This window comes from Bos taurus, chromosome 4, assembly GCF_002263795.3.
Source record: "Bos taurus isolate L1 Dominette 01449 registration number 42190680 breed Hereford chromosome 4, ARS-UCD2.0, whole genome shotgun sequence".
NCBI lineage: Eukaryota > Metazoa > Chordata > Mammalia > Artiodactyla > Bovidae > Bos > Bos taurus.
The window spans coordinates 149871-294049 of record NC_037331.1 but is presented as its reverse complement, the minus strand read 5'-3'; positions in this window follow the sequence as shown (position 1 = coordinate 294049).

Sequence of the window (144179 nt, the reverse complement as noted above, 5' to 3'; positions counted from 1 at the left end):
CAATCATGTCGAGACCTACCTCCTTGTTTGAAACGGCATACACAGCCCGAGACCATGTCAAAACAGGAGAGGAAACCTGAGGTTCCCACCTCAACTCGAGATGAGGCACTCTTCCATTGCACCAAACCCAGTGGAGTCCGAGAGGCCATTCCCAAGTCCACAGTATTCCTGACTTCCAATAGGCACAATGAGAAGCTCCCTGAGGTCACCGTCACAAGTCAAGGAAACCCAGGGTTTCCTGCCGCAACTCGAGAAAGACCTCAAGATTCCCTCTTCAACGCGTCTTGAGGCCGGATTCCCCTGCAGTGAATCGAGAGCAATGCCACGCTCCCCCTCACAACTCAAATGGAGACTGGACTTGCCTGGGGCCACACGAGAGTCTCCCTGAGTTCCCCGTCATAACTCGAGGAAAACCCCACATGTTGGGCCACAGCTCAAAAGAAACCATGAGATTCGCCTGTCATTGTGAGATGAGGCCCTTCTTTTCCTGCAGGGCCTAGAGAGCAATCCCGAGTCCTCTCTCAAAACTCCACAGGAGGCTTGACTCCCTTTAGTCCACTCTATTGGCTCCAAGAGATACCCGTTGCAACTGGAGAGGAGAGCGGAATTCTTTGCTTCCACTCGAGACGAGGCCTGACTGCCCGAGTGAACCTTGAATGTAACACCGAGATCCCTGTTGCCATTAGAGAGGAACAAAAGCCTAAATGAGGTATATTTTCCCTGCAGTGACTCTAGAGCAATCCCCAGCTCCCCCTCGCAACTCTAATGGAGATTGGACTTCCCTGGGGCAACACGAGAGGCTCCCTGAGTTCCCCATCATAACTCGAGAATCCCACCACAACTCGAGAAATACCATGAGGTTCACCCGTAATCATGAGATGAGGCCCCTTCCCGCTGCAGTGTCTCAAGAGAAATCCCACGTTCCCTCTTGAAATTTGAATCGGTACTTGAAACCCTTGATGGAACACAAAAAGTTTCCCGACATACCGTTCTCACTCGAGAGGAACACTGAGATTCCCGGCTCAACTTAATATGAGCCCTTTCTCCCTTCCTGATCTCGCCATGAGGGTTGATTCCCCTGCTTTGTCTGGAAAGGGATCCCGACCTTCCTGTCGCACCTCAGGTGAAGGCCGGTTTCACAGTGAAACTCCAGAGGAAGCCTCGTGGCCCGCGCCACATTTCAAAAGACACTGATTGCCCTGTCCACTCAAGAAAATTCCCGATGCCTGGGTACCTCTTCGAATGTAACCCTGTGGATGAAGTCACAATACGAAGGGGCACTGACACCCCTGTTGCATCGTCCGGAAAAAGCTGCAGATTCCAAATACAACTCAACAAGTGCCCTGTCTCTCCATGAACAACTGGAGAGGCAAGCGGAGTTCCATTCCTCAACACAAGACGAGGCTTACTCTCCTTTTCCAACTCTGCAGAGACCCTGCGATCCAAGTCAGAAATGGAGAAGAAGCCTGAGATTTCCACTTGAGATGAGGCCCTATTCATCCCTGCAGCGATGCGTGAGGAATCCCGATGTGCACTTAGCAATGCCAAAGATCTGACTTCGCTGAGGAGACAGGACCATCCCCCAGGTCGACATGCAGTTCTAGAGGAACCTTAAGCTTCCCGCCACAACTCCACGTAAACTACGGAATTCTCCCCTGCACGCTTGAGGAGGTGCTTTTTACGCTGCAGAGTTTCCACAGAAAGCCCACGTTTCCCTTGGAACTTGAAATGGTCCTCGACATGCTTTAGGAAACTCCAGAATTTTCCTGAGATACCCGTCCCCACTCGAGAGGAATGCTGAGTTTCCCACGACAAGTCAAGAAGAGCCCCGTTTTCCACACCTCAAGTCGAGATGAGGGTCGATTACCTTGCTTTGCATGGAAAGGAATGCCAACGTCCCTGTCGCACCTCGAGAGGAGGCTGCTATCTTCTTGACATTGGATGGGAACCCGGGGGCCTTGTCACAATTCGAAAGCCACTGATTGCCCCATCCACTCGAGATCAGACCTGATTTCCTTGCACCAATTTGAATGTCAGCTGAGAATCAACTCACAACATGAAGGGAGTTCTGATGCCCCAGTTGCTACTCCGAAAAAGGCCCAGGTCCAAATTCAACTAGCTGGTGGCCTGAAATTCCTTTGACAACTCGAGAGGAAAGCAGAGTTCCATGCCTCCACACAGGTTGAGACCTGACTCCCTGTTTGAAGCGGCATACACAGCCCAAAACTCACGTCAGAACAGGGGAGGAACCCTAAGGTTCCAGCCTCAACTCAAGATGAGGCCCTCTTCCATTGCACCAAACCCAGTGGAGTCCCGAGAGGCTCCTCCCAAGTCCACAGTATTCCTGACTTACAATAGGCACCCAGAGAAGCTCCCTGAGGTCACCGTCATGGGAACCCACGGTTTCCTGCCGGAACTCGAGAAAGACCTTGAGATTCCCCCTTCAACGTGTCTTGAGGCCCCATTCTACTGCCGCAACTCGAGAGCAATGCTGCGCTCCCCTTCAGAACTCGAATTCAGACTGGACTTCCCTGGGGCCACAGAAGAGGCTCCCTGAGTTCCCCGTCATAACTCGATAGAAAACCCACACGTCCACCACAGCTCGAAAAAAATCACGAGATTCCCCCTTCATCGCGAGATGAGGCCCTTCTTTTCCTGCAGGGCCTAGAGAGCCATCCCTAGTCCTCTCTCAAAACTCCACAGGAGGCTTGACTCCCTTTAGGTCACACAATGGGCTCTAAGAGATACCCGTTGCAACTGGAAAGGAGAGCAGGGTACTTTGCTGCCACTCGAGATGAGGCCTGACTCCCCGGTTGAACCTTGAATGCAACCCCGAGATCCCTGTCACCACTGGAGGGGAATCGGAGTTTCTGGACACAAGCCTAGATGAGGTCTTTTTGCCCTACATTGACTGGGGAGCATTCTCCAGTTCACCTCACAACTCGAAGGAGATTGGACTTCCCTGGGCCAACACGAGAGGTTTCCTGAGTTCCCCGTTATAACTTGAGAATCCCGCCACAACTCGAGAAAAACCACGAGGTTCCCCTGTCATTGCAAGATGAGGCCCTTTCTCCTTGCAGCGTCTCGAGAGAAATCCCATGTTGCCTCCTGAAATTCGAAATGGTACATGACACCCTTGATGCAACTCAGAAAGTTCCCCGACATACTGGTCTCACTCGAGAGGAACACCGAGTTTCCTGGCACAACTTAATCTGAGCCCCTTCTCTACTCCTGATCTCGACATGAGGGTCGATTCCCCTGATTTGTCTAGAAAGGGATCCTGACCTTCCTGTCGCACCTTAGGAGGATCCGATCTCACACTGAACTCGAGAGGAAGCCTCGTGGGTCGGGTCACATTCTGAAAGACACCGGTTTCCCTTCCACTCAAGATAAGCCCCGATGCCCGGGCACTTTGTATGTAACCCTGCAGATGAAGTCACAACATGAAGGGGCACTGTAAACCCTGTTGCATAGTCTGGAAAAGCCGAAGGTTCCATATGCAACTCAACAAGGGGCCTGTCACCCCAAAAACAACGTGAGAGGCAAGCAGAGTTTCATTCGTCAACACAAGAAAAGGCCTGACTCTCCTGTTCCAACTCTGCAGAGACCCTGTGATCGAAGTCATAAACGGAGAGGAACCCTCAGTTTCCCGCGTGAACTCTAGATGAGGACCTATTCATCCCTGCAACGATGTGCAAGGAATCCCGAGGAGCCCTTCGCAATGCCAAAGGAGATCTGACTTCCCTGAAGAGACACTAGCAGTCCCCCTGGTCGACACACAACTCAAGACGAACCCTAAGCTTCCCACCACAACTCCACGCAAACTACGAAATTCGCCCCTGCCCGCTTGAGGTGGCCCTATTAGGCTGTAGCGTTTCCAAAGAAAGCCCACGTTTCCCTTGGAACTTGAAAGGGTCCTCGACACGATTTACGAAACTCCAGAAGTTTCCCGAGATACCCGTCCCCACTCGAGAGGAACACTGAATTTCCCGCCACAAGTGAAGAAGAGCCCCGTTTTCCCCGCCTCAAGTCGAGGTTGGTGTTGATTGCCCTGCTCGCCTGGAAAGGAATGCTGTCATCTCTGTCACACGTCGAGAGGAGGCTGGTATCTACTTGACACTGGAGGGGAACAAGGGGGCCTTGTCCCAATTTGAAATCCACATATTTCCCCATCCACTCGAGATCAGGCCTGATTGCCTTGCACCGATTCGAATGTCAGCCGAGAATCAACTAACAACACAAAGGGAGTTCTGATGCTCTGGTTGCTAATCCGAGAAGAGCCCCAGGTCCCAAATTCAACTTGGCTGGAGGCCTGAAACCCTTTTGACAACTCTAGAGGAAAGCAGAGTCCATGCCTCCACACACGTCCAGACCTGACTCACTGTTTGAAATGGCATACACAGCCCGAGACCCACGTCAGAACAAGAGAAGAACCCTGAGGTTCCCACCTCAATTCAAAATGAGGCCCTCTTCCATTGCACCGAACCCAGTGGAGTCCCGAGAGGCCCATCCCAACTCCACAGTATTCCTGATTTCCCATAGGGACCCTGAGAAGCTCCCTGAGGTCATTGTCACAAGTCGAGGGAACCCGGGGTTTCCTGCCACAACTCGAGAAAGACCTCGAGTATCCCCCTTCAATGCATCTTGAGGCCCAATTCCCCTGCCGTTATTCGAGAGCAATGCTGTGCTCTGCTTGCAACTCGAATGGACATTGGACTTCCCTGGAGCCACACGAAAGGCTCCCCAAGTCCCCCGTCATAACTCGATAAAAACCTACACATCGTGCTGCAGCTCAAAAAAAAAAAAAAAAAAAAAAAACGAGATTCCCCCGTCATCGCGAGATGAGGCCCTTCTTTTCCTGCAGGCCCTAGAGAGCAATCCCGAGTTGTCTCTCAAAACTCCACAGGAGGTTTGACTCCCTTTAGGCCACTCAATGGTCTCCAAAGATACCCGTTACAACTCGAGAGGAGAGCGGAGTTCTTTGCTTCCACTTGAAACAAGGCCTGACTCCCTGGCTGAAGTTTGGATGCAACATTGAGATCCCTGTCGCCACTGGAGAGGAACACGGAGTTTCTGGACAGAAGTCTTCATAAGGTGTATTTGCCTTGTAGTGACTCAAGAGCAATCCCCAGCTCCCCATCGCAACTCGAATGGAGATTGGACTTCCTTGAGGAAACGAGAGGTTCCCTGAGTTCCCCGTTGTAACTCGAGAATCCCGCCGAAACTCAAGAAAAATCACAAGGTTCCCCCGTCATTGCGAGATGAGGCAATTTCCTGCTGCACCGTCTCAAGAGAAATCCCATGTTCCCTCTTCAAATTCGAAATAGTACTTGACACCCTTAATGCAACTCAAAAAGTTCCCCGACATACCTTTCTCACTTGAAAGGAACACCGAGTTTCCCAGCACATCTTAATCCGAGCCCCTTCTTCCCTCCTGATCTCGACATGAGGGTCAATTCCCCTGCTTTGTCTGGAATGGGATCCCGACCTTCCCGTCGCACCTCAGGAAGAGGCCAGCCTCACATTGAAACTCAAACGGAAGACTCGTGGCTTGTGCCACATTCTGAAAGATCGATTTCCCCATCCACTCAAGATAAGACGTGATGCCCTGGCACCTCTTCGAATGTAACCCTGAGGATGAAGTCACAACACAAAGGGGCACTGACACCCCAGTTGCATCTTCTGGAAAAAGACGCAGGTTCCAAATATACTCGACAAGTAGTCTGTCACCCCATGAACTACTTAAAAGGCAAGCGGAGTTCAATTCCTCAACACAAGATGAGGCCTGACTTTCCTGTTCCAACTCGGCAGAGACCCTGCGATCAAAGTCAGAAATGGAGAGGAACCCTGAGGTTCCAGCCTCAACTTGAAATGCGGCCATATTCATCCCTGCAGTGATGTATGAGGAATCCCAAGATGCCCATCGCAATTTCAAAGTGGATCTGACTTCCCCGAGGAGACATGAGCAGTCACACAGGACGACACGTAACTCAAGAGGAACCCTAAGCTTCCCGCCACAATTCCACGCAAACTGCAATATTCTACCCTGCATGCTTGAGGAGGACCTTTTACTCTACAACGTTTCCAAAGACAACTCACGTTTCCCTTGGAACTGGAAACGGCCCTTGACTCACTTTAGGAAACTCCAGAAGTTTCCCGAGATACCCGTCCCCACTCAAGCTGAACGCTGAGTTTCCCGCCACAAGTCAAGAATGACCCTGTTTTCCCTGCCTCAAGTCGAGATGAGGGTCGATTGCCCTGCTTCGCCTGGAAAGGAATGCTGAGATCCCCTTTGCACCTCGAGTGGAGGCTGGTATCTACTTGACAATAGAGGGGAACCCGGGGGCCCTTCACAATTTGAAAGCCACGTATTTCCCCATCTACTCGCGATCAGGCCTGATTCCCTTGCACATATTCGAATGTCAGCAAGGAATCAACTCACAACATGAAGGGAGTTCTGATGCCCTGGTTGCTAATTCGAAAAGAGCCCCAGGTCCCAAATGCAACTCAGTAAGAAGCCTGAAACCCCTTTGACAACTCGAAAGGAAAGCAAGGTTCCATGCCTCCACACACATTGAGACATGACTCCTTGTTTGAAATTGCATACACAGCCCTAGACCCACGTCAGAACAAGAGAGGAACCCTGAGGTTCCCACCTCAACTCGAGATTAGGCCCTCTTCCATTGCACAAAACCCAGTGGAGTCCCGAGAGGCCCCTCCCAATTCCACAATATTACTGACTTTCCATAGGCACCTTGAGAAGCTCCCAGAGGTAACCGACACAAGTCGAGGGAAAAGAGGGTTTCCTGCTGCACCTTGAGAAAGAACTCACGATTCCCCCTTCAAGGCATCATGAGGCCCGATTCCCCTGCTGTGACTCGAGAGCAATGCCGTACTCCCCCCTCACAACTCGAATGGAGACTGGACTTCCCTGGGGCCACACAAGAGGCTCCCTGAGTTCCCCATCGTTACTCGAGAGAAACAACACACGTCCCGCCGCAGCTCAAAAAAAAAAAAAAAAATGACGAGATTACCCCATAATTGCGAGATGAGGCTCTTCTTTTCCTGCAGGGCCTAGAAAGCAATCCCGAGGCCTCTCTCAAAACTCCACAGGAGGCTTGACTCCCTTGAGGCCACTCTATTGGCTACAAGAGATACCCCTCCCAACTGGAGAGAAGAGCGGAGTCCTTTGCTTCCACACGACACGAGGCCTGACTCCCCGGTTGAGTCTTGAATGCAGCCCCGAGATCTCTGTCGCCCCTGGAGAGGAACATTAGTTCCTGGACAGAAGCCTGGATGAGGTCTATTTGCCCTGCAGTGACTCAAGAGCAATCCCCAGCTCTCCCTCGTAACTCGAATGGAGATTGGACTTCCCTGGGCCAACAGGAGAGGCATCCTGAGTTCCCCGTCGTAACTCAAGAATTCCACTGCTACTCGAGAAAACCACGAGGTTCCCGCGTCATCGCAAGATGAAGCCCTTTCCCGTTACAGCGTCTCAAGAGAAACCCCACGTTCCGTCTTGAAGTTCGAAACGGTACTTGACACCCTTGATGCAACCCAAAAAGTTCCTCGATATACCGGTCTCACTCGAGAGAAACACAGAGGATCACGGCATCACATCATCTGAGCCCCTTCTCCCCTCCTGATCTCGACAGGAGGATCGATTCCCCTGCTTTGTCTGGAAGGGGATCCCGACCTTCCCGTCGCACCTCAGGATGAGGCCAGTCTCATGAAGAAATTCGAGACATAGCCTCGTGGGTGGTGCCATATTCCGAAAGACCCCAGTCCACTCTTGACAAGAACCCAATGCCCAAACACCTTTTCAAATATAACCCTGTGGATGAAGTCACAACACGAAGGGGCACTGACACCCCAGTGCATCGTCCGGAAAAATGCGCAGGTTCCAAATACAACTCGACAAGTGGCCTGTCAACCCATGAACAACTCGAGAGGCAGGCGGAGTTCCATGCCTGAACACAAGACGAGGCCTGACTCTCCTGTTCCAACTCTGCAGAGACCATGCGATCGAAGTCAGAAATGGAGAGGAACCCTGAGGTTCCTGCCTCAACTAGAGATGGGGTCCTCTTCCATTACACCAAACCCAGTGGAGTCCCGAGAGGCCCCTCCCAACTTCACAGTATCCCTGACTTCTCAGAGGCACCCTGAGAAGCTCCCTGAGGTCACCGGCACAAGTCAAGGGATCCCAGGGTTTTCTGCCGAAACTTGAGAAAGACCTCCAGATTCCTTCTTCAACTCATCTTAAGGCTCGATTCCCCTACCATTACTCGAGAGCAATGACGCGCTACCCCACACAAATGGAATGGAGGCCTGATTTCCCTGGCACCACGCGAGAGGCTCCCTGAGATCCCTGTCATACCTCGTGAGAAACCCCACACTGGCGCTGCAGCTCGAGAAAAACCACGAACCTCCCCCGTCATCGCGAGATGAGGCCCTTCTTTTCCCACAGGGCCTAGAGAGCAATCGCAAGTCCTCTCTCAAAACTCCACAAGAGGCTTGATTCCTTTTAGGCCACTCAGTGGGCTTTAAGAGATACCCATCGCGACTCGAGAGGAGAGCGGAGTTCTGTGCTTCCACTCGAAACGAGGCCTGACTCCCCGGGTGAGTCTGGAATGCCACCCCAAGATCCCTGTCACCCGTGGAGAGGAACATTAGTTTCTGGACACAAGCCTGGATGAGGTCTATTTGCTCTGCAGTGACTCGAGTGCAATCCCCAGCTCTCCCTCGCAACTCGAATGGAAGATTGGACTTCCCTGGGCCAACATGAGAGGTATCCTAGTTCCCTGTCTTAACTCGAGAATCCCGCCACAACTCGAGAAAAACCATGAGATTCCCCCGTCATTGCAAGATGAAGCCCTTTCCCTCTACAGTGTCTCAAGAGAAGTCCCACGTTCCATCTGGAAGGTTGAAACGTTACTTGACACCCTTGATGCGACCCAAAATGTTTCCTGACATACTGGTCTCACTTGAGAGGAAAACCGAGGTTCCTGGCACCACTTCATCTGAGCCCCTTCTCCCCTCCTGATCTCGACAGGAGGGTCGATTCTCCTGCTTTGTCTGGAAGGGGTTCCTGACCTTCCCGTCGCACCTCAGGATGAGGCCGGTCTCACAAAGAAATTCAAGACATAGCCTCGTGGGTGGTGCCACCTTCTGAAAGACCCCTATTTCCTGGTCTGCTCTTGATAAGAACCCGATTCCCAGACACCTCTTCAAATGCAACACTTTGCATGAAGTCACAACACGAAGGGGCACTGACACCCCAGTGCACTGACCGGAAAAACTCTCAGGTTCCAAATACAGCTCGACAAGTGGCCTGTTACCCTGTGAACAACTCGAGAAACAAGCGGAGTTCCATTCCTCAACACAAGACGAGGCCTGACTCTCCTGTTCCAACTCTGCAGGGACCATGCGATCAAAGTCAGAAATGGAGAGGAACCCTGAGGTTCCTGCCTCAACTCGAGATGAGGCCCTCTTCTGTTGGGGGCCAAAGTGAGGCATTCCGCCCATGGCAAAGGACATTAGGAAGGAGGCTCGACATATGCAAAGGCGGGATCGAGCCTCAGGAGTCCGCCTGGAAGTCCTCGAGCATCTACCCCCATTACCAGACCCTGCCTACTTTACTACTTTGTGCTCTTACCTACACCTCAGACTTTAAGGGGGTCTGTCCCCCACCACCTCTTTCGGAGAAGGAGTTAACTTAGAGCTCCAGTGAATAAAAACTCCTGGGCGTGACAAGAGTGTTTTTAACCTACAAACTCCTCTGAAGGTTCTCTGGCCTGCCTGACAGGCTTGTCCGGCCACATGTGATTGCTCACAGCCTCCCAACCATGAGAGGCACGAGATGCTTTAAACCTTCTACAAACAGGTTCCTTAGAAAAGTTAGAAAACTATTAGTATAAGTATAATGGGCTGATTCAAAATTGTATTGGTGAAGTGTTTTTCATTTGTTGAGCCAATGTTTGTTGCTAAGTCTCCATATCACCTGCCCTTACACACATTAATGAATATATAGAAGAAATAAGTATTAACCTTTGATATTAATCATGTTAGACTTTAGGCTAAGTAAATTCTTTCCTTAACTAAAATCCACTACACCCTCACCCTATAGGAATGTAACTTTATTTGGGTGGCGTCTGTTTTAAGAATAATTACCCCTGGAGAAATAAGTGTCCTGGTTGACTGACCGCTGTCACAAGGAGAGGGTCATAAATTGTCAGGAGGCCCCCTGGGCAGAAGATGATGTAACACCCCTAAGATTTCTGTATACATTTGTATGAAGCACCTGACTTTGATAAAAGTCAGGACTGCTGACCCTGCATGACTTTTGCATAACATCTCAGTGTATAAAAGTAGATCATGGAAAATAAAGAATTGGGATCAGTTCCTCGAAAGACTAGTCTCCCCATGTCTCTCTCTCTCTCTCAAATTCTGTCTGAGTCTCCATCTGGAGCGCAGAACACACCATGCTTACTAATTATGCCTGGGCTTCTAAGATCCAACCAGGGAGGCCTCAGTGTCTCCTCTCATTTGGGAGAACAGAAGGAAGCCTGCGGCCTATATAAATGGTGCAAGCTTCTTGTCTTGAAGATTTATTGGTCTCCCATGTAAACCAAGCTACTCAGCCTCTTTTCTCCACTGAATTTTCCTACTGAGCTATCCTCATTCTATTATTCTTTATATCTCTAATTAATATCAAATTGAAGCTATTGTATCTTGATCCTCACCAACGACAGCCGTGGCTGGACCCCAGTACTCTTCCATTGCACCAAACCCAGTGGAGTCCCCAGAGGCCCCTCCCAAATCCCCAGTATCCCTGACTTTTCAGAGGCACCCTGAGAAGATTCCTGAGGTTACTGGCACAAGTCGAGGGAACACAGGGTTTCCTGCCACAACCCGAGAAAGACTTCGAGAGTCCTTCTTCAACGCATCTTGAGGCCCGATTAGCCTACCATGACTCGAGAGCAATGCCACACTCCCCCTCACAACTTGAATGGAGACCTGACTTCCCTGACGCCACACGAGAGGCTCCCTGACTTCCCCGCCGTAACTCGTGAGAAACCCCACACTGGCGCCGCAGCTCGAGAAAAAACACGAGATTCCCCCATAATCGCGAGATGAGGCTTTTCTTTTCCCGCAGGGCCTAGAGAGCAATCCCGAGTCCTCTCTCCAAATGCCACAGGAGGCTTGACTCACTTTAGGCCACTCAGTGGGTGAAACAGATATCCGTCGTGACTGGAGAGGAGACCGGAGTTCTTTGCTTCCACTCAAGATGAGGGCTGACTCCCCGGGAGAGTCTGGAATGCAACCCCGAGATCCCTGTCACCCCTGGAGAGGAACATTAGTTTCTGGACACAAGCCTAGATGAGGTCTATTTGCCCTGCAGTGACTCGAGAGCAATTCACAGCTCTCCCTCACAACTCGAATGGAAAATGTGACTTCCCTGGGCCAATACGAGAGGCATACTGAGTTCCCCGTCGTAATTCGAGAATCCCGCTGCAACTCGAGAAAAACCACGAGGATCCCCTGTCATAGCAAGATGAAGCCCTTTCCCGCTACAGCATCTCAAGAGAAGTCCAACGTTCCATCTTGAAGTTCGAAACGGTACTTGACACCCTTGATGAGACCCAAAAAGTTCCGACATACCGGTCTAACTCGAGAGGAACACTGAGGTTCCCGGCACCACTTCCTCTGAGCCCCTGCTCCCCTCCTGATCTCGACAGGAGGATCGATTCCCCTGTTTTTTCTGGAAGGGTATTCCGACCTTTCTGTCCCACCTCAGGATGAGGCCGGTCTCACGAAAAAATTCTAGACGTAGCCTCCTGGGTGCTGCCATATTCCAGAAGACCCTGATTTCTCTTTTCGCTCCTGATAAGAACCCGATGCCCGGACACCTCTTCGAATGCAACCCTGTGGATGAAGTCACAACACGAAGGAGCACTGACACCCAATGCATCATCTGGAAAAACCCGCAGGTTCCAAATCCAGCTCGACAAGTGGCCTGTCACCCCGTGAACAACTCGAGAGGCAAGTGGAGTTCCATTCCTCAACAGAAGACGAGGCCTGACTCTCCTGTCGCACCTCTGCAGGGACCCTTGGATCGAAGTCAGAAATGGAGAGGTTACCTGAGGTTCCTGCCTGAACTCGAGATGAGGCCCTCTTCCATTGCAGCAAACCCACAGGAGTCCCGAGAGTCCTCTCCCAACTGTACAGTATGCCTGACCTCTCCGAGGCACCCTGAGAAGCTCCCTGAGGTCACTGGCACAAGTCGAGGAAACCCAGGGTTTCCTGCCGCAACCCGAGAAAGATCTCCAGAATTCTTCTTTAACGCGTCTTGAGGCCTGATTTCCCTACCATGACTCGAGAGCAATGCCGCGCTCCCCCTCACCACTCGAATGAAGACCTGACTTCCCTGGCGCCCCACGAGAGGCTTCGTGAGCTTTCAATTGTACCTCATGAGAAACCCCACACTGGGGCGTCAGCTCAAGAAAAACCACGAGACTCCCCGTCACCGCAAGATGAGGGCCTTCTTTGCCTGCATAGCCTGGAGAGCAATCCAGAGTTCTCTCTAAAATTCCGCAAGAGGGTTGACTTCCTTTAGGCCACTCAGTGGGATCCAAGAGAAACCCGTCGCGACTTGAGAGGAGTGTGGAGTTCTTTGCTTTCACTCGGGAAGAGGCCTGACTCCCCGGGTGAGTCTGGAATGCAACCCTGAGATCCCTGTCGCACCTGCAGAGGAACATTAGTTTCTGGACACAGGCCTAGATGATGTCTATTTCCTTGCAGTGACTCGAGAGCAATCCCCAGCTCTCCCTTGGAACTCGAATGGAAGATTGAACTTTCCTGGGCCAACACAAGAGACATCCTAATTTCCTCGTCATAACTCAGGAATCCCGCCGCAACTCGAGAAAAACCACGTGGTTCCCCCGTCATCGCAAGATGAAGCCCTTTCCCGCTACAGTGTCTCAAGAGAAGTCCCAAGTTCCATCTTGAAGTTCCAAATGGTACTTGGCAGCCTTGATGCAACCCACAAAATTCCCCGACATACCGGTCTCCCTCGAGAGGAACACCGAGGTTCCCGGCACCACTTCCTCTGAGCCCCTGCTCCCCTCCTGATCTCGACAGGAGGGTCGATTCTCCTGTTTTGTCTAAAAGGGGTTCCCGACAATCCCATTGCCCAGCAGGATGAGTCCAGTCTCACAAAAATATTCGAGACGTGGCCTCGTCAGTAGTGCCACATTTCAAAGGTCCCCGATGTCCTGGTTCGCTCTTGATAAGAACCTGATGCACGGACAGCTCTTCGAATGCAACCCTGTGGATGAAGTCGCAACACGAAGTGGCACTGACACCCCCGTGCATGGTCCGGAAAAACCCTTAGATTCCAAATACAGCTCAACTAGTGGCCTGTCACCTCGTGAAAAACTCGAGCGGCAAGCGGAGTTCCATGCCTCAACACAAGACGAGGCCTCCCTCTCCTGTCCCAACTCTGCAGGGACCCTGCGATTGGAGTCAGAAATGGAGAGGAACACTGAGGTTCTTGGCTCAAGTCGGGACGAGGCCCTCTTCCATTGCACCAAACCCAGTGGAGTCCCGAGAGGCCCCTCCGAACTCCACAGTATCCCTGACTTCTCAGAGGAACCCTGAGAAGCTCCTTGAGGTCACCGGCACAAGTTGAGGGAACCCAGGGTTTCCTGCCCCAACCCAAGTAAGAACTCGAGAGTCCTTCTTCAACGCATCTAGAGGCCCAATTCCCTTACCATGACTCGAGAGCAGTGACACACTCCACCTCGCCCCTCGCATGGAGACCCGACTTCCCCTGTGCCTCACGAGAGGCCCCCTGAGCTCGCTGGCATACCTCGTGAGAAACCCCATGCTGGCGCCACCGCTCGAGATAAACCCTGAGACTCCCACATCATTTCAAACCCCGAGACTCCCACATCGTTTCCTGCATGGCCTAGAGAGCAATCCCGAGTCCTCTCTCCAAACTCCACAGGAGGTTTGGCTCCCTTTAGGCTACTCAGTGGGCTCCAAGAGATACCTGTCGCGACTCGAGAGGAGAGCGGAGTTCTTTGATTCCACTCCGGACCAGGCCTGACTCGCCAGGTGAGTCTGGAATACAACCCTGAGATCCCTGTCTCCCCTGGAGAGGAACATTAGCTTCTGGACACAAGCATAGATGAGGTCAATTTGCCCTGCAGTGACTCGAGAGCAATCCCCAGCTCTCCTTTGCAACTCGAATGGAAGATTGGACTTCCCTGGGCCAACACAAGAGACATCTTGTATTCCCCGTCGTAATTCCAGAATCCCACCGCAACTCGAGAAAAAACACGTGGTTCCCCCGCCATCGCCAGATGAAGCCCTTTTCTGCTACAGCGTCTCAGGAGAAGTCCCACGTTCCGTCTTGAAGGTCGAAACGGTACTTGGCACCCTTGATGCGACCCACAAAGTTCCCCGACATACTGGTCTCCCTCGAGAGGAACACCGAGGTTCCCGGCACCACTTCATCTGAGCCCCTGCTCCCCTCCTGATCTCGACAGGAGCGTCCATTCCCCTGCTTTGTCTGGAAGGGGTTCCCGAACTTCCCGACGCACCTCAGGATGAGGCCGGTATCACGAGGGAATTCGAGACGAAGCCTCGTGGGCGGTGCCACCTTCCGAAAGGCCCCGATTTCCCAGTCCGCTCTTGACAAGAACCTGATGCCCAGACACCTCTTCGAACGCAACCCTGTCGATGAAGTCCCAACACCAAGGGGCACTGACATCCCTGTGCATCATCTGGAAAAACCCGCAGGTTCCAAATACAGTTCGACACGTGCCCTGTCTCCCCGTGAACACCTAGAGAGGCAAGCTGCATTCCATGCCTCAACCCAAGACGAGGCCTGACTCTCCTGTCCCAACTGTGCAGGGACCCTGTGTTTGGAGTCTTTAATGGAGAGGAAGCCTGAGGTTCCTGCTTCAACTGGAGATGAGGCCCTCTTCCATTGCACCAAACCCAGTGGAGTCCCGAGAGGGCCCTCCCAACTCCACAGTATCCCTGACTTCTCAGAGGCACCCTGAGAAGCTCCCTGAGGTCACCGGCAGAAGTCGAGGAAACCCAGAGTTTCCTGCTCCAACCTGAGAAAGACCTTGAGAATCCTTCTTCAGTGGGTCTTGGGGCCTGATTCCCCTCATCGAGAGATTAGGGCCTTCGTTTCCTGCATATTCTGGAGAGCCATCTCGAGTCTTCTCTCCAAACTCCACAGGAGGCTTGAATCCCTATAGGCTACTCAGGGGGCTCCAAGAGATAGCAGTGGTGACTCGAGAGCAGAGCACAGGTCTTTGCTTACACTCGAGATGAGGCCTGACTCGCGGGGTGAGTCTGGAATGCAACCCCGAGATCCCTGTCGCCCCTGGAGAGGAACATTAGTTTCTGGACACAAGCATAGATGAGGTCTATTTGCCCTGCCGGGAATCGAGAGCAATCCCCAGCTCTCCCTCACAACTTGAATGGAAGACTGGACTTCCCTGGGCCAACACAAGAGGCATCCTGAATTCCCCGTCGTAACTCGAGAATCACGCCACAACTCGAGAAAAAACCAGTGGTTCCCCTGCCATCGCAAAATGAAGCCCTTTCCCGCGACAGCGTCTCAAGTGAAGTCCCAGGTTCCGTCTTGAAGTTCGAAACGGTACTTGGAAGCCTTGATGCGACCCACAAAGTTCCCTGACGTACCGGTCTCCCTAGAGAGGAACACCGAGGTTTCCTAGCACCACTTCCTCTGAGCCCCTTGTCCCCTCCTGATGTCGACAGGAGGGTCGATTCCCCTGCTTTGTCTGGAAGGGGTTCCCGACCTTCCCATCGCACCTGAGGATGAGGCCGGTCTCACGAAGAAATTGGAGACGTGGCCTCGTGGATTGTGCCACATTCCGAAGGACCAAGATGTCCTGGTCTGCTCTTGATAAGAACCCGATGCCCGGACACCTCTTCGAATGCAGACCTGTCGATGAAGTCACAACACTAAGGGGCACTGACACCCCCGTGCATCGTCCGGAAAAACCCGCAGGTTCCAAATACAGCTCGACAAGTGGCCTGTCACCCCGTGAACACCTCGAGTGTCAAGCGGAGTTCCATGCCTCAACACAAGACGAGGCCTGCCTCTCCTGTCCCAACTCTGCAGGGACCCTGCGATCGGAGTCAGAAATGGAGAGGAACCCTGAGGTTCCTGCCTCAACTCGGGACGAGGCCCTCTTCCATTGCACCAAACCCAGTGGAGTCCCGAGAGGCCCCTCCCAAATCCACAGTATTCCTGACTTCTCAGAAGCACACTGAGAAGCTTCCTGAGGTCACTGGCACAAGTCGAGGGAACACAGGGTTTCCTGCCGCAACCTCAGAAAGACCTCGAGAGTCCTTATTCAAAGCATCTTGAGGCCCAATTCCCCTACCTTGCCTCGAGAGCAATGATGCGCTCCCCCTCGGCACTTGCATGGGAGACCTCACATCCCTGTCGCCGCACGAAAGGCTCCCTGAGCTCCCCGTTGGACCTCGTGAGAAACCCCACACTTACACAGCCACTCGAGAAAAAGCCTTTGTGGACTCCACTGGGTTTGGTGCAATGGAAGAGGGCCTCGTCCCGACTTGAGGCCAGAACCTCAGGGTTCCTCTCCATTTCTGACTCCGATCCCAGGGTCCCTGCAGAGTTGGGACAGGAGAGGCAGGCCTCGTCTTGTGTTGAGGCATGGAACTCCGCTTGCCTCTCGAGGTGTGCACGGGGTGACAGGCCACATCCGAGCTGTATTTGGAAGCTGCGGGTTTTTTCCGGACGTTGCACGAGGGTGTCAGTGCCCCTTTGTGTTGCGACTTCATCCACAGGATTTCGATCAAAGAGGTGTCCCGGCATCGGGATCTTGTCAAGAGCGGACTGGGAAATTGGGGTCTTTCGGAAGGTGGCACCGCCCACGAGGCTCCGTCTCGAATTCCCACGTGAGACCGGTCTCATCCTGAGGTGCGACGGGAAGGTCGGGAACACCTTCCAGACAAAGCAGGGGAATGAACCCTCCTGTCGAGATCAGGAGGGGAGCAGGGGCTCAGAGGAAGTGGTGCCGGGAACCTCGGAGTTCCTCTAGAGGAAGACCGGTATGTTGGGGAACTTTTTGGGTCGCATCAAGGGTGCCAAGTACCGTTTTGACCTTCAAGACGGAACTTGGGACTTCTCTTGAGATGCTGTCTCGGGAAAGGGCTTCATCTTGCGATGGCAGGGGAACCACCTGTTTTTTCTCGAGTTGCGGTGGGATTCTCGAGTTACGACGGGGAATTCAGGATGCCTCTTTTGTTGGCCCAGGGAAGTCCAATCTTCCATTCGAGGTGTGAGGGAGAGCTCGGGATTGCTCTCGAATCACTGCAGGGCAAATAGACCACATCTAGGCTTGTGTCCAGAAACTAATGTTCCTCTCCAGGGGCGACAGGGATCTCGGGGTTGCATTCCAGACTCACCTGGGGAGTCAGTCCTCATCTCGAGTGGAAGCAAAGAACTCCGCTCTCCTCTCGAGTCGCGACGGGTATCTCTTGGAGCCCACTGAGTAGCCTAAAGGGAGTCAAGCCTCCTGTGGAGTTTGGAGAGAGGACTCGGGATTGCTCTCTAGGCCATGCAGGAAACGAAGGCCCTCATCTCCCTATGACGTGGGAGTCTCGGAGTTTTTCTCCAGTGGCGGCGCCAGTGTCGGGTTTCTCACGAGGTATGACCGCAAGTTCAGGGAGCCTCTCATGTGCTGCCAGGGAAGTCAAGTCTCCCATGCAATGGGCGAGGGGTTGCCTGTCATTGCTCTCGAGTCATGGTAGGGGAATCGGGCCTCAAGATGCGTTGAAGAAGGACGCTCAAGGTCTTTCTCAGGTTGCGGCAAGAAACCCTGGGTTCCCTCGACTTGTGCCGGTGACCTCAGGTAGCTTCTTAGGGTGGCTCTGAGAAGTCAGGGATACTGTGGAGTTGGGAGGGGCCTCTCGGGACACCATTGGGTTTGGTGCAATGGAAGAGGGTCTCATCTCCAGTTGAGGCAGGAACCTCAGGGTTCCTCTCCATTTCTGTACTCCAATCGCAGGCTCCCCGCAGAGTTGGGACAGGAGAGGCAGGCCTCATCTTGGGTTGAGACATGGAACTCCGCTTGCTGCTCGAGGTGTTCACAGGGTGACAGGCCACTTGTCGAGCTGTATTTGGAACCTACTAGTTTTTCCGGACGATAACGCGGGTGTCAGGGCCCCTTCCTTTGGTGACTTCATCCACAGGGTTGCATTGTAAGAGGTGTCTGGGCATCGGGTTCTTATCAAGAGCGGACCGGGACATCGGGGTCCTTCAGAATGTGGCACCACCCACGAGGCCACCTTTCGGATTTTTTCATGAGACCGGCCTCATCCTGAGGTGACACAGGAAGGTCAGGAACCCCTTCCAGACGAAGCAGGGGAATCGACACGCCTGTCGAGATCAGGAGGGGAGAAGGGTCTCAGAGGAAGTGGTGCCGGGAACCTCGGTGTTCCTCTCGAGGGAGACTGGTATGTCGGGCAACTTTGTGGGTCTCATCAAGGCTGCCAAGTATCCTTTCGACTTTCAAGATGGAACGTGGGCCTTCTCTGGAGACGCCGTCGCGGGAAAAGGCTTCATCTTTCGATCGTGGGGGAACCACGTGGTTTTTCTCGAGTTGCGGTGGGATTCTCGATTTACAACAGGTAATTCAGGATGCCTCTTGTGTTGGCCAAGGGAAGTCCAATCTTGCATTCGAGTTGCCCAGGAGAGCGGGGGATTGCTCTGGAGTCACAGCAGGGCAAATAGACCTCATCTATGCTTGTGTCCAAAAGCTAATGTTCCTCTCCAGGGGCGACAGGGATCTTGGGGTTGCATTCCAGACTCACCCGGGGAGTCAGGCCTCCTCTCGAATGGAAGCAAAGAACTCCGCTCTCCTCTTGAGTCCCGACGGGTAACACTTGGAGCCCACTGAGTGGCCTAAAGGGAGTCAAGCCTCTTGTGGTGTTTGGAGAGAGGACTCGGGATTGCTCTCTAGGCCATGCAGGAAACGAAGGCCCTCATCTCGCGATGATCGGGGCGCCTCCTGCTTTTTATCGAGCTGTGGCGTCAGTGTGGGGTTTCCCACGAGGTACGACGGGGAGCTCAGGGAGCCTCTCGTGTGGCGCCAGGGAAGTCAGGTCTCCCATGCGAGTGGCGAGGGGGAGCGGGTCATTGCTCTCGAGTCACGGTAGGGGCATCGGGCCTCAAGATGCTTTGAAGAAGGACTCTCAAGTTCTTTCTCGGGTTGTGGCAGGAAACCCTGGGTTCCCTCGACTTGTGCCGGTGACCTCAGGGAGCTTCTCAGGGTGCCTCTGAAAACTCAGGGATACTGTGGGGTTGGGAGGGCCCTCTCGGGACTCCACTGGTTTTGGTGTAATGGAATAGGGCCTTGTTCCGAGTTGACGCAGGAACCTCAGGGTTCCTCTCCATTTCTCTACTCCGATCACAGGGTCCCTGCAGAGTTGGGACAGGAGAGGCAGGCCTCGTCTTGTGTTGAGGCATGAAACTCCGCTTGCCTGTCGAGGTGTTCACGGTGTGACAGGCCACTTGTCGAGCTGAATTTGAAACCTACTGGTTTTCTGGACAATGCTCGGGGGTGTCAGGGCCCCTTCGTGTTGCAACTTCATCCACAGGGTTGCATTCGAAAGAGGTGTCCGGGCATCGGGTTCTTATCAAGAGTAGACCGGGAAATCAGGGTCCTTCCGAATGTGGCACCACCCACGAGGCTACGTCTCGAATTTCTTCGTGAGACCGGCCTCATCCTGAATTGCGACGGGAAAGTCGGGAAGCCCTTCCAGACTATGCAGGGGAATAGGGGAGGATCCAAGATGGCGAGGAGTAGGCCAGGGAGAACACTCTATCCCCCACAAATTCATCAGAAAGCATATAAACATCGAGTAAATTCCACAAAACAACTTCTGAATGCCGACAGAGGACATCAGGCACCCAGAAAAGCAACCCAAGTCTTCAAAAGGAGGTAGGAAAAAATATAAAAGACAAAAAAAGAGACAAAAGAGGGAGGGATGAAGTTCCGTCCTGGGAAGGGAGTCTTAGAAAGAGAGAAGTTTTCAAACACCAGGAAACCTTCTCACTGCCGAATGTGTGCCGAGATTTGGAAGCACAGAGGGCAACATTACAGGGAGAAAAAATAAATAAACAATTAAAACTCGCCGATTTCAAACCCTACGGTAACTCTCCCAGTGGAGAAGCAGTGCAGACGCCTGCACACGCCATTAGCAAGTGGGGACTGGGCAGGGAGGCGGCGCGGGCTGCATCGCTCAGAGTAAGAACCTGGCCTGAATACCCCGAGCGCTATCTGAGAGAAATAATTTGGGCTAGCAAACCAGACTGTGGGATATCTACCACGCGAAAAGCTGGCCCTAACCTAAGACACCGCCAGGCGTGAGCACGGAACAAAGGACTGAACAGAGATAGCCGGCTGCAGACCTTCCCCCTCCAGTGACAGGCAGCCAGAGCTGGAAGGGGGCAATCGCAGCCCCAGAGAGACATTATCTATAAACCTGTAAGCAGGCTTCTTTGCTAACTAAAACTTCTTGGGGGTCTGGACGGTCAACATCTGCCTGAGAAGGTGCGCCGGTTGTACACCCATATAATCAAGTGGCAGGGAGGTGATAAGTTGCAGCAATGGCGCTCGCTGAACACCTCATCACCTGAGCTGCTCAGGCCTGGGAAGAGCACAAAACGCAGGCCCAACCGAGTCTGTGCCTCTGAGGACTACCCGAGTGCCTGAACCTAAGCGGCTTGGACCTGGAAGTGCAGGCAGCCCAGAGCCGGCCTCGGATGTTTCCCGGCAGAACAACCTAGAGCCCCAGCAGTGTGGGCAGGGAGGCTACACGCTCCGTGAGCGGGGGCAGACCCAGTGTGGCTGAGGCACTTCGAGCGCACGCCAGTGTTATTTGTTTGCAGCCTCCCTCCCTCCCTCCCTCCCCACAGTGCGACTGAACAAGTGAGCCTAAAAAAAAAAAAAAAAAAGTGTCCTCCACCGTCCCCTTTGTGTCAGGGCCGAAACCAGACACTGAAGAGACCAGCAAACAGAAGAAGCTATAACAGAGGGAAATGCCTTGGAAGCTACAGGCAATAGATTAAAAACCTGTGGTTACTACAGACTACATAGAAAGGGGCCTATAGATCTTGAGAAATGTAAGTCGGACCAAGGAACTAGCCAAAAATGAACTGAACTCACAATACTCACAACAAAACCAGAGAAAGTCCTAGATATATTTTTACTATTTTTACGATAATTCTTTCTCTTTTTTTAAATTTTTTTTAAAAAAAATTTAAGTCCTCTATTGTTCCTCTAAATTTCACTTTTATAACCTATTACTTTGCAAAAAAAAAAAAAGACCCTATTTTTTTCTTCTTCAGCAAACTTCATATATATATATTTTTATAATTTTTTGTCCTTTTTTTTCCTTCTTTTCTTTAACATTGTATTTTTGAAATTCCAAACTCTACTCTAGATTTTTAATTTTAGCTTTTTGGTATATGTTATCAATTTTGTATCTATAGTTTTTTTATAATTTCTGTGACTTTTTTTTTCTCTGTTTATTTCTCTTCTTCTTTTATATAACATTGTATATCTGAAATTCCAAACTCTACTCTAGATTTTTAATTTATGCTTTTTGGTATTTGATATCAATTTTGTACCTGTATTTTCTTTATAATTTTTGCAACATTGTTTGTTTTTGTTTGTTAGTTTGTTTTCTGTCTTTATTTTTCTTCTTCTTTTTTTTAACATTGTATTTTTGAAATTCCAAACTCTACTCTAGATTTTTAACTTTTGCTTTTTGGTATTAGTTATCAATTTTGTACCTATATTTTCTTTATAATTTTCACGACCTTGTTTGTTTTTGTTTGTTCGTTTTTTTTTTTTTCCCTGTATTTAAGAATTATTTTATTTTTTTTAATTTTATTTTATTTTTAAACTTTACATAATTGTATTAGTTTTGCCAAATATCAAAATGAATCCACCACAAGTATACATGTGTTCCCCATCCTGAACCCTCCTCCCTCCTCCCTCCCCATACCATCCCTCTGGGTCGTCCCAGTGCACTAGCCCCAAGCATCCAGTATCGTGCATCGAACCTGGACTGGCAACTCGTTTCTTACATGATATTTTACATGTTTCAATACCATTCTCCCAAATCTTCCCACTCTCTCCCTCTCCCACAGAGTCCATAAGACTGTTCTATACATCAGTGTCTCTTTTGCTGTCTCGTACACCGGGTTATTGTTACCATTTTTCTAAATTCCATATATATGTGTTAGTATACTGTATTTATGTTTTTCCTTCTGGCTTACTTCACTCTGTATAATAGGCTCCAGTTTCATCCACCTCATTAGAACTGATTCAAATATATCCTTTTTAATGGCTGAGTAATACTCCATTGTGTATACGTACCACAGCTTTCTTATCCATTCATCTGCTGATGGACATCTAGGTTGCTTCCATGTCCTGGCTATTATAAACAGTGCTGCAATGACCATTGGGGTACACGTGTCTCTTTCCCTTCTGGTTTCCTCAGTGTGTATGCCCAGCAGTGGGATTGCTGGATCATAAGGCAGTTCTATTTTCAGTTTTTTAAGGAATCTCCACACTGTTCTCCATAGTGGCTGTACTAGTTTGCATTCCCACCAACAGTGTAAGAGGGTTCCTTTTTCTCCACACCCTCTCCAGCATTTATTATTTGTAGACTTTTGGATTGCAGCCATTCTTACTGGTGTGAAATGGTACCTCATAGTGGTTTTGATTTGCATTTCTCTGATAATGAGTGATGTTGAGCATCTTTTCATGTGTTTGTTAGCCATCTGTATGTCTTCTTTGGAGAAATGTCTATTTAGTTCTTTGGCCCATTTTTTGATTGGGTGTTTGTTCATTTTTTCTCTCTTTCTTTTCCTTCTTCTTTTCTTTAACATCGTATTTTTGAAATTCCAAACTCTACTCTAGATTTTTAATTTTTGCTTTTGTGTATTTGTTACCAATTTTGTACCTTTAAGAACCCAATCTTCAGTACCCATTTTTCACTAGGGAGCGATATTACTGGCTTGACTGCTCTCCCTCCCTTTGGACTCTCCTTTTTCTCCACCAGGTCGCCTGTGTCTCCTCCCTAACCCCTCTCTACTCTACCCAACTCTGTGAATGTCTGTGTGTTCCAGACGGTGGAGAACACTTAGGGAACTGATTACTGGCTGGATCTGTCTCCCTCCTTTTCATTCCCCCCTTTTATCCTTCTGGCCACCTCTGTCTCCTTCCTCCTTCTTCTCTTCTCTGTATAACTCCGTGAACATCTTTGAGCGGTCCAGTTGTGGAGTGCACATAAGGAAGTGACTACTGGCTAGCCCACTCTCTCCACTATTGATTCCACCTCATCTCATTTGGGTCATCTCTAACTCCCTCCTCCCTCTTCTCTTCTCCATGTAACGCTGTGAACCTCTCTGAGTGACCCTCACGGTAGAGAAACTTTTCATCTTTAATGTAGATGTTTTATCAATGGTGCAGTATAGAAGGAGAAGTTTTGAAACTACTGTAAAAATAAGACCAATAACTGGAAGCAGGAGGCTTAAGTCAAAACCCCGACTCCAGGGAACTCCTGACTCCAAGGAACATTAATTGACAGGAGCTCATTAAACGCCTCCATACTGACACTGAAACCAAGCACCACACAAGGGCCAACAAGTTCCAGGGCAAGACATACCAAGCAAATTCTCCAGCAACAAAGGAACACAGCCCTGAGCTTCAAGATACAGGCTGTCCAAAGTCACCCCAAAACCATAGACATCTCATAACTCATTACTGGACATCTCATTGCACTCCAGAGAGAAGAAATACAGCTCCACCCACCAGAACACCGACACAAGCTTCCCTAACCAGGAAACCTTGACAAGCCACCTGTACAAACCCACACACAGCGAGGAAACGCCACAATAAAGAGAACTCCACAAACTGCCAGAATACAGAAAGGACACCCCAAACTCAGCAATTTAAATAAGATGAAGAGACAGAGGAATACCCAGCAGATAAAGGAACAGGATAAATGTCCACCAAACCAAACCAAAGAGGAAGAGATAGGGAATCTACCTGATAAAGAATTCCAAATAATGATAGTGAAATTGATCCAAAATCTTGAAATTAAAATGGAATCACAGATAAATGGCCTGGAGACAAGGATTGAGAAGATGCAAGAAAGGTTTAACAAGGACCTAGAAGAAATAAAAGAGTCAATATATAATGAATAATGCAATAAATGAAATTAAAAACACTCTGGAGGCAACAAATAGTAGAATAACAGAGGCAGAAGATAGGATTAGTGAATTAGAAGATAGAATGGTAGAAATAAATGAATCAGAGAGGATAAAAGAAAAACGAATTAAAAGAAATGAGGACAATCTCAGAGACCTCCAGGACAATATTAAACGCTACAACATTCGAATCATAGGGGTCCCAGAAGAAGAAGACAAAAAGAAAGACCATGAGAAAATACTTGAAGAGATAATAGTTGAAAACTTCCCTAAAATGGGGAAGGAAATAATCACCCAAGTCCAAGAAACCCAGAGAGTCCCAAACAGGATAAACCCAAGGCGAAACACCCCAAGACACATATTAATCAAATTAACAAAGATAAAACACAAAGAACAAATATTAAAAGCAGCAAGGGAAAAACAACAAATAACACACAAGGGAATTCCCATAAGGATAACAGCTGATCTTTCAATAGAAACTCTTCAAGCCAGGAGGGAATGGCAAGACATACTTAAAATGATGAAAGAAAATAACCTACAGCCCAGATTATTGTACCCAGCAAGGATCTCATTCAACAATGAAGGAGAAATCAAAAGCTTTTCAGACAAGAAAAAGCTGAGAGAATTCAGCACGACCAAACCAGCTCTCCAACAAATACTAAAGGATATTCTCTAGATGGGAAACACAAAAATGGTGTATAAATTCGATCCCAAAACAATAAAGTAAATGGCAATGGGATCATACTTATCAGTAATTACCTTAAACGTAAATGGGTTGAATGCCCCAACCAAAAGACAAAGCCTGGCTGAATGGATACAAAAACAAGACCCCTACATATGTTGTCTACAGGAGACCCACCTCAAAACAGGGGACACATACAGACTGAAAGTGAAGGGCTGGAAAAAGATTTTCCATGCAAATAGGGACCAAAAGAAAGCAGGAGTAGCAATACTTATATCAGATAAAATAGACTTTAAAACAAAGGCTGTGAAAAGAGACAAAGAAGGTCACTACATAATGATCAAAGGATCAATCCAAGAAGAAGATATAACAATTATAAATATATATGCACCCAACACGAGAGCACCGCAGTATGTAAGACAAATGCTAACAAGTATGAAAGGAGAAATTAACAATAACACAATAATAGTGGGAGACTTTAATACCCCACTCACACCTATGGATAGATCAACTAAACAGAAAATTAACAAGGAAACACAAACTTTAAACGATACAATAGACCAGTTAGACCTAATTGATATCTATAGGGCATTTCATCCCAAAACAATGAATTTCACCTTTTTCTCAAGCGCACATGGAACCTTCTCCAGGAGAGATCACATCCTGGGCCATAAAGCTAGCCTTGGTAAATTAAAAAAAAATAGAAGTCATTCCAAGCATCTTTTCTGGCCACAATGCAGTAAGATTAGATCTCAATTACAGGAGAAAAACTATTAAAAATTCCAACATATGGAGGCTGAACAACACGCTGCTGAATAACCAACAAATCACAGAAGAAATCAAAAAAGAAATCAAAATTTGCATAGAAACAATGAAAATGAAAACACAACAACCCAAAACCTCTGGGACATGGTAAAAGCAGTCCTAAGGGGAAAGTTCATAGCAATAGAGGCACACCTCAAGAAACAAGAAAAAAGTCAAATAAATAACCTAGCTCTACACCCAAAGCAACTAGAAAAGGAAGAAATGAAGAACCCCAGGGTTAGTAGAAGGAAAGAAATCTTAAAAATTAGAGCAGAAATAAATGCAAAAGAAACAAAAGAGACCATAGCAAAAATCAACAAAGCCAAAAGCTGGTTCTTTGAAAGGATAAATAAAATTGACAAACCATTAGCCAGACTCATCAAGAAACAAAGGGAGAAAAATCAAATCAATAAAATTAGAAATGAAACTGGAGAGGTCACAACAGACAACACAGAAATACAAAGGATCATAAGAGACTACTATCAACAATTATATGCCAATAAAATGGACAACGTGGAAGAAATGGACAAATTCTTAGAAAAGTACAACTTTCCAAAACTGGGCCAGGAAGAAATAGAAAATCTTAACAGACCCATCACAAGCACGGAAACTGAAACTGTAATAAAAAATCTTCCAGCAAACAAAAGCCCAGGTCCAGATGGCTTCACAGCTGAATTCTACCAAAAATTTAGAGAAGAGCTAACACCTATCCTACTCAAACTCTTCCAGAAAATTGCAGAGGAAGGTAAACTTCGAAACTCATTCTATGAAGCCACCTTCACCCTAACACCAAAACCTGACAAAGATCCCACAAAAAAAAAGAAAACTACAGGCCAATATCACTGATGAACATAGATACAAAAATCCTTAACAAAATTATAGCATTAAAGATCATACACCATGATCAAGTGGGCTTTATCCCAGGGATGCAAGGATTCTTCAATATCCGCAAATCAATCAATGTAATACACCACATTAACAAATTGAAAAATAAAAACCATATGATTATCTCAATAGATGCAGAGAAAGCCTTTGACAAAATTCAACATCCATTTATGATAAAAACTCTCCAGAAAGCAGGAATAGAAGGAACATACCTCCTATTATATATAGCTTTTATTAGCTATGTATGACAAACTCACAGCAAACATTATCCTCAATGGTGAAAAATTGAAAGCATGTCCTCTAAAGCCAGGAACAAGACAAGGGAGCCCACTTTCACCATTACTATTCAACATAGTTTTGGAAGTTTTTGCCACAGCAATCAGATCAGAAAAAGAAATAAAAGGAATCTAAGTTGGAAAAGAAGAAGTAAAACTCTCACTATTTGCAGATGACATGATCCTCTACATAGAAAACCCTAAAGACTCCACCAGAAAATTACTAGAACTAATCAATGACTATAGTAAAGTTGCAGGATATAAAATCAACACACAGAAATCCCTTGCATTCCTATACACTAATAATGAGAAAACAGAAAGAGAAATTAAGGAAACAGTTCCATTCACCATTGCAACGGAAAGAGTAAAATACTTAGGAATATATCTACCTAAAGAAACTAAAGACCTATATATAGAAAACTATAAAACACTGGTGAAAGAAATCAAAGAGGACACTAATAGATGGAGAAATATACCATGTTCATGGATTGGAAGAATCAATATAGTGAAAATGAGTATACTACCCAAAGCAATTTATAGATTCAATGCAATCCCTATCAAGCTACCAACGGTATTCTTCACAGAGCTAGAACAAATAATTTCACAATTTGTATGGAAATACAAAAAACCTCGAATAGCCAAAGCGATCTTGAAAAAGAAGAATGGAACTGGAGGAATCACCCTACCTGACTATAGGCTCTACTACAAAGCCACAGTTATCAAGACAGTATGGTACTGGCACAAAGACAGAAATATAGATCAATGGAACAAAATAGAAAACCCAGAGATAAATCCACGCACATATGGACACCTTATCTTTGACAAAGGAGGCAAGAATATACAATGGATTAAAGACAATCTCTTTAACAAGTGGTGCTGGGAAATCTGGTCAACCACTTGCAAAAGAATGAAACTAGACCACTTTCTAACACCATACACAAAAATAAACTCAAAATGGATTAAAGATCTAAACATAAGACCAGAAACTATAAAACTCCTAGAGGAGAACATAGGTAAAACACTCTCTGACATACATCACAGCAGGATCCTCTATGACCAACCTCCCAGAATATTGGAAATAAAAGCAAAAATAAACAAGTGGGACCTAATTAACCTTAAAAGCTTCTGCACATCAAAGGAAACTATTAGCAAGGTGAAAAGACAGCCTTCAGAATGGGAGAAAATAATAGCAAATGAAGCAACTGACAAACAACTAATCTCAAAAATATACAAGCAACTCCTACAGCTCAACTCCAGAAAAATAAACGACCCAATAAAAAAATCGGCCAAAGAACTAAATAGACATTTCTCCAAAGAAGACATACAGATGGCTAACAAACACATGAAAAGATGCTCAACATCACTCATTATCAGAGAAATGCAAATCAAAACCACTATGAGGTACCATTTCACACCAGTAAGAATGGCTGTGATCCAAAAGTCTACAAGCAATAAATGCTGGAGAGGGTGTGGAGAAAAGGGAACCCTCTTACAAAGTTGGTGGGAATGCAAACTAGTACAGCCACTATGGAGAACAGTGTGGAGATTCCTTAAAAAACTGAAAATAGAACTGCCTTATGATCCAGCAATCCCACTGCTGGGCATACACACTGAAGAAACCAGAAGGGAAAGAGACATGTGTACCCCAATGTTCATCGCAGCACTGTTTATAATAGCCAGGACATGGAAGCAACCTAGATGTCCATCAGCAGATGAATGGATAAGAAAGCTGTGGTACGTATACACAATGGAGTATTACTCAGCCATTAAAAATTATACATTTGAATCAGTTCTAATGAGGTGGATGAAACTGGAGCCTATTATACAGAGTGAAGCCAGAAAGAAAAACACCAATACAGTATACTAACGCATATATATGGAATTTAAAACGATGGTAACAATAACCCTGTGTACGAGACAGCAAAAGAGACACTGATGTATAAAACAGTCTTATGAACTCTGTGGTAGAGGGAGAGGGTGAGAAGATTTGGGAGAACGGCATTGAAACATGTAAAATAACATGTATATATATATAAAAAAAAAAGCAGGGAAATCGACCCTCCTGTCGAGATCAGGAGGGGAGAAGGGGCTCAGAGGAAGTGCTGCCGGGAAGCTTGGTGTTCCTCTCGAGGGAGACTGGTATGTCGGGGAACTTTGTGGGTCGCATCAAGGCTGCCAAGTACCATTTCCAACTTCAAGACGGAACGTTGGACTTCTCTTGAGATGCCGTCTTGGGAAAGGGATTCCTCTTGTGATGGCGGGGGAACCACGTGGTTTTTCTCGAGTTGCGGTGGGATTCTCGAGTTACGACGGGGAATTCAGGATGCCTCTGGTGTTGGCCCAGGGAAGTCCAATCTTCCATTCGAGTTGCGAGGGAGAGCTGGGGATTGCTCTCGAGTCACTGCAGGGCACATGGACCTCATCTAGGCTTGTGTCCAGAAACTAATATTCCTCTCCAGGGGAGACAGGGATCCCGGGGTTGCATTTCAGACTCACCTGGGGAGTCAGGCCTCGTCTCGAGTGGAAGCAAAGAACTCCAGTCTCCTTTCGAGTCGAGACGGGTACGTGCTGGAGCACACTGAGTGGCCTGAAGAGAGTCAAGCCTCCTGTGGCGTTTGGATAGAGGACTCGGGATTGCTCTCCAGGCGGTGCAGGAAACGAAGGCCCTCATCTCGCGATGACGGGGGAGTCTCGGGGTTTTTCTCGAGTGGCGTCGCCAGTGTGGGGTTTCTAACCAGGTACGACGGCGACCTCAGGGAGCCTCTCGTGGGGCTCCAGGGAAGTCCGGTCTCAATGTGAGGGGCGAAGGGGAGCACGTCATTGCTCTCGAGTCATGGTAGGGCAATCCGGCCTCGAGACGCATTGAAAAAGGACTCACAAGGTCTTACTCAGGTTGCAGCAGGAAACCCTGGGTTCCCTCCACTTGTGCTGGTGACTTCAGGGAGCTTCTCAGGGTGCCTCTGAGAAGTCAGGGATACTGTGGAGTTGGGAGGGGCCTCTCGGCACTCCACTAGGTTTTGTACAATGGAAGAGGGCCTCGTCCCGAGTTGAGGAAGGAACCTCAGGGTTCCGCTCGATTTCTGACTCCTATCGCAGGGTCCCTGCAGAATTGGGACATTAGAGGGAGGCCTCATCTTGTGTTGAGGCATGGAACTCCGCTTGCTGCTCGAGTTGTTCACGGGGTCACAGGCCACTAGTTGAGCTGTATTTGGAATCTACCCGTTTTTCCGGACGATGCACGGGGGTGTCAGTGCCACTTCGTGTTTTGACTTCATCCACAGGGTTGCATTTGAAGAGCTGTCCGTGCATCAGGTTCTTATCAAGAGCAGACCGGGGAATCCGGGGCTTTTGGAAGGTGGCACCACCCACGAGACTCCGTCTCGATTTCCCTCGTGAGAGAAGCCTCATCCTGAGGTGCGACGGGAAGGTCGGGAACCCCTTCTAGACAAAGCAGGGGAATGGACCCTCCTGTCGAGATCAGGAGGGGAGCAGGGGCTCAGATGAAGTGGTGCCGGGAACCTCGGTGTTCCTCTTGAGTGAGACCATTATGTCGGGGAAATTTTTGTGTCCCATCATGGGTGCCAAGTACCGTTTCGACCTTCAAGATAGAACGTGCTTCTCCTGAGATGCTGTAGCTGGATAAGGCTTCGTCTTGCGATGACGGGGGAACCACGTGGTTTTTCTGGATGAGGCGGGATTCTGGACTTATGACGGGGAATTCAGGATGCCTCTTGTGTTGATCCAGGGAAGTCTAATCTCCATTCGAGTTGCAAAGGACAGCTGGGGATTGCTCTCGAGTCACAGCAGGGAAAATAGACCTCATCCTGGCTTGTGTCCAGAAGCTAATGTTCCTCTCCAGGGGCGACAGGGATCTCGGGGTTGCATTCCAAACTCACCCGGGGAGTCAGGCCTCGTCTCGCGTGGAAGCAAAGATCTCCACTCTCCTCTCGAGTAGCGACGGGTATCTCTTGGAGCACACTGAGTGACCTAAAGGGAGTCAAGCCTCCTTTGGTGTTGGACAGAGGACTCGGGATTGCTCTCTAGGCCATGCAGGAAACGAAGGCCCTCATCTCGCGATGACGGGAGAGTCTCAGTGTTTTTCTCGAGTGGCAGCGCCAGTGTGGGGTTTCTCCCGAGGTACGATGGGGAGAACAGGGAGCCTCTCGTGTGGCTCGAGGGAAGTCAAGTCTCCCATGCCAGTGGCGAGGGGGAGCGCGTCATTGCTCTCGAATCATGGGAGGGGAATCGGCGCTCGAGATGCATTGAATAAGGACTCTCGAGGTCTTTCTTGGGTTGCGGCAGGAAACCCTGGGTTCCCTCGACTTGTGCCGGTGACCTCAGGGAGCTACTCAGGGTGCCTCTGAGAAGTCAGGGATACTGTGGATTTGGGAGGGGCCTCTTGGGACTCCACAGGGTTTGGTGCAATGGAATAGGGCCTCATCTCCAGTTGAGGCAGGAACCTCAGGGTTCCTCTCCATTTCAGACTCCGATGGCAAGGTCCCTGCAGAGTTGGGATAGGAGAGTCAGGCCTCGTCCTGTGTTGAGGCATGGAACTCCGCTTGACTCTTAAGGTGTTCACGGGGTGACAGGCCACTTGTCAAGCTGTATTTGGAACCTATGGTTTTTTCTGGACGATGCTTGGAGGGGTCAGTGCCGCGTCATGTTGGGATTTCATCCACAGGGTTGCATTCGAAGAGGTGTCCGGGCATCGCGTTCTTATCAAGAGCAGACCGGGAAATCGGGGTCCTTCGGAATGTGGCACCATCCACGAGGCGCCGTCTCAAATTTCTTCATGAGACCGGCCTCATCCTGAGGTGGGACGAGAAGGTCAGGAACCCCTTCCAGACAAAGCAGGGGAATCAATCCTCCTGTCGAGATCAGGAGGGGAGAAGGGGCTCAGATGAAATGGTCCCGGGAAACCTCGGGGTTCCTCTCGATGGAGACCTGTAGGTTGGGGTACTTTGTGGGTCGCATCAAGGCTGCCAAGTACTGTTTCGAACTTTAAGACTGCAGGTGGGACTTCTCTTGAGACGCTGTCGCTGGAAAGGGCTTCATCTTGCGATGGGGGGGGGGAGGGGGAGAACCACGTGGTTTTTCTCGAGTTGAGGCGGGATTCTCGAATTACGACGGGGAATTCAGGATGCCTCTTGTGTGGACCCAGGGAAGTCCAATCTTCCATTCGAGTTGCGAAGCAGAGCTGGGGATTGCTCTCGCGTCACTGAAGGTTAAATAGACCTCATATAGGCTTGTGTCCAGAAGCTAATGTTCCTCTCCATGGGCGACAGTGATCTCGGAGTTGCATTCCAGGCTCACCCGGGGAGTCAGGCCTGGTCTTGAGTGGAAACAAAGAACTCCGCTACCCTCTTGAGTCGCAACGGGTATCTCTTGGAGCCCAATGAGTGGCCTATAGGTAGTCCAGCCTCCTGTGGAGTTTGGAGAGAGGACTCGGGATTGCTCTCTAGGCCATGCAGGAAACGAAGGCCCTCATCTCGCGATGACAGGGGAGTCTCGTGGTTTTTCTCGAGTTATGGCGCCAGTATGGCTTTTCTCACGAGGTACGAAGGGGAGCTCAGGGAGCCTCTCGTGGGGTGCTGGGAAGTCAGGTCTCCATGCAAGTTGGGAGAGGGAGCACGTCATTTCTCTCGAGTCATGGTAGGGGAATCGGGCCTCAAGACGCGTTGAAGAAGGATTCTCGAGGTCTTTTTTGGGTTGTGGCAGGAAACCCTGGGTTCCCTCAACATGTGCCGGTGACCTCAGGGAGCTTCGCAGGGTGCCTCTGAGAAATCAGGGATACTGTGGTGTTGGGAGGGGCCTCTCGGGACTCCACTGGGTTTGGTGAAATGGAAGAGGGCCTCATCTCCAGTTGAGGCAGGAACCTCAGGGTTCCTCTCCATTTCTGACTCCGATTGAAGGGTCCCTGCAGAGTTGGGACAGGAGAGTGAGGCCTCATCTTGGGTTGAGGCATGGAACTCCGCTTCCCTCTCGAAGTGTTCACGGGGTGACAGGCCACTTGTCGAGCTGTATTTGGAACCTGCGGGTTTTTGCAGACGATACACGGGGGTGTCTTTGACACTTCCTGTTGTGACTTCATCCACAGAGTTGCATTCGAAGAGCGGTCTGGGCATCGGGTTCTTCTCAAGAGCGGACTGGGAAATCAGGGTCTTTAGGAATGTGGCATCCCCCACAAGGCTGCGTCTCGAATTTCTTCGTGCGACAGGCCTCAACCTGAGGGTCAACGGGGAGGTCGGGAACCCTTTCGAGACAAAGCAGGGGAATCGCCCCTCCTGTTGAGATCAGGAGTGGAGAAGGGGCTCAGAGGAAGTGCTGCCGGGAAATCTCGGTGTTCCTCTCGAGGGAGACCGGTATGTCGGGGAATTTTGTGGGTCGCATCAAGGCTGCCAAGTACCATTTCGAACTTCAAGACGGCACGTGGGAGTTCTCTTGAGACGCCGTCTCGGGAAAGGGCTTCATCTTGTGATGGCGGAGGAACCACTTGGTTTTTCTCAAGTTGGGGCGGGATTCTCGAGTTACGACGGGCAATTCAGGATGCCTCTTGTGTTGGCCCAGGGAAGTCTAATCTTCCATTCGAGTTGATAAGGAGAGCTGGAGATTGCTCTCGAGTCACCACAGGGCAAATAAGACCTGATCTAGGCTTGTGTCCAGAAACTAATGTTCCTCTCCAGGGGCGACAGGCATCTCGGGGTTGCATTCCAAACGCACCCGGGGACTCAGGCCTCATCTCGAGTGGAGGCAAAGAATTCCACTCTCCTCTCGAGTCACGACGGGTATCTCTTGGAGCCCCCTGAGTGACCTAAAGGGAGTCAAGCCTCCTGTGGAGTTTGGAGAGAAGACTCGGGATTGCTCTCCAGGCCATGCAGGAAACGAAGGCCCTCATCACGAGATGACTCGGGCAACTCGTGGGTTTCCTCGAGCTGGGGCACCAGTGTGGGGTTTCCAACGATATACGCCGGGGAGCTCAGGGAGCCTCTCGTGTGGCGCCAGGGAACTCAGGTCTTGCATGCGAGTGGCGAGGGGTAGTGGGTCATTGCTCTGGAGTCACGGTAGGGGCATCGTTCCTCAAGACGCGTTGAAGAAGGACTCTCGAGTTCTTTCTCGGGTTGCGGCAGGAAACCCTGGGTTCCCTGGACTTCTGCTGGTGACCTCAGGGAGCTTCGCAGGGTGCCTCTGAAAAGTCAAAAATACTGTGGAGTTGGGAGGGGCCTCTCGGCACTCCACTGGGTTTGGTGTAATGGAAGAGGGCCTCTTCCGGAGTTGAGGCAGAAACCTCAGGGTTCCTCTCCATTTGTGACTCTGATCGCAGGCTCCCTGCAGAGTTGGGACAGGAGAGGCAAGCCTCCTCTTGTGTCAGGTATGGAACTCCACTTCCGCTCGAGTTGTTCAAGGGGTGACAGGACGCTAGTCGAGCAGTATACGGAACTTTCGGGATTTTCCAGACGATGCACGGGTGTGTCAGTGCCCCTTTGTGTTGCAACTTTATACACAGGGTTGCATTCGAAGAGGTGTCCGGGCATCAGGTTCTTATCAAGAGCAGACCAGGACATCGGGGACCTTCGGAATGTGACACTAACCACGAGGTCACGACTCGAATATGTTTGTGAGACCGGACTCATCCTGAGTTCCAATGGGAATGTCGGGAACTCCTTTCGGACAAAATAGGAGAATGGACCTTCCTGTAGAGATGAGGAGGGGAGGAGGGGCTCAGAGGAAGTGGTGCCGGGAACCTCGGTGTTCCTCTCGAGGGAGACCGGTAAGTCGGGGAACTTTGTGGGTCGCATCAAGGCTGCCAAGCACCGTTTCGAACTTCAAGACGAAACGTGGGGCTTCTCTTGAGACGCCGACGAGGGAAAGGGCTTCATCTTGCGATGGCGGGGGAACCACGTGGTTTTTCTCGAGTTGCGGCGGGATTCTTGAGTTACGACGGGGAATACAGGATGTCTCTTGTGTTGTCCCAGAGAAGTCCAATCTTCCATTTGAGGTTCGAGGGAGAGCTGGGGATTGCTCTCGAATCACTGCAGGGCAAATAGACCTCATCTAGGCTTGTGGCCAGAAGCTAATGTTCCTCTGCAGGGGCGACAGGGATCTCAGGGTTGCATTTCAGACTCACCAGGGGAGTCAGGCCTCATCTCGATGGGAAGCAAAGAACTCCGTGCTCCTCTCGAGTCACGACGGGTATCTCTTGGAGCCCACTGAGTGGCCTAAAAGGAGTCAAGCCTCCTGTGGAGTTTGGAGAGATGACTCAGGACTGCTGTTGAGGCCATGCAGGAAATGAAGGCCCTCATCTCGCGATGACAGGGGGGACTCGTGGTTTATCTGGAGCTGTGGCGCCAGTGTGGGGTTTGTCACCAGGTACGAATGGGAGCTCAGGGAGCCTCTCCTGGGACGCCAGGGAAGTCGGGTCTCCATGCGGGGGGAGAGTGGGAGCGCGTCATTGCTCTCGAGTCATGGTAGGGGAATCGGGCCTTGAGACGTGTTGAAGAAGGACGCTAGAGTTCTTTCTCAGGATGCGGAAGGAAACCTTGGGTTCCCTCGACTTGTGCCAGGGACCTTAGGGAGCTTCTCATGGTGCCTCTGAGAATCAGGGATACTGTGGAGTTGGGAAGGTCCTCTCGGGGCTCCACTGGGTTTGGAGCAATGGAGGAGGGCCTGGTCACCTGTTGAGGCAGGAACCTCAGGGTTCCTCTCCATTTCTGACTCGAATTGCAGGGCCCCTGCAGAGTTGGGACAGGAGAAGCAGGCCTCGTCTTGTGTTGAGGCAGGGAACTCCGCTTGCCTCTTGAGTGACAGGAAACAGGCCAAGCAGGAAACGAAGGCCCTCATCTCGCAAGGATGGGGTAGTTTCGGTGTTTTTCTCGAGCGGCGGCGCCAGTGTGGGTTTTCTCACGCGGTAAGACGACGAGCTCAGAGAGCCTCTCGTGTGGCGCTAGGGAAGTCGGGTCTTCATGTGCGGGCGAGGGGGAGCCCGTCACTGGTCTCGAGTCATGGTAGGGGAATCGGGCCTCGAGACGCATTGAAGAAGGACTCTCGAGGTGTTCCTCGGGTTTCAGCAGAAAACCCTGGGTTCCCTCGACTTGTGCCGGTGATCTCAGGGAGCTTCTCAGGGTGCCTCTGAGAAGTCAGGGATACAGTGGAGTTGGGAGGGGCCTCTCGGGACTCCACTGGGTTTGGTGCAATGAAAGAGAGCCTCATCTCCAGTTGAGGCAGGAAATTCAGGTTTCCTCTCCATTTCAGACCCGATCGCAGGGTCCCTGCAGAGTTGGGACAGGAGAGTCAGGCCTCGTCCTGGTTTGAGGCGTGGAACTCCGCTTGCCTCTGGAGGTGTTCACGGGGTGACAGGCCACTTGTCGAGCTGTATTTGGAACCTTCGGGTTTTTTTCGGAAGATTCACGGTGGTGTCAGTGCCCCTTCGAGTTGCGAGTTCATCCACAGGGTGGCGTTCGAAGAGGTGTCTGGGCATCGGGTTCTTGTCAAGAGTGGACGGGGAAATCGGGGTCTTTCAGAATGTGGACGAACCCACGAGGCTATGTCGCGAATTTCTTCGTGAGACAGGCCTCATCCTGAGGTGCAACGGGAAGGTCGGGAACCCCTTCCAGAGAAAGCAGGGGAATCGACCCTCCTGTCAAGATCAGGAGGGAAGAATGGGCTCCGATGAAGTGGTGGGGGGAACCTCAGGGTTCCTCTCCAGTGAGACTGGTATGTCGGGGAACTTTTTGGGTCGAATCAAGGGTGCCAAGTACCCTTACAACCTTCAAGACGGAAGGTGGGCCTTCTCTTGAGACTCTGTAGCAGGAAAGGGCTTCATCTTGCGATGACGGGGGAACCACGTGGTTTTCTTCAAGTTGCGATGGGAATCTCAAGTTACGACGGGGAATTCAGGATGCCTCTTGTGCTGGCCCAGGGAAGTCCAATCTTCCATTCGAGTTTCGAAGCAGAGATGGGGATTGCTCTAGCGTCACTGAAGGTTAAATAGACCTCATCTAGGTTTGTGTCCAGAATCTAATGTTCCTCTCCAGGGGCGACAGGTATCTCGGGTTTGCATTCCATGCTCACCTGGGGAGTCAGGCCTCGTCTTGAGTGGAAACAAAGAACTCCACTCCCCTCTCAAGTCGCGACGGGTATCTCTTGGAGCCCGATGAGTTGCCTAAAAGGAATCTAGCCTCCTGTGGAGTTTGGAGAGAGAACATGGGATTGCTCTCTAGGCCATGAAGGAAACGAAGGCCCTCATCTCGCGATGACGGGGGAGTCTCGTGGTTTTTCTGGAGCTGCGGCGCCAGAATGGGTTTTGTCACGAGGTACGAATGGATCTCAGGGAGCCTCTCGTGTGGCGCCAGGGAAGTCAGGTCTCCAAGCGAGTTGCGAGAAGGAGCGGGTCATTTCTCTCGAGTCACTGTAGGGGAATTGGACCTCAAGATGCATTGAAGAAGGGCTCTTGAGGTCTTTCTTGGGTTGTGGCAGGAAACCCTGAGTTCCCTAGACTTGTGCCCGTGACCTCAGGGAGGTTCTCCGTGTGCGTCTGAGAAGTCAGGGATACTGTGGAGTTGGCAGGGGCCTCTCGGGCCTCACTGGGTTTGGTGCAATGGAAGAGAGCCTTATCTCGACTTGAGGCAGGAACCTCAGGGTTTCTCTCCATTTCTGACTCCGATCGCAGGGTCCCTGCAGAGTTGGGACAGGAGAGTCAGGCCTCGTCTTAGGTTGAGGCATGGAACTCCGCTTGCCTCTCGAGGTGTTCATGGGGTGACAGGCCACTTGTCAAGCTGTATTTGGAACCTGTGGGTTTTTCTGGATGATGCATGGGGGTGTCCATGCCCCTTTGTGTTGTGCCTTCATCCACAGGGTTGCATTTGAAGAGGGGTCCGGGCATCAGGTTCTTCTCAATAGCAGACCGGAAAATCGGGGTCTTTTTCAGAATTTGGCACCATCCACGAGGTTCCGTCTCGAATTCCCTCATGAGACCAGCCTCATCCTGAGGTTCGATTGGATGGTCGGGAACCCCTTCCAGACAAAGCTGGGGAATCAACCCTCCCGTCCAGAACAAGAGGTGAGAAGGGCCTCAGATGAAATGGCGCCGGGAACACCTGTGTTCCTTTCGAGTCAGACCAGTATGTCAGGGAACTTTTTGGGTCGCATCAAGGATGCCAAGTACCGTTTCGACCTTCAAGACAGAACTTGGGACTTCTCTTGAGACGCTGTAGTGAGAAAGGGCTTCATCTTGCATGACGGGGGAACCACGTGGTTTTTCTCGAGTTGCGGTGGGATTTTCGAGTTACGATGGGGAATTCAGGATGCCTTTTGTGTTGGCCCAGGGAAGTCCAATCTTCCATTCAAGTTGCCAGGGAGATCTGGGGATTGCTCTCGAGTCCCTGCAGGGCAAATAGACCTCATCTAGGCTTGTGTCCAGAAGCTAATATTCATCTCACTGGCGACAGGGATCTCGTGGTTGCATTCCAGACTCAGCCGGGGAGTCAGGCCTCGTCTAGATTGGAGGCAAAGAACTCCGCGCTTCTCTCGATTCTCGACGGGAATGTCTTGGAGCCAACTGAGTGGCCTAAAGGGAGTCAAGCCTCCTGTGCAGATTGAAGAGAGGACTCGTTTTGCTCTCTAGGCCATGGATGTAATGAAGCCCTCATCTCGCCATGACGGGGGAGTCTCGTTTTTTTTTCTCAAGCTGGGGCGACAGTGTGGGATTCTCACGAGGTACGATGGGGAGCTCAGGGAGGCTCCCTTGAGGAGCAAGGGAAGTCGGGTCTCCATGCGAGTGGCGAGGGGGAGCGCGTCATTGCTCTCGAGTCATGGTAGGGGAATCGGGCCTCAAGACACCTTAAAGAAGGACTATCGAGTTCTTTCTCGGGTTGTGGCAGGAAACCCTGGGTTCCATCGAATTGTGCAGGACCTCAGGGAGCTTCTCAGGGTGCCTCTGAGAAGTCAGGGATACTGTGGAGTTGGGAGGGGCTTCTTGGGACTCCTCTGGGTTTGGTGCAATGGAAGAGGGCCTCATCTCCAGTTGAGGCAGGAACCTCAGGGTTCCTTTCCATTTCTGACTCCAATCGCAGGGTCCTTGCAGAGTTGGGACAGGAGAGGCAGGCCTCGTCTTGTGTTGAGGCATGGAACTCCGCTTGCTGCTCGAGTTGTTCACAGGGTAACAGGCCACTTGTCGAGCTGTATTTGGAACCTACGGGTTTTTCCGGACAATGCACAGGGGTGTCAGTTCCCCTTCGTGTTTCGACTTCATCCACAGGGTTGCATTCGAAGAGGTTTCCGGGCATCGGGTCCTTGTCAAGAGCAGACCGGGATATCGGGGTCCTTCAGAATGTGGCACCACCCACCGAGCCCCGTCTCAAATTTCTTCATGAGACCGGCCTCATCCTGAGAGGTGACAGGAAGGTTGGGAACCGCTTCCAGATAAAGCAGGGGAATCCACCCTCCTGTCGAGATAAGGAAGGGAGAAGGGGCTCAGAGGAAGTGGTGCTGGGAAGCTCGGTGTTCCTCTCGAGGGAGACTGGTATGTCGGCGAACTTTTTAGGTCGCATCAAGGCTTCCAAGTACCGTTTCGAACTTCAAGACGGAACGTGGGACTTCTCTTGAGACGCCTTCGCGGGAAAGGGCTTAATCTTGCGATGGCGGGGGAACCACGTGGTTTTTCTCGAGGTGCGGTGGGATCCTCGCGTTACGATGGGGAATTCAGGATGCCTCTTGTGGTGGCCCACGGACGTCCAATCTTCCATTGAAGTTGCGAGGGAGACCTGGGGGTTGCTCTCGAGTCCCTACAGGGAAAATAGACCTCATCTAGCCTTGTGTCCAGAAACTAATGTTCCTCTTCAGTGGCGATAGGGATCTCGGGGTTGCATTCCAGACTCAGCCGGGGAGTCAGGCCTCGTCTCGAGGGAAGCAAAGAACTCCGCTCTCCTCTCGAGTCGCGACGGGTATCTCTTGGAGCCCCCTGAGTGGCCTAAAGGGAGTCAAGCCTCCTGTGGAGTTTTGGAGAGAAGACTCGGGATGGCTCTCCAGGCCATGCTGGAAACGAAGGCCCTCATTTCGCGATGATGGGGGCGCCTTGTGGTTTTCTTTGAACTGCGGCACCACTGTTGGGTTTCCCACGAGGTACGACTGAAGCTCAGGGAGCCTCTCGTGTGGCTCCAGGGAAGTCAGGTCTCCCATGCGAGTGGCCAGGGGGAGGGCGTCATTGCTCTCAAGTCATGGTAGGGGCATCGGGCCCCAAGACGCGTTGAAGAAGGACTCTCGAGGTCTTTCTCAGGTTGCCTCTAGAAACCCTGGGTTCCCTCGACTTGTGCCGATGACCTCAGGGAGCTTCTCAGCGTGCCTCTGAGAAATCATGGATACTGTGGAGTTGGGAGGGGCCTCTCGGGAATCCACTGGGTTTGGTGCAATGGAAGATGACCTCGTGCTGAGCTGAGGCAGGAACCACAGTGTGCCTCTCCATTTCTGATTCCTATCACAGGGTCCCTGCAGAGTTGGGACAGGAGAGACAGGCCTTGTCTTGTGTTGAGGCATGGAACTCCACTTGCCCCTCGATTTGTTCATGGGGTGACAGGCCACTTGTCGAGCTGTATTTGGAACCTATGGGTTTTTCCAGACAATGCTCGGGGGTGTCAGTTCCTCTTTGTGTTTCCACTTCATCTACAGGGTTGCATTCGAAGAAGTGTCCGGCCATCGGGTCCTTATCAAGAGCGGACTGGGACATCTGGGTTCTTCGGAATGTGGCACCACCCACCAGGCCCCGTCTCGAATTTCTTAGTGAGACCGGCCTTATCCTGAGGTGCGACCGGAAGGTTGGGAACCGCTTCCAGATAAAGCAGGGGAATGGACCCTTCTGTCGAGAACAAGAGGGGAGAAGGGTCTCAGAGGAAGTGGTACTGGGAACCTCGGTGTTCCTCTCAAGGGAGACCGGTATGTCGGGGAATATTGTGGGTCGCATCAAGGCTGCCAAGTACCGTTTCGAACTTCAAGACGGAACGTGGGACTTCTCTTGAGACGCCGTCGTGGGATAGGGCTTCATCTTGCAATGGCGTGGGAACCACGTGGTTTTTCTCGATTTGTGGCAGGATTCTCGAGTTACGATGGGGAATTCAGGATGCCTCTTGTGTTTGCCCAGGGAAGTCCAATCTTCCATTCGAGGTGCGAGGGAGAGCTGGGGATTACTCTGGAGTCACTATAGGGCAAATAGCCCTCATCTAGGCTTGTGTCCAGAAGCGAATGTTCATCACCAGTGGCGACAGGGATCTCGGGGTTGCATTCGAGACTCTCTCGGGGAGTCAGGCCTCATCCCGAGTGGAAGCAAAGAACTCCACTCTCCTCTAGAGTCACGACTGGTATTTCTTGAAGCCCCCTTAGTGGCCTAAAGGGAGTGAAGCCTACTCTGGAGTTTGGAGAGAAGACTCGGGATGGCTCTCCAGGCCTTGCAGGAAACGAAGGCCCTCATCTCCCGAAGACGGGGTTGTCTCGTGGTACTTCTCCAGCTGCGGCGCTAGTGTGGGGTTTTTCACGAGGTATGGCGGGGTACTCAGGGAGCCTCCTTTTTGGAGCAGGGAAGTCAGGTCTCCCATGCTCGTGGCGAGGGGGAGCACGTCATTGCTCTCGAGTCATGGTAGGGGATCGGGCCTCAAGACGCGTTGAAGAAGGACTCTCGAGGTCTTTCTCGGGTTGTGGCAGGAAAACCTGGGTTCCCTCGACTTGTGCAGGTGACCTTAGGGAGCTTCTCAGAGTGCCTCTGAGAAGTCAGGGATACTGTGGAGTTGGGAGTGGCCTCTCGGGACTCCTCTGGGTTGGTGCAATGGAAGAGGGTCTCATGTCGATTTCAGGCAGGAACCTCAGGATTCCTCTCCATTTCTGACTCTGATCGCAGGGTCCCTGCAGAGTTGGGACAGGAGAGTAAGGCCTCGTTTTTGGTTGAGGCATGGAACTCCTCTTACCTCTCAAATTGTTCATGGGGTCACAGGCCACTTGTCGACCTGTATTTGGAACCTGCGCGTTTTTACGGAAGATGCAAGAGAGTGTCAGTGACCTTTCATGTTGTGTCTTCATCCACAGGGTTGCATTCGAAGAGGGGTCCATGCATCGGATTCTTCTCAAGAGCGGACCGGGAAATCAGGGTCTTTTTCAGAATGTGGCACCACACACGAGGCTATGTCTCGAATTTCTTCGTGAGACTGGCCTTATCCTGAGGTGCGACGGGAAGGTCGGGAATCCCTTCCAGAAAAAGCAGGGGAATAGAACCTACTGTCGAGATCAGGAAGTGAGATGGGGCTCAGATGAAGTGGTTCCGGGAACTTCGGTGTTCCTCTCGAGTGAGTCTGGTATTTTGGAGAAATTTTATGGGCGCATCAATGGTGCCAAGTACTGTTTCAACCTTCAAGATGGAACGTGGGACTTCTCTTGAGACGCTGTATCGAGAAAGGGCTTCATCTTTCGATGACGGGGGAACCACATGGTTTTTCTCGAGTTGCGGCAGGACTCTCGAATTACGACGGGGAATTCAGGATGCCTCTTGTGTGGACCCAGGGAAGTCCAATCTTCCATTCGAGTTGCAAAGCAGAGCTGGGGATTGCTCTCGCGTCACTGAAGGTTAAATAGACCTCATTTAGTCTTGTGTCCAGAAGCTAATGTTCCTCTCCATGGCCGACAGTGATCTCAGGGTTGCATTCCAGGCTCACCCGGGGAGTCAGGCCTGGTCTTGAGTGGAAACAAAGAACTCCGCTACCCTCTCGAGTCGCAACGGGTATCTCTTGGAGCCCAATGAGTGGCCTAAAGGGAGTCCAGCCTCCTGTGGAGTTTGGACAGAGGACTCGGGATTACTCTCTAGGCCATGAAGGAAACGAAGGCCCTCATCTCGCGATGACATGCGAGTCTCGTGGTTTTTCTCGAGCTGTGGCGCAGTATGGCTTTTCTCACGAGGTATGAAGGGGAGCTCAGGGAGCCTCTCGTGGGGCTCCAGGGAATTGGGGTCTCCATGTGAGGGGCGAGGGGGAGCGCGTCATTGCTGTCGAGTCATGGCAGGGGAATCGGGCCTCGAGACACTTTGAAGAAGGGCTCTCGCGTGTTTCTCAGGTTGCGGTAGGGAAACCCTGGCTTCCCTTGTTTTGTTCAGGTGACGTAGGGCGCTTCTCAGGGTGCCTCTGAGAAGTCAGGGATACAGTGGAATTGGGAGGGGGCTCTCAGGACTCCACTGGGTTTGTTGCAATGTAAGAGGGCCTCATCTCCTGTTGAGGAAGAAACCTCAGGTTTCCTCTCCATTTCAGACTCCGATCGCAGGGTTCCTGCAGAGTTGGGAGAGGAGAGTGAGGCCTAGTCTTGGGTTGAGGCATGGAACTCCGCTTGCCTCTCGAGTTGTTCACGGGGTGACAGGCCACTTGTTGAGCTGTATTTGAAACCTGCGGTTTTTTCCAGACGATTCACGTGGGTGTCAGTGCCCCTACATGTTGCGACTTCATCCACAGGGTGACGTTTGAAGAGGTGTCCGGGCATCATGTTCTTGTCAAGAGCGGACCGGGAAATCGGGGTCTTTCAGAAGGTGGCACTGCGCACGAGGCTCCGTCTCGAATTCCCTAGTGAGACCGGCCTCATCCTGAGGTGTGACTGAAAGGTCGGGAAGCCTTCCAGACAAGCAGGAGAATGGACCTTCCTGTCGAGATCAGGAGGGGAGCAGGGGTTCAGATGAAGTGGTGCCGGGAACCTCAGTGTTCCTCTCGAGTGAGTCCGGTATTTCGGGGAACTTTTTGGGTCGCATCAAGGGTGCCAAGTGCCGTTTCGAACTTCAAGACGGAACGTGGGACTTCTCCTGAGATGCTGTATGGGAAAGAGCTTCATCTTGCGATGACTGGGGAACCACGTGGTTTTTCTCAAGTTGTGGCAGGATTCTCGAGTAACGACAGGGAATTCTGGATACCTCTTGTGTTGGCCCAGGGAAGTCCAATCTTCCATTCGAGTTGAAAAGGAGAGCTGGGGATTGGTCTCGAGTCACTGCAGGGCAAATAGACCTCATCTAGGCTTGTGTCCAGAAGCTAATGTTACTCTCCAGGAGCGACAGGGATCTTGGGGTTGCATTCCAGACGCACCCGGGGAGTCAGGCCTAGTCTCGAGTGGAAGTAAAGAACTCCGCTCTCCTCTCCAGTCGCGACGGGTATCTCTTGGAGAACCCTGAGGGCCTAAAGCAAGTCAAGCCTCCCGTGGGGTTTGGAGAGAAGACTAGGGATGGTTCTGCAGTCATGCAGGAAACGAAGGCCCTCACCTCGGGATGACGGGTGCTCCTCCTGATTTTCCTCGAGCTGCGGTGCCAGTGTGGGGTTTCTCATGAAGTACAATTGGGAGCTCAAGGAGCCTGTCGTGTGGCTCCAGGCAAGTCAGGTCTCCCATGCGAGTGACGAGGGGGAGCGTGTCATTGCTCCTGAGTCACGGTAGGGGAATCGGGCCTCAAGATGCATTGAAGAGGACTCTCGAGGTCTTCCTCGGGTTGAGGCAGGAAACGCTGGGTTCCCTCAACTTGTGCCGGTGAATTCATGGAGCTTCTCAGGGTGCCTCTGAGAATTCTGGAATACTGTGGAATTGGGAGGGGCCTCTCGGGACTCCACTGGGTTTGGTGCAATGAAAGAGGGCCTCATCCGGAGTTGAGGCAGGAACTTGAGGGTTCCTTTCCATTTCAGACTCCGATCGCAGGGTCCCTGCAGGGTTGGGACAGGAGAGGCAGGCCTCGTCTTGTGTTGAGGCATGGAACTCCGCTTGCCGCTCGAGTTGTTCAGAGGATGACAGGCCACTTGTCCAGCTGTATTTGGAATCTACGGGTTTTTCCGGACGATTCATGGGGGTGTCAGGGCCCCTTCGTGTTGTGACTTCATCTACAGGGTTGCATCCAAAGAGGTGTCCGTGCACCGGGTTCTTATCAAGAGCAGACCGTGATATTGGAGTTCTTTGGAATGTGGCAATAACCACGGGGCAACGTCTCAAATTTCTTTGTGAGACCGGCCTCATCCTGAGGTGCGATGGGAAGGTCGGGAACCCCTTCCAGACAAAGCAGGGGAATCGACCCTCCTGTAGAGATCAGGAGGGGAGAAGGGGCTCAGAGGAAGTGGTGCCGGGAACTTCGCTGTTCCTCTCGAGGAAGACCAGTATGTCTGGGAACTCTGTGGGTCACATCAAGGGTGCCAAGTACGGTTTTGCCCTTCAAGACGGAACGTGGGACTTCTCCTGAGACGATGTAGCGGGAAAGGGCTTCATCTTGCGATGACGGGGGAACCACGTGGTTTTTCTCGAGTCGCACCTCAGGATGAGGCTGTTCTCACGAAGAAATTCGAGACGTAGCCTAGTGGGTGGTGCCACATTCCGAAGGACCCTGATTTCCTGATCCGCTCTTGACAAGAACCCCATGCCCGGAAACCTCCTCGAACGCCACACTGTGGATGAAGTCGCAACACGAAGGGGCAGTTACACCCCGTGTATCGTCTGGAAAAACCCGAAGGTTCCAAATACAGCTTGACAAATGGCCTGTCACAACGTGAACAACTCGAGAGGTAAGCGGAGTTCCATGCATAAACCCAAAACGAGGCCTTACCCTCCAATCCCAACTATGCTTGGACCCTTGGATCGAAGTAAGAAATGGAGAGGAACCCTCAAGTTCCTGCCTGAACTCGAGATGAGACCGTCTTCCATTGCACCAAACCCAGAGGAGTCCTGAGAGTCCCCTCCCAAATCCACAGTATCCCTGACTTATCAGCGGCCCCCTCAAAAGTTCCCTGAGGTCTGGTACAAGTCAGGGGAACCAAGTGTTTCCTTCCACAACCAAAGAAAGACCTCGAGAGTCCTTCTTTAACACGTCTTAAGGCCCGATTCCCCTACCATGACTCGAGAGCAATGACACACTTCCCCTTGCCACTCCCATGGAGATCTGACTTCCCTGGCTCCACCAGGGAGTCATTCTGAGCTGCCCGTTGTACCTCGTGAGAAACCCCACACTGGCACTGCAGCTCGAGATAAACCCCCAGACTCGCCCGTCAAGCAAGATGAGGGCCTTCGTTTCCTGCATGGCCTGGAAAACCTTCCCGAGTCTTCTCTGCAAAATCAACAGAAGGCTTGACTTACTTTAGGCCACTCAGGGGGCTCCAAGAGATACCTGTCGACTCGAGAGGAGAGCGGAGTTCTTTGCTTCCACTCTAGATGAGGCCTGACTCCCTGGGTGAGACTGGAATGCAACCCGAGTTTCCTGTCGCCCCTGCAGAGGAACATTAGTTTCTGGACACAAGCCTAGATGAGGTCTATTTGCCCTGCAGTTACTCGAGAACAATCCCAGCTCTCCCTAGCAACTCGAATGGAAGACTGGACGTCCCTGGGGGAAACAAGAGGTATCCTGAATTCCCAGTCGTAACTCCAGAATCCCGCCCCAACTCGAGAAAAAACACGTGGTTCCCCCGCCATCGCAAGATGAAGCCCTTTCCCACGATGGCGTCTCAAGAGAAGTCCCATGTGCCGTCTTGAAGATCGAAACGGTACTTGGCAGCCTTGATGCGACCCACAAAGTTTCCTGACATACCAGTCTCACTCCAGAGGAACACCGAGGTTTCCGGGCACCAATTCAACAGAGCCCCTTCTACCCTCCTGATCTCGACAGGAGGGTAGATTCCCCTGCTTTGTCTGGAAGGGGTTCCCGATCTTTCCGTAGCACCTCAGGATGAGGCCGGTCTCATGAGGAAATTCAAGACGTGGCCTCGTGGGTGGTGCCACATTCCGAAGGACCCCGATGTCCCTCTCCACCCTTGATAACAACACGTGCCCGGACACCTCTTAGAATGCAACCCTGTGGTTGAAGTCGCAACATGAAGGGCCACTGACACCCCCATGCATCGTCTGGAAAAACCCATAGGTTCCAAATACAGCTCGACAAGTGACCTGTCACCCCTTGAACAAATCGAGCGGCAAACGGAGTTCCATGCCTCAACACAAAACGAGGCCTGCCTCTCCTGTCCCAACTCTGCAAGGACCCTGCCTTCGGAGTCAGAAATGGAGAGGAACCCTGAGGTTCCTGCATCAACTCGAGACGAGTCCCTCCTCCATTGCACCAAACCCAGTGGAGTCCCGAGAGGCCCCTCCCAAATCCACAGTATCCCTGACTTCTCAGAGGCACCCTCAGAAGCTCCCTGATCTCACCGGCACAAGTCAGGGGAACCCCGGGTTTCCTGCCACAACAGGAGAAAGACCTCAAGAAGACTTCTTCAGTGCGTCTCCAGGACCGATTCCCCTCCCATGACTCGAGAGCAATGGCGCGCACCCCCTTGCCCCTTGCATGGAGACCCGATTTCCCTGGTGCCCAACAAGAGGCTCCCTGAGCTCGCCGTCGTACCTCGTGGGACACCCCACACTGGCGCTCCAGCTCGAGAAAAACCATGAGGCACACCCGTCATCACGAGATGATGGACTTTGTTTCCTGCATGACCTGAATAGCCATCCCTAGTCTTCTCTGCAAACTCCACAGGAGGCTTGACTCCCTTTAGGCCACTCAGGGTGCTCCAAAAGATACCCGTCCCGACTCGAGAGGAAAGCGGAGTTCTTTGCTTCCACTCGAGACGAGGCCTGACTCCCCGGGTGAGTCTGGAATGCAACCCAGAGATCCCTGTCGCCTCTGGAGAGGAACATTAGCTTCTGGACACAAGCCTAGATGAGGGCTATTTGCTCTGCAGTGACACGAGAGCAATCGCCAGTTCTCCCTCCCACCTCGAATGAAAGATTGGACTTCCCTGGTCCAACACCAGAGGCATCCTGAATTCCCCGTCGTAAATCGAGAATCCCACCGCAACTCGAGAAAAACCACGTGGTTCCCCTCCCCCATCACCAGATGAAGCCCTTTCCCGGGATTGAGTCTCAGGAGAAATCCCACGTGCCATCTTGAAGTTCGAAACGGTACCTGGCAGCCATGAGGCGACCCACAAAGTTCCCTGACATACCTGTCTCCCTTGAGAGGAACACCGAAGTTTCCGTGCACCACATCCTCTGAGCCCCCTTTCCCCTCCTGATCTGGACAGGAGGGCCGATTCCCCTGCTTTGTCTGGAAGGGGTTTCCGACCTTCCCGTCGCACCTTAGAATGAGGCCGGACTCAAGAAGAAATTTGAGACGTGGCCTCGTGGGTGGTGCCACATTCCGAAGGACCCCGATTTCCCGGTCCGCTCTTGATAAAAACCCAATGCTCGGAAACCTCTTCGAATGCAACCCTGTGGATGAAGTAGCAATACGGAAAGAACTGACACTCCCGTGCATCATCTGGAAAAAGCTGTAGGTTTCAAATACAGCTGGACAAGTGTCCTGTCACCCCGTGAACAGCTCCAGAGGCAAGCAGAGTTCCATGCCTCAACACAAAACGTGGCCTGCCTCTCCTGTCGCAACTCTGCAGGGACCCTGCGATCGGGGTCAGAAGTAGAAAGGAACCCTGAGGTTCCTGCCTCAAGTCGGGACGAGGCCCTCTTCCATTGCACCAAACCCAGTGGAGTCCAGAGACGCCCTCCCAATTCCACAGTACCCCTACTTCTCACAGGCACGCTGAGAAGCTGAAAGAGTTCCCGGGCACAAGTCGAGGGAACCCAGCGTTTCCTGCCACAACACGAGAAAAACTCGAGGGTCCTTCTTCAAAGCGTCTTGAGACCCGATTCCCCTACAGTGACTCGAGAGCAATGACACACTCCCCCTCGCCTCGCATGGGAGACCTGACTTCCCTGGTGCCACAAGAGAGGTTCCCTGAGCTCCCTGTCGTACATCGTGAGAACCTCACACTGGGGCCACAGCTCGGGAAAAACCACGAGGCGACCCCGTCACCGCCAGATGAGGGCTTTCATTTCCTGCATGGCCAGGAGAGCCATCCCGAGTCTATTCTCCAAACTCCACAGGAGGCTTGACTCCCTTTAGGCCACTCAAGGGGCTCCAAGAGATACCCGTCGTGACTCGAGAGGAAAGCAGAATTCTTTCATTCCACTCGGTATGAGGCCTGACTCCCCGGGTGAGTCTGGAATGCAACCCCGAGATCCCTGTCTTTCCTGGAGAGGAACATTAGCTTCTGGACACAAGCCTATATGAAGTCTATTTGCCCTGCAGTGATTCGAGAGTAATTACTAGCTCCCCTGCTACTGGAATGGAATATTAGACTTCCTTGGGCTAAAACAAGAGGCATCCTGAATTCACCATCGTAACTTGAGAATCCCGCCGGAACTCGAGAATAATCACGTGGTTCCCCCGCCATCGCAAGATGAAGCCCTTTCCCGCGATGGCGTCTCAAGAGAAGAACTACGTTCCGTCTTGAAGGTCGAAACAATACTTGGCAGCCTTGATGCGACCCACAACGTTCCCCGACATACCTGTTTCCCTCGAGAGGAACACCGAAATTCCCAGCACCACTTCCTCTGAGCCCCTTCTCCCCTCCTGATCTGGACTGGAGGGTCGATTCCCCAGCTTTGTCTGGAAGGGGTTCCTGACCTTCCCGTCGCACCACAGGATGAGGCTGGTCTCCCAAAGAAATTTGAGATCTGGCCTCGTGGGTGGTGCCACATACCGAAGGACCTCGAATTCCGGGTCCGCTCTTGACAAGAACCCCATGCCTGGACACCTCTTTGAATGCAACCCTGTGGATGAATTCACAACACGAAGGGGCACTGACACCCCCGTGCATCGTCCGGAAAAACATGTAGGTTCCAAATACAGCTGGACAAGTGGCCTGTCACCCCGTGAACAACTCGAGCAGCAAGCGGAGTTCCATGCCTCAACACAGGACGAGGTCTGCCTCTGGAGTCCCAACTCTGCAGGGACCCTGCGATAGGAGTCAGAAATGGAGAGGAACCCTGAGCTTCCTGCCTCAACTCAGGATGAGGCCCTCTTCCATTGCTCCAAACCCAGTGGAGTCCCGAGAGACCCCTTCCAATTCCACAGTATCCCTGACTTCTCAGAGGCACCCTGAGAACCTCCCTGAGATCACTGGCACAAGTCGAGGAAAGCCAGGGTTCTCTGCCCCAGCCTGAGAAAGACCTTTAGAGTCCTTTTTCAACGCATCTGGAGGCCCGATGCCCCTACCGGGACTCGAGAGCAATTAACCGCTCCCCCCTCGCCACTCGCATGGGAGATCTGACTTCCCTGGCGCCACACGCGAGGCTCCCTGAGCTCCCCGTCGTACCTCGTGGGAAACCCCACACTGGCGCCGCAGCTCGAGGAAACCCACGAGGCGGCCCCGTCATCGTGAGATGAGGGCCTTAGTTTCCTGTATGCCCTGAAGAGAAATCCCTAGTCTTCTCTCCAAACTCAACAGGAGGCTTGACTCCCTTGAGGCCACTCAGTGGGCTTCAAGTGAGACCCTTCAAGACTCGAGAGGAGAGCGGAGTTATTTGCTTCCACTCGAGATGAGGCCTGACTCCCCGGGTGAGTCTGGAATGAAACCCCTAGATACCTGTCGTCCCTGGAGAGGAACATTAGCTTCTGGACACAAGCCTAGATGAGATCTATTTGCCCTGTGGTGACTCGAGAGCAATCCCGAGCTCTCCCTCGCACCTCGAATGGAAGATTGAACTTCCCTGGGCCAACACAAGAGGCATCCTGAATTCCCTGTCGAAAGTTGAGAATCGCGTCACAACTCGAGAAAAACCACGTGGTTTCCCCGCCATCGCAAGATGAAGCCCTTTCCCGCGACGGCGTCTAAAGAGAAGTCCCACATTCCGTCTTGAAGTTCAAAACGGAACTTGGCAGGCTTGATGGGACCCACAAAGTACCCCGACATACTGGTCTCCCTCGAGAGGAACACCCAAGTTCCCAGCACGACTTCCTCTGAGCCCCTTCTCCCCTCCTGATCTCAACAGGAGGGTCAATTCCCCTGCTTTGTCTGGAAGGGGTTCCTGACCTTCCCGTCGCACCTCAGGATGAGGCCGGTCTCACGAAGAAATTCGAGACGTGGCCTCGTAGTTGGTGCCACATTCCAAAGGACCCTGGTGTCCCGGTCCGCTTTTGATAAGAACCCCATGCAAGGACACCTCTTCGGATGCAACCCTGTGAATGAAGTCACAACACCAAGGGGTACTGACACCCCCGTGCATCGTCCAGAAAAACCCACAGGTTCCAAATACAGCTCGACAAGTGGTCTGCCACCCCGTGAACAACTCGAGCGGCAAGCGGAGTTCCGTGCCTCAACACAAGACCAGGCCTGACTCTCCTGTCCCAACTCTGCAGGGAGCCTGCGATTGAAGTCAGAAATGGAGAGGCACCCTGAGGTTCCTGCCTTAACTCGGTACGAGGCCCTCTTCCATTGCACCATACCCAGTGGAGTCCCGAGAGGCCCCTCCCAACTCCACAGTATCCCTGACTTCTCAGAGGCACCCAGAGAAGCTCACTGAGGTCACCGGCACAAGTCCAGGGCACCCAGGGTTTCCTGCCGCAACCCAAGAAAGACCTCAAGAGTCCTTCTTCAAAGCGTCTGGAGGCCCGATTCTCCTATCGTGACTCGAGAGCAATGACGCGCTCTCCACTGACCCTCGCATGGAGACCCAACTTCCCTCACGCCCCATGAGAGGCTCCTTGAGCTCTCCGTAGTACCTCATGAGAAACCCCACAATGGCGCCACCCCTCGAGAACAACCCTGAGACTCCCCCGGCATCGCGAGATGAGGGCCTTCGTTTCCTGCATGGCCTAGAGAGCAACCCCGAGTCCTTTCTCCAAACTCCATAGGAAGCTTGGCTCCCTTTAGGCCACGCAGTGGAATCCAAGAGATACCGGTTGCTACTCGAGAGGAGCGCGGAGTTCTTTGCTTCCACTTGAGACTAGGCCTGACTCCCCGGGTGAGTCTGGAATGCAACCCCGAAATCCCTGTCGCCCCTGGGGAGGAACATTAGCTTCTGAACACAAGCCTAGATGAGGTCTATGTGCCCTGCTGTGACTCGATAGCAACTTCCAGCTCTCCTTTGCAACTCGAATGAAAGATTGGACTTCCCTGGGCCAACACAAGAGGCATCCTGAATTCCCCGTCGTAACTAGAGAATCCCGCCGAAATTCGAGAAAAACCACGTGGTTCCCCCGTCATCGCAAGATGAAGCCCTTTCCCGCTAAGCGTCTCAGGAGAAGTCCCACGTTCCGTCTTGAAGGTTGAAATGGTACTTTGCACCCTTGATGTGACCCACAAAGTTCCCTGACATCCTGGTCTCACTCCAGAGGAACACCGAGGTTCCCAGAACCACTTCATCTGAGCCTCTGTTTCTCTCCTGATCTCGACAGGAGGGTCCATTCCCCTGCTTTGTCTCGAAGGGGGTCCCAACCATCCAGTCACACCTCAGGATGAGGCCGGTCTCCCAAGGAAATTCGAGACGGAGCCTCGTGGGCGGTGTCAGCTTCCGAAAGACCCAGATTCCCAGTCTGCTCTTGACAAGAATCCATGCCCGGACACCTCTTCCAATGCCACCCTGTGGATGCAATCACAACACGAAGGGGCACTGACACCCCCGTGCATCGTCCGGAAAAACCCGCAGGTTCCAAATACAGCTCGACAAGTGGACTGTTACCCCGTGAACAACTCGAAAGGCAAGCGGAGTTCCATGCTTCAACCCAAGACGAGGCCTGACTCTCCTGGCCCAACTCTGCAGGAACCCTGTGATCAGAGTCTGAAATGGAGAGGAACCCTGAGGTTCCTGCCTCAACTGGAGATGAAGACCTCTTCCATTGCACAAAACCCAGTGGAGTCCCGAGAGGCCACTCCCAACTCCACAGTATCCCTGACATTTCAAAGGCACCCTGAGAAACTCCCTGAGGTCACCGGCACAAGTCCAGGGAACCCATGGTTTCCTGCCGCAACCTGAGAAAGACCTCGAGAGTCCTTCTTCAATGCATCTCGAGGCCCGATTACCCTACCATGACTCGAGAGCAATGCCGCGCTCCCCTTCACCCCTCCCATGGAGACCCGACGTCCCTGGTGCCCCATGAGAGGCTTCGTCAGCTCCACATCATACCTCGTTGGAAACCCCACACTGGCGTCGCAGCTCGAGGATAACCACGAGGCGCCCCTGTCATCGCGAGATGAGGGCCTTCATTTCCTGCATTGCCTGGAGTGCCATCCCGAGTCCTCTCTCCAAACTCCAAAGGAGGCTTAACTCCCTTTAGGCCACTCAGGGGGCTCCAAGAGATACCAGTCGCGATTTGAGACAAGAGCGGAGTTCTTTGCTTCCACACGAGACGATGCCTGACTCCCCGGGTGAGTCTGGAATGCCACCCCGAGATCCCTGTCGCCCCTGGAGAGGAACATTACTTTCTGGACACAAGCCAAGATGAGGTCTATTTGCCCTGCAGTGACTGGAGAGCAATGCCCAGCTCTCCTTCGCAACTCGAATGGAAGATTGGACTTCGATGGGCCAACACTGGAGGCATCCTGAATTCCCCATCGTAACTCGAGAATCCTGCCGCAACTCCAGACAAACCACATGGTTACACTGCCAACGCATGATGAAGCCCTTTCCCCCGAAGTCGTCTCAAGAGATGTCCCACGTGCCATCTTTAAGTTCGAAACCGTACTTGGCAGCCTTGATGCGACACAGAAAGTTCCCCGACATTCCAGTCTCCCTCGAGAAGAACACCGAGGTTTCCCGGCACCACTTCTTCTGAGCCCCTTCTCATCTCCTGATCTCTACAGGAGGGTCGATTCCTCTGCTTTGTCTGGAAGGGGTTCCCAACCTTCCCGTCGCACCTCAGCATTAGGCCAGTCTCACGAGGGAATTTGAGACAGAGCCTCGTGGGCTGGGCCACGTTCCGAAAGACCCCGATTTCCCGGTCTGCTCTTGACAAGAACCCCATGCCTGGACACCTCTTCAAACGCCACCGTGTGAATGAAGTCAACACGAAGGGGCACTAACACCCCTGTGCCTCATCCGGAAAAAACCCGCCGGTTCCAAATACAGATCAACAAGTGGCCTGTCACACCGTGAACACCTCAGCAGGCAATCGGAGTTCCATGGCTCAACTCAAGACGAGGCCTGAATCCCCTGTGCAAACTCTGCAGGGACCCTGCGATCGGAGTCTGAAATGGAGAGGAACCCTGAGGTTCTTGTCTCTACTGGAGATGAGGCACTCTTCCATTGCACCAAACCCAGTGGAGTCCCGAGAGGCCCCTCCCAACTCCACAGTATCCCTGACTTCTCAGCGGCAGCTTGAGAAGCTGCCTGATGTCACGGGCCCAATTCGAGAGAACACAGGGTTTCCTGCGGCAACCCGAGAAAGACCTCAAGAGTCCTTCAATGCGTCTTGATGCCCGATTCCGTACCATGATGTGAGAGCAATGACACGAAACCCTTCGCCCCTTGCATGGGAGACCTGCCTAAATTGGCGCCACTCCAGAGGCTCCCTGAACTCGCCATCTAATCTCGTGAGAAACCACACACTGGCGCCACCGCTCGAGAAAAACACTGAGACTCCCCCGTCATCTCGAGATGAGGGCATTCGTTTCCTGCATAGCCTAGGGAGCCATCCGGAGTCTTCTCTCCAAACACCTCAGGAGGCTTGGCTCCCTTTAAGCCACTCAGTGGGCTTCAAGAGATACACGACACGAATATACAGGGGAGCGGAGTTCTTTGCTTCCACGCCAGATGATGACTGTCCCCTGGGTGAGTCTGGAACACAACCCCGAGATCCCTGTCGCCCCTGGAGAGGAACATTAGTTTCTGGACACAAGCCTAGAGGGGGACTATTTACCCTGCTGTGACTCAAGAGCAATCCCAGCTCTCCCTCGCAACTCGAATGGAAGATTGGACTGCCCTGGGCCAACACAAGAGGCATCCTAAATTCCCCATCGTAACTCGAGAATCCCGCCGCAACTCGAGAAAAACCACGTTGTTCCCAGGTCATCGAAAGATGAAGCCCTTTACCCCTACACCGTCTCAGGAGAAGTCCCACGTTCCGTCTTGAAGGTCGAACTGTACCTGGCACTCTTGATGCGACCCAAAAAGTTCCCTGACATACCTGTCTCCCTCGAGAGGAACACCAAGGTTCCCGGCACCACTTCATGTGATCCCCTGCTTCCCTACTGATCTTGACAGGAGGGTCCATTCCCCTGCTTTGTCTGGAAGGGTTTCAAGAACTTCCCGTCACACGTCAAGATGAGGCCTTTCTCACGAGGGAATTCGAGACATAGCCTCGTGGGGGGTGCCACCTTCTGAAAGACCCCGATTTCCCAGTATGCTCTTGACAAGAACCCGATGCCCGGACACCTCTTTGAACGCAACCCTGTGGATGAAGTCGAAACACGAAGGGGCACTGACACACCGGTTCATCGTCCGGAAAAACCTCCAGGTTCCAAATACAGCTCGACAAGTGGCCTGTCACCCCGTGAACACCTCGAGAGGCAAGTGGAGTTCCATGACTCAACCCAAGACGAGGCCTGACTCTCCGGGCCCAACTCTACAGGGACCCTGGGATCGAGTCTGAAATGGAGAGGAACCCTGAGGTTCCTGCCTCAACTGGAGATGAGGCCTTCTTCCATTGCACCAAACCCAGTGGAGTCCCGAAAGGCCCCTCAAAATCCACAGCATCCCTGAGTTCTCTGAGGAACCGGGAGAAGTTCCCTGAAGTCACCGGCACAAGTCGAGGGAACCCAGGGTTTCCTGCTGCAACCTGAGAAAGACCTCGAGAGTCCTTCTTCAACCCGTCTTGAGGCCAGATGCCCCTACCGTGACTCGAGAGCAATGACGCGCTCCCCCTCGCCACTCGCATGGGAGACCTGACTTCCTGGCGCCACTCGAGAGGCTCCCTGAGCTCCCCATCATACCTCGTGAGAAACCCCACACTGGTGCCGCCACTCGAGAAAAACCCCGAGACTCCCCCGTCATCGCGAGATGAGGGCCTTCATTTCCTGCGTGACCTAGAGAGAAATTCCGAGTCCTCTCTCCAAACTCCACAGTAGGCGTGACTCCCTTTAGGCCACTCAGTGGAATCCAAGAGATACCCATCGCTAGTCGTGAGGAGAGCAGAGCTCTTTTCTTCCACTGCAGACGAGGCTTGACTCCCCGGGTGAGTCAGGAATGCAACCCCGAGATCCCTGTCGCCCCTGGAGAGGAACATTAGCTTCTGGACACAAGCCTAGATGAGGTATATTTGCCCGGCAGTGACTCGAGAGTAATCCCCAGCTTTCCTGGGCAACTCAAATGGAAGATTGGACTTCCCTGGGCCAACACAAGAGGCATCCTGAATTCCCTGTCGTAGATCGAGAATCCCACTGAAATTCGAGAAAAACCACGTGATTCCCCCGTCATTGCACGATGAAGCCCTTTCCCACTAAAGAGTCTCAAGAGACGTCCCACGTTCCGTCTTGAAGGTCGTAATGGTACTTGGCACCATTGATGCGACCCAAAAAAGTTCCCCAACATACCGGTCTCACTGGAGAGGAACCCCAAGGTTCCCGGCACCATTTCATCTGATCCCATTCTCTCCTCCTGATCTAGACAGGAGTATCGATTTCCCTGCTTTGTCTGCAATGGGTACCCGACCTTCCCTTCGCACCTCAGGATGAGGCCAGTCTCAAGAGGGAATTCCAGACGTAGCCTCGTGGGTTGTGCCACATTCCAAAAGACCCTGATTTCCCAGTCCGCTCTTGAGAAGAACCCGAGGTCCCGACCCTTCTTTGAATGCAACCCTGTGAATGAAGTCACAACACGAAGGGGCAATGACACCCCCATGCATCATCTGCAAGAACCCGCAGGTTCCAAACACAGCTCGACCAATAGCCTGTCACCCCGTGAACAACTCCAGAGGCAAGCAGAGTTCCATTCCTCAACAAAAGCCGAGGCCTGCCTCTCCTGTCCCAACTCTGGAAGGACACTGAGATCGGAGTCAGAAATGGAGCGGAACCCTGAGGTTCCTGCCTCAACTGGAGATGAGGCCTACTTCCATTACACCAAATCCAGTGGAGTCCCGAGAGGCCACTCCCAACTCCACAGTATCCCTGACATTTCAAAGGCACGCTGAGACGCTCCATGAGGTCACCGGCACAAGTGGAGGGAACGCAGGGTTTCCTGCTGCAACCCGAGAAAGACCTCGAGAGTACTTCTTCAATGCGTCTTTTGGCCCGATTCACTTACCATGACTCGAGAGCAATGACGCGCTCCCCCTCGCCCCTCGCATGGAGACCCGACTTCCCTGGCGCCGCACGAGAGGCTCCCTGAGCTTGCCGTCGTACCTCGTGAGAAACCCTACACAGGCGCAGCCGCTCAAGAAAAACCCCGAGAGTCCCACCTCAGAGGGAGATTAGGGCCTTCGTTTCCTGCATTGCCTAGAGAGCAATCCCGCATCCTCTCTCCAAACTCCACAGGAGGAGTGTCTCCCTTTAGGCCACTCTGTGGGCTCCAAGAAATACCCGTCGCTACTGGAGAGGAGACTGGAGTTCTTTGCTTCCACTCGAGATGAGGCCTGACTCCCCGAGTGAGACTGGAATGTTACCCCGAGATACCTGTCGCCCCTGTAGAGGAATATTAGTTTCTGGACACAAGCCTAGAGGAGGACTATTTACCCTGCTGTGACTCAAGAGCAATCCCCAGCTCTCCCTCGCAACTCGAATGGAAAATTAGACTTCCCTGGGCTAACACAAGAGGCATCCTTAATTCCCCGTCATAACTCGAGAATCCCGCCGCAACTCGAGGAAAACCACGTGGTTCCCCCGTCATCGCAAGATGAAGCCCTTTCCGGCAAGGACGTCTCAAGAAAAGTCTCACCTGCCGTCGTAAAGTTGGAAACAGTACTTGGCAGCCTTGATGCGACCTAAAAAGTTCCCCGACATACAGGTCTCCCTCGACAGGAACACCGAGGTTTCCAGCACCACTTCCTCTGAGCCCCTTCTCCCCTCCTGATCTCGACAGGAGGGTCGATTCCCCTGCTTTGTCTGAAAGGGGTTCCCGAACTTCCCGTCGCCCCTCTGGATGAGGCCGGTCTCACGACGAAATTCGAGACCTGGCCTCGTGGGTGGTGCCACATTCCAAAGGACACCGATTTCCCAGTCTGCTCTTGATAAGAACCCCATTCCCGGACACCTTTTCGAATGCAACCCTGTGGATGAAGTCGCAAACAGAGGGGCACACTGACACTTCCGTGCATCGTCTGGAAAAACCCGCAGGTTCCAAATACAGCTCGGCAAATGGCCTGTCACCCAGTTAACAACTCGAGTGGTAAGCGGATTTCCATGCAGGGACCCTGCAATCCGAGTCAGAAATGGAGAGGAAACCCTAGGTTCCTGCCTCAACTCGGGACCAGGCCCTCATCCATTGCAACAAACCCAGTGGAGCCCCAAGAGGCCCCTCCCAACTCCGCAGTATCGCTGACTTCTCAGAGGCACCCTGAGAAGCTCCCTGAGGTCACGGTCGAGTCGAGGGAACCCAGAGTTTCCTGCCGCAACCCGAGAAAGACCTCGAGAGTCTTTCTTCAACCCGTCTTGATGGCCGATGCCCCTACCGTGACTCCAGAGCAATGACTCGTTCCCCCTAACCACTCCCATGGGAGACCTGACTATCTTTGCGCCACACGAGAGGCTCCTTGAGCTCCCCATCGTACTTCGTGGGAAACCCCACACTGGTGCCGCAGGTCGAGGAAAACCACGAGACGCCCCCGTCATCGTGAAATGAGGGCCTTCCTTTCCTTCATGGCCTGGAGAGCCATCCCGAATCTTCTCTCCAAACTCCACAGGAGGCTTGACTCCCTTTCGGCCACTCAGTGGGCTCCAAGAGATACCCGTCTCGACTCGAGAGGAGAGCGGAGTTCTTTGCTTTCACTCGAGACGAGGCCTGACTACCCGGGTGACTCTGTATTGCAAACCCAAGATCCCTGTCGCCCCTGGAGAGGAACATTAGTTTCTGAACACAAGGCTAGATGAGGTCTATTTGCCCTGCAGTGACTCGAGAGCAACCCCCAGGTCTCCCTCGCAACTCCAATGAAAGATTGGACTCTTAGGTTGTGGCAAAAAACCCTGGGTTCCCTCGACTTGTGTTGGTGACCTCAGGGAGCTTCTAAGGGTGCCTCTGAGAAGTAACTGTTACTGTGGAGTTGGGAGGGGCCTCTCGGGACTCCACTGGGATTGGTGCATTGGAAGAGGGCCTCATCCCAAGTTGAGGCAGGAACCTCAGGTTTCCTCTCCATTTCTGACTCCGATCACAGGGTCCCTGCAGAGTTTGGACAGGAGAGGCAGGCCTCGTCTTGTGTTGAGGCATGGAACTCCGCTTGCCACTCGAGTTGTTCACGGGGTGACAGGCCACTTGTTGAGCTGTATTTGGAACCTGTGGTTTTTCCAGACGATGCACGGGGGTATCAGAGCCCCTTCGTGTTGCGACTTCATCGACAGGGTTGCATTCGAAGAGGTGTCCCGGCATCGGGTTCTTATCAAGAGCGGACCGGGAAATCGGGGTCCTTCAGAATGTGGCACCACCCACGAGGCCACGTCTCGAATTTCTTCGTGAGACCGGACTCATCCTAAGGGGTGACGGGAAAGTTGGGAACCCCTTCCAGACAAATAAGGGGAATCGACCCTCCTGTCGAGATCAGGAGGGGAGAGGGGCTCAGAGGAAGTGGTGATGGGAAACCTTGGTGTTCCTTTCGAGGGAGACCGGTATGTCAGGGAACTTTGTGGGTCGCATCAAGGCTGCCAAGTACCGTTTTGAACTTCAAGACGGAACCTGGGACTTCACTTGAGATGCCGTCGCGGGAAAGCCCATCATCTTGCGATGGCGGGGGAACCACGTGGTTTTTCTCGAGTTGCGGTAGGATTCTCGAGTTATGACGGGGTATTGGGGATGCCTCTTGTGTTGGCCCAGGGAAGTCCAATCTTCCATTCGAGTTTCGAGGAAGAGCTGGGAATTGCTCCCGAGTCACTGCAGGGCAAATAGACCTCATCTAGGCTTGTGCCCAGAAACTAATATTCCTCTCCAGGGGAGACTGGGATCTCGGGGTTGCATTCCAGACTCACCCGGGGAGTCAGGCTTCCTCTCGAGTGGAAGCAAAGAACTCCGCTCTGGTCTCGAGTCGCGATGGGTATCTCTTGGAACCCACTGAGTGGCCGAAAGGGAGCCAAGCCTCCTGTGGATTTTGGAGAGAAGACTTGGGATGGCTCTCCAGCCCATGCAGGAAACAAAGGCCCTCATCTCCCGATGACAGGGGCTCCTCGCGGTTTTCCTTGAGCTGCGGCCCCAATGTTGGGTTTCCCACGAGGTACAATGGGGAGCTCAAGGAGCCTCTCCTGTGGCGCCAGGGAAGTCAGGGCTCCCATGCGATTGGCGAGGGGGAGTGCATCATTGCTCTCGAGTCATGGTAGGGGCATCGGGCCTCAAGATGCATTGAAGAAGGACTCTCGAGGTCTTTCTCGGGTTGCGGTTGGAAACCCTGGGTTCCCTCGACTTGTGCCTGTGACCTCAGGGAGCTTCTCAGGGTGCCTCTGTGAAGTCAGGGATACTGAGGAGTTGGGAGAGGCCTCTCGGGACTCCACTGTGTTTGGTGCAATGGAAAAGGGCCTTGTCCCGAGTTGAGGCAGGAACCTCAGGGTTCCTCTCCATTTCTGACTGTGATCGCAGGGTCCCTGCAGAGTTGAGACAGAGAGGCAGGTCTGGGCTTGTGTTGAGGCATGGAACCCCACTTGCCACTCGAGGTGTTCACGGGGTGACAGCCCACTTGTTGAGCTGTATTTGGAACCTATGGGTTTTTCCGGACGATGCACGGGGGTGTCAGTGCCCCTTCGTGTTGCGACTTCATCCACAGGGTTGCATTGGAAGAGGTGTCCGGGCATCGGGTTATAAGGGCGGACCGGGACATCGGGGTCCTTCGGAATGTGGCACCACACAGGAGGCTACGTCTCGAATTTCGTCGTGAGACCGGCCTCATCCTGAAGGGTGAAGGAAAGGTCGGGAACCCCTTCCAGACAAAGCAGGGGTATCAACATTCCTGTCGAGATCAGGAGGGGTGATGTGGCTCAGAGGAATTGGTGCCGGGTAACCTCGGTGTTCGTCTCGAAGGAGACCAGTATGTCGGGGAACTTTGTGTGTCCCATCAAGGCTTACAGGTACCATTTAGAACTTCAAGACGGAACGTGGGACTTCCCTTGAGACGCCGTCGCGGGAAAGGCCTTCATCTTGGGATGACGGGGGAATCACATGGTTTTTCTCAAGTTGCGACGGGACTCTCGAGTTACGTCAGGGAATTCAGGATGCCTCTTGTGTTGGCCCAAGGAAGTCCAATCTTCCATTCGAGTTTCGAGGGAGAGCTGGGGATGCTATCGAGTCACTGCAGGGCAAATAGACCTCATCTAGGCTTGTGTCCAGAAACTAATGTTCCTCTCCAGGAACGACAGGGATGTCGGGGTTGCATTCCAGACTCACCCGGGGAGTCAGGCCTCCTCCCTAGTGGAAGCAAAGAACTCTGCTCTCCTCTCGAGTCACGACGGGTATCTCTTGGAGCCCCCTGACTGGCCTCAAGGAGTCAAGCCTCCTGTGGAGTTTGCAGAGAAGGCTCGGGATGGCTCTCCAGGCCATGCAGGAAATGTAAGCCCTCGTCTCGCGATGACGGGGGCGCTTCGTGGTTTTTCTCGAGCGGCGGCGGGATTCTCGAGTTACGACGGGGAATTCAGGATGCCTCTTGTGTTGGCACAGGGAAGTCCAATCTTCCATTCGAGTTGTGAGGAAGAGCTGAGGATTGCTCTCGAGTCGCTGCAGGGCAAATAGACCTCATCTAGGCTTGTGTCCAGAAGCTAATGTTCCTCTCCAGTGGCAACAGGGATCTCGGGGTTGCATTCCAGACGCACCTGGGGAGTCAGGCCTCGTCCCGAGTGAAAGCAAAGAACTTCACTCTCCTCTCGAGTAGCGACGGGTATCTCTTGGAGCCCCCTGAGTGGCCTAAAAGGAGTCAAGCCTCCTGTGGAGTTTGGAGAGAGGACTCGGGATGGCTCTCTAGGCCATGCAGGAGACGAAGGCCCTCATCTCCCTATGACGTGGGAGACTTGGGGTTTTTCTCAAGCGGCAGCGCCAGTGTCAGGTTTCTCACGAGGTACGACTTTGAGTTCAGGGAGCCTCTCCTGTGCCGCCAGGGAAGTCAAGTCTCCCATTCAAGGGGTGAGGTGTTGCAAGTCATTGCTCTCGAATCATGGTAGGGGAATCAGGCCTCAAGACGCGTTGAAAGGACTCTCGAGGTCTTTCTCGGGTTGCAGCAGGAAACCCTGCGTTCCCTCCACTTGTGCCGGGGACTTCAGGGAGCTTCTCAGCGTGCCTCTGAGAAGTCAGGGATACTGTGGATTTGGGAGGGGCCTCTCGGAACACCACTGGGTTTGCTGCAATGGAAGAGAGCCTCATCTCGAGTTGAGGCAGGAACCTTAGCGTTCCTCTCCATTTGTGACTCCGTTGGCAGGGTCCCCACAGAGTTGGGACAGGAGAGTCACGCCTCGTCTTTGGTTGAGGCAAGGAACTCCGCTTGCCACTCGAGGTGTTCACGGGGTGACAGGCCACTTGTCGAGCTGTATTTGGAACCTGTGGGTTTTTCCAGATGATGCATGGGGGTGTGACTGCCCCTTCGTGTTGCATCTTCATCGTCAGGGTGGCCTTCGAGAGGTGTTCGGGCATGGGGTTCTTGTCAAGAGTGGACCAGGAAATCGGGGTCTTTCAGTAGGTGGCATCGCCCACGAGTCTCCCCTCGAATTCCCTCGTGAGACCGGCCTCATCCTGAAGTGCGACGGGAAGGTCGGGAACCCCTTGCAAACAAAGCAGGGAAATGGTGTCTCCTGTCGAGATCAGGAGGGGAGCACGGGCTCAAAAAATGTGCCGGGAACCTCGGTGTTCCACTTGAGTGAGACCGGTATGTCGGGGAACTTTTTGGGTCGCATCAAGGGTGCCAAGTACCGTTTCGACCTCCAATTCTTAACGTGGGACTTCTCCTGAGATGCTGTAGCGGGAAAGGGCTTCATCTTGCGAAGACGGGGGAAGCACGTGGTTTTTCTCAAGTCGCGATGGGTATCTTTTGGAGCCTACAGAGTGGCCAAAGGGAGATAAGCCTCCTGTGGAGTTGGGAGACAGGACTCGGGATTACTCTCTAGGCCATGCAGGAAACAAAAGCACTCATCTGGCGATGACGGGGGAATCTGGGGGTTTATCTCGAGCTGCGCCATCAGAGTGGGTTTTCTCACAAGGTATGACGGCGAGCTCAGGGAGCCTCCATTGTGTACCCAGGGAAGTCAGGTCTCCATCCGAGTGGCGACGGGGAGCGCGTCATTGCTCTCGAGTCATGGTAGGGGAATCCAGCCTCAAAACCCGTTGAAGAAGGACTCTCCAGGTCTTTCTCAGGGTGTGGCAGGAAACCATGGATTCCCTTGACTTCTGCTGGACCTCAGCGAGCTTCTCAGGGTGCCTCTGAGAAGTCAGGGATACTGTGGAGTTGGGAGGGGACTCTCGGGACTCCTCTGGGTTTGGTGCAATGGAAGAGGGCCTCATCTCAAGTGCAGGCAGGAACCACAGGGTTCCGCTCCATTTCTGACTCCGATCCCAGGGTCCCTGCAGAGTTGTGACAGGAGAGTCAGGCCTCGTCTTGGGTTGAGGCATGGAACTCCGCTTGCCTCTCGAGGTGTTCACGGGGTGGCAGGCCACTTGTCGAGCTGTATTTGGAACCTGCCGGTTTTTTCCGGACGATGCACGGGGGTTTCAGTGCCCTATCGTGTTGTGACTTCCTCCACAGGGTGGCGTTCGAAGAGATGTCCGGGCATGGGGTTCTTGTCAAGAGCGGACCGGGATAACAGGACTTTTGGAAGGTGGCCCCGCCCACGAGACTCCGTCTCGAATTCCCTCGTGAGACCAGCCTCAGCCTGAGGTTCGACGGGAAGTTCGAGAACCCCTTCTGGACAAAGCAGGGGAATCGACCCTCCTGTCGAGATCAGGAGGGAAGAAGTGGCTCAAAGGAAGTGGTGCTGGGAACCTCGGTGTTGCTCCTGAGGGAGACCGGTATATCGGGGAACTTTGTGGGTCGCATCAAGGCTGCCAAGTACCATTTTGACTTCAAGACGGTAGGTGGGACTTCTCTTGAGACCCCGTCGCGGGAAGGGGTTTCATCTTGCGATGGCGGGGGAACAACGTGGTTTTTCTCCATTGGCAGTGGGATTCTTGAGTTACGACGGGGAATTCAGGATGCCTCTTGTGTTGGCCCATGGTAGCCCAATCTTCCAATCGAGGTGCGAAGGAGGGCTGGGATTGTTCTCGAGTCACTGCAGAGCAAATAGACCTCATCTAGGCTTGTGTCCAGCAGCTAATGTTCCTGTCCAGGGGTGACAGGGATCTCGGGGTGGCATTCCAGACTCACCCGGGGAGTCAGGCCTCGTCACGAGTGGAAGCAAAGAACTCCGCTCTCCTCTAGAGTTGCGATGGGTATCTCTTGGAGCCCACTGAGTGGCCTAAAGGGAGTCAAGCTTCCTGTGGAGTTTGGAGAGAAGACTCGCGATTGCTCTCTAGGCCATGCAGGAAACGAAGGCCCTCATCACGCGATAACTGGGGAGTCTTGGGGTTTTTCTCCAGTGGCGGCGCCAGTGTGGGGTTTCTCACGAGGTGCGACCGGAAAGTTGGAACTCGTTCCAGACAAAGCAGGGGAATGGACCCTCCTGTTGAGGGGCTCAGAGTAAGTTGTGCCGGGAACCTCGGTGTTCCTCTAGAGTGAGACCAGTAGATCGGGGAACTTTTTGGGTCGAATCAAGGCTATCAAGTACCGTTTCGACCTTCAGGACGGAACGTGGGACTTCTCCTGAAAGGATGTAGCGGGAAAGGGCTTCATCTTGGGATGACAGGGGAACCACGTGGTTTTTCTCGAGTCGCACCTCAGGATGAGGCCGTTCTCACAAAGAAATTCGAAAAGTAGCCTAGTGGGTGGTGCCACATTCAGAAGGACCCCGATACCCGGGTCCGATCTTGAGAAGAACCTCATGCCCGGACACTTCTTCGAACGCCACCCTGTGGATGAAGTCGCAATACGAAGGGGCACTGACACCCCCATGCATCATTCGGAAAAACCCGCAGATTCCAAATACAGGTCGGCAAGTGGCCTGTTACCCCGAGAACACCTCGAGAGGCAAGCGGAGTTCCATGCCTCAACCCAAGACCAGGCCTGACTCTCCTGTCTCAACTCTGCAGGGACCTTGTGATTGGAGTCTGAAATGGAGAGGAACCCTGAGGTTCCTGACTCTACTGGAGATGAGGCCCTCTTCCATTGCACCAAACCCAGAGGAGTCCCGAGAGGCCCCTCCCAACTCCACAGTATCCCCGACTTCTCAGAGGCACCCTGAGAAGCTCCCTGAGGTCACAGGCACAAGTTGAGGGAACCCAGGGTTTCCTGCCACAACCCGAGAAAGACCTCGAGAGTCCTTCTTCAACGCGTTTGAGGCCCGATGCCCCTACCATGACTCGAGAGCAATGATGCGCTCCCCCTCGCCACTCGCATGGGAGATCTGACTTCCCTGGCGCCACACAAGAGGCTCCCTGAGCTCCCCGTTGTACTTCGTGGGAAACCCCACACTGGCGCCGCAGCTCGAGGAAAACCATGAGGAGTCCCCGTCATCACGAGATGAGGGCCTTCGTTTCCTGCATGGCCGGGAGAGCCATACTGAATCTTCTCTCCAAACTCCACAGGAGGCTTGACTCCCTTTAGGCCACTCAGGGTGCTCCAAAAGATACCCGTCGCAACTCGAGAGGAGAGCGGAGTTCTTTCCTTCCTCTCGAGATGATACCTGACTCCCCGGGTGAGTCTGAAATGTAACCCCAAGATCTCTGTCACCCCTGGAGAGGAACATTAGTTTCTGGACACAAGCCTAGATGAGGTCTATTTGACCTGCAGTGGCTCGAGAGCAACTCGAATGGAAGATTGGACTTCCCTGGGCCAACACATGAGGCATCCTAAATTCCCTGTCGCAACTCGAGAATCCCCCCGCAACACGAGAAAAACCACGTGGTTCCACCGCCATCGCCAGATGAAGCCCTTTCCCTCGACGTCGTCTCAAGAGAAGTCCCACGTGCCATCTTGAATTTCAAAACGGTACTTGGCAGCCTTGATGCGACCCACAAATTTCCTCTACATACCAGTCTCCTTAGAGAGGAACACCGAGGTTTCCCGGCACTACTTCCTCTGAGCCCCTTCTCCCCTGCTGATCTCCACAGTAGGGTCGATTCCACTGATTTGTCCAGGAGGGGTTCCCGACCTTCCCGTCGCACCTCAGGATGAGGCCGGTCACATGAAGAAATTCGAGACGTGGCCTCGTGGGTGGTGCCACATTCCGAAGGACCCCGATTACCCGGTCCCCTCTTGACAAGAACCCCATGCCCGGACACCTCTTCGAATGCAACACTGTGGATGAATTCACAACACGAAGGGGCAATGACATGCCCGTGAATCGTCCGGAAAAACACGTAGATTGCAAATACAGTTGGACAAGTGGCGTGTCACCCCGTGAACAATTCGAGCGGCAAGCGGAGTTCCATGCCTCAACACAAGACGAAGCCTGCCACTCCTGTCCCAACTCTGCAGGGACCCTGCGATCGGAGTCAGAAATGGAGAGGAACCCTGAGGTTCCTGCCTCAACTCGTGATGAGGCCCTCTTCCATTGCACCAAACCCAGAAGAGTCCCGAGAGTCCCCTTCCAACTCCACAGAATCCCTGACTTCTCAGAGGCACCCTGAGAAGCTCCCTGAGGTCTGGTACAAGTCAAGGGAACCAAGTGTTTCCTGCCACAACCCGAGAAAGACCTTGAGAGTCCTTCTTTAACGTGTCTTGAGGACGCATTCCCTTACCATGACTCAAGAGCAATGACGGGCTCCCCCTCGCCACTCCCATGGAGACCTGACTTCCCTGGCTCCACAAGGGAGGCTCTCTCAGCTCCCCATCGTACCTCGTGAGAAACCCCACACAGTCGCTGCAGCTCGAGATAAACCCCCAGACTCCCCCGTCATCGCCAGATGAGGGCTTTCGTTTCCTGCATGGCCTAGAGAGCAATCCCGAGTCCTCTCTCTAAACTCCACAGGAGGCTTGACTCCCATTAGGCCACTCAGTGGGCTCCAAGGGATACCCGTCGAGACTCGAGAGGAGCATGGAGTTCTTTGCTTCCAATCGAGAAGAGGCCTGACTCCCCAGGTGAGTCTGGAAGGCAACCTTGATATCCCTGTCGCCTCTGGAGAGGAACATTAGCTTCTGGACACAAGCCTAGATACAGTCTATGTGCCTGCAGTGACTCGAGAGCAATCCCCAGCTCTCCTTCGAAACTGGAATCGAAGATTGGACTTCCCTGGGCCAACAAAAGAGGCATCCTAAATTCCCCGTCGTAATTCGAGAATCCCTTCGCAACTTGAAGAAAACCACTGGGTTCCCCTGTCATCGCAATATGAAACCCTTTCCCCCTACAGAGTCTCAAGAGACGTCCCACGTTCCGTCTTGAAGGTCGTAATGGTACTTGGTACCCTTGATGCGACCCAAAAAGTTCTGAGACATACCGGTCTCTCTCGAGAGGAACACCGATGTTTCCGGCACCACTTTCTCTGAGCCCCTTCTCCCCTCCTGATCTAGACGGGAGTGTCGATTCCCCTGCTTTGTCTGGAAGGGGTTCCTGTCCTTCCCATCACACCTCAGGATGAGGCCAGTCTCACGAAGAAATTCGAGACATAGCCTCGTGGTTGGTAACACATTCCAAAGGACCCCGATGTCTCGGTCCGCTCTTGATAAGAACCCGATGCCCGGACACCTCTTGGAATGCAACCCTGTGGATGAAGTCGCAACACGAAGGGGCACTAACACCCCCGTGCATCGTCTGAAAAAACCCGAAGTTCTAAATACAGCTCGACAGGTGGCCTGTCACCCCCTGAACAACTCGAGCGGCAAGCGGAGTTCCATGCCTCAACACAAGACGAGGCCTGCCTCTCCTGTCTGAACTCTGCAGGGATCCTGCGATCGGAGTCTGAAATGGAAAGGAACCCTCAGGTTCCTGCCTCAACTCGGGATGAGGCCCTCTTCCATTGCCCAAACCCAGTGGAGTCCCGAGAGGCCACTCCCAATTCCACAGTATCCCATAATTCTCAGAGGCACCCTGAGAAGCTCCCTGAGTTCACCGGCACAAGTCCAGGGAACCCAGGGTTTCCTGCCTCAACCCGAGGAAGACCTCGAGAGTCCTCCTCAATGCGTCTTGAGGCCTGATTCCTCTACCGTGACTCACGAGCAATGACGTGCTCCCCCTCGCCACTCGCATGGGAGACCTGACTTTCCTGGCGCCACAGGACAGGCTCCCTGAGCTCCCCTTTGTACCTCGTAAAAACCTCACACTGACGCAGCAGCTCGAGGAAAACCAGTAGGAGCACCCGTCATCGAGAGATGAGGGCCTTCGTTTCCTGCATGGCCAGGAGAGCCATCCCGATTCTTCTCTCCAAATGCCACAGGAGGCTTGACTCCCTTTAAGCCACTCAGTGGGCTCCAAGAGATACCCGTCAGGACTCGAGAGCAGAGCGGGGTTCTTTGCTTCCACTCGAGATGAGGCCTGACTCCCCGGGTGAGTCTGGAATGCAAGCCCGAGATCCCTTTCGCCCCTGGAGAGGAACATTAGCTTCTGGACACAAGCCTAGATGAGGTCTATTTGCCCTGCAGTCACTTGAGAGCAATCCCCAGCTCTCCCTCGCAACTCGAATGGAAGATTGGACTTCCCTGGGCCAACACAAGAGGCATCCTGAATTCCCCGTCGTAACTCGAGAATCCCGCCGCTACTCGAGAAAAACCACGTGGTTCCCCCGTCATCGCAAGATGAAGCCCTTTCCCGCTACAGCGTCTCAGGAGAAGTCCCACGTTCCGTCTTGAAGGTCAAAACGGTACTTGGGCACCCTTGATGCGACCCACAAAATTCCCCGACATACTGGCCTCATTCGAGAGGAACACCGAGGTTCCCGGCACCACTTGATCTGAGCCCCTGCCGGGATCCTGCCCCGGCTGATCAAGGGTTTTTGAAGGAGAGACGGCCTAGGCGACTGTTTATATGCTAATTAGAGATACAAAGAGTAATAGAATGAGGATAGCTCAGTAGGAAAATTCAGTGGAGAAAAGAGGCTGAGTAGCTTGGTTTACGCGGGAGACCAATAAAACTTCAAGACAAGAAGTTTGCACCACTCACGTAGGCCTCTGGTACCCTCTCAAATAGCGGAAGGTGCCCCACCCTAGACACCTTCTTGAGTGGGTCTTAGAAGCCCAGGAGTAATTAGTAAGCATGGTGTGTTCCGCACTCCAGATGGAGACTTCAGCCAGAATGTGAAAAGAATGACATGCGGAGACCAAGCGCTGGTAAGCAAGGCCCGTAGCTTTATTTTCAACAGGGGCTTTTATACCCTGAGTTACACATAGAGGATACTAGGGGATGCAAAGTCAGCAGTCTTTGACCCTTATCAAAAAGCAGGGTTTCTTTCCTGCAAATTTATCATATACAAATGGTTTAGGTGATTTACATCATCTTCTGGCCAGAAGGCCTATTAACATTTTATGACTCTTAACAAGGACTTATCAACAAAGACTTATTTCCTCTAAGAGTAATTATTTTAAGGTTTGGTGCCATCTTCTGAAAATAAAATTGCATTCCTATAGAGTGGATGTGTAATGGGTTTACAACAAAGGAAAGAATTTATTACCTTAAGGGTCTAAAGTTACTAACACCAAGGCCACTACTTATTTTTTCTATATACCAACTATTGTAATTAATACACATTCAAGGATACAATTCAGGGGATGTTAAAACTTGGCAACAAGCATTGGCTCATCAATGAAATCCTTTACTAGTTTATTCTGACAGTTTCTAACTCTCTGAGAGGCTCTAAGCTATTTGAATATCTTAAGCTTCCCGTGCCACCTGAGGCTGGGAGACTGTAAACAATCGTATGCATAGCTGTAGCAGTCCAGGTAAACTTGTCAGGCGAGTTAGAGAGCCATCTGAGGGGTTTGGATTTAAACACTCCTAATTGCCCAGGAACTTTATTAATTGGAGCTGTAAGTTAACTCTTTGACAGAGAGAGCGAGATGGTGATAGGGGACAGCCCCCAGTAAAGTCGGAGGTGAGAGAACAAAACAATAAAGTAGGCAGACTCTGGTTTGGGGGTAGATGCTTGAGAATATCCGGGGGGACTCCTGAGGCTCAATCCCGCCTTTGCATATGCCGAGCCTCCTTCCTCATGACCTTTGTCACGAGTGGAATGCCTCACCGGCTCCCGGCATCTCCCACTTTTTTATTTCTTAAAACAGCCAGATGTAGCTCAGTCGCGAGCCTCTGAATGCTCCTCTGCTGAAGAATCCTGACAATACAAGGAAGAATGATTATTATAAGCAGAATTAAACAGCCAAGGAAGGTATACAGAATATTTTTTTCCTGAAATGTAGTTAGAGAAAGTACGGAAGAAATCATTTGCTGTTCCAGCAGCAGTAAAATCTAATTGGGAGTGTTCCATGGTTGCTATTTGATTGTGAAGCTTCCCTAAGTTAAGCCAATGTCAGAGCTGTTCCAGATACCTGAAATATGGTTTTTAATCTTTTCCCATTCAAAATTTGTCTCATTTACTTTCAGGGGTGTTACACATATCCACCAGTAATCAGCATGACAGGACAATGCCATTTTCACCTTTAAAGCCTGCAATTCAGTCCCAATATGTATTACTGCTTCCTCTAGGGCATCTACCCTCATCTCTAATTTTCTGTCTATAGCTTCCTGTGTTGACAATGCTAAAGAAACATTTTTGGACATAGAATCAACATATTGAGCAGTATGTACTTGTTGAGTCAATTATATTGCTGCCACAGTAATAGAAGTAATTACACTCATCAAAGCTGCTATTCCCAAGATAAGTAATCCCACAAACCGTCGTGTTCACATTAAATCCTGTAGTTGTTGTAATACAGCAAGAGCATAACTCAATAACTGGTTACATCATAAAATAAGGTGGACGTTGTAAAATTACAAAGGAGCAAACATTATATTGAGGGTTTAAACAAGATGAGAGCATACATTGTTCACAACACCACCACAAAGGAGCAAACATTATATTGAGGATTTAAACAAGATGAACCAGGGAGCAGCTATAGGCGTTGGCCCGGGGGAGCAGTGTCCCCAGCAGCAGGAGGCAGAACGCGAACGGCAGGCTGTGGGCCGCTGCGCTTACGGCGGGTGGAGGGGCAGGGTTCGCTGCCTTGGGCTAGCCACTGCGGCTTGGGCTCGGGGCGTTCCCCTCTCGCCGGCGGGAGCGTGCTGGTCTGGACGGTACTCTGCGGGCATGCTTTCCTCTCTGGCCCTCACTCGCCGTACAGATTTCTTTGCTCTAGGTTGCGGGGTGCAGCGAGGAGGGTGCAGGGCGCCGCTGGCGGTGCGGAGGCGAGAGCTGGCTGGGGGAGGGGGAGCGAGCGTGTGCGCGCACCGCGAACCTGGTCTTTGGGGAATGTGACATGACGAATTTTTCTGTGATCCAAATCGGAGAATCTGCATTCTGTAGAAATATACAAGCATACCCTCTCCCACAAGTTAGCAACACATCTGGCCATTTTCACTCTCCAGTAAGGAGGTCTTTTTATTTGACCAGGGGCCGAGTCATAGTCTGTAATTCAGGCATCTAGTGTCTCATCATTGTAGTCTGCCCCTGTGTTTACGTTTAAGTGATTAATTACAATTTGGACATAACTATTTGTCTAGGGATATGAAATTTATACCTTAAACCGGCTGCGTTTTGATGGTGAATTTTGTGAGAATTTTTGGCCTTATCAATCTTTTTATGTAAGTTTAAAACAATTACTTTAGTCAATGCATCTGCCAAAGCATTGCCTTCATGTAAAGGGCCGGGCAAGTTGGAATGGGCTCTCATATGTCCCACAATATATTTTTTATCTCTGTGTTTAATCTCTTTTTGCAAATCAGATAACAAGAAGATAGTAGTTTTATTTTTTGGAATATTAGCAGGTTCAATATGAGGAAATAACCCTACAATATATCTGGAGTCAGTCAAAAGATTAAAGGTGTGGTCTCCTAAATGTTGAAAAGCCTAAATAACTGCTCGTAACTCAGTCTTGACATTTTATTCCCTTGAATTAAAAGATCTTCTAAAGGCCTTGGAGCTGTAATTTCCTGCACCCAAAAGGCTAGACTACTAGATCTAAATGCTTTGTGGCTCTTAGCTTGAGAAGTCAAGTTTTTTCTTGTGTGATAATAAGGTAAAAGCAAAAGCTGTGTTACTCTTTGACCTTTATTAATTTGTACAGTTTTGGTAGGCGGTGAGATCAAGACTTTAATTTTTCCAATATAATCAGAATCTACTACACCATGCACCACCGAAATTTCTTTCTTTCTTTCTTTTCTTTTTTTTTTTGAAAAGAAAGCGAGCTACGCCCCAGGACAAATCTTACAGTGTCCTCGGGTAGGGGGCCAGCCACTCCCGTTGGAATTGGAGTAAGCGGCACATCAGGGGTTAATATTGTTGCTAAATCCCCTTTCACTTTTTTCCTAGCCTGGAGGAGACCCCCCTGAGGGGGTTTTCTCCAAGGAGCACGCTCTGCATATTGTGCACTCAGTCTGTTTTAAAAGCTCCACTGTTCAAAAAACTTTTTATCTTCCTCAGGCTTAGGCAACGCTTTGAGAGGCTTTGGGGGCAAAGTGGGGAACTCCTGGGTCCTGGGAGGCACAAACGGAGGCGGTGGCGATCACCTTAAATCAGAAAGTGGTGGATAAGTTTTTTAAGGGTTTGCGCAGAGCGGGAGGGAGCTTGCCAGGGCGCTCAGCCGCAGCGCCCTGTAAGCCCTCTCCTTCCTGGGGAGGTAAAGCACTTTCTCCCTCCTTTTTTTTTTTCCAATAGCAGAAATTATGATCTGTGCAGAAAGTGGGGACTCACCACCATCTACCGCTATAGCCTCTCCCATTGGCTATTTAACAGCCTCATGACGGAGGTCCAGGACATTTCTAATCATATTTCACAGAGCCAATAAACATTTGTCTATTATTAGATATAGAGAAAACTTTTTTTTTTTTTTGAGAATATTTTAATTTATTTTGTACCCACTTAACCCTATCTAAACTGTAGAGGGGACTAGAAAAGAAGCCTCAAGGTGAAGATCAAATTTATCCTTGGGACTAGAGAAAACCCTTCTCCGGGAAACTCCTAGTGGAGGCCCTTTACCCCCACACGGTGGAGGAGGCATGGGGGGATGGGAGCGTCCCCTATTTCTCCTCTCCTGTTCCAGAGATCCTTTAACTGTTTGGTGACTAAATCTTACGGACTGTCTGACTGGGGATGTTTCCCTCAAGCTCCTAGGAGCTGATGGTCAGATTAAGGATGCATTTCTTAAACTTTTAGGAGCATCTTTAGCTAAAAAAGACCAATCGTCATCAGAATGGTATTGAGCTGCTGTTTTCTCTAAATCTTTTTCATCTTGAGGGGAGAGCTGATCTTTCTTTTTATCCCAATCTTCTACATGCTCATTGGCAGTCATAGCGGTTAGCCATTTGTTTAGCTGCCAATAGCTAGGTATAGCCTCTTCATTTTTACTTTCTTTTATAACAGGTACCTTTTCAGATTCGCTTTTCTGCTTAAAAGGTGTTTTTGAAACTTCACTTTCCTCTTTAACAGGTACCTTTTCAAATTCATGAGCTGGATCTAAAGCATCTCTAATCATATTCCATAGAGGAAAGGTGTAAGTAGGGATTTTTTCCAAGCCTTGTTGAGCACAATAAGCTTTTAGCTGTTTACCTACTTTTCCCCAGATATCTAAGTTAACAGTGCCCTGTTGTAGAAACCAAGGGCAGTGGTCTTGTACAAATGTTAAAAATGATTGAATGGTAGATTTTTAAACTTTGATTTCTTTTTTATTTAATAACTGTAAGATTACTCCTATAAAGAGCTGTCTATCATTTGATTCAGTGTTACCCATGTCAGAAAATTAAGTATAGTAAAAGATTTTGCTTTAAGCTATCAAAAGATCAGGCTTTTCTTTGGCCTTTTAAATTCAGAAACTGTTTTCTCTCTCTAGGTCTAGCTCTTTAACACTGTCAACACTTCCCACTCCTCTCGCCCTGTCTATCCTACAGGGGGGTCCACAGCACCCTTGAGTGGGGTCCTAGGCATCCCGAACACTGGAAGAACAATAGGGCTGATGACCCAGATTGTTCTGGAGGAGGAACAGTAGGCTGATGACCCAAACTGTTCTAAGGGAGGAGCAGTAGGGCTGATGACACAAACTGCTCCGTGGGGGAACAAGAGGGCTGATGACCCAGTTGTTCCGAGAACGGGGAGCAATAGGGCTGATGACCCTAATTGCTTTGGGGAGCTTACCTTCGAAAACACCTGTCTTGGGCGCCACCTGCCGGGATCCTGCCCTGGCTGATCCAGGGTATTCGAAGGAGAGACGGCCTAGGTGACTATTTATATGCTAATTAGAGATACAAAGAGTAATAGAATGAGGATAGCTCAGTAGGAAAATTCAGTGGAGAAAAGAGGCTGAGTAGCTTGGTTTACGCGGGAGACCAATAAAACTTCAAGACAAGAAGTTTGCACCACTTACATAGGCCACAGGCCCCCTCTCGAATAGCGGAAGGTGCCCCACCCTAGACACCTTCTTGAGTGGGTCTTAGAAGCCCAGGCGTAATTAGTAAGCATGGTGTGTTCTGCACTCCAGATGGAGACTTCAGCCAGAATGTGTAAAGAATGACATGGGGAGACCAAGCGCTTGTGAGCAAGGCCCGTAGCTTTATTTTCAACAGGGGCCTTTATACCCTGAGTTACACATAGAGGATACTAGGGGATGCAAAGTCAGCAGTCTTTGACCCTTATCAAAAAGCAGGGTTTCTTTCCTGCAAATTTATCATATACAAATGGTTTAGGTGATTTACATCATCTTCTGGCCAGAAGGCCTATTAACATTTTATGACTCTTGACAAGGACTTATCAAGAAAGACTTATTTCCTTAAGAGTAATTATTTTAAGGTTTGGTGCTATCTTCCGAAAATAAAATTGCATTCCTATAGAGTGGATGTGTAATGGGTTTACAACAAAGGAAAGAATTTATTACCTTAAGGGTCTAAAGTTACTAACACCAAGGCCACTACTTATTTTTTCTATATACCAACTATTGTAATTAATACACATTCAAGGATACAATTCAGGGGATGTTAAAACTTGGCAACAAGCATTGGCTCATCAATGAAATCCTTTACTAGTTTATTCTGACAGTTTCTAACTCTCTGAGAGGCTCTAAGCTATTTGAATATCTTAAGCTTCCCATGCCTCTCGAGGCTGGGAGACTGTAAACAGTCGTATGCATAGCTGTAGGAGTCCGGGTAAACTTGTCAGGCGAGTTAGAGAGCCATCTGAGGGGTTTGGATTTAAACACTCCTAATTGCCCAGGAACTTTATTAATTGGAGCTGTAAGTTAACTCTTTGACAGAGAGAGCGAGATGGTGGTAGAGAACAGCCCCCAGTAAAGTCAGAGGTGAGAGCAAAAACCAATAAAATAGGCAGACTCTGGTTTTTGGAGGGTAGATGCTTGAGAATATCTGGGGGGACTCCTGAGGCTCGATCCCACCTTTGCGTATGCCGAGCCCCCTTCCTCATGACCTTTGTCACAAGTGGAATGCCTCACCAGCTCCCGGCCAGCACCAGCTCCCGTCCTGATCTCGACAGGAGGGTCCATTCCCCTGCTTTGTCAGGATAGGGTTCCAGACCTTCCCGTCACACCTCAGGATGAGGCCAGTCTCATGAGGGAATTCGAGAAGTAGCCTTGTGGGCGTGGCACCTTCCGAAAGACCCCGATTTCCCGGTTCGCTCTTGAGAAGAACCCGATGCCCGGACACCTCTTTGAACGCAACCCTGTGGATGAAATCGCAACACAAAGGGGCACTAACACCCCAGTGCCTCGTCCGGAAAAAACATCAGGTTTCAAATACGGCTTGAAAAGTGGCCTGTCACCCCAAGAACACCTCGAGAGGCAAGCGGAGTTCCATGCCTCAACCCAAGACGAGGCCTGACTCTCGAGTACCAACCCTGCAGGGACCCTGGGATCGGAGTCTGAAATGGAGAGGAACCCTGAGGTTCCTGCCTCAACTGGAGATGAGGCCCTCTTCCATTGCACCAAACCCAGTGGAGTCCCCAGAGGACCCTCAAAATCCACAGCATCCCTGACATATCTGAGGCACCCGGAGAAGCTCGTTGAGGTCACCAGCACAAATCGAGGGAACAAAGGGTTTCATGCCGCAACCCGAGAAAGAACTCGAGAGTCCTTCTTCAACGCGTCTTGAGGCCCGATGCCCCTACTGTGACTCGAGAGCAATGACGGGCTCCCCCTCACCACTCTCATGGGAGACCTGACTTCCTGGCGCCACACGAGACACTCCCTGAGCTCCCCATCACACCTCGTGAGAAACCCCACACTGGCGCCACTGCTCGAGAAAAACGCCAAGACACCCCAGTCATCACAAGATGAGGGCATTCATTTCCTGCATGGCCTAGAGAGCAATCCCGAGTCATTTCTCCAAAATCCACAGGAGGCTTGATTCCCTTTGGCCACTCAGGGGGCACCAAGAGATACCCGTGGCGACTCGAGAGGAGATCAGATTTCTTTGCTTGAACTCAAGACGCTTCCTAACTCCCGGGGTGAGCTGGAATGCAACCCCAAGATCACTGTCGCCCTTGGAGAGGAACTCTGGCTTCTGGACACAAGCCTAGATGAGGTCCATTTGCCTTGCAGTCACTCGAGAGCAATCCCCAGCTTTCCTTCACAACTCGAATGCAACATTGGACTTCCCTGGGCCAAAACAAGAGGCATCCTGAATTCCCCGTCGTAACACGAGAATCCCACCGCAACGCAAGAAAAACCACGTGGTTCCCCCGTCTTCGCAAGATGAAGCCCTTTCCCGCTACAGCGTCTCAGGAGGAGTCCCACGTTAAGAATTGGAGGTCCAAACGGTACTTGGCACCCTTGATGCGACCCACAAAGTTCCCCGACACAAAGGTCTCCATTGAGAGGAACACTGAGGTTTTCCGGCACCACTTCCTCTGAGCCCCTTCTACCCTCCTGATCTAGACAGGAGGGTCGACTCCCCTGCTTTGTCTGGAAGGGGTTGCCGACCTTCCGGTCGCACCTCAGGATGAGGCCGGTCTCACGACGAAATTCGAGACGTGGACTCGTGGGTGGTTCCACATTCCAAAGGACCCCGATTTCCGGTCCCCTCTTGATAAGAAACCCATGCCCCGGACACCTCTTCGAACTCCACCCTGTGAATGAAGTCAACACGAAGGGGCAGTGACTCCCACGTGCATCGTCCGGAAAAACCCCCAGGTTCCAAATACAGCTCGACAAGGGGCCTCTCAACCCGTGAACACCTCGAGAGGCAAGCGGAGTTCCATGCCTCAACCCAAGACGAGGCCTGACTCTCCTGTCCCAAATCTGCAAGGACCCTGTGTTCTGACTCTGAAATCAGAGGAACCCTGAGGTTCCTGCCTCAACTGGAGATGAGGCCCTCTTCCAATGCACCAAACCCAGTGGAGTCCCGAGAGGGCCTTCCCACCTCCACAGTTTCCCTGACTTCTCAGAGGCACCATGAGAAGCTCCCTGAGGTCACCTGCACAAGTCGAGGGAACCCAGGGTTTCCTGCCTCAACCCGAGAAAGACCTCAAGAGTCCTTCTTCAACGCGTCTCGAAGCCCGATTCCCCTACCATGACTCGAGAGCAATGACGCACTCCCCCTCGACACTCGCATGGAGACCCGACTTCCCTGGCGCCCCACGAGAGGCTCACTGCCTCCCCGTCGTACCTCTTGAGAAACCCCACACTGGGGCCGCCGCTCAAGAAAAACCCCGAGACTCCCCCGTCATCGCGAGATGAGGGCCTTGTATTCCCCCATGGCCTAGAGAGCAATCCCGATTCCTCTCTCCAAACTCCACAGGAGGAGTGGCTCCCATTAGGCCAGTCTGCGGGCTTCAAAAAATACCCATCAATACTCCAGAGGAGAATGGAGGTCTTTGCTTCCACTCGCAACGAGGCCTGACTCCCTGGGTGAGTCTGGAATGCAACCCCGAGATTCCTGTCGCCCCTGGACAGGAACATTGGATTCTGGACACAAGCCTAGATGAGGTCTATTTGCCTTGCAGTTACCCGGAAGCAATCCCCAACTATCCCTCGCAACTCGAATGGAAAATTGGACTTCCTTGGCCAACACAAGAGGCATCCTGAATTCCCCGTCGTAACTCGAGAATCCCGCCGCAACTCGACAAAAAACCACGTGGTTCCCCCGTCATCGCAAGATGAAGCCCTCTCGGCGACGGCTTCGCAAGAGAAGTCCCATGTGTCGTCCTGAAGTTCAAAACGTAACTTGACAGCCTTGATGCGACTAACAAAGTTCCCTGACTTACCGGTCTCCCTCGAGAGGAACACTGAGGTTCCCGGCATGACTTCCTCTGAGCCTCTTATCCCCTCCAGATCTCCACAGGAGTGTCCATTCCCCTGCTTTGTCTGGAAGGGGTTCCCGACCTTCCGGTCCCACCTCAGGTTGAGGCGTGTCTCACGAAGAAATTCGAGACGTGGACTTGTGGGTGGTGCAACATTCCGAAGGACCCCGATTTCACAGTCCCCTCTTGAAAAGAACCCGAAGCCAGGACACCTCTTCGAATGCCACCCTGTGGATGAAGTCCCAACATGAAGGGTACTAACAACCCCGTGCATCATCCGGAAAAACGCTCAGGTACCAAATACAGCTCGACACGTGGCCTGTCACCCCATGAACACCTCGAGAGACAAGCGGAGTTCCATGCCTCAAACCAAGATGAGGCCTGACTCTCCTGTCCCAAGTCTGCAGGGACCCTGCGATTGGAGTCTGAAATGGAGAGGAACCCTGAGGTTCCTGCCTCAACTGGAGATGAGGCCCACTTCCTTTGCACCGAACCCAGTGGAGTCCCAAAAGGCCCCTCCTATCCCTACAGTATCCCTGACTTCGTAGAGGCACCCTGAGAAGCTCCCTGAGGTCTCCGGCACAAGTCGAGGGACCCCAGACTTTCCTGCCTCAACCTGAGAAAGACCTCTAGAGTCCTTCTTCAACACGTCTTGAGGCCCTATTCCCCTCCCGTGACTCGAGAGCAATGACGCGCTCCCCCTCGCCACTCGCATGGGAAACATGACTTCCCTGGCGCCACAGGAGAGGCTCCCTAAGCTCGCAGTCTTACCTCGTGAGAAACCGCGCACTGGCGCCGCAGCTCAAGAAAAACCACGAGACGACCCCGTCATCGCGAGATGAGGGCTTTCGTTTCCTGCATGGCCTGAAGAGCCATCCAGAGTCTTCTCCCCAAACTCCAGAGGATGTTTGACTCCCTTAGGCCACTCAGGGGCTCCAAAAAATAGCCGTCGTGACTCTAGAGGAGAGCGGAGCTCTTTGCTTCCAATCGAGATGAGGCCTGACTCCCCGGGTGAGTCTGGAATGCAACCCCGAGATTCCTGTTGCCCCTGGAGAGGAATATTGGCTTCTGGACACAACACTAGATGAGGTCTATTTGCCCTACAGTCACTCGGAAGCAATCCCCAACTATCCATTGCAAGTCGAATGGAAGATTGGACTTCCTGGGCCAACACAAGAGGCATCCTGAATTCCCCGTCGTAACTCGAGAATCCCGCCGCAACGCGAGAAAAACCACGTGGTTCCCCCGTCTTCGCAAGATGAAGCCCTTTCCCGGTACAGCGTCTCAGGAGAAGACGCACGTTAAGAATTGGAGGTCCAAATGGTACTTGGCACCCTTGATGCGACCCACAAAGTTCCCCCACATACCGGTCTCCCTCGAGAGGAACACCGAAGTTATTCAGTCACTACTTCCTCTGAGCCCATTCTACCCTACTGATCTCGACAGGAGGGTCGACTCCCCTGCTTTGTCTGGAAGGGGTTGCCGAATTTCCGGTCGCACCTCAGGATGAGGCCGGTCTCACGACGAAATTCCAGACGTGGCCTCGTGGATGGTTCCACATTCCAAAGGACACCGATTTCCCGGTCCCCTCTTGATAAGAACCCGATGCCCGGACACCTCTTTGAACTCCACCCTGTGAATGAAGTCAACAGGAAGGGGCAGTGACTCCCACGTGAATCCTCCGGAAAACCACCCAGGTTCCAAAAACAGCTCGACAAGTGGCCTCTCACCCATTGAACACCACGAGAGGCAAGCGGATTTCCATGCCTCAACCCAAGACGAGGCCTGACTCTCCTGTCCCATTCTGCAAGGACCCTGGGATCGGAGTCTGAAATGGAGAGTAACCCTGACTTTCCTGCCGCAACTGGAGATGAAGCCCTCTTCCAATGCACCAAACGCAGTGGAGTCCCGAGAGGCCCCTCCCACCTCCAGTTTCCCTGACTTCTCTGAGCCACCATGAGAAGCCCACTGAGGTCACCGACACAAGTCGAGGGAACCCAGGGTTTCCTGCCTCAACCCGAGAAAGACCTTGACAGACCTTCTTCAACACGTCTCGAGGCCAGATTCCCCTACCATGACTCGAGAGACATAACGCGCTCCCCCTCGCCACTAGCATGGAGACCCGACTTCCCTGGCGCCCCACGAGAGGCTCACTGACCTCGCCGTCGTACCTCGTGAGAAACCGCACACTGGGGCAGCCGCTCGAGAAAAACCCCGAGAGTCCCCCGTCATCGCGAGATGAGGGCCTTCGTCTCCTGCATGGCCTAGAGACCAATCTCGCGACCTCTCTGCAAACGCCTCAGGAGGCTTGACTCCCTTTAGTCCACTCATTGAGCTCCAAGAGATATCCGTCGCGACGCGAGAGCAGAGCGGGTTTCTTTGCTTCCACTCGAGATGAATGCCTGTCTCCACGAATGAGTCAAGATTGCAACCCCGAGATCCTTGTTGACCCTGGAGAGGAACATTGGCTTCTGGACACAAGCCTAGATGAGGTCTATCTGCCCTGCAGTCACTCGAGCGCAATCCCAAGCTTTCCTTCACAAGTCGAATGGAACATTGGATTTCCCTTGGCCAACACAAGAGGCATCCTGAATTCCCCGTAGTAACTCGAGAAATCCGCCGCAACTCGAGAAAAACCACTTGGTTCCCCAGTCATCGCAAGATGAACCCTTTCCCGCCACAGCGTCTCAGGAGAAGTACCACGTTAAGAATTGGAGGTACAAACCGTACTTGGCACCCTTGATGGGACCACAAAGATCCCGGACATAACGGTCTCCCTCGAGAGTAACACCAAGGTTTTCCGGCAACACTTCCTCTGAGCCCCTCCTATCCTCCTGATCTCGACAGGAGGGTCGACTCCCCTGCTTTGTCTGGAAGGGGTTGCCGACCTTCCAGTCGCACCTCAAGATGAGGCCTGTCACACGACGAAATTCCAGACGTGGCCTCATGGGTGGTTCCAAATTTCGAAGGACCCCAATTTCCAGGTCCCCTTGTGATAAGAATCCGATGCCCGGACACCTCTTCAAACTCCACCCTGTGAATGTAGTCAACACGAAGGGGCAGTGACTCGCCCGTGCATCGTCTGGAAAACCCCCAGGTTCCAAATACAGCTCGACAAGTGGCCTCTCACCCCGTGAACACCTCGAGAGGCAAGCGGAGATCCATGCCTCAACCCAAGACGAGGCCTTACTCTCCGGCCCAACTCTGCAAGGACCCTGCATTTGGAGTCTGAAATGGAGAGGAACGCTGAGGTTCCTGCCTAAATAGGAGATGAGGCCCTCTTCCAATGCACCAAACCCAGTGAAGTCCCAAGAGGCCCCTCCGAACTCCATTTTCCCTGACTTCTCAGAGCCACCATGAGAAGCCCCCTGAGGTCACCTGCACAAGTCGGGGAACCCAGAGTTTCCTGCCGCAAAACGAGAAAGATGTCGAGAGTCCTTCTTCAAGGTGTCTCGAGGCCCGTTTCCCCTACCATGACTCGAGAGCAATCACGGGCATCCCCTGGCCTCTCGTATGGTGACCCGACTTCCCTGGCACCCCACGAGAGGCTCACTGCCTCCCCGTCGTACCTCATTAGAAACCCCACACTGGGGCCGCCGCTCAAGAAAAACCCCGAGACTCCCAGGTCATCGCGAGATGAGGGCCTTCGATTCCCCCATGACCTAGAGAGCAATCAGGATTCCTCTCTCCAAACTCCACAGGAGGAGTGGCTCCCTTTAGGCCACTCTGTGGGCTCCAACAAATACCCGTCACTACTCCAGAGGACAATGGAGGTCTTTACTTCCACACGCGAGGAGGCCTGACACCCTCGGTGAGTCTGGAATGCAACCCCGAGATCTGTGTCGCCCCTGGACAGGAACATTGGCTTCTGGACACAAGCCTAGATGAGGTCTATTTGCCCTGCAGTCACTCGGAAGCAATCCCCAGCTATCCCTCGCAACTCGAATGGAAGATTGGACTTCCTGGGCCAACACAAGAGGCATCCTGAATTCCCCGTCGTAACTCGAGAAATCCACTGCAACTCGAGAAAAACCACGTGGTTCCCCCGTCATCGCAACATGAAGCCCTTTCCCGCTACAGCGTCTCAGGAGAAGACCCACGTTAAGAATTGGTGGTCCAAACGGTACTTGGCACCCTTGATGTGACCCACAAAGTTCCCCCACATACTGGTCTCCCTCGAGAGGAACACCGAGGATTTCAGGCACCATTTCCTCTGAGCCCCTTCTACCCTCCTAATCTCGACAGGAGGGTCGTCTCCCCTGCTTTGTCTGGAAGGGGTTGCCGACCTTCCGGTCGCAACTCAGGATGAGGCCTGTCTCACGACGACATTCCAGACGTTGCCTCGTGGGTGGTTCCACATTCCGAAGGACCCCGATTTCCCGGTCCCCTCTTGATATGAACCCTATGCCCGGACACCTCTTCGAACTCCACCCTTTGAATGAAGTCAAAACGAAGGGGCAGTGACTCGCCCGTGCATCGTCCGGAAAAAACCCCAGGTTCCAAATACAGCTCGACAAGTGGCCTCTCACCCCGTGAACACCTCGAGAGGCTAGCGGAGTTCCATGCCTCAACCCAAGACCAGGCCTGACTCTCCTGTGCCAAGTCTGCAGGCACCCTGTGATCAGAGTCTGAAATCAAAGGAACCCTGAGGTTCCTGCCTCAACTGGAGATGAGGCCCTCTTCCAATGCACCAAACCCAGTGGAGTCCCGAGAGGCCCCTCCCACCTCCACAGTTTCCCTGACTTCTCAGAAGCACCATGAGAAGCTCCCTGAGGTCAGCTGCACAAGTCGAGGGAACCGAGGGTTTCCTGCTGAAACCCGAGAAAGACCTCGAGAGTCCTTCTTCAACGCGTCTCGAGGCCCGATTCCCCTACCATGACTCAAGAGCAATGATGCGCTCCCCCTCACCACTCGCATGGAGACCCGACTTCCCTGGCGCCCCACGAGAGGCTCACTGACTACGACTTCGTACCTCATGAGAAACCGAACACTGGGTCCGCCGCTCGAGAAAAACCCCGAGACTCCCCCGTCATCGCGAGATGAGGGCCTCGTCTCCTGAATGGCCTAGGGACGAATCTCGCGACCTCTCTCCAAACGCCTCAGGAGGCTTGACTCCCTTTAGTCCACCCAGTGAGCTCCAAGAGATACCCGTCGCGACTCGAGAGCAGAGCGGGGTTCTTTGCTTCCACTCGAGATGAATGCCTGTCTCCCCGGGTGCGTCTGGAATGCAACCCCGAGATCCCTGTCGACCCTGGAGAGGAACATTGGCTTCTGGACACAAACCTAGATGAGCTCTATTTGCCCTGCAGTCAGTCGAGAGCAACCCCCAGCTTTCCTTCGCAACTCGAATGGAACATTGGACTTCCCTGGGCCAACACAAGAGGCATCCTGAATTCCCCGTCGTAACTCGAGAATCCCGCCGCAACTCGAGAAAAACCACGTGGTTCCCCCGTCATCGCAAGATGAAGCCCTTTCCCGCTATAGCATCTCAAGAGAAGTCTCACGTTAAGAATTGGAGGTCCAAACGGTACTTGGCACCCTTGATGCGACCCACAAAATTCCCAAATATACCGGTCTCCCTAGAGAAGAACACCAAGGTTTTCTGGCACCACTTCCTCTGAGCCCATTCTACCCTACGCATCTCGACAGGAGGGTCGACTCCCCTGCTTTATCTGGAAGGGGTTGCCGACCTTCCGGTCGCACCTCAGGATGAGGCCGGTCTCCCGACGAAATTCCAGACGTGGCCTCATGGGTGGTTCCACATTCCGAAGGACCCCGATTTCCCGGTCCCCTCTTGATAAGAACCCGATGCCCGGACACCTCTTTGAACTCCACCCTGTGAATGAAGTCAACAGGAAGGGGCAGTGACTCCCGCGTGCATCCTCCGGAAAACCCCCCAGGTTCCAAAAACAGCTCGACAAGTGGCCTCTCACCCCGTGAACACCTCGAGGGGCAAGCGTATTTCCGTGTCTCAACCCAAGACGAGGCCTGACTCTCCTGTCCCAACTCTGCAAGGACCCTGGGATCGGAGTCTGAAATGGAGAGGAACCCTCAGTTTCCTGCCTCAAGTGGAGATGAGGCCCTCTTCCAATGCACCATACCCAGTGGAGTCCCAAGAGGCCCCTCCCACCTCCAGTTTCCCTGACTTCTCAGAGCCACCATGAGAAGCCCCCTGAGGTCACCTGCACAAGTCGAGGGAACCCAGGGTTTCCTGCCACAAAACCGGTAGGACGTCGAGAGTCCTTCAAAGCGTCTCGAGGCCCGATTCCCCTACCATGACTTGAGAGCAATGACGCGCTCCCCCTTGCCACTCGCATGGAGACCCGACTTCCCTAGTGCCCCACGAGAGGCTCACTGACCTCGCCGTCTTACCTCGTGAGAAACTGCACACTGGGGCCGCCGCTCGAGATAAACCCCGAGACTCCCCCGTCATTTCGAGATGAGGGCCTCGTCTCCTGCATGGCCTAGAGACCAATCTCCCGACCTGTCTCCAAACGCCTCAGGAGGCTTGACTCCCTTTCGTCCACTCTGTGAGCTCCAAGAGATACCCGTCGCGACTCGAGGGCAGAGCGGGGTTCTTTGCTTCCACTCGAGATGAATGCCTGTCTCCCCGGATGCATCTGGAATGCAACCCCGAGATCCATGTCGACCCTGCAGAGGAGCATTGGCTTCTGGACCCAAGCCTAGATGAGGTCTATTTGCCCTGAAGTCACTCGAGAGCAATTCCCAGCTTTCCTTCGCAACTCGAATGGAACATTGGACTTCCCTGGGCCAACACAAGAGGCATCTTGAATGCCCAGTCATAACTCGAGAATCCCGCCACAACTCGAGTAAAACCACGTGGTTCCCCCGTCATCGCAAGATGAAGCCTTTTCCCGCTATAGAGTCTCAGGAGAAGTCTCACGTTAAGAATTGGAGGTCCAAACGGTACTTGGCACCCTTGATGCGACCCACAAAATACCCAAATATACCGGTCTCCCACGAGAGGAACACCAAGGTTTTCTGGCACCACTTCCTCTGAGCCCATTCTACCCTACGCATCTCGACAGGAGGGTCGACTCCCCTGCTTTATCTGGAAGGGGTTGCCGACCTTCCGGTCGCACCTCAGGATGAGGCCGGTCTCCCGACGAAATTCCAGACGTGGCCTCATGGGTGGTTCCACATTCCGAAGGACCCCGATTTCCCGGTCCCCTCTTGATAAGAACCCGATGCCCGGACACCTCTTTGAACTCCACCCTGTGAATGAAGTCAACAGGAAGGGGCAGTGACTCCCGCGTGCATCCTCCGGAAAACCCCCCAGGTTCCAAAAACAGCTCGACAAGTGGCCTCTCACCCCGTGAACACCTCGAGGGGCAAGCGTATTTCCGTGTCTCAACCCAAGACGAGGCCTGACTCTCCTGTCCCAACTCTGCAAGGACCCTGGGATCGGAGTCTGAAATGGAGAGGAACCCTCAGTTTCCTGCCTCAAGTGGAGATGAGGCCCTCTTCCAATGCACCATACCCAGTGGAGTCCCAAGAGGCCCCTCCCACCTCCAGTTTCCCTGACTTCTCAGAGCCACCATGAGAAGCCCCCTGAGGTCACCTGCACAAGTCGAGGGAACCCAGGGTTTCCTGCCGCAAAACCAGTAAGACGTCGAGAGTCCTTCAAAGCGTCTCGAGGCCCGATTCCCCTACCATGACTTGAGAGCAATGACGCGCTCCCCCTCGCCACTCGAATGGAGACCAGACTTCCCTAGTGCCCCACGAGAGGCTCACTGAGCTTGGCGTCGGACCTCGTGAGAAACCCCACACTGGGGCCGCCGCTCAGAAAAACCCCGAGACTCCCCCGTCATCCCGAGATGAGGACCTTCGTTTCCCCCATGGCCTAGAGTGCAATCCCGATTCCTCCTTCCAAACTCCACAGGAGGAGTGGCTCCCGTTAGGCCACTCTGTGGGCTCCAACAAATACACGTCACTACTCCAGAGGAGAATGGAGGTCTTTGCTTCCACTCGAGACGAGGCCTGACTCCCTGGGTGAATCTGGAATGCAACCCCGAGATCTGTGTCGCCCCTGGAGAGGAACATTGGCTTCTGGACACAATCCTAGATGAGGTCTATTTGCCCTGCAGTCACTCGAGAGCAATCCCCAGCTTTCCTTCGCAACTCGAATGGAACATTGGACTTCCCTGGATCAACACAAGAGGCATCCTGAATTCCCCGTCGTAACTCGAGAATCCCACCGCAACTCGAGAAAAACCATGTGGTTCCCCCATCATCGCAAGATGAAGCCCTTTCCCGCTATAGCGTCTCAGGAGAAGTCTCACGTTAAGAATTGGAGGTCCAAACGGTACTTGGCACCCTTGATGGGACCCACAAAATTCCCAAATATACCGGTCTCCCTAGAGAGGAACACCAAAGTTTTCTGGCACCACTTCCTCTGAGCCCATTCTACCCTACGCATCTCGACAGGAGGGTCGACTCCCCTGCTTTATCTGGAAGGGGTTGCCGACCTTCCGGTCGCACCTCAGGATGAGGCCGGTCTCCCGACGAAATTCCAGATGTGGCCTCATGGGTGGTTCCACATTCCGAAGGACCCCGATTTCCCGGTCCCCTCTTGATAAGAACCCGATGCCCGGACACCTCTTTGAACTCCACCCTGTGAATGAAGTCAACACGAAGGGGCAGTGACTCCCGCGTGCATCCTCTGGAAAACACCCCAGGTTACAAAAACAGCTCGAAAAGTGGCCTCTCACCCCGTGAACACCTCGAGAGGCAAGCGTATTTCCATGCCTCAACCCAAGACGGGGCCTGACTCTCCTGTCCCAACTCTGCAAGGACCCTGGGATCGGAGTCTGAAATGGAGAGGAACCCTCAGTTTCCTGCCTCAACTGGAGATGAGGCCCTCTTCCAATGCACCAAACCCAGTGGAGTCCCAAGAGGCCCCTCCCACCTCCAGTTTCCCTGACTTCTCAGAGCCACCATGAGAAGCCCCCTGAGGTCACCTGCACAAGTCGAGGGAACCCAGGGTTTCCTGCCGCAAAACCAGTAAGACGTCGAGAGTCCTTCAAAGCGTCTCGAGGCCCGATTCGCCTACCATGACTTGAGAGCAATGACGCGCTCCCCATCGCCACTCGCATGGAGACCAGACTTCCCTAGTGCCCCACGAGAGGCTCACTGAGCTTGGCGTCGGACCTCGTGAGAAACCCAACACGGGGCCGCCGCTCAAGAAAAACCCCGCGACTCCCCCGTCATCCCGAGATGAGGACCTTCGTTTCCCCTATGGCCTAGAGTGCAATCCCGATTCCTCCTTCCAAACTCCACAGGAGGAGTGGCTCCCGTTAGGCCACTCTGTGGGCTCCAACAAATACACGTCACTACTCCAGAGGAGAATGGAGGTCTTTGCTTCCACTCGCGACGAGGCCTGACTCCCTGGGTGAATCTGGAATGCAACCCCGAGATCTGTGTCGCCCCTGGAGAGGAACATTGGCTTCTGGACACAATCCTAGATGAGGTCTATTTGCCCTGCAGTCACTCGAGAGCAATCCCCAGCTTTCCTTCGCAACTCGAATGGAACATTGGACTTCCCTGGATCAACACAAGAGACATCCTGAATTCCCCGTCGTAACTCGAGAAATCCGCCGCAACTCGAGAAGAACCACGTGGTTCCCCCGTCATCGCAATATGAACCCTTTACCGCTACAGCGTCTCAGGAGAAGTACCACGTTAAGAATTGGAGGTCCAAACGGTACTTGGCACCCTTGATGGGACCACAAAGATCCCGGACATACCGGTCTCCCTCGAGAGTAACACCAAGGTTTTCCGGCACCACTTCCTCTGAGCCCCTTCTACCCTCCTGATCTCGACAGGAGGGTCGACTCCCCTGCTTTGTCTGGAAGGGGTTGCCGACCTTCCAGTCGCACCTCAGGATGAGGCCTGTCTGACGACGAAATTCCAAACGTGGCCTCATGGGTGGTTCCAAATTTCGAAGGACTCCAATTTCCAGGTCCCCACTTGATAAGAACCCGATGCCCGGACACCTCTTAAAACTCCACCCTGTGAATGTAGTCAACACGAAGGGGCAGTGACTCGCCCGTGCATCGTCCGGAAAACCCCCAGGTTCCAAATACAGCTCGACAAGTGGCCTCTCTCGCGGGGACACCTCGAGAGGCAAGCGGAGTTCCATGCCTCAACCCAAGACGAGGCCTGACTCTCTGGGCCCAACTCTGCAAGGACACTGCGATCGGAGTCTGAAATGGAGAGGAACGCTGAGGTTCCTGCCTCAACAGGAGATGAGGCCCTTTTCCAATGCACCAAAACCAGTGGAGTCCCGAGAGGACCCTCCCAACTCCAGTTTCCCTGACTTCTCACAGCCACCATGAGAAGCCCCCTGAGGTCACCTGCACAAGTCGAGGGAACCCAGGGTTTCCTGCCGCAAAACCAGAAAGACATTGAGAGTCCTTCAAAGCGTCTCGAGGCCCGATTCCCCTACCATGACTCAAGAGACATGACGCACTCCCCCTTGCCACTAGCATGGAGACGTGACTTCTCTGGCGCCTCAACAGAGGCTCACTGACCTCGCCGTCTTACCTGGTGAGAAACCGCACAGCGGGGCCGCCGCTCGAGAAAAACCACAAGACTCCCCCGTCATCGCGAGATGAGGGCCTCGTCTCCTGCATGGCTTAGAGACCAAACTCGCGACCTCTCGCCAAACGCCTCAGGAGGCTTGACTCCCTTTAGTCCACTCAGTGAGCTCCAAGAGATACCCGTCGCGACTCGAGAGCAGAGCGGGATTCTTTGCTTCCACTCGAGATGAATGCCTGTCTCCCCGGGTGCGTCTGGAATCCAACCCCGATATCCCTGTCGACACTGGAGAGGAACATTGACTTCTGGACACAAGCCTAGATGAGGTCTATTTGCCCTGCAGTCACTCGAGAGCAATCCCAAGCTTTCCTTCGAAACTCGAATGGAACATTGGACTTCCCTGGGCCAACACAAGAGGCATCCTGAATTTCCCGTCGTAACTCGAAAATCCCGCTGCAACTCGAGAAAAACCCCGTGGTTTCCCCCGTCATCGCAAGATAAAGCCCTTTCCCGATAGAGCGTCTCAGGAGAAGTCCCACGTTAAGAACTGGAGGTCCAAACGGTACTTGGCACCCTTGATGCGACCCACAAAGTTCCCCGACATACCGGTATCCCTCGAGAGGAACACCGAGGTTTTCCCGCACCACTTCCTCCGAGCCCCTTCTACCCTCCTAATTTCGACATAGGGTCGATTCCCCTGCTTTGTCTGGAAGGGGTTACCGACCTTCCTGTAGCACCTCAGGATGTGGCCGGTGTCAGGACGAAATTACAGACGTGGCCTCGTGGACGGTTCCACATTCCGAAAGACCCCGATTTCCCGGTCTACTCTTGATAAGAACCCGATGCCCGGACACTTTTTTAACTCCAACCTGTGAATGAAGTCAACAGGAAGGGGCAGTGACTCCCTCGTGCATCCTCCGGAAAACGCCCCCGGTTCGAAACAAGGCTCGACAAGTGGCCTCTCATCTCGTGAACACCTCGAGAGGCAAGCGGAGTTCCATGCCTCAACCCAAGATGAGGCCTGACTCTCCTGTACCAACTCTGCAAGGACCCTGGATCGGAGTCTGAAATGGAGAGGAACCCTGACGAACCTGCCTCAACTGGAGATGAGGCGCTCTTCAAATGCACCAAACGCAGTGGAGACCCGAGAGGCCCCTCCCACCTCCAGTTTTCCTGAATTCTCAGAGCCACCATGAGAAGCCCACTGAGGTCACCTGCACAAATCGAGGGAACTCAGGGTTTCTTGCCTCAACCCGAGAAAGACCTCGAGAGACCTTCTTCAACACGTCTCGAGGACAGATTCCCCTACCATGACTCAAGAGACATGACGCGCTCCCCCTCGCCACTAGCATGGAGACCCGACGGCCCTGCCCCCCCACCAGAGGCTCACTGACTATGCCATCATACCTCATGAGAAACCGAACACTGGGTCCTCCGCTCGAGAACAACCCCGGGACTCCCCCGTCATCGCGAGATGAGGGCCTTCGTCTCCTGCGTGGCCTAGAGACCAATCTCGCGACCTCTCTCCAAACGCCTCAGGAGGCTTGACTTCCTTTAGTCCACTCAGTGAGCTCCAAGAGATACCCGTCGCGACTCGAGAGCAGAGCACGGTTCTTTGCTTCCACTCGCGATGAATACCTGTCTCCCCGAGTGAGTATGAATTGCAACCCCGAGGTCCGTCTCGACCCTGGAGAGGAACATTGGCTTCTGGACACAAGCCTAAATGAAGTCTTTTTGCCCTGCAGTCACTCGAGAGCCATAGCCAGCTTTCCATCGCAACTCCAATGGAAGATTAGACTTCCCTGGGCCAACACAAGAGGCATCCTGAATTCCCCGTCGTAACTCGAGAATCCCGCCGCAACTCGAATAAAACCCCGTGGTTCCCCAGTCATCGCAAGATGAAGCCTGTTCCCGCTATAGCGTCTCAGGAGAAGACCCACGTTAAGAATTGGAGGTCCAAACGGTACTTGGCACCCTTGATGCGACCCACAATGTTCCCCGACATACCTGTCTCACTCGTGAGCAGCACCGAGGTTTTCCGGCACCACTTCCTCTGAGCCCCTTCTACCCTCCTTATCTCCACAGGAGGGTCGACTCCTCTGCTTTGTCTGGAAGGGGTTGCCGACCCTCCGGTCCCATCTCAGGATGAGGCCTGTCTCACGACGAAATTACAGACGTGGCCTCATGGATTGTTCCACATTCCGAATGACCCTGATTTCCCGGTCCCCTCTTGATAAGAACCCAATGCCGAGACACCTCTTTAAACTCCACCCTGTGAATGAAGTGAACAGGAAGGGGCAGTGACTCCTTCGTGCATCCTCCGGAAAACCCCCCAGGTTCCAAAAACAGCTCGACAAGTGGCCTCTCACCCCGTGAACACCTCGAGAGGCAAGCGGATTTCCATGCCTCAACCCAAGACGAGGCCTGACTCTCCTGTCCCAAGTCTGCAATGACCCTGTGATCGGAGTCTGAAATGAGTGGAATCCTCAGTCTCCTGCCTCAACTGGATATGAGGCCCTCTTCAATTGTACCAAACCCAGTGGAGTACCGAGTGGCCCCTCCCACCTCCAGTTTCCCTGACTTCTCAGAGCCACCATGAGAAGCCCCGGAGGTCACCTGCACAAGTCGAGGGAACCCAGGGTTTCCTGCCTCACCCCGAGAAAGACCTCGAGAGACCTTCTTCAACACGTCTCGAGGCCAGATTCCCTACCATGACTCAATAGAAATGACGCGCTCCCCCTCACCACTAGCATGGACACCAGACTTCCCTGGCAACCCACCAGAGGCTCACTGACCTCACCGTCGTACCTCGTGAGAAACCACACACTGGGGCCGCCGCTCGAGAAAAACCCCGAGACTCCCACGTCATCGCGAGATGAGGGCCTTCGTCTCCTGCATGGCCTAGAGACCAATCTCTCGACCTCTCTCCAAACGCCTCAGGAGGCTTGACTCCCTTTCGTCCACTCTGTGAGCACCAAGAGATACCCGTCGCGACTCGAGAGCAGAGCGGGCTTCTTTGCTTCCACTCGAGATGAATGCCTGTCTCCCCGGGTGCGTCTGGAATGCAACCCCGAGATCCATGTCGACCATGGAGAGGAACATTGGGTTCTGGACCAACCCTAGATGAGGTCTATCTGCCCTGCAGTCACTCGAGAGCAATCCCCAGCTTTCCTTCGCCACTCGAATGGAACATTGGACTTCCCTGGGCCAACACAAGAGGCATCCTGAATTCCCCGTCGTAACTCGAGAATCCCGCCGCAACTCGATAAAAACCACGTGGTTCCCCCGTCATCGCAAGATGAAGCCCTTTCCCGCTACAGCGTCTGAGGAGAGGTCCCACGTTAAGAATTGGAGGTCCAAACGGTACTTGGCACCCTTGAAGCGACCCACAAAGTACCCCGACATACAGGTCTTCCTCCAGAGGAACACCGAGGTTTTCCGGCACCACTTCCTCTGAGCCCCTTCTACCCTCCTGATCTCGACAGGAGTGTCGACTCCCCTGCTTTGTCTGGAAGGGGTTGCCGACCTTCCAGTCGCACCTCAGGATGAGGCCAGTCTCACGACGAAATTCCAGACGTGGCCTCATGGGTGTTTCCACATTCCGAAGGACCCCGATTACCCGGTCCCCTCTTGATAAGAACCCGATGCCCAGACACCTCTTCAAACTCCACCCTGTGAATGAAGACAACGCGAAGGGGCAATGACTCCCCCGTGCATCGTCTGGAAAAAACCCCAGGTTATAAATACAGCTCGACAAGTGGCCTCTCACACCGTGAACACCTCGAGAGGCAAGCGGAGTTCCACGCCTCAACCCAAGTCGAGGCCTGACTCTCGTGTCCCAACTCTGCAAGGACCCTGGGATCAGAGTCTGAAATGGAGAGGAACCCTCAGTTTCCGGTCTCAACAGGAGATGAGGCCCTCTTCCAATGCACCAAACACAGTGGAGTCCCGAGAGGCCCCTCTCACCTCCATTTTCTGTGACTTCTCAGAGCCACCATGAGAAGCCCCCTGAGGTCACCTGCACAAGTCGTGGGAACACAGGGTTTCCTGCGGCAAAACGAGAAAGACGTCGAGAGTCCTTCAAAGCGTCTCGAGGCCCGATTCCCCTACCATAACTTGAGAGCAATGAGGGGCTCCCCCTTGCCACTCGCATGGAGACCAGACTTCCCTAGTGCCCCACGAGAGGCTCACTGAGCTTGGCGTCGGACCTCGTGAGAAACCCCACACTGGGGCCGCCGCTCAAGAAAAACCCCGAGACTCCCCCGTCATCCCGAGATGACGACTTTCGTTTCCCCCATGGCCTAGAGCGAAATCCCGATTCCTCTCTCCAAAGTCCACAGGAGGAGTGGCTCCCTTTAGGCCACTCTGTGGTCTCCAACAAATACACTTCCTACTCCAGAGGAGAACGAAGGTCTTTGCTTCCACTCGCGACGAGGCCTGACTCCCTGGGTGAATCTGGAATGCAACCCCGAGAAATGTGTTTCGCCCCTGGAGAGGAAAATTGGTTTCTGGACAAAAGCCTAGATGAGGTCTATTTGCCCTGCAGTCACTCGAGAGCAATCCCCAGCTTTCCTTCGCAACTCGAATGGAACATTGGACTTCCCTGGGCCAACACAAGAGGCATCCTGAATTCCCCGTCGTAACTCGAGAAAAACCACGTGGTTCCAGCGTCACCGCAAGATGAAGCCCTTTCCCAGTACAGCGTCTCAGGAGAAGTCCCACGTTAAGAATTGAAGGTCCAAACGTTACTTGTCACCCTTGATGAAACCCACAAATTTCCCCGACATACCGGTCTCCCTCGAGAGGAACAAAGAGGTTTTCCTGCACCACTTCCTCTGAGCCCCTTCTACACTCCTGATCTCGACAGGAGGGTCGACTCTCCTGCTTTGTCTGGAAGGGTTCCCGACCTTCCGGTCGCACCTCTGGATGAGGCCGGTCTCATGACCACATTCCAGACGTGGCCTCTTGGGTGGTTCCACATTACAAAGGGCCCCGGTTTCCCGGTCCCCTCTTGATAAGAACCCGATGCCTGGAAACCTATTCGAACTCCACCCTCTGAATGAAGTCAATACGAAGGGGCAGTGACTCGCCCGTACATCGTCTGGAAAAAGCCCCAGGTTCCAAATACAGCTCGACAAGTGGCCTCTCTCCCTGGGGACACCTCGAGAGGCAAGCGGATTTCCATAACTCAACTCAAGACGAGGCCTGACTCTCCTGTCACAAGTCTGCAGGGACCCTGCGATCCGAGTCTGAAATCAAAGGAACCCTGAGGTTCCTGCCTCAACTGGAGATGAGGTCCTCTTCCAATGCACCAAACCTAGTGGAGTCCCGAGAGGCCCCTCCCACCTCCAGTTTGCCTGACTTCTCAGAGCCACCATGAGAAGCCCCCTGAGGTCACCTTCACAAGTCGAGGGAACTCACGGTTTCCTGCCTCAACCCGAGAAAGACCTCGAGAGACCTTCTTCAACACGTCTCGAGGACAGATTCCACTACCATGACTCGAGAGCAATGACGCTCTCCCCCTCGACACTCTCATGGAGACCCGACTTCCTTGACGCCCCACGAGAGGCTCACTGACCTCGCCGTGGTACCTCTTGAGAAACCGCACACTGGTGCTGCCGCTCGAGATAAACCCCGAGACTCCCCCGTCATCGCGAGATGAGATCCTTCGTCTCCTGCATGGCCTAGAGACCAATCTCGCGACCTCTCACCAAACGCCTCAGGAGGCTTGACTCCCTTTAGTCCACACAGTGAGCTCCAAGAGATACCCGTCGCGACTCGAGAGCAGAGCGGGTTTCTTGCTTCCACTCGAGATGAATGCCTGTCTCCCCGGGTGCGTTTGGAATGCAACCCCGAGATCCTTGTCCATCCTGGAGAGGAGCATTGGCTTCTGGACACAAGCCTAGATGAGGTCTATTTGCCCTGCAGTCACTCGAGAGCAATCCCCAGCTTTCCTTCGCAACTCGAATGGAACATTGGACTACCCTGGGCCAACACAAGAGGCATCCTGAATTCCCCGTCGTAACTCGAGAATCCCGCCGCAACTCGAGAAAAACCATGTGGTTCCCTCGTCATGGCAAGATGAAGCCCTTTCCCGCTACAGCGTCTCAGGAGAAGTTCCAAGTTAAGAATTGGAGGTCCAAACGGTACTTGGCACCCTTGATGGGACCCACAAAGTTCTCCGACATACCGGTCTCCCTCGAAAGGAACACCGAGGTTTTCCGGCACCACTTCCTCTGAGCCCTTTGTACCCTACTGATCTCGACAGGAGGGTTGACTCCCCTGTTTTGTCTGGAATGGGTTGCCGACCTTCCGGTCGCACCTCAGGATGAGGCCGGTGTCACGACGAAATTCCAGACGTGGTCTCATGGGTGCTTCCACATTCCGAAGGACCTCGTTTTCCCGGTCCCCCCTTGATAAGAACCCTAGGCCGGGACACCTCTTCGAACTCCACCCTGTGAATGAAGTCAACACGAAGGGGAAGTGACTCGCCCGTGCATCGTCTGGAAAAACCCCCAGGTTCCAAATACAGGACGACAAGTGGCCTCTCACCCTGTGAACACCTAAAGAGGCAAGCGGAGTTCCATGACTCAACTCAAGACCAGGCTTGACTCTCCTGTCACCAGTCTACAGGGACCCTGTGATCAGAGTCTGAAATCAGAGGAACCCTGAGGTTCCTGCCTCAACTGGAGATGAGGCCCTCTTCCAATGCACCAAACCCAGTGGAGTCCAGAGAGGCCCCTCCCACCTCCAGTTTCCCTGACTTCTCAGAGCCACCTTGAGAAGCCCCCTGAGGTCACCTGCACAAGTCGAGGGAACACACGGTTTCCTGCCTCAACCCGAGAAAGACCTCGAGAGACCTTCTTCAACACGTCTCGAGGCCAGATTCCCCTACCATGACTCGAGAGACATGACGCGCTCCCCCTCGCCACTCGCATGGAGACCCGACTTCCCTGGCGCCCCACGAGAGGCTCACAGACCTCCCCGTCGTACCTCGTGAGAAACCGCACACTGGGGCCGCCACTCGAGAACAACCCCGAGATTCCCCCGTCATCGCGAGATGAGGGCCTTCTTCTCCTGCATGGCCTAGAGACCAATCTCCCAACCTATCTCCAAACGCCTCAGGAGGCTTGACTCCCTTTAGTCCACTCATTGAGCTCCAACAGATACCCGTCGCGACTCGAGAGCAAAGCGGGGTTCTTTGCTTCCACTCGAGATGAATGCCTGTCTCCCCGGGTGCGTCTGGAATGCAACCCCGAGATCCCTGTCGACCATGGAGAGGAACATTGGCTTCTGGACACAAGCCTAGATGAGGTCTATCTGCCCTGCAGTCACTCGAGAGCAATCCCCAGCTTTCCTTCACAACTCGAATGGAACATTGGACTTCCCTGGATCAACACAAGAGGCATCCTGAATTCCCTGGCTTAACTCGAGAATCCCGCCGCAACTCGAGAAAAACCACGTGATTCCCCCGTCATCGCAAGATGAAGCCCTTTCCCGCTACAGCGTCTCAGGAGAAGTCCCACGTTAAGAATTGGAGGTCCAAACGGTACTTGGCACCCTTGATGCGACCCACAAAGTTCCCCGACATACCGGTCTGCCTCGAGAGTAACACCGAGGTTTTCCGGCACCACTTCCTCTGAGCCCCTTCTTCCCTCCTCATCTCGACAGGAGGGTCGACTCCCCTGCTTTGTCTGGAAGGGGTTCCTGACCTTCCGGTCGCACCTCAGGATGAGGCCGGTCTCATGAGAGCATCCCAGACGTGGCCCCGTGGGTGGTTCCACGTTCCGAAAGACCCCAATTTCCCGGTCTGCTCTTCACAAGAACCCCATGCCTGGACACCTCTTCGATCGCCACCCTGTGAATGAAGTCTACATGAAGGGGCGGTGACTTGCCCGTGCATCTTCCGGAAAAAACCCCCAGGTTCCAAATACAGCTCGACAAGTGGCCTCTCTCCCCGGGAACACCTCGACAGGCAATCGGAGTTCCATGGCTCAACTGAAGACGAGGCCTGAATCCCCTGTCCAAACTCTGCAGGGACCCTGCGATCGGAGTCTGAAATGGAGAAGAACCCTGAGGTTCTTGTCTCTACTGGAGATGAGGCACTCTTCCATTGCACCAAACCCAGTGGGGTCCCGAGAGGCCCCTCCCAACTCCACAGTATCCCTGACTTCTCAGCGGCAGCTTGAGAAGCTGCCTGATGTCACGGGCCCAATTCGAGAGAACACAGGGTTTCCTGCGGCAACCCGAGAAAGACCTCAAGAGTCCTTCAACGCGTCTTGATGCCTGATTCCATACCATGATGTGAGAGCAATGACAGGAAACCCTTCGCCCCTTGCATGGGATACCTGCCTAAATTGACGCCACTCCAGAGGCTCCCTGAACTCGCCATCTAATCTCGTGAGAAACCACACACTGGCGCCACCGCTCGAGAAAAACACTGAGACTCCCCCGTCATCTCGAGATGAGGGCATTCGTTTCCTGCATGGCCTAGAGAGCCATCCGGAGTCTTCTCTCCAAACTCCTCAGGAGGCTTGGCTCCCTTTAAGCCACTCAGTGGGCTTCAAGAGATACACGACGGGAATATAGAGGGGAGTGGAGTTCTTTGCTTCCACGCCAGACGATGACTGTCCCCCTGGGTGAGTCTGGAATGCAACCCCGAGATCCCTGTCTCCCCTGAGAGGAACATTAATTTCTGGACACAATCCTAGAGGGGGACTATTTACCCTGCTGTGACTCAAGAGCAATCCTAGCTCTCCCTCGCAACTTGAATGGAAGATTGGACTGCCCTGGGCCAACACAAGAGGCATCCTAAATTCCCCATCGTAACTCGAGAATCCCGCTGCAACTCAAGAAAAACCACGTTGTTCCCAGGTCATCGAAAGATGAAGCCCTTTACCCCTACACCGTCTCAGGAGAAGTCCCACGTTTCGTCTTGAAGGTGGAACTGTACCTGGCACCCTTGATGCGACCCAAAAAAGTTCCCCGACATACCTGTCTCCCTCGAGAGGAACACCAAGTTTCCCGGCACCACTTCATGTGATCCCCTGCTTCCCTGCTGATCTTGACAGGAGGGTCCATTCCCCTGCTTTGTCTGGAAGGGTTTCAAGAACTTCCCATCACACGTCAAGATGAGGCCTTTCTCACGAGGGAATTCGAGACATAGCCTCGTGGGGGGTGCCACCTTCCGAAAGACCCCGATTTCCCAGTATGCTTTTGACAAGAACCCGATGCCCGGACACCTCTTTGAACGCAACCCTGTGGATGAAGTCGAAACACGAAGGGGCACTGACACCCCCGTGCATCGTCCGGAAAAACCTCCAGGTTCCAAATACAGCTCGACAACTGGCCTGTCACCCCATGAACACCTCGAGAGGCAAGCGGAGTTCCATGACTCAACCCAAGACGAGGCCTGACTCTCCGGGCCCAACTCTGCAGGGACCCTGGGATCGAGTCTGAAATGGAGAGGAACCCTGAGGTTCCTGCCTCAACTGGAGATGAGGCCTTCTTCCATTGCACCAAACCCAGTGGAGTCCCGAAAGGCCCCTCAAAATCCACAGCATCCCTGAGTTCTCTGAGGAACCCGGAGAAGTTCCCTGAAGTCACCGGCACAAGTCGAGGGAACCCAGGGTTTCCTGCTGCAACCTGAGAAAGACCTCGAGAGTCCTTCTTCAACCCGTCTTGAGGCCAGATGCTCCGACCATGACTCGAGAGCAATGACGCGCTCCCCCTCGCCACTCGCATGGGAGACCTGACTTCCTGGCGCCACTCGAGAGGCTCCCTGAGCTCCCTGTCATACCTCGTGAGAAACCCCACACTGGTACCGCCGCTCGAGAAAAACCCCGAGACTCCCCCGTCATCGCGAGATGAGGGCCTTCATTTCCCGCGTGGCTTAGAGAGAAATTCCGAGTCCTCTCTCCAAACTCCACAGTAGGCTTGACTCCCTTTAGGCCACTCAGTGGAATCCAAGAGATACCCATCGCTAGTCGTGAGGAGAGCAGAGCTCTTTTCTTCCACTGCAGACGAGGCCTGACTCCCCGGTGAGTCAGGAATGCAACCCCGAGATACCTGTCGCCCCTGGAGAGGAACATTAGCTTCTGGACACAAACCTAGATGAGGTATAATTGCCCAGCAGTGACTCGAGAGTAATCCCCAGCTTTCCTGGGCAACTCGAATGGAAGATTGGACTTCCCTGGGCCAACGAAAGAGGCATTCTGAATTCCCCGTCGTAGATAGAGAATCCCGCTGAAATTCGAGAAAAACCACGTGGTTCCCCCGTCATTGCACGATGAAGCCCTTTCCCACTAAAGAGTCTCAAGAGACGTCCCACGTTCCGTCTTGAAGGTCGTAATGGTACTTGGCACCATTGATGCGACCCAAAAAAGTTCCCCAACATACCGGTCTCACTGGAGAGGAACCCCAAGGTTTCCGGCACGACTTCATCTGATCCCATTCTCTCCTCCTGATCTAGACAGGAGTATCGATTTCCCTGCTTTGTCTGCAATGGGTACCCGACCTTCCCTTTGCACCTCAGGATGAGGCCGATCTCAAGAGGGAATTCCAGACGTAGCCTCGTGGGTTGTGCCACATTCCAAAAGACCCTGATTTCCCGGTCCGCTCTTGAGAAGAACCCGAGGTCCCGACCCTTCTTTGAATGCAAGCCTGTGAATGAAGTCACAACACGAAGGGGCAGTGACACCCCCATGCATCATCTGCAAGAACCTGCAGGTTCCAAATACAGCTCGACCAATAGCCTGTCACCCCGTGAACAACTCCAGAGGCAAGCAGAGTTCCATTCCTCAACAAAAGCCGAGGCCTGCCTCTCCTGTCCCAACTCTGGAAGGACACTGAGATCGGAGTCAGAAATGGAGCGGAACCCTGAGGTTCCTGCCTCAACTGGAGATGAGGCCTACTTCCATTACACCAAATCCAGTGGAGTCCCGAGAGGCCACTCCCAACTCCACAGTATCCCTGACATTTCAAAGGCACGCTGAGACGCTCCATGAGGTCACCGGCACAAGTGGAGGGAACGCAGGGTTTCCTGCTGCAACCCGAGAAAGACCTCGAGAGTACTTCTTCAATGCGTCTTTTGGCCCGATTCACTTACCATGACTCGAGAGCAATGACGCGCTCCCCCTCGCCCCTCGCATGGAGACCCGACTTCCCTGGCGCCGCACGAGAGGCTCCCTGAGCTTGCCGTCGTACCTTGTGAGAAACCCTACACAGGCGCAGCCGCTCAAGAAAAACCCCGAGACTCCCACCTCAGAGGGAGGTTAGGGCCTTCGTTTCCTGCATTGCCTAGAGAGCAATCCCGCATCCTCTCTCCAAACTCCACAGGAGGAGTGTCTCCCTTTAGGCCACTCTGTGGGCTCCAAGAAATACCCGTCGCTACTGGAGAGGAGACTGGAGTTCTTTGCTTCCACTCGAGATGAGGCCTGACTCCCCGAGTGAGACTGGAATGTTACCCCGAGATACCTGTCGCCCCTGTAGAGGAATATTAGTTTCTGGACACAAGCCTAGAGGAGGACTATTTACCCTGCTGTGACTCAAGGGCAATCCCCAGCTCTCCCTCGCAACTCGAATGGAAGATTGGACTTCCCTGGGCTAACACAAGAGGCATCCTCAATTCCCCGTCATAACTCGAGAATCCCGCCACAACTCGAGGAAAACCACGTGGTTCTCCCGTCATCGCAAGATGAAGCCCTTTCCGGCAACGACGTCTCAAGAGAAGTCTCACCTGCCGTCTTAAAGTTGGAAACAGTACTTGGCAGCCTTGATGCGACCTAAAAAGTTCCCCGACATACAGGTCTCCCTCGACAGGAACACCGAGGTTTCCAGCACCACTTCCTCTGAGCCCCTTCTACCCTCCTGATCTCGACAGGAGGGTCGATTCCCCTGCTTTGTCTGAAAGGGGTTCCCGAACTTCCTGTCACCCCTCTGGATGAGGCCGGTCTCACGACGAAATTCGAGACCTGGCCTCGTGGGTGGTGCCACATTCCGAAGGACACCGATTTCCCAGTCTGCTCTTGATAAGAACCCCATTCCCGGACACCTTTTCGAATGCAACCCTGTGGATGAAGTCGCAAACAGAGGGGCACTGACACTTCCGTGCATCGTCCGGAAAAACCCGCAGGTTCCAAATACAGCTCGGCAAATGGCCTGTCACCCAGTTAACAACTCGAGTGGTAAGCGGATTTCCATGCAGGGACCCTGCAATCCGAGTCAGAAATGGAGAGGAAACCCTAGGTTCCTGCCTCAACTCGGGACCAGGCCCTCATCCATTGCAACAAACCCAGTGGAGTCCCAAGAGGCCCCTCCCAACTCCGCAGTATCGCTGACTTCTCAGAGGCACCCTGAGAAGCTCCCTGAGGTCACGGTCGAGTCGAGGGAACCCAGAGTTTCCTGCCGCAACTCGAGAAAGACCTCGAGAGTCTTTCTTCAACCCGTCTTGATGGCCGATGCCCCTACCGTGACTCCAGAGCAATGACTCGTTCCCCCTAACCACTCGCATGGGAGACCTGACTATCTTTGCACCACACGAGAGGCTCCTTGAGCTCCCCATCGTACTTCGTGGGAAACCCCACACTGGTGCCGCAGCTCAAGGAAAACCACGAGACGCCCCCGTCATCACGAAATGAGGGCCTTCCTTTCCTTCATGGCCTGGAGAGCCATCCCGAATCTTCTCTCCGAACTCCACAGGAGGCTTGACTCCCTTTCGGCCACTCAGTGGGCTCCAAGAGATACCCCTCTCGACTCGAGAGGAGAGCGGAGTTCTTTGCTTTCACTCGAGATGAGGCCTGACTACCCGGGTGACTCTGTATTGCAAACCCAAGATCCCTGTCGCCCCTGGAGAGGAACATTAGTTTCTGGACACAAGGCTAGATGAGGTCTATTTGCCCTGCAGTGACTCGAGAGCAACCCCCAGGTCTCCCTCGCAACTCCAATGAAAGATTGGACTCTTAGGTTGTGGCAGGAAACCCTGGGTTCCCTCGACTTGTGTTGGTGACCTCAGGGAGCTTCTAAGGGTGCCTCTGAGAAGTAACTGTTACTGTGGAGTTGGGAGGGGCCTCTCGGGACTCCACTGGGATTGGTGCATTGGAAGAGGGCCTCATCCCAAGTTGAGGCAGGAACCTCAGGTTTCCTCTCCATTTCTGACTCCGATCACAGGGTCCCTGCAGAGTTTGGACAGGAGAGGCAGGCCTCGTCTTGTGTTGAGGCATGGAACTCCGCTTGCCACTCGAGTTGTTCATGGGGTGACAGGCCACTTGTCGAGCTGTATTTGGAATCTGTGGGTTTTTCCGCATGATGCACGGGGGTATCAGAGCCCCTTCGTGTTGCGACTTCATCGACAGGGTTGCATTCGAAGTGGTGTCCGGGCATCGGGTTCTTATGAAGAGCGGACCGGGAAATCGGGGTCCTTCAGAATGTGGCACCACCCACGAGGCCACGTCTCGAATTTCTTCGTGAGACCGGACTCATCCTGAGGGGTGACGGGAAAGTCGGGAACCCCTTCCAAACAAATAAGGGGAATCGACCCTCCTGTCGAGATCAGGAGGGGAGAGGGGCTCAGAGGAAGTGGTGATGGGAAACCTTGGTGTTCCTCTCGAGGGAGACCGGTGTGTCCGGGAACTTTGTGGGTCGCATCAAGGCTGCCAAGTACCGTTTTGAACTTCAAGACGGAACCTGGGACTTCACTTGAGATGCCGTCGCGGGAAAGCCCATCATCTTGCGATGACGGGGGAACCACGTGGTTTTTCTCGAGTTGCGGTGGGATTCTCGAGTTATGACGGGGTATTGGGGATGCCTCTTGTGTTGGCCCAGGGAAGTCCAATCTTCCATTCGAGTTTCGAGGAAGAGCTGGGAATTGCTCCCGAGTCAGTGCAGGGCAAATAGACCTCATCTAGGCTTGTGTCCAGAAACTAATGTTCCTCTCCAGGGGAGACTGGGATCTTGGGGTTGCATTCCAGACTCACCCGGGGAGTCAGGCTTCCTCTCGAGTGGAAGCAAAGAACTCGGCTCTGGTCTCGAGTCTCGATGGGTATCTCTTGGAACCCACTGAGTGGCCGAAAAGGGAGTCAAGCCTCCTGTGGATTTTGGAGAGAAGACTTGGGATGGCTCTCCAGCCCATGCAGGAAACAAAGGCCCTCATCTCCCGATGACCGGGGCTCCTCGCGGTTTTCCTCGAGCTGCGGCCCCAGTGTTGGGTTTCCCACGGGGTACAACGGGGAGCTCAAGGAGCCTCTCCTGTGGCGCCAGGGAAGTCAGGTCTCCCATGCGAGTGGTGAGGGGAGCACATCATTGCTCTCGAGTCACCATAGGGGCATCGGGCCTCAAGATGCATTGAAGAAGGAATCTCGAGTTCTTTCTCGGGTTGCGGTAGGAAACCCTGGGTTCCCTCGACTTGTGCCGGTGACCTCAGTGAGCTTCTCACGGTGCCTCTGAGAAGTCAGGGATACTGTGGAGTTGGGAGGGGCCTCTCGGGACTCCACTGGGTTTGGTGCAATGGAAGAGGTCCTCGTCCCGAGTTGAGGCAGGAACCTCAGCGTGCCTCACCATTTCTGATTCCGATTGCAGGCTCCCTGCAGAGTTGGGACAGGAGAGGCAGGTCACGTCTTTTGTTGAAGCAAGGAACTCCGCTTTCCTCTCGAGGTGTTCACGGGGTGACAGGCCACTTTTCCAGCTGTATTTGGAACCTAGAGGTTTTTCCAGACGATGCACGGGGGTGTCAGTACGCCTTCGTATTGCGAATTCATCGACAGGTTTGCATTCAAAGAGGTGTCCGGGCATCGGGTTCTTATCAAGAGCGGACCGGGTAATCGGGGTCATTCGGAATGTCACACCACCCTCGAGGCCCCTTCTCAAATTTCTTCGTGAGACCGGCCTCATCCTGAGGTGGGACGAGAAGGTCGGGAACCCCTTCCAGACAAAGCAGGGGAATCGACCCTCCTATCGAGATCAGGAGGGGAGAAGGGGCTCAGATGAAATGGTGCCAGGAAACCTCGGGGTTCCTCTCGAGTGAGACCTGTATGTTGGGGTTCTTTGGGTAGCATCAAGGCTGCCAAGTACAGCTTCGAACTTTAAGATGGCAGGTGGGACTTCTCTTGAGACGCCTTCGCCGGAAAGGGCTTCATCTTGCAATGGCGGGGGAACCACGTGGTTTTTCTCCTGATGGGGCGGGATTCTCGAGTTACTACTGGAAATTCACAATGCCTCTTGTGTTGGCCCAGGGAAGTCCATTCTTCCATTCGAATTGTGAGGAAGAGCTGGCGATTGCTCTCGAGTAACTGCAGGGCAAATAGACCTCATCTAGCCTTGTGTCCAGAAGTTAATGTTCCTCTCCAGGGGAGACAGGGATCTCGGGGTTGCATTCCAGACGCACCCGGGGAGTCAGGCCTCGTCTCGAGTGGAAGCAAAGAACTCCGCTATCCTCTCCAATCGCGACGGGTATCTCTTGGAGCCCACTGAGTGGTCTAATGGGAGTCAAGCCTCCTGTGGCCTTTGGAGAGAGGACACGGGATTACTCTTTAGGCCAAGCAGGAAACGATGGCCCTCATCTCCCGATGATAGGGACTCTTCGTGGTTTTCCTCGACCTGCGCCGCCAGTGTGGGGTTTCCCATCAAGTACGACGGGGAGCTCAGGGAGCCTCTCCAGTGGCGCAAGGGAAGTCAGGGCTCCCATGCGATTGGCGAGGGGGAGTGCATCATTGCTCTCGAGTCATGGTAGGGGCATCCAGCCTTAAGACGCATTGAAGAAGGACTCTTGAGGTCTTTCTCGGGTTGCGGTAGGAAACCCTGGGTTCCCTCGACTTGTGCCTGTGACCTCAGGGAGCTTCTCAGGGTGCCTCTGTGAAGTCAGGGATACTGCGGAGTTGGGAGGGGCCTCTCGGGACTCCACTGTGTTTGGTGCAATGGAAGAGGGCCTTGTCCCGAGTTGAGGCAGGAACCTCAGGGTTCCTCTGATTTCTGACTCTGATCGCAGGGTCCCTGCAGAGTTGAGACAGAGAGGCAGGTCTGGGCTTGTGTTGAGGCATGGAACCCCGCTTGCCACTCGAGGTGTTCACGGGGTGACATCCCACTTGTTGAGCTGTATTTGGAACCTATGGGTTTTTCCGGACGATGCACGGGGGTGTCAGTGCCCCTTCGTGTTGCGACTTCATCCACAGGGTTGCATTGGAAGAGGTGTCCGGGCATCGGGTTATCAAGGGCGGACCGGGACATCGGGGTCCTTCGGAATGTAGCACCACACAGGAGGCTACGTCTCGAATTTCGTCGTGAGACCGGCCTCATCCTGAGGGGTGAAGGAAAGGTCGGGAACCCCTTCCAGACAAAGCAGGGGTATCAACATTCCTGTCGAGATCAGGAGGGGTGATGTGGCTCAGAGGAATTGGTGCTGGGTAACCTCGGTGTTCGTCTCGAGGGAGACCAGTATGTCGGGGAACTTTGTGTGTCCCATCAAGGCTTACAGGTATCATTTAGAACTTCAAGACGGAACGTGGGACTTCCCTTGAGACGCCGTCGCGGGAAAGGCCTTCATCTTGGGATGACGGGGGAATCACGTGGTTTTTCTCAAGTTGCGACGGGACTCTTGAGTTACGTCGGGGAATTCAGGATGCCTCTTGTGTTGGCCCAAGGAAGTCCAATCTTCCATTCGAGTTTCGAGGGAGAGCTGGGCATTGCTATCGAGTCACTGCAGGGCAAATAGACCTCATCTAGGCTTGTGTCCAGAAACTAATGTTCCTCTCCAGGAACGACAGGGATGTCGGGGTTGCATTCCAGACTCACCCGGGGAGTCAGGCCTCCTCCCTAGTGGAAGCAAAGAACTTCACTCTCCTCTCGAGTAGCGACGGGTATCTCTTGGAGCCCCCTGAGTGGCCTAAAAGGAGTCAAGCCTCCTGTGGAGTTTGGAGAGAGGACTCGGGATGGCTCTCTAGGCCATGCAGGAAACGAAGGCCCTCATCTCCCTATGACGTGGGAGACTCGGGGTTTTCCTCAAGCGGCGGCGCCAGTGTCAGGTTTCTCACGAGGTACGACTGCGAGTTCAGGGAGCCTCTCCTGTGCCGCCAGGGAAGTCAAGTCTCCCATGCAAGGAGTGAGGTGTTGCGAGTCATTGCTCTCGAATCATGGTAGGGGAATCAGGCCTCAAAACGGGTTGAAAGGACTCTCGAGGTCTTTCTCGGGTTGCAGCAGGAAACCCTGGGTTCCCTCCACTTGTGCCAGGGACTTCAGGGAGGTTCTCAGCGTGCCTCTGAGAAGTGAGGGATACTGTGGATTTGGGAGGGGCCTCTCGGAACACCACTGGGTTTGCTGCAATGGAAGAGGGCCTCATCTCGAGTTGAGGCAGGAACCTTAGCGTTCCTCTCCATTTGTGACTCCGTTGGCAGGGTCCCCACAGAGTTGGGACAGGAGAGTCACGCCTCGTCTTTGGTTGAGGCAAGGAACTCCGCTTGCCACTCGAGGTGTTCACGGGGTGACAGGCCACTTGTCGAGCTGTATTTGGAACCTGCGGGTTTTTCCAGATGATGCATGGGGGTGTGACTGCCCCTTCGTGTTGCATCTTCATCGTCAGGGTGGCCTTCGAGAGGTGTTCGGGCATGGGGTTCTTGTCAAGAGTGGACCAGGAAATTGGGGTCTTTCAGTAGGTAGCATTGCCCACGAGTCTCCCCTCGAATTCCCTCGTGAGACTGGCCTCATCCTGAAGTGCGACGGGAAGGTCGGGAACCCCTTGCAGACAAAGCGGGGAAATGGTGTCTCCTGTCGAGATCAGGAGGGGAGAACGGGCTCAAAGGAAGTGATGCTGGGAACCTCGGTGTTGCTCCTGAGGGAGACCGGTATATCGGGGAACTTTGTGGGTCGCATCAAGGCTGCCAAGTACCATTTTGACTTCAAGACGGTAGGTGGGACTTCTCTTGAGATCCCATCGCGGGAAGGGGTTTCATCTTGCGATGGCGGGGGAACCACGTGGTTTTTCTCCAGTTGCAGTGGGATTCTTGAGTTACGATGGGGAATTCAGGATGCCTCTTGTGTTGGCCCATGGTAGCCCAATCTTCCAATCGAGGTGCGAAGGAGGGCTGGGATTGTTCTCGAGTCACTGCAGAGCAAATAGACCTCATCTAGGCTTGTGTCCAGAAGCTAATGTTCCTGTCCAGGGGTGACAGGGATCTCGGGGTGGCATTCCAGACTCACCCGGGGAGTCAGGCCTCGTCACGAGTGGAAGCAAAGAACTCCGCTCTCCTCTAGAGTTGCGATGGGTATCTCTTGGAGCCCACTGAGTGTCCTAAAGGGGGTCAAGCTTCCTGTGGAGTTTGGAGAGAAGACTCGCGATTGCTCTCTAGGCCATGCAGGAAACGAAGGCCCTCATCACACGATAACTGGGGAGTCTCGGGGTTTTTCTCCAGTGGTGGCCCCAGTGTGGGGTTTCTCATGAGGTGCGACCGGAAAGTTGGAACTCGTTCCAGACAAAGCAGGGGAATGGACCCTCCTGTTGAGGGGCTCAGAGTAAGTTGTTCCGGGAACCTCGGTGTTCCTCTAGAGTGAGACCAGTAGATCGGGGAACTTTTTGGGTCGAATCCAGGCTATCAAGTACCGTTTCGACCTTCAGGACGGAACGTGGGACTTCTCCTGAAAGGATGTAGCGGGAAAGGGCTTCATCTTGGGATGACAGGGGAACCACGTGGTTTTTCTCGAGTCGCACCTCAGGATGAGGCCGTTCTCACAAAGAAATTTGAAAAGTAGCCTAGTGGGTGGTGCCACATTCAGAAGGACCCCAATACCCAGGTCCGATCTTGACAAGAACCTCATGCCCGGACACTTCTTCGAACGCCACCCTGTGGATGAAGTCGCAATACGAAGGGGCACTGACACCCCCGTGCATCATTCGGAAAAACCCGCAGATTCCAAATACAGCTCGGCAAGTGGCCTGTTACCCCAAGAACACCTCGAGAGGCAAGCGGAGTTCCATGCCTCAACCCAAGACCAGGCCTGACTCTCCTGTCTCAACTCTGCAGGGACCTTGCGATTGGAGTCTGAAATGGAGAGGAACCCTGAGGTTCCTGACTCTACTGGAGATGAGGCCCTCTTCCATTGCACCAAACCCAGAGGAGTCCCGAGAGGCCCCTCCCAACTTCACAGTATCCCCGACTTCTCAGAGGCACCCTGAGAAGCTCCCTGAGGTCACAGGCACAAGTCGAGGGAACCCAGGGTTTCCTGCCACAACCCGAGAAAGACCTCGAGAGTCCTTCTTCAACGCGTTTGAGGCCCGATGCCCCTACCGTGACTCGAGAGCAATGACGCGCTCCCCCTCGCCACTCGCATGGGGGACCTGACTTCCCTGGCGCCACACAAGAGGCTCCCTGAGCTCCCCGTTGTACTTCGTGGGAAACCCCACACTGGCGCCGCAGCTCGAGGAAAACCATGAGGAGTCCCCGTCATCGTGAGATGAGGGCCTTCGTTTCCTGCATGGCCGGGAGAGCCATACTGAATCTTCTCTCCAAACTCCACAGGAGGCTTGACTCCCTTTAGGCCACTCAGGGTGCTCCAAAAGATACCCGTCGCAACTCGAGAGGAGAGCGGAGTTCTTTCCTTCCTCTCGAGATGATACCTGACTCCCCGGGTGAGTCTGAAATGTAACCCCAAGATCTCTGTCACCCCTGGAGAGGAACATTAGTTTCTGGACACAAGCCTAGATGAGGTCTATTTGACCTGCAGTGGCTCGAGAGCAATCCCCAGCTTTCCTTCGCAACTCGAATGGAAGATTGGACTTCCCTGGGCCAACACATGAGGCATCCTAAATTCCCTGTCGCAACTCGAGAATCCCCCCGCAACACGAGAAAAACCACGTGGTTCCACCGCCATCGCCAGATGAAGCCCTTTCCCTCGACGTCATCTCAAGAGAAGTCCCACGTGCCATCTTGAAGTTCAAAACGGTACTTGGCAGCCTTGATGCGACCCACAAATTTCCTCTACATACCAGTCTCCTTAGAGAGGAACACCGAGGTTTCCCGGCACTACTTCCTCTGAGCCCCTTCTCCCCTGCTGATCTCCACAGTAGGGTCGATTCCACTGATTTGTCCAGAAGGGGTTCCCGACCTTCCCGTCGCACTTCAGGATGAGGCCAGTCACATGAAGAAATTCGAGACGTGGCCTCGTGGGTGGTGCCACATTCCGAAGGACCCCGATTACCCGGTCCGCTCTTGACAAGAACCCCATGCCCGGACACCTCTTCGAATGCAACACTGTGGATGAATTCACAACACGAAGGGGCAATGACACGCCCGTGAATCATCCGGAAAAACACGTAGATTGCAAATACAGTTGGACAAGTGGCGTGTCACCCCGTGAACAATTCGAGCGGCAAGCAGAGTTCCATGCCTCAACACAAGATGAAGCCTGCCACTCCTGTCCCAACTCTGCAGGGACCCTGCGATCGGAGTCAGAAATGGAGAGGAACCCTGAGGTTCCTGCCTCAACTCGTGATGAGGCCCTCTTCCATTGCACCAAACCCAGAAGAGTCCTGAGAGTCCCCTTCCAACTCCACAGAATCCCTGACTTCTCAGAGGCACCCTGAGAAGCTCCCTGAGGTCTGGTACAAGTCAAGGGAACCAAGTGTTTCCTGCCACAACCCGAGAAAGACCTTGAGAGTCCTTCTTTAACGTGTCTTGAGGACGCATTCCCTTACCATGACTCAAGAGCAATGACGGGCTCCCCCTCGCCACTCCCATGGAGACCTGACTTCCCTGGCTCCACAAGGGAGGCTCTCTCAGCTCCCCATCGTACCTCGTGAGAAACCCCACACAGTCGCTGCAGCTCGAGATAAACCCCCAGACTCCCCCGTCATCGCCAGATGAGGGCTTTCGTTTCCTGCATGGCCTAGAGAGCAATCCCGAGTCCTCTCTCTAAACTCCACAGGAGGCTTGACTCCCATTAGGCCACTCAGTGGGCTCCAAGGGATACCCGTCGAGACTCGAGAGGAGCATGGAGTTCTTTGCTTCCAATCGAGAAGAGGCCTGACTCCCCAGGTGAGTCTGGAAGGCAACCCTGATATCCCTGTCGCCTCTGGAGAGGAACATTAGCTTCTGGACACAAGCCTAGATACAGTCTATGTGCCTGCAGTGACTCGAGAGCAATCCCCAGCGCTCCTTCGAAACTGGAATCGAAGATTGGACTTCCCTGTGCCAACAAAAGAGGCATCCTAAATTCCCCGTTGTAATTCGAGAATCCCTTCGCAACTTGAAGAAAACCACTGGGTTCCCCTGTCATCGCAATATGAAGCCCTTTCCCCCTACAGAGTCTCAAGAGACGTCCCACGTTCCGTCTTGAAGGTCGTAATGGTACTTGGTACCCTTGATGCGACCCAAAAAGTTCTGAGACATACCGGTCTCTCTCGAGAGGAACACCGATGTTTCCGGCACCACTTTCTCTGAGCCCCTTCTCCCCTCCTGATCTAGACGGGAGTGTCGATTCCCCTGCTTTGTCTGGAAGGGGTTCCTGTCCTTCCCGTCACACCTCAGGATGAGGCCAGTCTCATGAAGAAATTCGAGACATAGCCTCGTGGTTGATAACACATTCCAAAGGACCCCGATGTCTCGGTCCGCTCTTGATAAGAACCCGATGCCCGGACACCTCTTGGAATGCAACCCTGTGGATGAAGTTGCAACACGAAGGGGCACTGACACCCCCGTGCATCGTCCGAAAAAACCCGAAGTTCTAAATACAGCTCGACAGGTGGCCTGTCACCCCCTGAACAACTCGAGCGGCAAGAGGAGTTCCATGCCTCAACACAAGACGAGGCCTGCCTCTCCTGTCTGAACTCTGCAGGGACCCTGTGATCGGAGTCTGAAATGGAAAGGAACCCTCAGGTTCCTGCCTCAACTCGGGATGAGGCCCTCTTCCATTGCCCAAACCCAGTGGAGTCCCGAGAGGCCACTCCCAATTCCACAGTATCCCATAATTCTCAGAGGCACCCTGAGAAGCTCCCTGAGTTCACCGGCACAAGTCCAGGGAACCCAGGGTTTCCTGCCTCAACCCGAGGAAGACCTCGAGAGTCCTCTTCAACGCGTCTTGAGGCCTGATTCCTCTACCGTGACTCAGGAGCAATGACATGCTCCCCCTCGCCACTCGCATGGGAGACTTGACTTTCCTGGTGCCACAGGACAGGCTCCCTGAGCTCCCCTTTGTACCTCGTAAAAACCTCACACTGACGCAGCAGCTCGAGGAAAACCAGTAGGAGCACCCGTCATCGAGAGATGAGGGCCTTCGTTTCCTGCATGGCCGGGAGAGCCATCCCGATTCTTCTCTCCAAACTCCACAGGAGGCTTGACTCCCTTTAGGCCACTCAGGGTTCTCCAAGGGATACCCATCGCGACTCGAGAGGAGAGCGGAGTTCTTTGCTTCCACACGAGACGAGGCCTGACTCCCCGGGTGAGTCTTGAATGCTACCCTGAGATCCCTGTCGCCCCTGGAGAGGAACATTAGTTTCTGGACACAAGCCTAGATGAGGTCTATTTGACCTGCAGTGACTCGGGAGCAATCCCCAGCTCTCCCTCGCAACTCGAATGGAAGATTGGACTTCCTTGGACAACACAAGAAGCATCTTGAATTCCCTGTCGCAACTCGAGAATTCCGCCGCAACATGAGAAAAACCACGTGATCCCCCCCCTCCCCCGCCCATCGTAAGATGAAGCCCTTTCCTGGGATCGCGTCTCAAGAGAAGTCCCACGTGCCGTCCTAATGTTCGAAACGGTACTTGGCAGCCTTGATACGACACACAAAGTTCCCCAACATACTGGTCTCCCTCGAGAGGAACACCGAGGTTTCCTGGCACCACTTCCTTTGAGCCCCTTCTCCCCTCCTGATCTCGACAGGAGGGTAGATTCCCCTGCTTTGTCTGGAAGGGGTTCCCGACCTTCCCGTCGCCACTCAGGATGAATCCAGTCTCATGAAGAAATTCGAAACGTGGCCTCGTGGGTGGTGCCACATTCCCAAGGACCCAGATTTCCCAGTCCGCTCTTGATAAGAACCCGAAACCCAGACACCTCTTCCAACGCAACCCTGTGGATCAACTCGCAATTCGAAGGGGCACTGACACCTCCGTGCATCGTCTGGGAAAACCCGTAGGTTCCAAATACAGCTCGACACGTGGCCTGTCACTCCGTGAACAACTCGAGTGGCAAGCGGAGTTCCATGCCTCAACACAAGACAAGGCCTGTCTCTCCTATCCCAAATCTGCAGGGACCCTGCGATCAGAGTCTGAAATGGAAAGGAACCCTCAAGTTACTGCCTCAACTCGGGATGAGGCCCTCTTCCATTGCACCAAACCCAGTGGAGTCCCGAGAGGCCCCTCCCAATTCCACAGTATTCCAGAATTCTCAGAGGCACCCTGAGAATCTCCATGAATTCACCGACACAAGTTGAGGGAACCCAGCGTTTCCTGCCTCATCCCGAGGAAGACCTCGAGATCCCCTTCAACGTGTCTTCAGGCCCGATTCCCCTACCGTGACTCAGGAGCAAATACGTGCTCCCCCTCGCCACTCGCATGGGAGACCTGACTTCCCTGGCGCCACACGAGAAGCTCTCGAGAGAAACCCCATACTGGCGCTGCCTCTCGAGAAAAACCCTGAGACGCCCCCGTCATCAGGATATGAGGACCTTCATTTCCTGGGTGGCCTAGAGAGCAATCCCGAGTCCTCTCTCCAAACGCCACAGGAGGCTTGACTCCCTTTAAGCCACTCAGTGAGCTCCAAGAGATACCCGTCAGGACTCGAGAGCAGAGCGGGGTTCTTTGCTTCCACTCGAGATGAGGCCTGACTCCCCGGGTGAGTCTGGAATGCAACCCCAAGATCCCTGTCGCCCCTGGAGAGGAACATTAGCTTCTGGACACAAGCCTAGATGAGGTCTATTTGCCCTGCAGTCACGTGAGAGCAATCCCCAGCTCTCCCTCGCAACTCGAATGGAAGATTGGACTTCCCTGGGCCAACACAAGAGGCATCCTGAATTCCCCGTCGTAACTCGAGAATCCCGCCGCTACTCGAGAAAAACCACGTGGTTCCCCCGTCATCGCAAGATGAAGCCCTTTCCCGCTACAGCGTCTCAGGAGAAGTCCCACGTTCCGTCTTGAAGGTCAAAACGGTACTTGGGCACCCTTGATGCGACCCACAAAGTTCCCCGACATACTGGCCTCATTCGAGAGGAATACCGAGGTTCCCGGCACCACTTGATCTGAGCCCCTGCCGGGATCCTGCCCCAGCTGATCAAGGGTTTTTGAAGGAGAGACGGCCTAGGCGACTGTTTATATGCTAATTAGAGATACAAAGAGTAATAGAATGAGGATAGCTCAGTAGCAAAATTCAGTGGAGAAAAGAGGCTGAGTAGCTTGGTTTATGGGGGAGACCAATAAAACTTCAAGACAAGAAGTTTGCACCACTCACGTAGGCTGCAGGTACCCTCTCAAATAGTGGAAGGTGCCCCACCCTAGACACCTTCTCGCGTGGGTCTTAGAAGCCCAGGGGTAATTTGTAAGCATGGTGTGTTCCGCACTCCAGATGGAGACTTCAGCCAGAATGTGAAAAGAATGACATGGGGAGACCAAGCGCTGGTAAGCAAGGCCCGTAGCTTTATTTTCAACAGGGGCTTTTATACCCTGAGTTACACATAAAGGATACTAGGGGATGCAAGGTCAGCAGTCTTTGACCCTTATCAAAAAGCAGGGATTCTTTCCTGCAAATTTATCATATACAAATGGTTTAGGTGATTTACATCATCTTCTGGCCAGAAGGCCTATTAATATTTTATGACTCTTGACAAGGACTTATCATCAAAGACTTATTTCCTCTAAGAGTAATTATTTTAAGGTTTGGTGCCATCTTCCGAAAATAAAATTGCATTCCTATAGAGTGGATGTGTAATGGGTTTACAACAAAGGAAAGAACTTATTACCTTAAGGGTCTAAAGTTACTAACACCAAGGCCACTACTTATTTTTTCTATATACCAATTATTGTAATTAATACACATTCAAGGATACAGTTCAGGGGATGTTAAAACTTGGCAACAAGCATTGGCTCATCAATGAAATCCTTTACTAGTTTATTCTGACAGTTTCTAACTCTCTGAGAGGCTCTAAGCTATTTGAATATCTTAAGCTTCCCGTGCCACCTGAGGCTGGGAGACTGTAAACAATCGTATGCATAGCTGTAGCAGTCCAGGTAAACTTGTCAGGCGAGTTAGAGAGCCATCTGAGGGGTTTGGATTTAAACACTCCTAATTGCCCAGGAACTTTATTAATTGGAGCTGTAAGTTAACTCTTTGACAGAGAGAGCGAGATGGTGATAGGGGACAGCCCCCAGTAAAGTCGGAGGTGAGAGAACAAAACAATAAAGTAGGCAGACTCTGGTTTGGGGGTAGATGCTTGAGAATATCCGGGGGGACTCCTGAGGCTCAATCCCGCCTTTGCATATGCCGAGCCTCCTTCCTCATGACCTTTGTCACGAGTGGAATGCCTCACCGGCTCCCGGCATCTCCCACTTTTTTATTTCTTAAAACAGCCAGATGTAGCTCAGTCGCGAGCCTCTGAATGCTCCTCTGCTGAAGAATCCTGACAATACAAGGAAGAATGATTATTATAAGCAGAATTAAACAGCCAAGGAAGGTATACAGAATATTTTTTTCCTGAAATGTAGTTAGAGAAAGTACGGAAGAAATCATTTGCTGTTCCAGCAGCAGTAAAATCTAATTGGGAGTGTTCCATGGTTGCTATTTGATTGTGAAGCTTCCCTAAGTTAAGCCAATGTCAGAGCTGTTCCAGATACCTGAAATATGGTTTTTAATCTTTTCCCATTCAAAATTTGTCTCATTTACTTTCAGGGGTGTTACACATATCCACCAGTAATCAGCATGACAGGACAATGCCATTTTCACCTTTAAAGCCTGCAATTCAGTCCCAATATGTATTACTGCTTCCTCTAGGGCATCTACCCTCATCTCTAATTTTCTGTCTATAGCTTCCTGTGTTGACAATGCTAAAGAAACATTTTTGGACATAGAATCAACATATTGAGCAGTATGTACTTGTTGAGTCAATTATATTGCTGCCACAGTAATAGAAGTAATTACACTCATCAAAGCTGCTATTCCCAAGATAAGTAATCCCACAAACCGTCGTGTTCACATTAAATCCTGTAGTTGTTGTAATACAGCAAGAGCATAACTCAATAACTGGTTACATCATAAAATAAGGTGGACGTTGTAAAATTACAAAGGAGCAAACATTATATTGAGGGTTTAAACAAGATGAGAGCATACATTGTTCACAACACCACCACAAAGGAGCAAACATTATATTGAGGATTTAAACAAGATGAACCAGGGAGCAGCTATAGGTGTTGGCCCGGGGGAGCAGTGTCCCCAGCAGCAGGAGGCAGAACGTGAACGGCAGGCTGTGGGCCGCTGCGCTTACGGCGGGTGGAGGGGCAGGGTTCGCTGCCTTGGGCTAGCCGCCGCGGCTTGGGCTCGGGGCGTTCCCCTCTCGCCGGCGGGAGCGCGCTGGTCTGGACGGTACTCTGCGGGCACGCTTTCCTCTCTGGCCCTCACTCGCCGTACAGACTTCTTTGCTCTAGGTTGCGGGGTGCAGCGAGGAGGGTGCAGGGCGCCGCTGGCGGTGCGGAGGCGAGAGCTGGCTGGGGGAGGGGGAGCGAGCGTGTGCGCGCACCGCGAACCTGGTCTTTGGGGAATGTGACATGACGAATTTTTCTGTGATCCAAATCGGAGAATCTGCATTCTGTAGAAATATACAAGCATACCCTCTCCCACAAGTTAGCAACACATCTGGCCATTTTCACTCTCCAGTAAGGAGGTCTTTTTATTTGACCAGGGGCCGAGTCATAGTCTGTAATTCAGGCATCTAGTGTCTCATCATTGTAGTCTGCCCCTGTGTTTACGTTTAAGTGATTAATTACAATTTGGACATAACTATTTGTCTAGGGATATGAAATTTATACCTTAAACCGGCTGCGTTTTGATGGTGAATTTTGTGAGAATTTTTGGCCTTATCAATCTTTTTATGTAAGTTTAAAACAATTACTTTAGTCAATGCATCTGCCAAAGCATTGCCTTCATGTAAAGGGCCGGGCAAGTTGGAATGGGCTCTCATATGTCCCACAATATATTTTTTATCTCTGTGTTTAATCTCTTTTTACAAATCAGATAACAAGAAGATAGTAGTTTTATTTTTTGGAATATTAGCAGGTTCAATATGAGGAAATAACCCTACAATATATCTGGAGTCAGTCAAAAGATTAAAGGTGTGGTCTCCTAAATGTTGAAAAGCCTAAATAACTGCTCGTAACTCAGTCTTGACATTTTATTCCCTTGAATTAAAAGATCTTCTAAAGGCCTTGGAGCTGTAATTTCCTGCACCCAAAAGGCTAGACTACTAGATCTAAATGCTTTGTGGCTCTTAGCTTGAGAAGTCAAGTTTTTTCTTGTGTGATAATAAGGTAAAAGCAAAAGCTGTGTTACTCTTTGACCTTTATTAATTTGTACAGTTTTGGTAGGCGGTGAGATCAAGACTTTAATTTTTCCAATATAATCAGAATCTACTACACCATGCACCACCGAAATTTCTTTCTTTCTTTCTTTTCTTTTTTTTTTTTTTTTTTTGAAAAGAAAGCGAGCTACGCCCCAGGACAAATCTTACAGTGTCCTCGGGTAGGGGGCCAGCCACTCCCGTTGGAATTGGAGTAAGTGGCACATCAGGGGTTAATATTGTTGCTAAATCCCCTTTCGCTTTTTTCCTAGCCTGGATGAGACCCCCCTGAGGGGGTTTTCTCCAAGGAGCACGCTCTGCATATTGTGCACTCAGTCTGTTTTAAAAGCTCCACTGTTCAAAAAACTTTTTATCTTCCTCAGGCTTAGGCAACGCTTTGAGAGGCTTTGGGGGCAAAGTGGGGAACTCCTGGGTCCTGGGAGGCACAAACGGAGGCGGTGGCGATCACCTTAAATCAGAAAGTGGTGGATAAGTTTTTTAAAGGTTTGCGCAGAGCGGGAGGGAGCTTGCCAGGGCGCTCAGCCGCAGCGCCCTGTAAGCCCTCTCCTTCCTGGGGAGGTAAAGCACTTTCTCCCTCCTTTTTTTTCCAATAGCAGAAATTATGATCTGTGCAGAAAGTGGAGACTCACCACCATCTACCGCTATAGCCTCTCCCATTGGCTATTTAACAGCCTCATGACGGAGGTCCAGGACATTTCTAATCATATTTCACAGAGCCAATAAACATTTGTCTATTCTTAGATATAGAGAAACCTTTTTTTTTTTTTTGAGAATATTTTAATTTATTTTGTACCCACTTTACCCTATCTAAACTGTAGAGGGGACTAGAAAAGAAGCCTCAAGGTGAAGATCAAATTTATCCTTGGGACTAGAGAAAACCCTTCTCTGGGAAACTCCTAATGGAGGCCCTTTACCCCCACACGGTGGAGGAGGCATGGGGGGATGGGAGCGTCCTCTATTTCTCCTCTCCTGTTCCAGAGATCCTTTAACTGTTTGGTGACTAAATCTTACGGACTGTCTGACTGGGGATGTTTCCCTCAAGCTCCTAGGAGCTGATGGTCAGATTAGGGATGTTTTTCTTAAACTTTTAGGAGCATCTTTAGCTAAAAAAGACCAATCGTCATGAGAATGGTATTGAGCTGCTGTTTTCTCTAAATCTTTTTCATCTGGAGGGAAGAGCTGATCTTTCTTTTTATCCCAATCTTCTACATGCTCATTGGCAGTCATAGCGGTTAGCCATTTGTTTAGCTGCCAATAGCTAGGTATAGCCTCTTCATTTTTACTTTCTTTTATAACAGGTACCTTTTCAGATTCGCTTTTCTGCTTAAAAGGTGTTTTTGAAACTTCACTTTCCTCTTTAACAGGTACCTTTTCAAATTCATGAGCTGGATCTAAAGCATCTCTAATCATATTCCATAGAGGAAAGGTGTAAGTAGGGATTTTTTCCAAGCCTTGTTGAGCACAATAAGCTTTTAGCTGTTTACCTACTTTTCCCCAGATATCTAAGTTAACAGTGCCCTGTTGTAGAAACCAAGGGCAGTGGTCTTGTACAAATGTTAAAAATGATTGAATGGTAGATTTTTAAACTTTGATTTCTTTTTTATTTAATAACTGTAAGATTACTCCTATAAAGAGCTGTCTATCATTTGATTCAGTGTTACCCATGTCAGAAAATTAAGTATAGTAAAAGATTTTGCTTTAAGCTATCAAAAGATCAGGCTTTTCTTTGGCCTTTTAAATTCAGAAACTGTTTTCTCTCTCTAGGTCTAGCTCTTTAACACTGTCAACACTTCCCACTCCTCTCGCCCTGTCTATCCTACAGGGGGGTCCACAGCACCCTTGAGTGGGGTCCTAGGCATCCCGAACACTGGAAGAACAATAGGGCTGATGACCCAGATTGTTCTGGAGGAGGAACAGTAGGCTGATGACCCAAACTGTTCTAAGGGAGGAGCAGTAGGGCTGATGACACAAACTGCTCCGTGGGGGAACAAGAGGGCTGATGACCCAGTTGTTCCGAGAACGGGGAGCAATAGGGCTGATGACCCTAATTGCTTTGGGGAGCTTACCTTCGAAAACACCTGTCTTGGGCGCCACCTGCCGGGATCCTGCCCTGGCTGATCCAGGGTATTCGAAGGAGAGACGGCCTAGGTGACTATTTATATGCTAATTAGAGATACAAAGAGTAATAGAATGAGGATAGCTCAGTAGGAAAATTCAGTGGAGAAAAGAGGCAGAGTAGCTTGGTTTACGCGGGACACCAATAAAACTTCAAGACAAGAAGTTTGCACCACTTACATAGGCCACAGGCCCCCTCTCGAATAGCAGAAGGTGCCCCACCCTAGACACCTTCTTGAGTGGGTCTTAGAAGCCCAGGCGTAATTAGTAAGCATGGTGTGTTCCACACTCCAGATGGAGACTTCAGCCAGAATGTGAAAAGAATGACATGGGGAGACCAAGCTCTGGTGAGCAAGGCCCGTAGCTTTATTTTCAACAGGGGCTTTTATACCCTGAGTTACACATAAAGGATACTAGGGGATGCAAAGTCAGCAGTCTTTGACCCTTATCAAAAAGCAGGGTTTCTTTCCTGCAAATTTATCATATACAAATGGTTTAGGTGATTTACATCATCTTCTGGCCAGAAGGCCTATTAAAATTTTATGACTCTTAACAAGGACTTATCAACAAAGACTTATTTCCTCTAAGAGTAATTATTTTAAGGTTTGGTGCCATCTTTCGAAAATAAAATTGCATTCCTATAGAGTGGATGTGTAATGGGTTTACAACAAAGGAAAGCATTTATTACCTTAAGGGTCTAAAGTTACTAACACCAAGGCCACTACTTATTTTTTCTATATACCAACTATTGTAATTAATACACATTCAAGGATACAATTCAGGGGATGTAAAAACTTGGCAACAAGCATTGGCTCATCAATGAAATCCTTTACTAGTTTATTCTGACAGTTTCTAACTCTCTGAGAGGCTTTAAGCTATTTGAATATCTTAAGCTCCCCATGCCTCTCGAGGCTGGGAGACTGTAAACAATCATATGCATAGCTGTAGGAGTCCGGGTCAACTTGTCAGGCGAGTTAGAGAGCCATCTGAGGGGTTTGGATTTAAACACTCCTAATTGCCCAGGAACTTTATTAATTGGAGCTGTAAGTTAACTCTTTGACAGAGAGAGCAAGATGGTGGTAGAGAACAGCCCCTAGTAAAGTCAGAGGTGAGAGCAAAAACCAATAAAATAGGCAGACTCTGGTTTTTGGAGGGTAGATGCTTGAGAATATCTGGGGGGACTCCTGAGGCTCGATCCCACCTTTGCGTGTGCCGAGCCTCCTTCCTCATGACCTTTGTCACAAGTGGAATGCCTCACCAGCTCCCGGCCAGCCCCAGCTCCCGTCCTGATCTCGACAGGAGGGTCCATTCCCCTGCTTTGTCAGGATAGGGTTCCAGACCTTCCCGTCACACCTCAGGATGAGGCCAGTCTCATGAAGGAATTCGAGATGTAGCCTTGTGGGCGTGGCACCTTCCGAAAGACCCCGATTTAACGGTTCGCTCTTGAGAAGAACCCGATGCCCGGACACCTCTTCGAACGCAACCCTGTGGATGAAATCGCAACACAAAAGGGCACTAACACCCCAGTGCCTCATCCGGAAAAAACCTCAGGTTTCAAATATGGCTTGAAAAGTGGCCTGTCACCCCGAGAACACCTCGAGAGGCAAGCGGAGTTCCATGCCTCAACCCAAGACGAGGCCTGACTCTCGAGTACCAACACTGCAGGGACCCTGGGATCAGAGTCTGAAATGGAGAGGAACCCTGAGGTTCCTGCCTCAACTGGAGATGAGGCCCTCTCCCATTGCATCAAACCCAGTGGAGTCCCCAGAGGACCCTCAAAATCCACAGCATCCCTGACATATCTGAGGCACCTGGAGAAGCTCATTGAGGTCACCCCCACAAGTCGAGGGAATAAAGGGTTTCATGCCGCAACCCGAGAAAGAACTCGAGAGTCCTTCTTCAACGCGTCTTGAGGCCCGATGCCCCTACTGTGACTCGAGAACAATGACGGGCTCCCCCTCACCACTCTCATGGGAGACCTGACTTCCTGGCGCCACACCAGACGCTCCCTGAGCTCCCCATCACACCTCGTGAGAAACCGCACACTGGGGCCGCCGGTCGAGAACAACCCCGAGACTCCCCCGTCATCGCGAGATGAGGGCCTTCGTCTCCTGCATGGCCTAGGGACCAATCTCGCGACCTCTCTCCAAACGCCTCAGGAGGCTTGACTCCCTTTAGTCCACCCAGTGAGCTCCAAGAGATACCCGTCGCGACTTGAGAGCAGAGCGGGGATCTTTGCTTCCTCTGTACTTGAATGCCTGTCTCCCCGGGTGCATCTGGAATGCAACCCCGAGATCCCTGTCTCCCCTGGAGAGGAACATTGGCTTCTGGACACAAGCCTAGATGAGGTCTATTGGCCCTGCAGTCACTCGAGAGCAATCCCCAGCTTTCTTTCGCAACTCGAATGGAACATTGGACTTCCCTGGGCCAACACAAGAGGCATCCTGAATTCCCCGTCGTAACTCGAGAATCCCGCCGCAACTCGAGAAAAACCACGTGGTTCCCCCGTCATCGCAAAATGAAGCCCTTACCCGCTACAGCGTCTCAGGAGAAGTCCCACGTTAGGAATTGGAGGTCGAAATGGTACTTGGCACCCTTGATGCGACCCACAAAGTTCCCCGACATCGCGGTCTCCCTCTAGAGGAACACCGAGGTTTTCCGGCACCACTTCCTCTGAGCCCCTTCTACCCTCCTGATCTCGAAAGGAGGGTCGACTACACTGCTTTGTCTGGAAGGGGTTCCCGAACTTCCGGTCGCACCTCAGGATGAGGCCGGTCTCACGACGACATTCCAGACATGGCCTCGTGGGTGCTTCCACATTGCGAAGGACCCCGATTTCCCGGTCCTCTCTTGATAAGAACCCGATGCCCGGACAGCTCTCCGAACTCCACCCTGTGAATGAAGTGAACACGAAGGGGCAGTGACTCGCCGGTGCATAGTCCGGAAAAAGCCACAGGTTCCAAATACAGCTCGACAAGTGGCCTCTCTCCCCGTGGACACCTCGAGAGGCAAGCGGAGTTCCATGCCTCAACCCACGACGAGGCCTGACTCTCCTGTCCCAAGTCTGCAGGGACCCCACGATCGGAGTCTGAAATCAGAGGAACCCTGAGGTTCCTGCCTCAACTGGAGATGAGTCCCTGTTCCAATGCACCAAACCCAGTGGAGTCCCGAGAGGCCCCTCCCACCTCCAGGTTCCCTGACTTATCAGAGCCACCATGAGAAGCCCCCTGAGGTCACCTGCACAAGTCGAGGGAAGCCAGGGTTTCCTGCCTCAACCCGAGAAAGACCTCGAGAGACCTTCTTCAACACGTCTCGAGGCCAGATTCCCCTACCATGACTCGAGAGCAATGACGCGCTCCCCCTCGGCACTCGCATGGAGACCCGACTTCCCTGGCGCCCCACGAGAGGCTCACTGACCTCGCCATCGTACCTCGTGAGAAACCGCACACTGGGGCCGCCGCTCCAGACCAACACCGAGACTCCCCCGTCATCGCGAGATGAGGGCCTTCGTCTCCTGCATGGCCTAGGGACCAATCTCGCGACCTCTCTCCAAACGCCTCAGGAGGCTTGACTCCCTTTAGTCCACCCAGTGAGCTCCAAGAGATACCCGTCGCGACTCGAGAGCAGAGCGGGGTTCTTTGCTTCCTCTGTACTTGAATGCCTGTCTCCCCGGGTGCATCTGGAATGCAACCCCGAGATCCCTGTCTCCCCTGGAGAGGAACATTGGCTTCTGGACACAAGCCTAGATGAGGTCTATTGGCCCTGCAGTCACTCGAGAGCAATCCCCAGCTTTCTTTCGCAACTCGAATGGAACATTGGACTTCCCTGGGCCAACACAAGAGGCATCCTGAATTCCCCGTCGTAACTCGAGAATCCCGCCGCAACTCGAGAAAAACCACGTGGTTCCCCCGTCATCGCAAAATGAAGCCCTTACCCGCTACAGCGTCTCAGGAGAAGTCCCACGTTAGGAATTGGAGGTCGAAATGGTACTTGGCACCCTTGATGCGACCCACAAAGTTCCCCGACATCGCGGTCTCCCTCTAGAGGAACACCGAGGTTTTCCGGCACCACTTCCTCTGAGCCCCTTCTACCCTCCTGATCTCGAAAGGAGGGTCGACTACACTGCTTTGTCTGGAAGGGGTTCCCGAACTTCCGGTCGCACCTCAGGATGAGGCCGGTCTCACGACGACATTCCAGACATGGCCTCGTGGGTGCTTCCACATTGCGAAGGACCCCGATTTCCCGGTCCTCTCTTGATAAGAACCCGATGCCCGGACAGCTCTCCGAACTCCACCCTGTGAATGAAGTGAACACGAAGGGGCAGTGACTCGCCGGTGCATAGTCCGGAAAAAGCCACAGGTTCCAAATACAGCTCGACAAGTGGCCTCTCTCCCCGTGGACACCTCGAGAGGCAAGCGGAGTTCCATGCCTCAACCCACGACGAGGCCTGACTCTCCTGTCCCAAGTCTGCAGGGACCCCACGATCGGAGTCTGAAATCAGAGGAACCCTGAGGTTCCTGCCTCAACTGGAGATGAGTCCCTGTTCCAATGCACCAAACCCAGTGGAGTCCCGAGAGGCCCCTCCCACCTCCAGGTTCCCTGACTTATCAGAGCCACCATGAGAAGCCCCCTGAGGTCACCTGCACAAGTCGAGGGAAGCCAGGGTTTCCTGCCTCAACCCGAGAAAGACCTCGAGAGACCTTCTTCAACACGTCTCGAGGCCAGATTCCCCTACCATGACTCGAGAGCAATGACGCGCTCCCCCTCGGCACTCGCATGGAGACCCGACTTCCCTGGCGCCCCACGAGAGGCTCACTGACCTCGCCATCGTACCTCGTGAGAAACCGCACACTGGGGCTGCCGCTCCAGACCAACACCGAGACTCCCCCGTCATCGCGAGATGAGGGCCTTCGTCTCCTGCATGGCCTAGAGACCAATCTCTCGACCTCTCTCCAAACGCCTCAGGAGTCTTGACTCCCTTTAGTCCACCCAGTGAGCTCCAAGAGATACCCGTCGCGACTCGAGAGCAGAGCGGGGTTCTTTGCTTCCTCTGTACTTGAATGCCTGTCTCCCCGGGTGCATCTGGAATGCAACCCCGAGATCCATGTCGACCCTGCAGAGGAACATTGGCTTCTGGACACAAGCCTAGATGAGGTCTATTGGCCCTGCAGTCACTCGAGAGCAATCCCCAGCTTTCTTTCGCAACTCGAATGGAACATTGGACTTCCCTGGGCCAACACAAGAGGCATCCTGAATTCCCCGTCGTAACTCGAGAATCCCGCCGCAACTGGAGAAAAACCACGTGGTTCCCCCGTCATCGCAAGATGAAGCCCTTACCCGCTACAGCGTCTCAGGAGACGTCCCACGTTAGGAATTGGAGGTCGAAATGGTAATTGGCACCCTTGATGCGACCCACAAATTTCCCAGACATCCCGGTCTCCCTTGAGAGGAACACCGAGGTTTTCCGGCACCACTTCCTCTGAGCCCCTTCTAACCTCCTGATCTCGACAGGAGGGTCGACTCCCTGCTTTGTCTGGAAGGGGTTCCCGAACTTCCGGTCGCACCTCAGGATGAGGCCGGTCTCACGACGACATTCCATACATGGCCTCGTGGGTGCTTCCACACTGGGAAGGACCCCGATTTCCCGGTCCCCTCTTGATAAGAACCCGATGCCCAGACACCTCTTTGAACTCCACCCTGTGAATGAAGTGAACACGAAGGGGCAGTGACTCGCCCGTGCATCGTCCGGAAAAAAACCCCAGGTTCACAATACAGCTCAACATGTGGCCTCTCTCCCCGGGAACACCTCGAGAGGCAAGCGGAATTCCATGCCTCAACCGAAGACGAGGCCTGACTCTCCTGTCCCAAGTCTGCAGGGACCCTGCGATCGGAGTCTGAAATCAGAGGAACCCTGAGGTTCCTGCCTCAACTGGAGATGAGGCCCTCTTCCAATGCACCCAACCCAGTGGGGTCCCGAGAGGCCCTTCCCACCTCCATTTTCGCTGACTTCTCAGAGTCACCATGAGAAGCCCCCTGAGGTCACCTGCACAAGTCGAGGGAAGCCAGGGTTTCCTGCCTCAACCCGAGAAGGACCTCGAGAGACGTTCTTCAACACGTCTCGAGGCCAGATTCCCCTACCATGACTCGAGAGCAATGACGCTGGCAATAATAACGCAGATGAGCAGCCAGGAATCACGCAGCTCAACTGGCAATTATCAAGCCGATGAGCAGGCAGTAATCACGCAGCTCAGCTGGCAATTGTCAAGCAGCTGAGCAGACAGGAAAATGCAGCTCAGTATGCCCTGATCACGTGACTGAGCTCGCACTGTTCAAGTGGCTGATGATACAGTGATCACGTGCTTGATCATGCCCTGATCACATGGCTATCATTCACTGATCACTTGACAGTGCATGCACTGATCATGTGGATGATCATACACTGATCACGTGACTGATCATGCACTACAAAAATGGCTGATCATGCACTGATCACGTGACTGATCATGCACTGATTAATCATGTACTGGTCATGTGGCTATCATGCACTGATCACGTGACTGATATTACACTGATCACGTGACTGATCATGCACAGATCACGTGGCTATCATGCACTGATCACTTGATTGTTCATGCAATAATAACGTGGATGATCATGAACTTATCACGGGGCTGAACATGCATTAATCACATGGATGATCATGAACTGATCACGTGACTTAGCATGCAGTAATCTCTTTTATGAATGGTGCTGATCATGTGACTGATCATGAATTAATCACGTGGCTATCATACACTGATGATGTGCCTCAGGAGGCAATAACCAAAGAGCTGAGCAGGCACGAATCGCACAATCAGCAGGCAATAATCATGGTTCTCAGCTTTGATGAATCATGCTGCTCAGCTGGCAATCATCAAGCAGCTGAATAGGCAGGAATCAGACGGCTCAGCTGGCAATTGTCAAGCAGATGAGCAGGCAGGAATAACGCAGCATAGCTGGCAATTGTCAAGCAGCTCAGCAGAAAGAATCACTCAGCTCAGTAGGCCCTGGTCACGTGACTCAGCAGGCATTGTTCACGTGGCTGATCATACACTGATCACGTGACTGATCATGCACTGATCACATGGCTATCATTCACTGATCCCATGACTGTGCATGCACTGATCATGTGGCTGATCATACACTGATAAAGTGGTTGATCAGGCACCGATCACGTGGCTATCATGCACTGATCACGCGACTGCGCATGCACTGATTATGTGGATGATCATACACTGATCACGTGACTGATCACGCACTTATCACCTGACTGGTCATGCACTGATCACGTGGCTATCATGCAATGATCACGGGACTGCTCATGCAATGATCACGTAACTGTAGGCAATGATCACTTGGCTATCATGCACTGATCACGTGGCTATCATGCACTGATCACGTGGCTGATCATACACTGATCATGTGACTGATCATGCACTGATCACGTGCCAGATAATGCACTGATCACGTGGCCGATCATTCACTGATCACGTGACTGATCATGCATTGATCACGTGCCTGATCATGCACTGATCACATGGCTATCATTCACTGATCACATGACTGTGTATGCACTGATCATGTGGCTGATCATGCACTGATCACGTGCCAGATAATTCACTGATCACGTGGCTGATCATTCACTGATCACGTGACTGATCATGCATTGATCACGTGCCTGATCATGCACTGATCACATGGCTATCATTCACTGATCACATGACTGTGTATGCACTGATCACGTGGCTGATCATGCACTGATCACGTGGCTGATCATGCACTGATCATGTGGCTGATCATGCACTAATCACGTTGTGGATCATGCACTTATAACATGGCTGATCATGCACTGATAACCTGGCTATCATACACTGATCACGTGACTGATCATGGACTCTTCACGTGCCTGTTCATGCACTCACCCCGTGGCTGATCATGCACTGATCAGGTGGCTGACCATACACTGATCACATGACTGATCAAGCACTGATCACTTGCCTGATCATGCACTGATCACGAAGCTGATCATACACTGATCATGTAACTGTGCATCCACTGATCACGTGGCTGATCATGCACTTTTCATGTGACTGAGCATGCACCGATCACGTAGCTGTCATGCATTGATCACTTGGCTATCATGCACTGATGACGTGGCTGACCATACACTGATCCTGTGGCTGATCATGCACTGATCACGTGGCTGATCATTCAATAATCACGTTGCTGATCATGCACTGGTCAGGTGGCTATAATGCACTGATTACGTGCCTGATCATGCTTGATCACGTATCTATCATTCACTGATCAAATGGCTATAATGCACTGACCCGTGGCTGATCATGCACTGATCACGTGACTGATCATGCACTGATCACTGGCCACAACATGCACTGATCACGTGGCTGATCATGCACTGATGACGTGACTGATCATGCACTGATCACGTGCCTGATCCTGCAATTATCTGGTGGCTGATCATGCACTGATCATGAAGCTGAGCTTACACTGATCACGTGGCTGGGCATGAACTGATCACGTGGCTGATCAGGCACTGATAATGTGGCTGATCATTCCCTGATACCCTGGCTATCATACACTGGTCACATGACTGATCAGGCACTCTTCACGTGCCTGATCATGCATTGATCACGTGGCTGATCATACACTGATAACGTGGCTGATCATGCACTAATCACGTTGCTTATCATGCACTGATCAGGTGGCTATCATGCACTGATAACGTGGCTGATCATGCACTGATCACGTTGTTTATCATACACTAATCAGGTGGCTATCATACACTGATCACGTGGCTGATCATACAATGATCACGTGATTTCGCATGCACTGATCACGTGACTGATCATGCACTGATCACGTGACTATCATGCACTGATCATCTGACTGGGCATGAACTGATCACTTACCTGTTCACGCACTGATTACGTGGCTATGATGCACTGATCACTTGCCTGATCATGCACTGATCGCATAGCTATCCTGCACTGATCACATGACTGCGCATGCCATGATCACGTGACTGATCATGCACTGATCTGGTGGCTATCATGCATTGATCACGTGGCTGATCATACACTGAACACGTGACTGATCAAGCACTGATCACCTGGCTATCATGCAGTGATCACGTAGCTGAACTGGCACTGATCACGTGACTGATCATGCAGTGATCACGTCACTATCATGCATTATTCTCAAGATTGCCTATGCACTGATCACGAGGAAGATCATACACCGATCACGTGACAGATCATGCACTGAAGACGTGACTGATCATGCACTAATCACGTGACTATCATGCACTGATCACGTGGCTATCATGCCCTGATCACATGGCTCATCATGCACTGATCACCTGGCTGATCATGCACTAATCTCGTTGCTGATCATGCACTGGTCAGGTGGCTATCATGCACTGATTACTTGGGTGATCATGCACTGATCCGGTAGCTATCATGCACTGATCACATGGCTATCATGCACTGACACGTGGCTGATCATGCACTGATCACGTGACTGATCATGCACTGATTTGGTGGTTATCAGGCATTGATCACGTGGTTGCTCATACACTGATCACGTGACTGATCCTGCACTAATCACGTGGCTGATCATACACTGAACACGTGACTGATCAAGCACTGATCACCTGGCTATCATGCACTGATCACGTAGCTGATCTGGCACTGATCACGTGGCTGATCATGCACTAATCACGTTGCTTATCATGGAATGATCAGGTGGCTCTCATGCACTGATCACTTGGCTGATCATACACTGATATCATGGCTGATCATGCACTAATAACTTGGCTGATCATGAACTGATCACGTGGCTATCATGCACTGATCACGTGACTGCACATGTACTGATCACGTGACAGATCAAGCACTGATTACGTGGCTATCATGCACTGATCACGTGGCTATAATGCACTGATTACGTGACTGCGCATGAACTGATCACGTACCTGTTCATGCACTGATTACGTGGCTAATCATACACTGAACACGTCGCTGATCATGCACTAATCACTTGGCTGAACATAAACTGATCACATGGCTATAATGCACGGATCACATGACTGGGCATGAACTGATCACGTACCTGTTCAAGCACTGATTACGTGGCTATCATGCACTGATCACGTGGCTGATCATGCACTGATCGCGTAGCTATCATGCACTGATCAAGTGACTGCGCATGCCCGGATCACGTGACTGATCATGCACTGATCACGTGACTGATTATGCACTGATCGCGTAGCTATCATGCACTGATCAAGTGACTGCGCATGCCCGGATCACGTGACTGATCATGCACTGATCACGTGGCTCTCATGCACTGATCACGTGGCTAGCATGCACTGATCAAGTGACTGATCATGCACTGATCAGGTGACTCAGCATGCACCGATCACATAGCTATCATGCATTGATCAGTTGGCTATCATGCACTGATCACGTGGCTGATCATACACTGATCACGTGACTGCACAGGCAATGATCACGTGGCTGAACATACAGTGATCAGGTGGAGATCATGCACTGATCACGTGGCTGATCATGCACTAATCATGTTGCTGATCAAGCACTGGTCAGGTGGCTATCATGCACTGATTACGTGCCTGATCATGCACTGATCACGTAGCTATCATGCACTGATCCCGTGGCTTATCATGCACTGATCACGTGACTCGTCATGCACTGATCACGTGGCTGATCATTCACTGATCATGTGACTGATCATGCACTGATCCCGTGGCTGAATATGCACTGATCATGAAGCACATCATACACTGACCACGGGACTGTGCATGCACTGATCAATTGGCTGATCATGCACTGATCAAGTTGCTGATCATGCAATGATCACGTGGCTGATCATGCACTGATCACGTGGCTGATCATACACTGATCACGTGGCTGATCATGAACTAATCACGTTGCAGAGCATGCACTGATCACGTGGCTGATCATACACTGATCACGTGGCTGAACATGCACTGATCATGTTGCTTATCATGCACTGATCAGGTGGCTATCATGCACTGATCCAGTGGCTGATCATACACTGATCACGTGACTGATCATGCACTGATTACATGGCTATCATGCACTGATCACGTGGCTAATCATACATTCGTCACTTAACTAATCATGCACTAATCACGTGGCGATCTTGCACGGATCACGTGGCTGATCATGCACTGATCACGTAGCTATCATGCACTGATCACATGACTGAGCATGAAGTGATCACGTGGATATCATACACTGATCACGTGATAGATCATGCACTCATCACGTGGCTGATAATGCACTGATCACGTGGCTGATCATATACTGATCACGTGGCTATCATGCCCTGATCACGTGGCTGATCATATAATGATAACCTGACTGATCATGCGCTGATCACTTGGCTATCATGCACAATAATCAAAGAGCTGAACAGCCACAAATCACGCAATCAGCAGGCAAAAATCATGGACCTTAGCTGTGACGAATCATGCTGCTCAGCTGGCAATAATCAAGCAGCTGAGCAGGCAGGAATCACCAGCTCAGCTGGCAAATATCAAGTTCGGGGAGCCGGTGAGGCATTCTGCTCCTGACAAAGGTCATGAGGAAGGAGGCTCGGCATACGCAAAGGTGGGACCGAGCCTCAGGAGTCCGCCCGGATATTCTCGAGCATTTTCCCCCAAAAAACCAGAGTCTGCCTACTTTATTGCTTTGTGCTCTCACCTCTGACTTTACTGGGGGCTGTCCCCTACCACCATCTCTCTCTCTCTCTGTCAAAGAGTTAACTTACAGCTCCAATTCATAAAGTTCCTGGGCAATTAGGAGTGTTTAAATCCAAACCCCTCAGATGGCTCTCTAACTCGCCTGACAAGTTTACCCGGACTCCTGCAGCTATGCATACGATTGTTTACAGTCTCCTAGCCTCCAGAGGCACGGGAAACTTAAGATATTCAAATAGCTTAGAGCCTCTCAGAGAGTTAAAAACTGTCAGAATAAACTAGTAAAGGATTTCATTGATGAGTCAATGCTTGTTGCCAAGTTTTCACATCCCCTGATTGTATCCTTGAATGTGTATTAATTAATAGTTGGTATATAGAAAAAATAAGTAGTGGCCTTGGTGTTAGTAACTTTAGACCCTTAAGGTAATAAATTCTTTCCTTTGTTGTAAACCCATTACACATCCGCCCTATAGGAATGCAATTTTATCTTTGGAAGATGGTGCCAAAGCTTAAAATAATTACTCTTAGAGAAAATAAGTCTTTGTTGATAAGTCCTTGTCAAGAGTCATAAAATGTTAGTAGGCCTTCTGGCCAGAAGATGATGTAAATCACCTAAACCATTTGTATATGATAAATTTGCAGGAAAGAAACCTTGGTTTTTGATAAGAATCAAAGACTGCTGACTTTGCATCCCCTATTATCCTCTATGTGTAACTTAGGGTATAAAAGCCCCTGTTAAAAATAAAGCTACGGGCCTTGTTCACCAGCGCTTGGTCTCCCCATGTCATTCTTCCCTTTAACTTCCAGCTGAGTCTCCATCTGGAGCGCGGAACCCACCACGCTTACTAATTATGCCTGGGCTTCTAAGACCCACTCGAGAAGGTGTCTAGGGTGAGACACCTTCTGCTATTCAAGAGGGCGCCTGCGGCCTACGTAAGTGGTGCAAACTTCTTGTCTTGAAGTTTTATTGGTCTCCCGCATAAACCAAGCTACTCAGCTTCTTTTCTCCACTGAATTTTCCTACTGAGCTATCCTCATTCTGTTGTTCTCTATATCTTTAATTAGCATATAAATAGTCGCCTAGGCCGTCTCTCCTTCGAATACCCTGGATCAGCTGGGGCTGGTCCCCAGCAATCAAGCAGATGAGCAGGCAGGAAACACGCAGCTCAGCTGGCAATAATCAAGCAGATGAACAGGAAGGTATCACCAGCTCAGCTGGCAAATATCAAGCAGATGAGCAGGCAGGAATCACGCAGGTCAGCTGGCAATTATGAAGCAGATGAACAGGCAGGAATCACAAAGGTCAGCTGGCAGTTATCAAGCAGATGAGCAGGCAGTAATCACGCAGCTCAGCTGGCAGTAATCATGCAGATGAGCAGGCAGGAAGCACGCAGCACAGTTGGCAAATGTGAAGCAGCAGATCAGACATGTATCACGCAGCTCAGCAGGCCCTGATTACGTGACTGAGCATGCACTCTTGACGTTGATGATCATACACTTATCACGTGACTGATCATGCACTGATCACATGGCTATAATTCACTGATCACGTGACTGCCCATATACTGACCACGTGGATGATCATACACTGAACACGTGACTGAACATGCACTCATCCCCTGGCTATCATGCACTGATCACGTGGTTGATCATGGACTGATCACGTGACTGATCATGCACTGATCACGTGACTGATCATGCACTGATCAGTTGGCTATCATGCACTGATCACTTGAAGCAGATGAGCAGGCAGGAATCACGCAGCTCAGCTGGCAATTATCAAGCAGAAGAGCAGGCAGGATTCACGCGGCTCAGCTGGCAATTATCAAGCAGATGAGCAGGCAGGAAACACACAGCTCAGCTGGCAATTGTCAAGAAGATGAACAGACAGGAATCACGCAGCTCAGCAGGCCCTGATCACGTGACTGAGCACGCTCTGATCACGTTGCTATCATTCACTGATCACTTGGCTATCATGCATTGATCACGTGACTGCCCATGCACTGTTCACGTGGCTGATCACGCAGTAATTACGTGTTTATCATGCAGTGATCACGTGACAGAGAGGCGCTGCTTATGTGAATGTGCAGGCACAGGTCACGTGGCTGATCATGCACTGATACCGTGACTGAGCTATGAAGTGATCAGGTGACTATCATGTAGTGATCTAATGCCTGAAAGGCGCTGATTATGTGACTGATCAGGCGCTGATACTGTTTGCTATCATACACTGATCCTGTGCCTTTTGAGGGAATAATCAAAGAGCTGAGTAGGCACGAATCACGCAATCAGCAGGCAATAATCATGTTCCTCAGCTATGACGAATCATGCTGCTCAGCTGGCAATAATCAGGAAGATGAGCAGGCAGGAAACACGCAGCTGAGCTGGCAAATGTCAAGCAGATGAGCAGGCAGGAATCACACAGCTCAGCTGGCAATAATCTAGCAGATGAGCAGGCAGGTAACACGCAGCTCAGCTGGCAATTATCAAGCAGATGAGCAGGCAGGAATCACACAGCTCAGCTGGCAATTATCAAGCACATGAGCAGGCAGGAATCACTCAGTTCAGCTGGCAATTATCAATCAGATGACCAGGCAGGAATCATGCAGCAGAGTTGGCAATTGTCAAGCAGCTGATCAGACAGGAATCACGCAGCTCAGCAGGCCTTGATCACGGGTCTGAGCACGCACTGTTCACGTGGCTTATCATACACTGATCACGTGACTGCCCATGCACTGAGCACGTGGATGATCATATGCTGAACACGTGACTGATCATGCACTGATCACCTGGTTATCATGCACTGATCAGGTGGCTGATCAAGGACTGTTAACGTGACTGATCATGCACTGATCAGTTGGCTATCATGCACTGATCACGTGGCTGATCATACACTGATCACGAGACTGTGCATGCACTGATCAGGTGTATGATCATACACTCACCACGTGACACATCATGCACTGATCTCGTGACTGATCATGCACTGATCAGTTGGCTTTCATGCACTGATAACGTGGCTATCATACACTGATCTCGTGACTGCGCATGCATGCAATGATCACGTGGCTGATCATACACTGATCACATGGCTGATCACGCACTGATCACGTGGCTGATCATGCACTGATCACATGGCTGATGATGCACTAATCACGTTATTGATCATGAACTGATCACGTGGCTGAGCATGCAGTGATCACGTGTCTGAATGGCGCTGATCATGTGACTGATCATGCGCTGACCACTTGGCTATCATGCACTGATGATGTGCCTCAGGAGGCAATAATCAAAGAGCTGAGCAGGATCGAATCATGCAATCATCAGGCAATAATCATGGACCTCTGCTGTGAAGAATCATGCTTCTCAGCTGGCAATAATCAAGCACCTGAGCAGGCAGGAATTACATGGGTCAGCTGGCAATTGTCAAGCAGATGAGCAGGCAGGAATCACGCAGCTCAGCTGGCAATAATCAAGCACATGAGCAGGCAGGTATCACGCAGGTCAGCTGGCAATTATCAAGCAGATGAGCAGGCAGGAATCACGAAGCTCAGCTGGCAGTTATCAAGCAGATGAGCAGCCAGAAATCACACAGCTCAGCTGGCAATAATCAAGCACATGAGCAGGCAGGTATCACGAAGCTCAGCTGGCAGTTATCAAGCAGATGAGCAGCCAGAAATCACACAGCTCAGCTGGCAATAATCAAGCATATGAGCAGGCAGGTATCACGCAGGTCAGCTGGCAATTATCAAGCAGATGAGCAGGCAGGAATCACGAATCTCAGCTGGCAGTTATCAAGCAGATGAGCAGCCAGAAATCACACAGCTCAGCTGGCAATTGTCAAGCACATGAGCAGGCAGGTATCACGCAGCTCAGCTGGCAATTATCAAGCAGGTGATCAGGCAGGAATCATGCAGCTAAGCTGGCAATCATCAAGCAGATGAGCAGCCAGAAATCACACAGCTCAGCTGGCAATAATCAAGCAGATGAACAGACAGGAATCACACAGCTCATCAGGCCCTGATCATGTGACTGAGCACGCACTGTTCACGTGACTGATCATGCAGTGATCACGTGCCTGATCATGCACTGATCACGTGCCTCATCATGCACTGATCACGTGGCTGATCATGCACTGATCACGTAGCTATCATGCACTGATCACATGACTGCGCATGAACTGATCACATGGATATAATTCATTGATCACGTGACAGATCATGCACTGACCACATGGCTGATGATGCACTAATCACGTTATTGATCATGAACTGATCACGTGGCTGAGCATGCAGTGATCACACGTCTGAATGGTGCTGATCATGTGACTGATCATGCGCTGACCACTTGGCTATCATGCACTGATGATGTTCCTCAGGAGGCAATAATCAAAGAGCTGAGCAGGATCAAATCACGCAATCATCAGGCAATAATCATGGACCTCTGCTGTGAAGAATCATGCTTCTCAGCTGGCAATAATCAAGCACCTGAGCAGGCAGGAATCACACGGCTCAGCTGAATATTGTCAAGCAGATGAGCAGGTAGGAATCACGCAGCTCAGCTGGCAATAATCAAGCAGATGAGCAGGCAGGTATCCCCAGCACAGCTGGCAATTATCAAGCAGATGAGCAGGCAGGAATCACACAGGTCAGCTGGCAATTATGAAACAGATGAGCAGGCAGGAATCACGAAGCTCAGCTGGCAGTTATCAAGCACATGAGCAGGCAGGAATCACGCAGCTCAGCTGGCAATAATCAAGCAGATGAGCAGGCAGGAAGCACGCTGCACAGTTGTCAATTGTCAAGCAGCTCATCAGACAGGAATCACGCAGCTCAGCAGTCCCTGATAACGTGACTGAGCATGCACTCTTGACGTTGCTGATCATACAGTTATTATGTGACTGATCATGCACTGATCACATGGCAATAATTCACTGATCACGTGACTGCCCATGCACTGACCATGTGGATGATCATACACTCACCACGTGACACATCATGCACTGATCTCGTGACTGATCATGCACTGATCAGCTGGCTTTCATGCACTGATTACGTGGCTATCATACACTGATCACGTGACTGTGCATGCATGCAATGATCACGTGGCTGATCATACACTGATCACATGGCTGATCATGCACTGATCACGTGGCTGATCATGCACTGATCACATGGCTGATGATGCACTAATCACGTTATTGATCATGAACTGATCACGTGGCTGAGCATGCAGTGATCACGTGTCTGAATGGCGCTGATCATGTGACTGATCATGCGCTGACCACTTGGCTATCATGCACTGATGATGTGCCTCAGGAGGCAATAATCAAAGAGCTGAGCAGGATCGAATCACGCAATCATCAGGCAATAATCATGGACCTCAGCTGTGAAGAATCATGCTTCTCAGCTGGCAATAATCAAGCACCTGAGCAGGCAGGAATTACATGGGTCAGCTGGCAATTGTCAAGCAGATGAGCAGGCAGGAATCACGCAGCTCAGCTGGCAATAATCAAGCACATGAGCAGGCAGGTATCACGCAGGTCAGCTGGCAATTATCAAGCAGATGAGCAGGCAGGAATCACGAAGCTCAGCTGGCAGTTATCAAGCAGATGAGCAGCCAGAAATCACACAGCTCAGCTGGCAATAATCAAGCACATGAGCAGGCAGGTATCACGAAGCTCAGCTGGCAGTTATCAAGCAGATGAGCAGCCAGAAATCACACAGCTCAGCTGGCAATAATCAAGCATATGAGCAGGCAGGTATCACGAAGGTCAGCTGGCAATTATCAAGCAGATGAGCAGGCAGGAATCACGAATCTCAGCTGGCAGTTATCAAGCAGATGATCAGGCAGGAATCATGCAGCTAAGATGGCAATCATCAAGCAGATGAGCAGCCAGAAATCACACAGCTCAGTTGGCAATAATCAAGCAGATGAACAGACAGGAATCACAGAGCTCATCAGGACCTGATCATGTGACTGAGCACGGACTGTTCACGTGACTGATCATGCACTGATCACGTGCCTCATCATGCACTGATCACGTCGCTGATCATGCACTGATCACGTGGCTGATCATGTACTGATCACGTGGCTATCATGCCCTGATCCCGGGGCTGATCATATACTGATCACCTGACTGATCATCCACTGATCCCGTGCCTCATCATGCACTGATCACGAGGCTGATCATGCACTGATCACGTGGCTATCATGCCCTGATCACGTGGCTGATCATATACAGATAACGTGACTGATCATGCACTGATCACGTGCCTGATCATGCACTGATCACGTAGCTGATCATGCATTGATCACGAAGCTGATCATACCCTGATCACGTGGCTGATCATGCACTAATCACGTTGCAGATCATGCACTGATCACGTGGCTGATCATATACTGATCAAGTGGCTGATCATGCACTAATCACGTTGCTTATCATGGAATGATCAGGTGGCTCTCATGAACTGATCACTTGGCTGATCATACACTGATCTCGTGGCTGATCATGCACTAATCACTTGGCTGATCATGCACTGATCACGTGGCTATCATGCACTGATCACGTGACTGCGCATGCACTGATCATGTGACAATCATGCACTGATCACATGGCTATAATGCACTGAATACATGGCTATCATGAACTGATCACGTGACTGATTATGCACTGATCGCGTAGCTATCATGCACTGATCAAGTGACTGTGCATGCCCTGATAACTTGACTGATCATGCACTGATCACGTGGCTCTCATGCTCTGATCACGAGGCTAATCATACACTGATCACGTGGCTGATCTTGCACTAATCACTTGGCTGATCATAAACTGACCACGTGGCTATCATGCACTGATCACCTGACTGCGCATGCACTGATCACGTGACAGACCATGATCTGATCACGGGGCTATCATGCACTGATCACGTGGCTATAATGCACTGATCACGTGACTGCGCATGAACTGATCACGTACCTGTTCCTGTACTGCTTACGTGGCTATCATGCACTGATCTCGTGGCTGATTTTACATTGAACACGTGACTGATCATGCTCTGATCACCTGGCTATCATGCACTGATCACGTAGCTGATCATGCACTGATCACGTGACTGATCATGCACTGAAGACGTGACTGATCATGAACTGATCACGTGGCTATCATGCACTGATCATGTGACTGCCCATGCACTAATCTCGAGGACGATCATATACTGATCACGTGGCTGATCAGGAACTGATCACATGACTGAGCATACAGTGATAACGTTTCTGAATGTTGCTGATCATATTATTGATAATGCGCTGATCACGTGGGTATCAAGCACTGATCACGTGACTGCGTGTGCTCTGATCATGTAACTGTAGGCAATGATCACATGGCAATCATGCACTGATCACGTGACTGGGCATTCACTGATGACATGGATGATCAGGCACTGATCACGTGGATCATCATGCACTGATCACGTGTTTCTCATGCAGTGATCAGTGACTGACAGGCACTGATCATGTGACTGTGCACGCACTGATCACGTGGCTGATCAGGAACTGACCACCTGACAGAGCATGCAGTGATCACGTGGCTGATGGTTCACTGATCACTTGTTTATCGTACGGTGATCACGTGACTGAGAGGCGCTGATCACCTGACTGTGCAGTCAGTGATCACGTGGCTGATCATCCACTGATATCGTGACTGAGCATGCACTGATCAGGTGCCGGGAGCCGGGGAGGCATTCCACTCTGGAAAAAGATCATGAGGAAGGAGGCTCGGCATACGCAAATGCGGGATCGAGCCTCGAGTCCACCCGGATATTCTCGAGCATCTACCCCCCAAAAAAACCAGAGTCTGCCTACTTTATTGCTTTGTGCACTCACCTCTGATTTTACTGGGGGCTGTCGCCCACCACCATCTCGCTCTCTCTGTCAAAGTGTTAACTTACAGCTCCAATTCATAAAGTTCCTTGTCATTCTTCCCTTTAACTTCCAGCTGAGTCTCCATCTGGAGCGCAAGAACCCACCACGCTTACTAATTATGCCTGGGCTGCTAAGACCCACTCGAGAAGGTGTCTAGGGTGAGGCACCTTCCGCTATTCGAGAGGGCACCTGCGGCCTACGTAAGTGGTGCAAACTTCTTGTTTTGAAGTTTTATTGGTCCCCCGCGTAAACCAAGCTACTCAGTCTCTTTTCTCCACCGAATTTTCCTACTGAGCCATCCTCATACTATTATTCTTGATACCTCTGATTAACATATAAATAGTCGCCTAGGCCATCTCTCCTTCGAATACCCTGGATCAGCTGGGGCTGTTCCCCGGCAGGTGGCGCCGGAACAGGGACGTCAGGAGGCAATACTCAAAGAGCTGAGCAGACACGAACCACGCAATCAGCAGGCAATAAGCTTGGAGCTCAGCAGTGACGAATCATGCTGCTCAACTGGCAATAATCAAGCAGGTGACCAGGCAGGAATCACGCAGCTCAGCTGGCAATTGGCAAGCAGATGAGCAGACAGGAATCACGCAGCTCAGCTGGCAATTTTCATGCAGATGAGCCGGCAGGAATCACGCAGCTCAGCAGGCCCTGATCCCGTGACTCTGCAGGCACTGATCACGTGGCTGATCAAGTACAGATCAGGTGACTGAGCATGAACTCATCACGTGGCTATCATGCACTGATCACGTGACTGCGCATGCACTGATGACGTGGATGATCAGGCACTGATCACGTGGCTCATCATGCACTGATCACGTGTTTCTCATGCAGTGATCAGTGACTGATAGGCGCTGATCATGTGACTGTGCACGCACTGATCACGTGGCTGATCAGGAACTGACCACCTGACTGAGCATGCAGTGATCACGTGGCTGATCGTTTACTGATCCCGTGTTTATCATACGGTGATCACGTGACTGAGAGGCGCTGATCACGTGACTGTGCAGTCAGTGATCACGTGGCTGATCATGCACTGATATCATGACTGAGCATGCACTGATCAGGTGCCGGGAGCCGGGGAGGCATTCCACTCTGGACAAAGGTCATGAGGAAGGAGGCTCGGCATACCCAAATGTGGGATGGAGCCTCAGGAGTCCACTCGGATATTCTCGAGAATCTACCCCCCAAAAAACCAGAGTCTGCCTACTTTATTGCTTTATGCACTCACCTCTGATTTTACTGGGGGCTGTCCCCCACCAGCATCTTGCTCTCTCTGTCAAAGAGTTAACTTACAGCTCCAATTCATAAAGTTCCTTGTCATTCTTCCCTTTAACTTCCAGCTGAGTCTCCATCTGGAGCGCAAGAACCCACCACGCTTACTAATTATGCCTGGGCTGCTAAGACCCACTCGAGAAGGTGTCTAGGGTGAGGCACCTTCCGCTATTCGAGAGGGCGCCTGCGGCCTACGTAAGTGGTGCAAACTTTTTATTTTGAAGATTTATTGGTCTCCCGCGTAAACCAAGCTACTCAGTCTCTTTTCTCCACCGAATTTTCCTAGTGAGCAATCCTCATACTATTATTCTTGACGTCTCTGATTAGCATATAAATAGTCGCCTAGGCCATCTCTCCTTCGAATACCCTGGATCAGCTGGGGCTGGTCCCCGGCAGGTGGTGCCCGAACAGGGACCTCAGGAGGCAATACTCAAAGAGCTGAGCAGACACGAACCACGCAATCAGCAGGCAATAAGCATGGAGCTCAGCAGTGACGAATCGAGCTTCTCAACTGGCAATAATCAAGCAGGTGACCAAGCAGAAATCACACAGCTCAGCTGGAAATTGGCCAGCAGATGAGTAGAGAGGAATCACGCAGCTCAGCTGGCAATTTTCATGCAGATGAGCCGGCAGGAATCACGCAGCTCAGCAGGCCCTGATCCCGTGACTGAGCATGCACTCATCACGTGGCTATCATGCACTGATCACGTGACTGCGTATGCACTGATGATGTGGATGATCAGGCACTGATCACGTGGCTCATCATGCACTGATCACGTGTTTCTCATGCAGTGATCAGTGACTGACAGGTAATTACTGATCAGTTCATGGGCAGTCATGTGATCAGTGCATGATAGCTATGTGATCAGTGCATGATCAGCCACGTGATCTGTGTATGGTCAGCCAGGTGATAAGTGCATGATCAGCCACGTGATCAGTGTATGCACAGTCACGTGAGCAGTGTATGATCAGCCAAATGATCAGTGAATGATCAGGTCCGTGATCAGTGCATGATCAGGCACATGATCAGTGCAGGATCAGCCAAGTGATCAGGGCATGGTAGCCATGTGATCAGTGCATGATTGCTACGTGACCTGTGCATGATCAGACACGAAATCAGTGAATGATCAGCCACTTGATTACAGTATGATCAGTCACGTGATCAGTTCCTGATCAGCCACGTGATCAGTGTATGATCATCCTCGAGATCAGTGCATGCGCAGTCACATGATCAGTGCATGATATCCACGTGATCAGTGCATGATCAGAACGTTTCAGTGCATGCTCAGTCCCGTGATCAGTGCATGATCAGCTACGTGATCAGTGCATGATACCAAGGTGATCAGTGCATGATCAGTCAGGTGTTCAATGTATGATCAGCCACATGATCAGTGCATGGTCAGCCACGTGATCAGTGCATGATCAGCCAAGTGATCAGTGCATGCACAGTCACATGATCATTGTATGATCAGCTTCGTGATCAGTACATGATCAGCCACGTGATCAGTGCATGATCAGGCACGTGATCAGTGCATGAGCAGTCACCTGATCAGTGCATGATCAGGCATGGGATCAGTGCATGATCAGTCTCCTGATCAATGCATGATCAGTCACGTGATCAGTGTATGATCAGTCACGTGATCAGTGCATGATAACCACGTGACTAGTGCATGATAGCTACCTGATCAGCGCATGATCAGGCACGTGATCACTGCATGATCAGTCACCTGATCAGTGCATGATCAGGCACGGTATCAGTGCATGATCAGGCTCGTGATCAGTGCATGATCAGTCACGTGATCATTCCATGATCAGCCACGGGATCAGTGCATGGTAGCCATGTCATCAGTGCATGATAGCTACGTGATCTGTGCATGATCAGCCACGTAATCAGTGAATGATCAGCCACTTGATCACTGTATGATCAGCCACGTGATCAGTGCATGTGCAGTCACCTGATCAGTGCAAGCTCAGTCACATGAGCAGTGCATGATCATCCACGTGATCAGTGCATGATAGCCACGTGATCATTGCCTACAATTACGTGATCTGTGCATGTGCAGTCACATGATCATTGCATGATACCCACGTGATCAGTGCATGCACAGTCATGTGATCAGTGTATGATCAGCTTCGTGATCAGTGCATGATCAACCACGTGATCAGTGCATGATCAGTCATGTGATCAGTGTATGGTGAGCCACGTGATCATTGCATAATCAGTCACGGAATCAGTGCATGATCTGTCACGTGATCAGTGTATGATATCCATGTGATGAGTTCATGCCCAGTCATGTGATCAGTGCATGATAGCTAGGTGATCAGTGCATGATCAGCCACGTGATCAGTGTATGATGAGCCATGTTATCAGTGCATGATCTGCAACATGATTAGTGCATGATCAGCCACGTGATAAGTGTATGCTCAGCCACGGGATCAGTGCATGATCAGCCACGTGATCAGTGCATGATCAGCCAAGTGATCAGTGCATGCACAGTCCCGTCATCAGTGTATAATCAGCTTCGTGATCAGTGCATATTCAGCCACGCGATCAGTGCATGATGAGTCTCGTGATCAGTGAATGATCAGCCTCGTGATCAGTGTTTGATCATCCACGTGATCAGTGCATGATAGGCACGTAATCAGTGCATGATAGCCAACAGATCACTGCATGATCAGCCACGTGATCAGTGCATGATAACCAAGTGATCAGGGCATGATAGCTACATGATTAATGCATGATAGCCACGTGATCAGTGAATGATCAGTCACGTGATCAGTGTAGGATCAACCACGAGATCAATGCATGATAGCCACCAGATCAGTGCATGACCAGTCATGTAATCAGTGCATGATTTGTCACGTGATCAGTGAATGATATCCACGTGATCAGTTCATGCGCAGTCATGTGATTAGTGCATGATAGCTACGTGAACAGTGCATGATCAGCTACGTGATCAGTGGACGATCAGCCAGGTGATCACTGCATGCTCAGCCACGTGATCAGTTCATGATAGCCACCTGATCAGTGCATGATGAGCAACCTGATTAGTGCATGATCAGACACGTGGTCAGTGTATTATAAGCCACGTGATCAGTGCAGGATCAGCCATGAGATCAGTGTATGATAAGCCACTTAATCAGTGCATGACCAGGAAAGTGATCACTGTATGATCAGCCACGTGATCAGTGCATAATCCACAACGTGATTAGTGCATGATCAGCCAAGTGATCACTGTATGATCAGCCACGTGATCAGTGCATGGTCACCCACGTGATCAGTGCATGTTCAGCCACGTGATCAGTGCATGCACAGTCACGGGATCAGTGTATGATCAGCTTCGTGATCAGTGCATGATCAGCCACGTGATCAGTGCATGATCAGGTACTTAATCAGTTCATGATCAGGCACATGATCAGTGTATGATCAGCCAAATGATCAGTGCATGATCAGGTACGTAATCAGTTCATGATCAGGCACATGATCAGTCATGTGATCAGTTCATGATCAGTCAGGTGATCAGTGCATGATCAGCCACGTGATCAGTGCATGCACAATCACGTGTTCAGTGTATGATCAGCCAAACGATCAGTGCATGATCAGGTACGTGATCAGTGCATGATCAGGCACATGATCAGTGCCTGATCAGTCATGTGATCAGTTTATGATCAGTCACGTGTTCAGTGCATGATCAGCCATGTGATCAGTGCATGATCAGCCACGTGATCAGTGCATGCAGAGTCACATGATCAGTGTATGGTCAGCTTCCTGATCAGTGCATAATCAGGAACGTGATCAGTGCATGATCAGTCACGTGATCAGTGTTTGATCAGCCACGTGATCAGTGCATGATAGCCACGTGATCAGTGCATGATCAGTCATGTGATCAATGTATGATCAACCACGTGATCAGTGAATGATAGCCATCAGATCAGTGCATGACCAGTCAGGTGATCAGTGCATGATCTGTCATGTGATCAGTGTATGATATCCACGTGATCAGTTCATGGGAAGTCATGTGTTCAGTGCATGATAGCTATGTGATCAGTGCACGGTCAGCCACGTGATCAGTGTATGGTCAGGCAGGTGATCAGTGCATGATCAGCAACGTGATCAGTGCATGCACAGTCACGTGATTAGTGTATGATCAGCCAAATGATCAGTGCATGATAAGGTACGTGATCAGTGCATGATCAGGCATATGATCAGTGCATGATCAGTCATGTGATAAGTTCATGATCAGTCACGTGATCAGTGCATGATCAGGCTCGTGATCAGTGCATGATCAGTTATGTGATCAGTGTATGATCAGCCAAGTGATCAGTGCATGATAGCCATGTGATCAGTGCATGATCAGTCACGTGATCATTGCATGATCAGTCACGGAATCAGTGATTGATAGGCACCTTACCAGTGCTTGATCAGCAACGTGATTAGTACATGATCAGCCACGTGAATAGTGCATGATCAGCCACGTGTTCAGTGTATGATAGACACGTGATCAGTGAATGATAGCCACATGATCAGTGCATGATCTGTCACGTGATCAGTGCATGTTCAGCGACGTGATCAGTGTATGATCA